We start from the raw sequence: 144,179 nt of genomic DNA on the forward strand, positions 1-144,179 counted from the left end.
TATTTCGTGATTGAAGGGACCATGGGCAGAGGTAAAACACATGCCAATATAGAAGTCCATTCTACAAAATGCCCCACAAAAGGTCATATGGCTTCTATTCGAATACCTCAGTTCATGAGGAGCTCATCACCTGTGGGAGCACCGTTTTCCACTTTGACCCAGTTCCAACTGTTCAGAAGTTTTTCCTGACACCAAGCAGAAACCTTCTGCCTGCCCTTTCCCCCCATTGCTCTTGGTTCTGTTCTCTGGGACTCAGTAGAACCAGTGTGATCTCTCTTCTACAAGAAGAAATCCCCCAAATTACTTGGAAGGCAGACCTTCAAATATCATCTGCCCACTGAGTCTTCTCTCCTCCAGACTAAACATGGAGTCCTCAGATGGCATATTATCCAGTCCCTTCCCCATCCTAGCCTGTACAAGCTGGCCAGCTTATCAATGTCTTTCTGACACCAAACCAAACGTAATACTTCACCTGTGGTTTGACCTGGACAGAGGACAATAGGACTTTTGCCTGGATGTAATGGGGCAAACCCACCAACCCCAGCCAGTGCATCCAGGAGCCATAGGTCATGGCATAGGGAGACCATGGAAGTTATCAAAGACCAGTTTGCCCTGGAGAAGCCTTATAAAGAGCTGGCATGGGAAAGAGGGGCTATAGGCTTGTTGAGTCTGGCTCCAAGCGGTAGAACCAGGACCAGTGAGTAGAACTTAAGGGGAAATTGAGGCTTGTGGGGCAAGAAGGAATTTCCTAAGGGCTGGCTCCCAGTGAGTCTGGGACTGGGAGTCAAGGTAGAATCAGGTTTGAGACCATGTCAGCCATGCCTACCCTTTCCTCCAATAGGCCCTGTCTCCTATTCTGGATCAATGCCCACCTCTTCTGTAAATAAGTGGTTTCACCAACTCATAGGCCTAGGATAGGAAAGGATTCTGGGCTTCTACACCTGGCTGAAGCTGGGACTTTGGCTTAGCTTGATGAGAAGCTCAGAGTAAGCTCCAAGTAGATACTCCTCTCCTCCTTCTTAGATTACCTTGTACTATTTCTGAGAGCAAGTAAGGTAAACAGAATGTTAAACTTGGGACCAGGAAGCTTGAATTCAAATCTAGCCTCTAACACTTAGCACCCAGGTGACAATAGGAATATTAGCGACCCACCTAAGCCAAGCCTCAGTCTAGCTTCAGTTTTCTAAGTTCCAGGTGAGTTGCTTGGTGTGGAGATTCCCCTAAAATCCAGATCAAAAAGAAATTTGTAAATCCCTGAATGTGTGTTGTACTGCCCACCACTGCCGCCACTGTAGACTTGAGGACAGGGACTGCAGCCAGTTCTTGCTCACCATAAGTGGACTCTGCAGTGGACCTCCCTCACAGAACTCCTTGTGGCCTTGCCCCATCCATGGTTCTATACCCCACCCCACCTCTCAGAGCTCAAGCTGCTTCAGTGCCTGGGACCCCCTCACAGCTGGAGCAGTCTCAGTGCCTGAAGCAGAGGATCTCTGGCTTTAGGTTATACCAGCAGTGATGCTGCTGCTGCTGGTGATGCTGCTGCTGGTAATAATGCTGGTGATGCTGCTTCTGGTAATAATGCTGGTGATGATGCAGTTGCTGGTGACCATGATGCTGCTATGTTGGTGATGCTGCTGCTGATGTGGTGATGATGCTGGTGGTGCTGCTGCTGGTGATGATGCTGTTGCTGGTGACCATGATGCTGCTATGTTGGTGATGCTGGTGATGTTGGTGCTGGTGCTGCTGCTGCTGGTGCTGCAGTGATCTGCCCAGGGTTACATACTAATAAGTGTCTGAGGAAGGATTTAAACTCAGATCTTCCTGACTCCACATTGAGCCCTATATAAGCTCCCTAAGATCTGGGCCTGGTTTCCATTCTTGTCTTTGTAATCTCAATCTGTGGTCTGAGGAGTGACCCAGTAAAGTGCCAAGGGGCTTATCATCAGGCTGAGGAAGTGAGGAGATTATTTTGTGAACTCCAGACACTCTGGAAGCTCACAGGCCAAGACAGAGAGGGGCTTGAGATTTGGGGACAGGGGCAGGCCCCCCACAAAGCGTTGCCTTGAAGTGAGAAGTATTCAACAGTGCTTAGGTCTGTTTGAAATCCCATTCCCTGGTGGCAGGAGCTGGAAAGAGCTGACAGCCATCAGCTTTTTCGCAGCAGATGAGGGAGGAAAAAGAAGGGTTAAGAGCCCAGGACCATCTAGAGGAAAGTGTCGGGCACTGCTTCCTTCCTCCCACCCCATCCTTCCTGCCTCCTAAAGCTTTGACTCTTTTTTCTTTGTAAATTCTGGGGCTAAGAGGAAGAAGAGAAAGATGAAACTGCTTGAAGTCAGCAGGGGGTGCAAGGATCAGGGCTATAGAACTGGAAGGGCCCTTAGAGGCCCTCATTTTACAGCTGAGGAAATTGAGGCCCAGTAAGGGATATTGACTCGCCCAAAGTCACAAAGGCAAGAAGTAGCAGAAGTAGGAATCAAACCCAGACCCTCTAGTATCCACAGTCAGGGCTCTCTGCCTCCTTTGTGGACTTCTTTCAATTCAACTGTCCTTCAAGACCGTTAAGGCCCCACTCATTCAGCTTTCTCCTGTGCCTGCTGGAAACTCACCTGTCTAGGTCAGCTTAGCCAAAGTGAACCCAGATAAAGAGTCAGGAGATCTAGGTTTTAGTCCTGCTTCTAACCACTTGCTAGCTATGTGACCATCAGCAAGTCCTTTCTCCCTCTGGGCCTCAGTTTCCCTACCTGTCAAATCTAGACTATAATCCTGGCTCCATTCTGGCTCAGAGATACATTTTTATCATATGTCATAGGATCATAAATGCAGAACTAGAAAGGACATTAGAAGCTATCTACTCCAACTCTCTCATTTTACAGAGGAAGAAACTGAGGTCCAGAAAGGTGAAGGGACTTTTTCCCCCAAGGCTGAACAGACAGTATACTAAGAAGCAGAACTGAGATGAAATATTCTAAGTGAGAGCTCTCTAGCATACAAGGTCCCTTTTATTAAAAATATTTCTTAAGAGACCAAGAGTAATTCCAGACAAGAATTTAGGACTTCCCTAATACAGACTGAGGTAGCTTTAAAAATCGTAAGAAAAGTTGATTATAAACGCTTCAGAGTTCACAAAATTCCATGCATCTATTGTCTCTATCTGAGCGACAGGTACTCCCAATATCATTTGCACTTTACAAATGGAGAAACTGAGACACAGAGAGGTATAGTGACTTGCCCATGGTCACACAGCTAGAAAGCAGCACAAGCAGATTCAGCACTGCACTTCCTGGAGAGGGTTCTGGGACACTACTCTAGCACTCCACTAGGTGGCAAGACGACACCACCAAAGAAATAGACCAGCCAGGGGCTGTGTGGTGGTTAACTGGACTTTAGTAGTACTTTGGGTAGAAGTGGTCCTAGCAAAGGCATCTTCTTCTGGGAGGGAGTCAATGGAAGGATAAATTTACTAGAAGTCCAGCTCAAGGGAAATGACCCCGACCTCTATGGGGGGCTTGGCTTGGATTGGGTTGGTTGGGTCCTACGGTGGGGCTCTCATTTCTGGCCCCTTGATACCAGGCCATATTTTTGTAGGCTGCTAGGTGGCACAGTGAATAGGGTGCTGGACTTGGAGCTGGGAAGACCTGACTTTGAATCCTCCCTCAGATGCTGTCTAGCTGTGTGAACATGGGCAAGTCATTTAACCTGTCTCAGCCTCAGTTTCTTCTTCTATGAAATGGGGATAGCTAATACACTTACCTCACAGGGTTGTTACAAGCATCAGATGAGATAAACTAAAACACACAAAATGTTTTGCACCTCTCAAAGTGCTATATAAATGCTGGCTATTATTAAGTTGGGCAGTGAAACCCCACTCCCTGCAGCCCAGCACCAACACTCCTGTGTGTAGCCCAAATCAGATTCAAATTAGAATTAGAAAATATTTAACAAAATAAATAAAAATACAATAAAACATAGATAACACTACATTTTAAAACTAAATCAACGTGCGGCCCACAGAGATCCTTATGTATGGACTAATGGCCCCCATTTCTTTTTAAGCTTGATCGTTGGCCCAGAATCTAGTCCATGCTTGGGCAGAGCCAGACAGGGGCTTGGGGAGCTAGTCCCAAGCCAGAGCTCCTCTTTTCTCCAGCCTTTTCTCCATCTATGTCTCTCTGCTCCTGCCATAGCTCTTTCCATCTCTGTGGGCTGGCCTGGTGGGACACTGGGGTGGGAAGGAGGAAGGAACACACAATTCAAATGACTGAACAACAGCAAAAATGAACTTAAGTTTATGTACCTTATTTTATGCATTAAAAGCCATTATTCTAAGAAGTGGTCCATGGGCTTTACCAGTCTGATTGCCCAAGGGGTCCGTGATACAACGACGGTTCAGAACCCCTACCCAAGTGTGTTCACCAGTGGCATGGAAGATCTGCAGCCCAGAGACCAAACCAAAGGATTCCCTCTCAATGGGGTTCTCCACGTGCTGTGTACAGATGACACTGTACTAATCATATGGAGCCCCAGAACCAGAACGTGACAAAAGCCTCACTGCAGTGAACCCCACAGTGACTGGAAAACACTGGTCTAACTATCTGCAATGGACCAAAGTGGAGGAAAATGCACATTACCCAGGTGATGCCACGCAGCTGGACGGAGCCCAATAATTTAGTTATCCGTCTTTGCTGATCTCTTTCTATAATGTTCAGATGTTGGATAAGCATTGTAGAAGGTGACATCTAGAGCTTTCCATTCTTGTTCCATACTATCTGTGGGTGAAGGGCATGGTCTGGGGGACTCTGTGATGCTAACAATTCATGCAGGTAGTTTTTTAGATCTTCCATCTCTGGCATGGCAGTCTTTTGGTAAGAAGGGTGGGAAGGAAGGAATGAAGGAAGGAAGGAAAGAAGGAAGGAAGGAAGGAAGGAAGGAAGGAAGGAAGGAAGGAAGGAAGGGAGGGAGGAAGGAAGGAAGGAAGGAAGGGAGGAAGGAAGTAAGGAAGGAAGGAAGGAAGGAAGGAAGGAAAAAGGAAGGAAGGATAAAAGGAATGGAAGGAAGGAAGGGATGGGAAGGAAAGAAGGAAAAAGGAAGGATAAAAGGAAGGGAAGGGAAGGAAGGATAAAAGGAAGGATAAAAGGAAGGGAAGGAAAGAAAGTAAAGGAAGGAAGGGAAGGAGGAAGGGAAGGAATGAAGAAAAGGGAAGAAGGGAGGAAGGATAAAAGGAAGGAAAGGAAGGAAAGGAAGAAGGAAGATAAAGACGAAGGAAGGAAAGAAGGAAGGAAGGAAAGAAGGAAGGAAGGAAGGATTTATTAAGTACCTACTATGTTCCAGGCACTGCACTAGGTATTTTACAAATATTATCTCATTTGACCCTCATAAAAAACCTGGGGGAGGTAGATGCTGTTATTATCATCCCATTTTACAGTTGATGAAACTGAAGCAAACAGAGGTTACATGACTTGCCCAGGGTCACATAGCTCAGAAGTGCCTGAGGTTGGATTTGACCTCAGGTCTTCCCTGATTCTGGGCCCAGTGCTCTTCCCACTGCAGCAGCTAGCTGCCTTTGGAGTAGGTCAGGGGCTGTTGAGGTGCATTCTGGGTAGGGCTCCTCCAGCACACAGTAGTCTCTGGGCTGAATTTTTGCTTCAAACAACCCTTCCTTTCTGCAGATCCTGAATAGTCACCAGAGTGGAGCTTTTGTGACTCTCCCAGCATATGAGGACAGAGAGTTCTTGTTGTGGTCTCTGCTGCCACTGTCTTCTAGTTTCCTGAAAACTTCATGGCAGCACAGGTACTCAGGGTAGCCAGGCAGCAAGCCCCAGCTCATTGCCTACAGTCTCCTGCTATTACCTTCAGTAGGCCGGGGTTGGTCCCAAGCAACAATGACTCACCAGAGACATTTGCCAAGTCTGGACAAACCAGTGCCAAGGTGTCCACCATCTCGTTTACATTCATGACTTTATAGGTCATCCTCTTCACTTTGGGTACAGAATTCTAACCTAAACACAAAGTAGTCCCAGAATTGAGTAGGAGAAAGCAATCCAGCTGGATCTCATTTGGGAAATTTCCCTGCTTTCAGTGATCCTAAGCTGCTTCCTGCTGCAAATCCATCTCTTTAACACCAGTATTCTCCTGGCACTGCTCTGGGGCCAAGAATCATGGAACAACACAATCCTGACATAATAAAAAAGACAAGTAGCCCGAAGGGCAATGGGGAAAAGTCTGGTAGATGGGAACACACTCTGTGGCAGAGGTTCAGAGGTGGCTTCTTCACAAGAGTAGTTCAAGCAACATCACCCAGGCCACGCATGTTTTGTCCCTACCAAGCCCAATCTGCTTCCTTCCCATTGGACTCAGTGGTGCTAACACTCTCCATAGCTCCTTTGCACTCCCAACAAAACTCATTTTCCCTGATTTTTGACAGAGATGCAAGAGATTTTTAGGAAACCTTGAAACCTAAAAAAAAATGAAGCTCAAAATAAAAAACCTTTTTACAATTAAAAATAAAATGACGGAATAGTGACCAACTAAACCAACTCAGAAGGCAGACAACAGATGGAAAACCTATGCACTAGAACTTATGCCAACCATGGGATAGTGAAAGAACCTGAGGTAGGCCAACAGGGCATTGAAGAGATCATCTGGGGAGGGATGGCAAAGCAAGGACAATTGCTGCACAGGATGAAAAGACATCACGACCTTCACTGGTGAAGGGAAAACCCAAGCTGGGAAGATCAGGGATGGCTGGTTGGCTGGAAGAATGAAAGAAGGAATGAAAAAGCAAATATTAAGTGCTTACTATTTGCGCTAAGCTCTGTGCTAAGGATAGGGATACAAACAGAAAAATGAGGCAGTCTTTGATCTTGAGAAGCTCCCACTTTAGCAGGGAGAGACAATACATAGTAGCGTATGGCTTCATGGCAGATTGCAAAGCCTGGGATCATTACGATGCAGCTATATGGACCTATTGAAATATCTAAGTAAATTAGGGAAGTTAGAAATACACATGCTACTTTTTTTGGTGGGGGGTAGTATTCTTTGTATAGATCTGAAAATTTTTTGTTAAATCAGATGATAGAACATATGCAAAGTACTCTGAGTACCTTAAAATCATTATAAATGTTAGCTATTTTACTATTATTATTAGCTTAGGCACATAAGGATGTATTGTGTAACTTGGTATACTTATGAAATGATCACATCTGGTTTATTAAAAGTATAGTTTATTCAGATACTAATTCTACATCGACTCTCGAAATTGGCTGTGAAATGATGAATCATTTGTTTTATTTTTTAATGATTATTCCACCTTTATGTCATATTCCCAGATCCTTTACCAATGTTACATAAAACAAACAAAAAACCCAAACAAGCAAACAAATGAAATCAGAATGACTAATGTTAGCGAACAGAGAAATGAATAAAGTAAATCTAGCATCCATCAGCATAGATTACAGCAAAAAACCAATGCTGTAAAAAACCAAAGAAAATTGCTAGCAAATAGTATGTATCATACTCTTTCAAATCAGTAAACCATGTTACTGCATACAATGCCATGTACAACATTGTAAGGTAAAGAAATGCAAGTTCTCTTTGAATATTGTGGATGGATAATGGTTTTGTAATAGCTATGCTTCTACTAAGCTATTATAGGGTGGGTCAGGAAGACATTTATGGATTCTGGGGGTGATGTATAGCATAATTCTTTGATTGGGATAATGGTTACTATGGTCAAAATAGAAAAAAGTTGAACACAAAAGTACAAGACAAAGGCAAGTAAGACTTCTCATATAACTTAGCAACATTTAGATGGAAATTAGATTTAAATGCAGTCCACTCTGCTCCCAAATCTTGATTGCTTGATGCAATTTCTGATGAAAGAATACTCAGAAGGTGTCTTCTTAAACAACAAACCTATTTTTAGTGGCAGAGCCACTCTTAGTAGCTACCTCTGCATCGGCCTGATAACCGGTGACTAGCTTTGGAGGAAGTCCTAACCTTGCCTTGCATACCTCCCCTATATGTGTAACAGCATCTCTGTTTTCTCAGAGATCATCTGTTTTCAGTAGTCCGTATTGCTATCTTATTGCCTTTAGCTCTGACATTCGCAACAGCTCCATATACAACTTCACCGTAGTCTTCAAATGATACTCCCCAAGAAGACACAGCAGCATCTCTTGCCAAAAGCAATGGAGGTCACTTTGTCTCTGCTGTTTGTTTAATGTAATTAGCCATCGTCATCCTCGTTTGTTGTGGGGTTTTTTTGGTCTTCCCACATAGGCTTGATCCCATCCTTAAAAAGTGAGCATTGAAAGCCAGCTGGACATGGTTGTCTAAAGGCCAAAAGTCCCCAACAGTATCAAACTTAGAGATCAGATGAAGGTTTGCTTGCCAAATTTTGCTCCTATCATTTTCCCAAAATCAGAGTGCCCATCTGTTCCATAGTGGATACTTACTATAGCATTCAGGGGTGGCAACCTCCTGGATCATTTCACTTTTTCCTTCTTCTATAAGTTGGGTGTGGTGGTGTTGGTCTCCAGGTCCACAGTCACCATCTTAGATCGATCTAATGAATTGTTTATATAACTGCGAGGGGTTGAGCCTCTCCTAGCCTGGCCAGTTTAGGAGAAAAAGCACAGAAAAGAACATTCCGACATTTTATAGGAACCTGTTTTGTAAAGATCTTAGCAATGGCAAGACTGAGTGCTAGCTGCTGGTCTCCTGGAGAGTGGGCTCAGGAGCCATTGAGTGATAAGCAACGTTCTTAGTATTGAAGGCATATGGCCCGTTTCCAGTTCATGTCCCCTGATTGGAGAGAATGGAGTCTTGGGTCTTGCACAAGCCATGATGTGCTCTGTTGGAGGTCAGTAAGTGTAGAGCTGATAATGCCATATAAAGAAACTGGCTCTCCTGCTAGCAGGCACTGCCAGGGACAATGGTTTCTGGAAAACCATTCATTACACTTATTCTTAATTAAAATAATCCTCTGGCCAGCGGGAACCAGGGTTTCAGGACACAGAAGACTGGAAATTAGGATGCTGCTTCAGAGAGGCCTGTGAGTTTCTTGGGTAGACAGTAATTCTGCCTATAACATTCAAAGCATTTTCATCACAATAAGTCATTTATGTGGGATGTCCCAAAAGTCTTAGTGCAGCTTTAAGCTTAAGCTTAAAGGGATAGGAACACAAAGAGAAAAGTAAGACAGTCCCGATCTTGGGCACTAAGCTTAAGCTTAAGGCTGCACTAAGACTTTTGGGACATCCTCCATAGCACTTTAAAGTCTATGACTATGGGAAGTAGGTACTAGTTAAGGGTTCCCTACCTTTCCTTGTGTCCCGAATCCTTTTGGCAAGCTAGGAAAGCCTAGGGGACCCTTCTCAGAATAATGTTTTCAAATGCCTAAGATAAAATATGCGATATTTTAAAAGGAAACCAATTCTGTTGAAATATAGGTATCAAAATATTTTTGGATATGTTCACAGACCCTAGGTCCTCGACTAAAGGTACTATTAGCCCTACTTTACAATGGAGTCCTTTAAAGCTCAGGGGGATACTGTATATGCACATACCGCCCCAGTCCTAGAGTTCAAGCCCGAGTGTCTGCCAACTCCAAGACTGACCCTGGGGCCAGCTGCAAACAGACTTTTTAGAGAGTACAAATGGGAATCCATCTGCAGACTCAGCACAGGGGAAGGATAATAGCTAACAGATAGTGCTTTTAAGTTTGCAAAATGCTTTATGAACATTATTGCATTTGAACTCAGGCATTATCACGCCTCTTTTACAGATGAGAAAATTGAGGCACAGACAAATGACCGGACCGGTCACACAGCAAGAAAGTATCAGAGGCAGGATTTGAACCCAGGTCTTCTGACCCCAAATCCAGCATTCTGACCACTATACCAAAAGAGAAAGAAGAACACAAGAGGGAGAACATTCAGTTGCTTTTCAGTCATTATCCCATTGGGGGTTTTCTTGGCAAAGATGCTAGAGCGGTTTGCCATTTCCTTCTCCAGCTCATTTTACAGATGAGGAAACTGAGGCAAACAGAGTGAAGTGACTTGCTCAGAGTCACACAGCTGATAAGTGTCTGAGGCCAGATTTGAACTCAGGAAGGTGAGTCTTCCTGACTCCGGGCCTGGCACTCTATCCGCTATAGCACCACGTAGCAGGAAATTCTGGGGCTCCTGGTGTAACATCAGAAGTTTCTTTCTTTGGAACATTACTTTAAAGGAGGTACTCTCAAATGAATTTTTAATATTAACAACCCGTTATATAGTACATGTTTTTTAATGAGGATTTTAGTTAAGAACATCAAGTCATGCTTCCTTGAAATTAGAATCCTAGGATCTTAGATGTGGAACTGGAAGGAAACTTAGAAGTCATCATGTTTATTCTACAGAGAAATGCAGGGACTTGGCCAGGGTCCTACAGGTGGCAAGGAGCAGGGCTAGGGTTTGAACTCTGATCCCATGGCTCCAAATTCAGTGCTCTTCTCAAGGAAAAGAGCTGAGAGGAAGAAGACCCTATTTAGAAGCTGGGCAGCTCTGGGCCTCAGCTTCCCCGTCTGTAAAATGGGTAGGTTGGACAAAGTCATCTAATTGAGGTCCTTCCAGCTCTGCCATATGAGACAGAGCACAAACAACACCTAATGATCAGAATCTGTGTTCATCCACTAAGTGAAGGAAAGGTGGCATGGGGGCCTGCGGGGTCCAAAATCCCAGGCAGCTATAGCATACAGTAGTGGTTCTCATCTTTTACTTCACATTAAACTTCATAGGATCACAGGTCTAAAGCTGGGAGGGACCTTAAAGGCCACTTAATACACACCCTCATTTTATAAATGAGGAAACTGAGGCCCAGAGAGGTTAAGGGACTTGCCCAAGGTCACATAGTAAGGAGTACAAGCAGGATTTGAACCCAGGTCTTCTGACTCCAAATGTAGTATGCTCACTACTGCACACTGCCTCTCACAGTGTCATGGAAACTTCAGCAGAACCCCTGCAGTAGACTCTTTTAATGTTATTTTTTGAAATCCCTTCCGCTACTCCTACTACCAAATGATTTTAAGGCCAATTTTTTAGAAAGCCTACTGCGTAATAGACTTGTTTCTTTGACTGGCTTCCAACAAAGAAAGCACACACTTAGGAGAGTGGTTCTCTCTGCACCCCCTTTCATCTCTTTCAGGCTCTGGCTTTTTATTTCGAAGTTATTGGTTAGAGCATGAAAAGGAGGCTCTCTGAGAATCATGGGTATTTTCCTCCTCAAGCTGACCCTCTCCAGGCACAGTGGAGGGGGCCACAGGGCCCAGACTGTGGGAACTGGTTCTTTTACCATTTGAGGTATGCCCGAGATGACCCCAAATCCCCAAACATCTTTGAGCCCTGGATAGGCGGCAGCAGAGGAGGCTTCAGGACTGGCCTCAGCTGAGCGATACTGGCCTGATCCCTCCAACTGAGGCCAGAAACAGTTTCTGTTGGTGGTAGAGGCCCATAGAGATGCCAATAGGGAGAGAGGGCATGGCCCCTATTGCTCAGGTCTCACCTGGAGCAAGGCCTGGTTTGCCCCACAATGATGATGCCAGAACTCTAGGATATCCTGGCAGCCGATGGCTAGTACAGAGAATAGATAACACTGGACTTGAAGTCCAAGAAGGACCTAGGTTTGCATCTTACCTTTTACACTTGCTCCTGGTGAGATCCCAGGCAAGGCACAAGATCATAGATTCAGAGTTAGAAGAGACCTCAAAGATGGAGTCTCCATCTAGTTCACCCACTTTTCTATAGAGATGAGGAAACTGAGGCCCACAGAGCTCAACTTCCTCATTTCCAAAATGGGGACAATTATACTGCACCCAGTGGGTGCTTGTGAGGCCCAAAACAATCCATCTATGTAAATGTATTTTGTGCACCCTAAAGCTGCTAGGTGGCACTGCAGTAGATAGAGCTCCAGGCCTGGAGTCAGGAAGACCTGAGTTCAAATTCCGCCTCAGACACTAGTTGGGGGACCTTGGGCAAGTCACCTCACCCTGTTTGCCTCAGTTTCCACATCTGTAAAATGAGCCAGAGAAGGAAATGGCAGACCATTCTAGTATCTTTGCCAAGAAAACCCCAAATGGGGTCACAGAGAGTCGGATACAACTGAAATGACTGCGGAACGACAACAAAGCGCTATAAAGATCTCTCTTGTTGTTACCTGTCCCCACCTGGCCAAGTTGGATGCATGTAGAGTATGGTAAAGGTTGTTTCCAAAGGACTTTGCAAGTGCTGCTGGGCTGGGCTGGGACAAGGCCCCTTTGGCTGGCTTCCCAAGCCTGGCTACCCAAGGATTTGGAGGGAGGGGGACTTCTGAGATCCAACTGAGAGGTCCCCCATGTGGGAATTCACCAGTTAGGGGGAGGAGCCTAATGGTCTGCTTACTGGCACAAGTGCAAGGCCCCCCTCCGTCTCCGAGATAATGGGCCACTTTTTCTAGCCTAGGTTCTCTTCTCAAATCTCTGGTACCAGATCCTGCTGCTGCAGTGTCCAAGGGAAGGACAGGCACTGACCTGATGGGACAAGTGGATGGATCCTGTGTTCCTCGGATTTCCTGGGTCAAGCCTAGTGCTGCTGGGACATCGGATCCCTTTTTATGAACATAGATGGCTGTTAAAAGCCTCTGCTGAAAGAGTACTAAGTTATAAGACTGGTAGAGATGTTTCCATTCTTTTTTTGAAGTGTAACCAATTTAGCTGCCTAGCTGGGGGAGGTGGGGGGGCCTCATAATCAGCCAGGATTTCACGGAGGAGTAGTAAAGGTGCAAGGGAATTCCCATGACACTTCCATTTGATATACTAAATGCAGTTTCTGGAGATGGAAGTTTTCTTTTCGAAACCATTTTAAAAGTTGCTTAAAATAAAGGTGTTAAATGTTGATGCAAACAGCAAAATGTGTGCTAACAAGCCGTCTGTGCGCTATCATCTGGGTACTTTGTTTTCTGCTGCGTTTAGTCAAACTGTGGCTGAAATCAAAGCTCTTGCTTGACACTCAACTCCATCAATTTTTGAGAAATGAGGTGACTGGTTTATCATAGTATATAACTGGGAGCATAGATGGCCCATTACTGATGGAGCTTAGGACAGAAGAAAAAAGCATTGGACTTTAAATCACAAGACTTAGCTTCAAGTCCCCATTCTGCCATTTGCTCACAGGCTCCTCAGTTTTCTCATCTGTAGAATGGGAGCACAATGACTTACCCTTACCTATGCCTCCCAGTTATTTTAGGGGTGCTTTGTGTGAAGTAGCAGAAACTGCTCCAGATTTGGAGTCTGGGGGCTCAGGGTGAAATCCCAGCCTCGTGTCACCTTGGGAAAGTCACTTCCCTTCTCTGGGTAGCCGGTTTGGCGTCTTTTGTAAAATGTCAGGGTTAGACATGTTAGAAAATGTCCCTTCCAGCCCTACAGCTGTGACCCTATAAGATGGGAAGCATCATGCCAGTGTGAGCTGAGAGGTAGTGAGTATGGTGTTAGTGGATAGATGGATGTCAAGTCAAGCCTCTGATACATACTAGCTGGGTGACCTTGGACAAGTCATTGAATTTTTCAGTAACCCAGGCAATTCTGCAAGCTTATAAATTACAGAAGAAGGAAGGAAGGAAGGAAGGAAGGAAGGAAGGAAGGAAGGAAGGAAGGAAGGAAGGAAGGAAGGAGGAAGGAAAGGAGGAAGAGAGGGAGGATTTACTAAACACCTACTATATGCAAGGCAACATGCTAAGTACTTTACAAATATTACTTCAATTGATCCTCACAACAGTTCTGGGAGGTAGGTATTATTATTGTCTCCATTTTGCAGATGAGGAAACTGAGGTAGACAGAGGCTGAGTTACCCAAGGTCACACATCTAGTAAGTGTTTGAGACCTGATTTGTACTTAGGTCTTCCTGACTTCAGGCCTGGCATTTTATCCACTGTGCCACCTAGTCGACATATACTGGTAGAGAGAGTTGCCACACTGAGTTTCCCACACGGATAAAAATCACATATCTAGACCTCAACTCACCACTGGAACTCTTCAGTGTTTTGAAGTAATAGTTTATTTCTCCTATTTAATATCCCCCCCTCACCTCTAGGGCACTTGGATGCATTTAGCATGGCAGACCAGTAAGAGAGAATTCTTGCTGGAGTGGGTGGAACTTGGAGGAGGAAAGGCCAGAGGAGCATGTACCTGATATCAAATGGTCTTGGGGTTAACTCCTGTTTGGGCCCATCCTCAGGAGGGACTGAATCCTTGAACTTCACGCTGTTTTGGCCTTTGAGCGCCACTTTGTAGTAAGTCGTAGGAGAAACCACCAGAGGGTTACCAGTGACCTTAGAGAGCCTGTGGGCCACCAGGGCCTGCTAAGCCCAAGAGAGCAGACAGGATTCACCTCAGGTTGGGCAAGGAGACAGTGGCTGACTCCCAGGCTGGTGCCACCTTGCGTTGCAGAGGCCCAGATGGATGCCTGGGGCTGAACCTGCCATCCTCCTTAGGATTCCAGCTTCTAGCCATTTACTTACCAGACATCCCCACACTGCACTTTGGTAATTGATTCGTATAAATTCATGTATTGATCCCGGACCACCAGAGTTGAAAGAGCCCCAGGGTACAGCTCGTCCAAGTCTCGTGAGCAGTTTTCCAGTCTCAGGACCCCATGGTGGGGTCTGTTTGCTGGGAGCCCAAGGAACAAAGGGTTACCCTGCCCCCTGGCTTGCGGAGGCATGAAGGCTCCTCCTAACTGTGGGGCCAACAAAAGATGCTGGCACATTCTGTTGGGGGGCCTGGTGGTCCCTAACGTGTCACTGTGTCCTCTACTAAACTGCTCCTTGCGGCAGGGCCAGCCCTTGGCCCAAGTGGGAAGTCAGTCAAGTTGATCTTTGGTCCCCTCATCTCCCGAATCTAGATCCGGGCTTCTCATGCTAACAATAACAGCCCATACTTTGTAGCACTTTCACATTCTATAGGCTTAGCAAGAGTTTTATGTGTATGATCTAGTGTGTTTCTTCCATCATAGTGGATAGCAATCGGCTACACATTCACCTAAGCCTGCAAGGTCTTTGTGGTAGGGAGAGCCTTCTCCTTGTGAGGCTCTGAAATCCTCCCCCCTTCCCCCACCCCCAGCTGGATGACTAGAAATAATTACAGGATCATAGGCCCTAGGACTGGAAGGGACCTCAGAGGCCATCTAATCTAACCCATTCATTTTACAGAGTCACCTAGGTACAGAGGTCGTGCAGTGGTTAGAGCACTGCACCTGGAGTCAGGAAGAAGCCAGGATTTGAACCCCGAGCCTCTGACTCCAAAGGCAGCACCCTTTCCACTACACCACACTGCCTCCAACCAGCCCTACCTGGCTTCCTCTTGAGCCACAACTGACCAATGCTGTGATTTTTGACATCTCTCACCTTCTTGGGCCTCAGTTTCCTTTGATGTACTATGAGGTATTTAGAGTATCCACTCTCTAAGGTTCTTCCAGTTCCAACAGTTCTCTGATTTTTTTAGAGCAGCCAGTCTAAATACATGGCGCTCTAAAGAATTAATTAACACTAGGGCTAGGAACAGGGCCCGGGATTTCCTAGGTGTGGGGAACACTCCGATGAGGAAACCTCAAACGATGCAGGCCAGCACCGTCTCTGCAGCCCATAACCTTAGACGTGGCATGGGGCTCTGAGGGGTCAAGTGTCTTTTTCAGCCATGCACCAAAAGTCAGTAGGCATCAGAATCAGAACTTGAATCCAGATCTTCTTGGTTCCAAAGTCAGCTCTCCATCCATTAAGCCATAGCTTACAATTACATACGGTAGCACTTTATATACATTATCTAATGCCCCAAGAGCACCTGTCCCCACCTTTTCATCCCAGTTTATCTGAGCAACCTCAGAAAACTCCAAACCAGAAGGCATTTTGAGGAATTTTTTCTTTATTGTCATCTTCCAAAATACTCTACACATCTTGTTAAAGCACGTCAGCACAACAAATCACAGCTGGTGATAGGAAAGACCACGTGTACATAGAAAAGAGCAGAAAAAAGTCTTAGCTGACTGTCCTCATAGGCCACTCCCCCTCCATTACAAAATACTTCAAAGAACAATTACAAAGGTATCTGTTCGATATCATAGAAAACCAAATGAAAATTCACCTGGAAGGCCAAGGTTTTACATGGAATGTTTCGATATATACAAGTTGGCTTACTCAAATCCTGATGGATCACCAGCTTGGGTCAACTGAGTTTGAGATTTTTGTACAAAGATTCTCCAAGTGAACAGCTGACTTCGATTTCAGAGGTCTAGAATTATGTGGCAAACCAATGAGGCTTCAGGCCCCTGGGAGCTTGGAGTCCCAGATCTGGCAGAAAAATACTATGAAGGTAAGATGATAAGCCAAGTAAAATCTTAAACCGTTGGTGAAGTCCCAAAGGAGAAGAAGGAAGAAGCTTTAGGCTGCTGCCCACTCCTGCCCCCAAGCTACCCAAAGTGGAGCTCATTCCGGTTTTTCCAGAGAGATGACTTCAACAGAATTCCAGGGCATGCCCTCAAAACCCACCACAGAAGTAAAGACTGGACATGAAAAATGTACCTGAAGAAAATCATTTAGACACTAAGTGTCTAAACTACTGGGCTGTTCCCACAAGTGGGATGGTGACTTTCAGCACGCCATGAGAGCAGCTGCTCTTGTGGTGAGTCTTTGGATTCCCTGGCCCACTGCTGCTTGAGCTGACCAACCTCAGTCTGGGCCTTCAAAAGCCCTTGGTCTGACATACTACCAATGGGCCACTTCAAATGGATTGTTTGTCAACGGGGACGGAAGGAGGAGGGGAAGGGGGTCAGTTATGGGAAAGAGAACCTCCCCAATGTTATTCCACCCTTCCATTCATTCAACAAGCATTTATTTGGTGGCCACTAGGCGCTTGGTGATAGGGAGATGGAGACAAAAATGCTTGTCTCGTCCATGCTACTGGACTAGAACAGATCTCGTCTTTTTTGCCATTGTCTTCTTCTAGATGCTACCACTAATCAATAAAACCACAAGGATTGATTATTCACCCACCAGTAGAGAAGGCAGGCCTGGGACTAAGACAAAAGAGAAACGAAACTGCCATCTCTGCTGGGTGACAAGAGATATCCTCACCACATAGAAGAAAAAGTGTCACTTGGTATTCCAATCCCAGTGTCTGATTTTGAGAATTGTGTCCAGTAGGCCCTGAACAGAAATAAGGGCAGTTCGGCTGAACGACATCCAACCTACATGAGGCCAAGGAGCCTAAAGCAGGTGGTTTCTGGCACTGAAGGGCCTAGTGCTTTCTGGGCGCCAAGTCTCCCGTTTTCTCTCTTTGCTCCACCTAAGCTTGCTTTTCTAGAGGCGGACGAGGGGAGGAAGGGAATGGGCCTGACCTGACCTTTGACAGCCCTTCTCTGAGTGCTAGGCAGGCTCTGGGTGCTGAGGACACGGTTCAGTTTCCTTAGCTCCATCTGACACCAAATATGGTCCATGAAGAATGGAGAAAGAAGGAACAATAAATACTAGACCCAAGCTAGCGCCAGCTACGGTGTTAATTTTAAGATTTCCCTAACGGAACTATGGTTTTAAATAATCATTTTAGCTCTGAAATTATCTGCAAAGTTACCACAAGCTTCCTATATAAGTTTCTAAATCACATCAAAGATACAAATACATCTAGCATAGACAAATATAAGCTGTAGTTCCCATTTTTGCTGTTGTGGCCTCTCTCCCCTCCCTCCTCCACTGCCCCCAATGCTTTATTCTGTCAATGAAAGAAAAGTGAATGCTGAACATGAACGTGCATGGTGCAGGCTGGGCATACTGGCATAACTCTAGAGCAGTGGTGGGGAACCTGCGGCCTCGAGGCCACATGTGGCCTTTTAGGTCCTCAGGTGTGGCCTTTTGACTGAGTCCAAGTTTTACAGAACAAATCCTTTTAAAGCGATTTGTTCTGTGAAGTTTGGGCTCAATCAAAAAGCTGCCCTCGAGGACCTAGAGCGCCACATGTGGCTTCAAGGCCACAGGGTCCCCACTGCTGCTCTAGAGCAAGAAGGCCACATAGTCCCATCCCTCTATTTTCTAGAGGAGGAACGTGAGGCACAGAGAGGCAAAGCGATCTAGCCCAAGGTGACGCTGGGAGTGCTGGAAATGGAATCTGAACCTGGGTTCTCTGACTGGCCAGCTAGTGCTCATTTATACTCTAGTATGATACATGCTCTCTGCACACCCACTCCCGCACCCCCACCCACACCCCCCATGAGCTGCACATTAAATCCACAAATGGCCACATTAACTGGACCATTCTCCATGTTTCCCTTCCTCTTTGTTTCTGTCTTTGAAAGCATCAGACCATATCTCGGGGCTCCAACCTGGTGGTCTCCATCAGTTGGCCATACTTCCATGGCCTGTGCTTTTTATGAGGCAGACAACAAGTAACGTCTTGGAAAACTCTCCACCTCTCCTGTTTTTTTTTCTGATTGGGGAACCATGGTGGCTGCCTTTGTGCCAGTCGAGTATAGCACCTATAGAATGTGAGCAGGTGGCAGAAAACTGCCTTGGTAAGATTAGAGAAAGCTTTTAAGCTCAAGCTGTGGCCTCTGTTGTTCACAGCTAACTATAAGCAGCCCACCTGTGACCATCAGTGGGGGGCAGTCAACCTTCACTACCACGCCAAATTCCATTGAGTGGGAAAAGGTTGACATGGAACAGGTTCAATGGGGCCCACAAGCTCAGCACTGAAACTGGACCCTTGCCTTAGAGCAAATCAAACTCATGGTAGACAGTAGGGCCTAGCCAGAGGCACTTATTCAGTGGGGTAGCTGAGAGAAATGGCCCATCATTCCTCCAGCCCTTTATCTCCTATGGCAACTAAAAGACAATCTTTTGGAAACATGGCCTTGCCCAATATATCAGCATTCCCATGCTTTTCTTAAATGGCCTGACTTGTCATAGCTAAAAAGAAATGAGAATGCCAAAGACTCAAATTCCACCGCCACTTGTACTTGGCTGTGAGGCCCTGAACAGGTAATTTTCTCTTTGCCTTGGTTTCCTCATTGGTCAACTGGGAATGGTGAAAATGGGCACATCTAGGAAAAAATAGCTAAGACACTTCGGTGGGGGGTGGTGGATGGTATAATCATGCCCTTCAAAAATAAATAAAAGTGAGACAACCCGAGAGCCCAGGTAGCCCCATTTCTGTAATAAAACTCCAAAGTTTTCACATGCATCTATTTCTTTTCTAGTTCTGTGAACTAATTATGGCAGGCATTTTTGTGCCCATTTTCTACATGGGGAAAACATGACATGGAGAAATGAGGTGATTTTGCAAAATTCGATGGGCTATAGAGCTGGGGATAAGCATTTCAGGCTTTTGAAGTATTACCTGAGGTTATTTCCACTTTTCCTTGCCCTTTAAAGGGAGGGTGAAAAAAACAGGCCTAACTGTAAGCCTTTCTTCTGTTGCAGACGATACTTGACTTGACCTTCTGAGTTCTCTCCACTCTCGTCAGAATGCCTCAGAGCCGCCAATATCCCCCTACTTAGGAGAGCCTCTGATGTCCAACACAGCTCCTTGGAATGGGGTCCCGGGCAAGCCCAATAACTGACATGACTGTCTGCTACTGCCACAACAAGGAAGGCAATACATGTACAAGGGCTATTTTTATATAATCCGATTTTTTGGAAACCTCCATTTCTATTCTCTTCTATGTGACTTGCCAAAAAAGGGATATCTCCTAGCTTAGTTTCCCAAAGGTCTTCGGTGTTTCAGAACTTCCATTATTTAGATCCAGCTTTTTATTCTCTGTGAACTAGCTGCACTATAGTCATAGGGAGCTTGGGATAAGCTGGGCCTAAGTCTCCCATTTTGCAAAGGAGGCAACAGATTCAGGGAGGTTGACTTACCCAAGGTCATGTGGTACTAAGAGGGAGCTGGATTTGAACCTAAGTCATCATGAGCCATGATGCCAGCCTGTGACCTGGGCAGGCCAACACTGGCCATCTGCACTGCATGGGGTGCTAGGTATCTTAGTTTAGTCTTCTTCTCTTTCCTCCTGCTCCTTAACAGATGCCACTTCCTGTCAGCCATACTCACTGCTCCCCTGTCCCCAAAAAGGGTACATGCCATTGGCTGTATCGTTCCCAGGAATGGCCAATGGTTATGACAAAGTATAGTTGGTGCTTTTCCCAGCGGCAAGATTGCAGGATTTGAAGGCAAAGGACTTGAATTCAAGTCCCACCTTTGCCACTTACTACCTATGTGACCTTGGGCAAGTTCCTTAACACCTCCAGGCCTCGGTTTCCTCATTTGTAAAATGAGGCATCTGTCTCTTAGAACAAAGTAGATGTGGGACCAGATGGGGTGGGAGGAACGTCCCTGTCATCACTCTGGGCAGTGTCAGCTAAGAAAGCTGCAGTAGCACGATACCAACAGTGGTCTCACATGGACCAGTTAGAGATGTTGCCAAACTCTCAGGGCTCCCATGGCCCAACAAGGATCGGAGGAGGTACCATTTCTGCCAAGGCTGAGTTTAACTTTTAAATCACCCTGTGGAGGCCATTCTCAAATATGCCCCCTGCTACTTCCCCCTTGAGACCAGCTTGATTCAATGGGAAGGGATGGAAGAAGGGACTCCTCATCATGGAAGACAGCCCTATAACTCTTCCTCAATTTCTCTCATGTTGAATTTCTCTAGTACAACACTGGGTTTTATCTCCTTTGTGGCACAGGACCACTGGGCCCTGTGGCAGTAGCAAGAGCTGGGTAGGCTACCATACAAATTTCTGCTGTTTGTGCTCTCCATGGCAGGAAGGGGAATTGATTTGGGTCTCTTGAACCTTTTCTCAGGTTACAGATTTTGAAGGAAGTAAGATGCCAGCAAGTGAAGCAATCCCAGCTGGGCATGCTGTGTACTTCCCAAAGCACAGACTCTGCCGCTTTTGCTCACTGCACAGGTACACAGGGGCTGCCTTCCTTGGCCATGTTTGAGCTTTCCCCTCTCTGAGCCATGCACTCCTGATGAATGCTCCCAGGACAAGCCCACTCTAATACAACCCCAGAATTTGGAGAACACTTCAGGTTTGCAAAGTGCTTTAGCACCTCATTTGACCACTACACCACCTCTGGCAAGTAGGTGCTCTTATCCCCACTTTCTAGATTAGGAAACAGAGGCTTAGAGGTTAACTGACTGGACTGCATGGCTAGTAAAGTGACTGAGGCAGAATTTAAACTCAGGACTTCTAGACTCCAGGGCCAGCCCTATCCACTATACTACCCAGCTGCCTCAGAACCATATCCAGCAAAGCGTTCCAAGTCACAAGGCCTGGTTTCTGGTCCTGACTCTGTCACTAACCAGCCATGTTAGAAAACTTGCTACTTTTCCTTTCCTACTTGCTACTTTTTTGCCTCAATCTTCTTATCTGTAAAATGGAACTAATTGTGCTCAGCCTGCTTACCTTAGAGCTGGAGTGAAGATCAAGGAAGAGAATGCTCATTCAAGGTCTCTGAAGACCATAGACCACTCTCCAGATGTCAGTTATTAGGACTTAGAGGAGAAGGAAAGATCTGGGCTTAAACTCTCTGCCTCAAGGCCTTACTGGTCACATGACCCTGGGAAAGTCACCCAGCCTCTCTGAGGGTAAAACAAAGACGATACATTACTTGCCTCCCAAGGCTTCTCCCCAGTTCACAATCAAGGAGTAGGCCTCCTTCGAGGGCCCCAGACTTTGGCCCACATTCCCAATACCAGTTTCCCATCGGCCCGGTCTATCCACTGACGCCATCGCAACATTCTAGACAAGCGATTAAATGTCCCTTCTCTACTTCCAGTAATGGTATTGTTTTATGAATTCAGCATCAAATACAATTACTTCTTTATGCAGATTTACAAACAGCAGAAGCATTCTTTTAATAACATTGGTTGCGTGAATTGGTTGCACACTATGCAATCACTTCAGAAAGAGCAATCCATTTTCTTTTGCAAATACATTAACAGTGGGAACACTGGATAACAATGTCCACCGAAGAACAACTGTGTCAATTCAAAACAACGAACATTTAGAGGAAAACATCAAAGCCACCACAGTCCAACTCCTGAATTGCTAATATGGTAGCTAGCTGATCTTGGTGGCCTAAAGCTACTGTCAGCTGAAGAGATGACAGGCCCCAGACCACCAGGCACAAACATGGAGAAGTTTTGTTGACAAGAATAGGAATTGCAGGCATGAGTGGTGTTGTATTAGCAGCGTAATCCAATGATTTGGAAAAACGATATGGGACTGAGGTATGAGAAATAAAGCAACACATGAAGCAAGCTATGACTTACCACTCCCTGAAGGAAAAGAATTCTCTACCTAACACTGAAGTACAGTCCTGCTGGTTTGGTACAGTATGTGTTCCAGAAGCTGGTCGAAAATTCACAGTGAATTGTTACGAATCACCAAAGCCCTAAATTCTCATTCATTGAACTGACAGGTGGTTGAGCATTTCAATGCCCGGTGGGCTCCAGTGGGATCTCCTCAAAGTGATGGATGGGGCTTGGTGATGAATCCAAGCCCAGATCCCAGGAGCTCTGCTGAATGAGGAGAGGGCACACCTACCTATGGGAATCACCTTTGCCCCAGGGTCATTAAAAAAGACTTTGAAAGACTTTAAAGGCAAAGGGATTCCTAGAAGGGCTATACCTAGTGTTGCCAAACTGCAACATGCATAACCCTGTGTGTTTGAGTGTGTGTGTGTGTGTGTGTGTGTGTGTGTGTGTGTGTGTGTACAAACCTGTGTGCGTAAACCTGTGTGTGTGTGTGTGTGTGTGTGTATAGAGATGGATGGTAGCTACTCACAGTTTCAAGTTCTAGGTCACACCACTGAGCAGATGCTTTTTTTACAGCATTACTTAAAGAAATGTACTCTCTAGCTTTAAATACTAAGTAAATGTTACACCGGGAAAAGAAAGCAGGTCCTGGCACTGCATCCCCCAGAGCACCCCTGGCACTTCTACCCCGTGCCACCCCCACCCTCACCCCTCCCGTCCCAGAGTCCCCCTCCTTCTGGGTTGGTTCTTCTCCACCAAGAGCTTCCGCTCCACCTTGACTCGATTTGCCATGGGCTCCAGCTACAACTCCTCTTGTCGCCACAGCCCTGCCCCTTGCGGAGTCTACAGGTCAGACAACTCTGCGTTGGGCTGCTGGGGTTGCAGAAAATAGCTCACGGAGGGTGACTGCAATATTTGGGGTGCCTGGAAAATCCCTGGGGTCTGACTTCCCTGGATTGCCTCAGGAGTATGAATCTGTGGAAAGAAAAAAGGGGCAGGATGAAGTCTTTGGCCCAATGCCTTCAGCTCCTTGGCTGATACCTGAGGAAGCACCATTTTGGAGGTGGAACCCTTTGGGGCCCATTTCAGACAAGCTAGGCCCAGAGATCAGCATCATCGGGGGAGCAGAGGCAGGTTCTGCTGTCACATGCCCAGACCCCAGGCTTCCCGGGGGCCTAGTTAAAGGTCTACTTCCCCTGGCCCCCACAACCGTTCCAAAGTCATGGAGCACTTAGCATTCCTTGGAGTCAGGAGAGTTAGGGTGGCATTCTGGCCCTGTCACTTCCTACCTGGGAGATCCTAGGCAAGTGCCTTCATCACTGAGCCTCTTCTGCCAAACGGGGACAGAAACAGCTATGCCACCTACATCATGGGCTTTTTCTGATCAAAGTGCTTTGGAAAGCATCAAAGCACTAGGGGAAGAGGTGTTAGCAGAAGCCATAGCAAATTCACTACTAAATAACCTACTGTTATCCCCTTTTAAAGATGACGAAACTAAGATTAAGAGACTGGCCTAGGGTCAGCCAGATAAGACTCTCTGTTGTTTTCTTTGCTGTGTGTTCATCTTGCTTAGCTAATGAGGCTGTAAGTTACAGGAGATCAGGGCTGAGCACACAGTAGGCATTGCCCTACTGTGATGATGGCAGCTTACAACCATGTCGACTGGGAAGCTCAAAGTCCACTGGGACAGAATGAAACTTCCTCATTTGCCGTCAGTGGGATTCAGCGAGCAAACGCACAGTCTAAGTAAGCTTGCAGGTAGAATGGTAAAAGGACAAACTGCTTTCATGTACTCCTGTGGCACTACCCCCGCTAACAGACAAGAATGCTATATAGAGAATCCCTGGTTTCTCTTGTCATTAAAACTGATCTATGGGACCCCAACTTAGTACAGACCTTTGCTAACCAGGTTTGTGCTAGTGGGAGAGTTGCCATGCTTTAGCATTCTCTAATTTAGACATCATTAAGTCAGATTGCCCTTTACCACCCACCCCCATCCTGGCCCATCAGTCTTATTTAGTGAGGTCTGACAGGGTTGGCATGTCCAGGGACAGCAAGGAGCACTATTCCTAAGAAGAGACTTCAATTAGTCAGGCTGTAAGTATATAAATGTTCAGTGAGAACCTGATATACCCACGACAACTTGCTGGGTACCACGGAGTCTCTATTCAAGGGGGTCTTTTTTGAGGGGAGGGCATCTCAGGCTGAAGCCAGCAGCCCCTCATGGTGGCCCCTGAGGGGTAACTCCGCCAAAGCAAAGAGTTCAATCTCCCCCAGAATCACCGAGAGCTGCCCCTGAGGCTAGAGAAGGTCATTTGTCACAGTCAGCCTGATTTCCAAGGCAAGATCAAACCATCAAACTTGAGTAATAGAGGAAAGAAAATTGGGAGGAGACAGGAGCCTGAATGCTGGGAGAACTGGGGATGTTGAACTTGGAGAAGATTTTTTTTCTCTTTGGGTTGAACAGGAGTGAGAACTGCCTTCAAGTTTCTGAAGGGCTGCCCCATGGAATAGGAATGTTTTGATTTGGTCTGCTTGGTCTTAGAGAATGGAACTGGGGACACTGGGTAGAAGATCCCCAGAGGGCAAATCCCAGCTCAACATAAGGGAAAACTTCCTGGCCATGTGTCCAAAGGGGAGAACTGGCTTGGTAAGTAATGAGTTCCCCATTACTAGAGACCAGTAGACCACATCTCAGAGATGGGGCAGAATGGATTTCTGTACAGGTGTGGGCTGGACTGAATGACCTTAGAGGCCTATTCTAAAGCTGCAATGCTCCAAAAACATAAGGCTACTTCCCTTTGTGCTGGGCTGCTTCTGCAAAGGCTAGAGAGCAGCATCTCATTTGAAACATAATAGTGGGAGCTCATTAGTTTAGTAAGCCCTGGGGTGAATCCTTTGGCAAAGTGATGGATGCTTAGATTCCAGGGGCATTTGCCACTGGGCAAATGTGAATTATTGGCCTTTAAAAAAATAAGCTGCAGATTTCATAGAGTAGGTGTCTTTAAAGCAGGGAGGGCCTACTTCTATGGGAACACTAAGCTACCCCGGGGACACCAGTTTTCAGCTGCACTGAGTCCTTGAGCCATGTCCACTTAGCCACTGGGGGTCCCTTCTTCACTCTAGCCTCTCCTGCCCAGACCCTACTACTAATCAGAGGGGAGTGGGTTGAAAACACCAGCAGAAGGTCCCTCTGCTCCTGCTCAGGACATTACCTGAAGGCAGACCTCATTCTGAGAGACCTGGGGCGGTTGCCACTGGTGGACAGGGAGCTGCTGTGTGTTAAGGATGGCCAAGTCAGTGGTTGGAATGAGCATGGCGGAAGTGAAGGTTGAAGGAGAAGGCAGAACCTGATCATCTTGGAGAATCCTGTAGGAGCAGGAAAGAGTGTAAGGGATATGCACGTTATTAACTCAGAAATCAAACCCCGTGCTGCTCTTCAAAATGTTTCTGCAAACCATCTCAGATCCCTGCCAACAGATGCTATTAAAAATAGGTTTTATCAACAACCTCAGACCATCAACCATAAATGCTATTAAAAATGTTTTATCACCAACCTCAGACCATCACCATTAAATGCTATTAAAAATGTTTTGTCAACGGTCTCAGATCATCACCATTAAATGCTATTAAAAATATATTTTATCAACATTCTCAGACTACTGCCAATACATGCTTGAGGCACATGTAAATTTCTCTATCTCAATGAAGGCTTGCCGGTCACGTTCAAATGAGTCTACAAGAAGATCGAGCTATCCTGGGACACAAGATATCACTAATCTCCAAGCTGTGGGTCATGGTGATGATTAGGTTCTAGGGAAAGGAAAAGACGGAACAAATGCGCCCACTGACTAGTAGCAGAGTCTCTTCCCTCAGGCAGTGGCAGAAATTCACATAGACTAGGGTGTCAGGCTTGCCTCTCAATGAGCTCCCAGTGTACTCTGGGGTAGTCACTCTGACTCCCAAGGGGGCTGGTTCCTTTCCCTGTAAAAGAGGGATACTAATAGCTACTCTACCTACCCCACACAGGTTGTTTAGGAGAAAATGTAGAGTCAGGCACTCGGACCTTTTTTTTTGAGATCATCTGAGCCAACCCTGTCTTTTTACAGATTAGATAGGGAAACTGAGGCCTAGGAGGGCCAGCAACTTAACTCCCTATGTGACTGTAGTAGAGCAATAAAGCAGAAACTCCTTATCGAGTCCAGTGTTCTTTCTCCCACACCACAGTGTCCCAGGCTTTTTTTCTTTCTTTCTTTTTGAAAATTTCTGAATTCTCATACTCTACACAAAGCCTTAAGAGTCTTGGCTTCAAAGTAGATTCTTCTGTTCTCCTAAATGCTCATGAGCCTTGCCCATGAATGTTGAACTCACCCAGGTGAGCCTCTATACCAAGCCTGCACAACATAGTGCCTGCGGGCCATACGCTGTACAGGCCTGCTCTATACCATGGGCTGGAGAATCAGAGGTATCCTTAAATAGCCTTAACCAAACTTGTTTCAAAGTGCTTTCATAGGAAATTGAATCGTTCATTCAATGAGTTCAATTAAGCACAAAGGGGAGGTTCGGGGGATTCGGAGACAGGCCCTCAAGGCCCTTACTTGTATCCCACTGGGGGAATACAAGGCATCCACCAATAAATGGGCAGAAACAATCTGATCACAATGTATGTTCACATCTAGCACTAAGGGAATGTGGGCAGGGTTTATTATTTCCTAATGAGCGGAAAATCATCATGGGAACTGGTGGGAAAAAACACTGGACTTGGAGTTTGAACGCCTGGGTACAGGCTCTTACTCCAGCACTTGCTATATGAATTCCCACAAGGTGCTTTGCCTTTTTAAGCCTCAGTTTCCATTTGTAAAACGAGGGTATTGATATATGCGCTTCTTATATCACACTGCTGTTTGAAGTACTTTGTGTGGGCTATGTGGGCCATGGTGGCCTGGGCCTGTAGTTTCGCTGGGGAAGGAGTCTGGTGGATTGCCTAAGGTCAGGAGCTCTGAGCTACAGTAGGGCTAAGAACAGGAGGCCACCAGGCCACCCCCGACCAGGAGGGACAAACCAGCCCAGGGAAGAAACAGCAGATCAAAGCTCTCTCTGATTCGTAGTGACATCAGGCCTGTGAGTGGCAGGCAGCTGTACTTCCAGCCTGGGCAAGATAGAGCCAGAATCAAAAGAAACACCATGTGAATGTGAGTGCTAATTAGCCATCCTCTAAGGGAAGGAGCAGAAGTTATCTAGTTACTTAGTGGAAGAGGTAGGGGCCCAAACTCAGGGCTCCTGACTTTGGCTTCCAGCTGTGTCCTTTTCAGTAGACCGTATAAGGAGTCATTATCTTTGGATTTTAGGACAGGCTAAGGAAGATTCTGGAACTGAGCTCCAGAAAGCAGGGCCAACTTCCATATGGTAAAAGGTGGCAGACTCTTATTCAAACTGATGGACCAATACTCCAAAGGCCCTCTGGACTTCTACTTCCTGTGAGGGGGCAGAAAATCTGACCACATTCATTGTGTCCTCTCATTCATTAGCCTGTCTAAGCACAGATGGACATTCCGCTAGTGGTTTAAACCCTTCCCCCTCACTAATCAGCAGTGGTGGGTAGAAACCATCACTCGATCTGTCCTGGTCACCAGAAGTGCATTCAAGTTTGGGAATGGACTGCAGGCTTTGGAGGTACTTGGCTGGAGAAACTGAAGACTTTGCTCCCCAATACCTTCAGCCTGGGCTCCCATGAGGCCCAGCCCCAGCCCAGTTTGATTGCTATAAAAAGGGCCCAACTCTGTCCTTATTTGGGGATATCAACTGGACTTGAAGACAAATCCTACATGTCTTCAAACTTCACTGACTTGGTTAATTCTACATCTTAAAAGGACACCAATCTTTGTCTAGTTACTAATTCATCAGATGTTTTCAATTTCACCTCTTCCCATTCCTTACAGGGAGGTAACCTTCAATATTTTCCAAAAGATTAGAACAAAATAGGCTTCATGTTTTGATCCAACCAGCAGAAAAAGGTCACGACTAAGATGTACTTGGTCTGTTGGGAGCTAACTAGTGCTGTTCTGGGGGGACTGCCCACTCCTGGAGGTTGGATGTACCAATCAGAGTGGAGAAGGGGCAGTTGGACCTAGCTCCTACTTAGAGGGCCACTCTCTGGCTCAGCGTTGTGAATGTCACATATCAGTGAGCCTACCTGGCATTCAGAGACAAAGCCTAAGAGGGGAGAAATAAGTCATGCCATGATTTCCCTAATAGGCAGCAATACAAGGAAAGAAACTGATGACCTTCAGGCAGCCAAATCATATAAGAAATATGATTTTTGAAAAAAAGTGTGATCAAATAATAACCAAACTGTAGCTCTTTTTCTTCTAAAAGTTTCCAAACTCAGAGAAAACATCCTTTAGGACTGCCAGAAAAGAACTAACTGTGAATATCAAAGCTGACCTCTAGTGTAATCCAAATCAACATGAATCCGGGCTGAGCTGAAGTGGTTTTGTGCGTCAGTTACCACTAACATGAGTGAAGGTTTCCTTCAAGGAAAGCTCTTTATCCCTGATGGGATAAAATGAAAGAGGGTCTGGATTTCACTCAGCTTCCCCACTATATATGGAGCAAGCACCAAAAAGGGCCTCCATGACCACTAGCCTGGAAGGCATAGCAAAGTCTCATGGTCAGTGCCTTGGGGTAAGACAAGGCCATCCTCTTTTTAGGGTGCTCAGATGGCATCCTGCTACCTTTTCTCTATCTTGCTTTATGCCCCACCGAGTTACACAACAGTGGGTGACAAAGGTACTGCTTTCTATGAGATAAAAATAAATAAAAACAAATCATCTAAACCAGGGGTGGGGAACCTGTGGCCTTGAGGCCACATGTGGCCCTCTAGGTCCTCAAGTGTGGCCCTTTGACTGAATCCAAACTTCACAGAACAAATCCCCTTAAGAAAAGAATTTGTTCTGTAAAACTTGGACTCAGTCAAAAGGCTGCACCCAAGGACCTAGAAGGCCACATGTGGCCTCAAGGACGTAGATTCCCATTCCCCGCCCCGGTCTAAACAATTGAACATCAAAGAACTAGCAATTCTTGGAGCTAGAAAGGACTTTGAAAAATTATTTAGTCCCAGCCCTCATCAGAGAGGTAAGGGAACTGAGGCTCAGAACAATCAATCAACAAGTATTTACTAAGTGCCTCCTATGTGCCAGGTACTGTGCTACTGTCTGGGGATACAAATAAACCAGTTCCCACCTTGTAGGGAACTTACATCCTAATAAGGAAGGCAACATGAGCAATAGTTGCCTAAGAATATACAAAACAAAGAAAAAGAAAATAAATACAAAATAGTTAAATACAAGAGGGAGGGCAGAGATTAGGAAAGACTTCATGTGGAAGGTGGTGCTTAAGCTGAGTCTTAGAGGAAGAATGATTCTGTGAGGTAAACAAGAAGTACATTCCAGGCATGGGGACTGCCAGTGCAAAAGCATGGAGGTGGGAGATGGGGTATGGTGAGTGAGGAACAGAGAGGAGGCCAGTTTGGCTGGGCTGTCAAGTGCAACAGTGGGAGGAATGTGCAGTGAGGCCAGATAGAGAGGTGAGGGCAAAGTTCTGGAGGGCTTCACAAGCTAAGCAGGGGAATTTATCTTTGATTCTAGAGGCAATATACTGAGTTACACAGTCAGATCCATACTTCAGGAAAATCCCTTTGGCAGCGGTGTATAGGAAGGACTGGAGTGGGAAGAGACTTGAGGCAGGGAGAGCAATTAGGAGGTCGTTCTAATAATCTAAGAGAGAGTTGATGAGGGCTGCATGAGTAGAAAGAAGGGGCTGGCTGAGAGGGGAAGTCTGGACACAGAAATGGCAAAAACTGGTAGCTTCTTAACTATGTGGGGTAAGATACTGATGTCACAAACCTGGGGGATGGGAGGGACAACGGTGGTGCCCTAGACAGAAATAGGGAAGTCCAACAGAGAGGAGCACTTGAGAGAAAGAGAACGAGTCTGTTTTAGACATGTTGAGTATGAAATCTCAAAGAGAGACATTCAGTTGGTCATGTGGATGCCATCACTCGATGATCAGGGACAAGACTAGGGGCTGGATATATAGGACTGGGAGTCCTCTTCATAGAGATGAGAATGAAATCCATGGGAGCTGAAGAGGTTGCCAGGAGCAAGAGTGTAACCAGAGAAGAGTAGGGGGTCTTGGACAGAGCCTTGAAGAACATTTGTGGGGAGCAGGGTGATCTGGATGACTAGATGAGAGTAGTACTGGACAGTAGAGGCAAAGGAGACTAAGAAGAGGTCAGAGAGGCAGGAGAAGAACCAAGATGTGGCAGAGAGGACCGGGTACCTAAAAGGAGCTGAAGGTAAGGGAAGAGACAGAGAAGTAACTCCCTGGCATCCCATCCAACAACCTTGCCACCAGCTCACAAATGTCTTACCCAAGAGTGATGTTTTGTTCGTATGCAATCGGCTGTTGAATGATATCAATTGGCACTTCTGCTGAAACAGTGATGGAGTATGTCTCAGAAAGCAACATGGGGTCGCCATAGAGAGGCATGGAGATGCTAGTGTTCTCTGGCAGACATATTTCCTGTATCCCATTTTCATTTATCACAAGCTGCTGCTGCTGCTGCTGCTGCTGCTGCTGGGGCAGCAGCTGCTGCTGCTGGGGCAGAAGCTGCTGCTGCTTTAGAGACAAAAGAGATTTTTAATTATTGATGGAACAGAAAGCAAAATCACATGAAAAAGCTGACAGGTCATCATAGCTTCTTAATGAAATGTACCCCCCCCACCTTTCTTTCTATGGAGGTCGGTGTCCAGCTCAAAGACTACATGGGCCCCTACACGCCCAGGTATGTCAGTCTGCCTCCCTATCCAAGGGCCAAATGTATATGCAGATAAGTGTATAATCCATGAGCTCCCTAAATGTGACCTGGGAATGACTACTAGACCAGAGGTACAACTGTAGGCCCTGAGGCTGCATCCCCAAACCAAAGTTCACAAAATTCTTGGAAAGCTGGGCTCCCTCCAGCTCCCAAGTTACTGGAAGGGCTTTACCTCACCTGGATGGGGGTAATGCAAGGCTCCCCGAGGAATTGGACTGAAGTTATAGTTGAGTTCCCGTAAGGTTTGGGCTCCAGTAAACGAGGCCGGGGTTTTGTTGCTGTCTTACGTACTCTGGTTCTCCGCTGTGATGTCTTTTTTGATTTCGGGGGCTTGGGAGGCTTGAAGTTCAATGGCGCAGATGGCTGTAACAACATCTGGGGGGGGGGAGAAAGTTGTGTAAAAGCCCAAGGCTGCACTTCCAATTAGCATTAACCTTGATGTGAACCATTACTCTGGGCCCAACTTCTCAGCAAGTAAGTACATTCTGGTTTACTGGATCGTTCACCATCCAAAACAAGGAATATGAAAACTGGTTATGCTTTGCATCAGTGTGACTATGTGCCAGGCACTGTACTAAGTGCTGGAGATACAAGAAAGGCAAAAACAATCCCTGTCCTCAAAGAGCTCACATTCTAATGGGGGTGATGGTATGTACATGTGCGTATATATAATATGTGTATGTTATTTACAGACACAGGAAATATAAGGGAACTCTAGAGGAGGGGATACTAACTGGGGGTGGGGTAGGAATGGCTAAGTCTTAAAGGAAGTCACATATGCCAAGAAGTAGCAGTGAGGAGCGAGAGCATTCCAGGTATGGAGGACAATGAGGCCAAAGACATAGTGGAGTAATTACTCACATGGAGTAATGGAGTGTCACGTGCAAGGAACAGAAAGGAGGCCAGTGTAGTTGGGTCACAGTGTATGCAAGGGAGTATGGTGCAAGAAGACTGGAAAGATAAGAAGGAACCAGGTTGTGGAGAGCTTTAAAATCTCAACAGAAGATTTTCTATTTAATCCTGAAGGTAATAAGAGTTTGAGTGTGGGTGTCAACGGGGGGTGCCATAACTGGACCCATACTTTGGGAACAATCACTTTGGTGGCTGAAAGTAGGATAGATTGGAGGAGGGAGGGACGTGAGGCAGACCCACCAGCACCTATGGCAATAATCAAGGCATGAAGTGATGAGGGCCTACACCAGAGGAGAGGGAGGGACACATTTGAGAGATGTTATGAAGGTAGAAACTACAAGACTTGGAACAGATTGGATATATAGGGCAACTACAAGTGAAGAGTGCAGGATGAAACCTAGGTTTGGAGCCTGGGTGACTGGAGGGATGTAATGTTAATGGAATAGGAAGATCTTTACTGTCCGTTAATAGGCCTATGTGACCTGCTTTGGGCTCTGGCTCAGCTCACAGCTTTGATACATCTTGAGTGACAGAGCCCACTGGGGGAGGAGCTTGCTTAGGGGAGGCTTACTACAAGTAAGGCTTTCACACTTTTTGGTACTAAGTTAATTAATCACTGAGTCACGATGGTTGTGATGCCTTCTGACTCTGAGCAATGTATATATACCCCGAGTTGGTATTTTGCTTTGGGGGCTCACTTAGGAGAAGGACCTTTTGATTTCCTGGTTGAGACTGAGTAGCCCTATGTTCAGACCCCGACTACTCAGATGTAAAGGCTCTCTTGGTCCAGTGATCAGGGAGTTAGAGCCCCGTCTGTTAATCTCTGTGCTAATTTCTCTGCTTGTATTTTCTCTGATGTGACTTTTCCCCTGAACTAGTGAATGTAATTAAAGTAGTTTGCTGACCCCTTTAAAGTTGCTTTCCTTTAAAAGCAGATCAAAGAACCTGTGCTAGCAGGCCATCCTGGGTATGCTAGGGTGTTTGCTGCTACAAGAGACAATGAGAGGATAGTAGAGGCACAGAGAACAAACAACTCTTTCAAAGAGTTTAACAGGAGAGAGAGAGAGAGAGAGGGAGAGAGAGAGAGAGAGAGAGAGAGAGAGAGAGAGAGAGAGAGAGAGAGAGAGAGAGAGAGATCTAGGATGAGAATTTGAGGGAACAGGAAGATCAAGTGCAGGTTTTTTGAGCATAGCAGAGACGTGGCTGTGCTTGTCTTCAACACGAAGCAACCAATAAAGGGGAGAGATTAGGAATTATTAGACGGAGTGGGGACGCTGGTGGGGGCAATCTGCTGGAAAAGATGGGAGGATGAAGAGTACATGTAAAGGGAGCATGGCCTTGGCAAGAAGATAGGGAGGGAGGGCATTGTCAAAGAGATGTGAGGTAAAGAAGACAGGAAGAGAAAGAAGCTCTATGAGAATAGAGGGCAAGGGGAGGGGGCATCACAGGAGGCAGGAAGAGAAAGAACCATCAATGAGGTGAGCAGGCCAGAAAAACAATTGGAGAGCAGTAAAAGGATTGCCTTTCTGCCCAAGGGCCAGAAAGAGATCAGACAGCATAAATTTGTAGCTAATGCAATCAGCCAAGTTTCCTGACTTCCTCCAGCTTCTTTCAGTAACACATGAATGGCAGCAAAAGGATTCAGATGATAAGAATAATCCAGGGTTCAGATTTGGCAAGGCACAATCAGACATCAGAGCTGTCTCTTTGCTTGTACAAAGTTCAGGCAGCTAGGTGGCACAGTGGACCAGTGCTGCCCTAGGAGTCAGGAAGACCTGAGTTTGAAGCCTTTCTCAGATACTTATTTAGCTGTGGGACCCTAGGCAAGTCACTTAGCCTCTCAGCCTCGATTTCCTCATCAGTAAAATGGAGAGAACAGAATGGACCTCACAGAGTTATTCTGACAATCAAATGAGATGATGAGATATGATCATTTGTAAAGCGCTTTGCAAACCTTAAAGCTGCGGGCCAGATGTTTAAGCTCTTTGAGGCTTAAAGATTTAATGGGGAAAAAGACCCAACAACAACAACCCAACGAAAGCAGGCCTCTGTACCTTCCTGGTACTGCTGGTGACCAGCATCACCTCCACACCCCCTCCTACTCTATCTTAAGTGCCTTTCCAAATGTCAGGCCAATTCCTTCGAGTTAATCCCCAAACACAAATTGTGAAGTTGCCAAGAGGCAAGAAGGGCCACATGCCACTTGCTGGCTTTCCTCCCTACTGGGGGAAAACTTGCCAAGAAGCTAACTGGAGCTGTGGCTGTATTTGACTATCCAGGTACCTGCTTCCCAGGGTTACTGAGAAGCACAAGCAATGGGGCAATGGGGACCTGAGAGTGGAGGTGATTGTTACTCGAAAAATATTCCTATCAACAACTTCTATCTCACAAACTCTGAGATGACCCAGGCTTTTGAGCTAATAGGAAACCCGACTGGTCCAAAGTCAAGTCTGGTGGCTGGGTGCTGCCCCCTGTGTTGGCAACCAAAAATGGGCTCCTTAGCACTTAGTCAACAAGTGCCATTGACTAGTTTGGCTTTTTCCCCTGAACTGAATGCTGTTTGTATGTTGGGTTGGAGTAAGCTTGTCGGCCCCTTCACCTTGCTTCCCTTGCTTAAGCTGATCAAAAGAACCTGTGCTTTCCTGGTCAACCCCTTCACCTTGCTTAAGCGGATTGAAAGAACCTGTGCTTCCCCCCCCCCCAGAAGCCAGATGGTTAAAAACAGCTTCCTTTGGAGCCAAAGGCCACAGCCACAGCCACGGCCACGGCCACAGTCACAGCCGGAGCAGGAGCAGGAGCTGCCGGTAGCAGAGCTGACCTACAGAAGGAAGCTGAACAAGGACTTGAGGCCACTGGGTAATCTTTTTACCATAGAGGAGAATCATGTATATGATTTTGCTGTACACCATCATGCTTCTCTGTAGCCTCCTGGTTACTCTTGTGCAGCGTACTTATTGGGCCTGGAAGCTTTTGATCAATATGTCAAAATGGGGATGCTGGTTCATGGGTTGGTTACTGTGGAGCCTAAATATATGCTTTGATTCTTCTGCCTCCTACTTTGAGAGTTTCTTATATCCATCGGTTCCAAACCTTTCAGACATATATATGATCCTTTTTGAGATTATAAACTCTGCCCTCCTAATACACCCCCTCACTGCTCGTGTCTGGTGGCTGGGTGCTTCCCACTCACTGCTCATGTCTGCTTCGTCACCCACCACTTGGGGGAAAAGCCCAATTGCTTGAGTTTTCTCTCCCCCAGAAGGTTTCCGGTAGACTCAGGCCCCATCCTCAGCTGACAGAGCTTGCCTTCAGTGTCCACTCACTCTCCTTTCTTAGGCTCTCCCAAACCCAGTGCCCTCCAGTGGGCCTGAAGCTCCCCTATTGAGGCCTCCTCCTTAGGCCTCTCCAGCCTTTTCCAGATCCCCTACTTGTTTAGCTGTCTTCATCTCCCATTCCCTACTAGGTGACAGCTAACTTGTTTCAGAAAATAACCCAGCATAGTTTGGAAATGTGCTCATCCTAGAGCACATATCTGTACATCTTTAGACAGGAATTTAGTGAGGAGACACTGAAAACTGAGGCACTGACCCCAATGGTGGGAATTTCAGAAACTGTCTGGATAGCAGGGGAGATGTTTAGGGGCAAGTAGGACCTCCCCATCTAGAACCACTCTCCAGTGATCTTAGAGCTTTGCTGGATGCCTTGTGGTCTTGACCTGGCTTCTTGTTTGCCATAGCTTCTGATCTTTGCATTTGCATAGGAGACATATGGCTAAGGGGAGACAGGTCTGGCCTTGGGAGTCAGGAAAACTTGGGTTCCAATCCCACATCCAACACTTTCTACCTGTGTGCTCCTGGACAAGTGACTTCCCCTCTCTGGGCCTCCACTGTAACACGGAGGAGTTGGGTTCAATGAGCTCTCAGGTCTCTTCTGGCTCTAGGTCTAGGATCCTATGACCTTATGAACCCTGACCTGGATTCCCAGGTGTTCCCTTGCTTGATGGTCTGGTATACCCAACCCTGACCTGTACTGGGACTTGAGGGCCAAGGGAGATAACAAATCCACCCCAGCAGCTCAGCCTCTAACACCAGAGGCAAAGAGAGCACAGTATTGATAATCTAGCTGGGAGGAACCCAAGTCCCCATGATATTTCGGAGAATGGGCTCATTTTGATCAACATGGATAATCCCAGGGATGGAGCTAAGATGGCAGTTGGAAAGCAGGGACTTGCGTGAGCACCCCGCCAGGTCCCTTCAAAAACTTATAAAAAAAGGCTCTTAAATTCTAGAACTACAGAACCCACAAAAGAGCAGAGGGAAGCAGGGATCCAGCCCAGGACAACCTGGATGTTTGCTGGGTGAGGTCTATGGCACATGGAGCTGGGAGTGGAGTGGAGTAGAGCCCAGCGTGGGCGGCAGCAGGACCAACCAGACCAGGGGCCGGGTGGAACTGGCCCTAGCGCCCTGAATCAGTGAGCTGAAGCAGTTACCAGACTTCTCAACCCACAAACAGCAAAGACAACAGAGAAGGTTAGTGGGAAAAGCTGCGGGGGACAGAGTGGAAGGAGTTCGCAGTTTGGCCATTGCCCCAGGGACAGCGGGGGTGGTGCAGCTACAGAACTACAGCTGCAGTTGCTTCCAGCCCCAGGCGCACCTGGTGGGAGGAATTAAGTGGCAGATCAGAGCAGGAGTGCAGAGCTTGCTGAAGATCTAAGTCCAGTCCAGGTTGGGGGTTCTTGGGGAAGGAGGAGTGCTGGTGTGGCAGAGCTGGCTGTATAGAAATAGCTCGGAAAACAACAGCACATCCCCTCAAGCTTGGAACAAAGTACTCTTTACCCTACAAGCAGTCATACCCTGAAAAAACCTCAAGGGTCAAGTAAGTTGGCTAGGAACATGGCCAGGCAGCGAAAATGGACTCAGATTCAGTCTCAGACTTTGGAATCTTTCTTTGGTGACAAGACCAAAATATACAGCCAGAAGAAGTCAACAAAGTCAAAGAGCCTACATCAAAAGCCTCCAAGAAAAACATGAACTGGTCTCAGGCCATGGAAGAGCTCAAAAGGGATTTGGAAAAGCAAGTTAGAGAAGTAAAGGAAAAATTGGGAAGAGAAATGAGAATGATGCGAGAAAAACATGAAAAACAAATCAATGACTTGGTAAAGGAGAACCAAAAAATACTGAAAAATACACTGAAGAAAACAACACCTTAAAAAATAGACTAACTCTAATAGCAAAAGAGTTCCATAAAGCCAATGAGGAGAAGAATATCTTGAAAGGCAGAATTAGGCAAATGGAAAAGGCGGTCCAAAAGACCACTGAAGAAAATACTACCTTAAAAATTAGATTGGAGCAAGTGGAAGCTAGTGACTTGATGAGAAATCAAGATATTATAAAACATAACCAAAGGAATGAAAAAGTAGAAGACAATGTGAAATATCTCATTGGAAAAACCATTGACCTGGAAAATAGATCCAGGAGAGATAATTTAAAAATTATTGGACTACCTGAAAGCCATGATCCAAAAAAGAGCCTAGATATCATCTTTCAAGAAATTATCAAGGAGAACTGCCCTAAGATGCTAGAGCCAGAGGGTAAAATAGAAATTGAAAGAATTCACAGATCACCTCCTCAAAAAGATCCCAAAAAGAAAACTCCTAGGAATATTGTTGCCAAATTCCAGAGCTCCCAGATCAAGGAGAAAATACTGCAAGAAGCCAGAAAGAAACAATTTGAGTATTGTGGAAACACAATCAGAATAACACAAGATCTAGCAGCTCCTACATTAAGGGACTAAAGGGCTTGGAATATGATATTCCGGAGGTCAATGGAGCTAGGATTAAAACCTAGAATCACCTACCCAGCAAAACTGAGTATCATGCTCTAAGCAAAATATGGATTTTCAATAAAATAGAGGACTTTCAAGCTTTCTCAGTGAAAAGACCAGAGCCGAATAGAAAATTTGACTTTTGAACACAAGAATCAAGAGAAGCATGAAAAGGTAAACAAGAAAGAGAAATCACAAGGGACTTACTAAAGTTGAACTGTTTTGTTTACATTCCTACATGGAAAGATGATGTGTATGATTCATGAGACCTCAGTATTAGGACAGCTGAAGGGAATATGCATATACATGTGTGTGTATGTATGTATGTATATGTATGTGTATATATATAGACATAGATATAGACAGAGGGCACAGGGTGAGTTGAATATGAAGGGATGATATCTAAAAAAAATCACATTAAGAGATGAGAGAGGAATATATTGAGAGAGGGAGAAAGGGAGATAGAAAAAAAAAGATACCTCATACCCTCCTGCACTGGGTTCACACAATCAGATCAGCAATCGGAAATTAAGAAACCACTCCTTAGTAACAGCTGTTCTATCAGTATAATAAGTGTCTGTGATTTTCTTAATGTGGAAACTCCCTCCACCAACGTATATCACAATCTGACTATAACCTAATAGATAAATCTCTTGGACTTTCCTGAGTCTCAGAAAAGTTGAAGGATTTGTTGAGGGTCACACATCTAGTATAAAGTCATGACAATTATGTACAGTTCCAAGACTGAGTTGCTCTAGGTTTTATTCATATTATAACTATTTACCACTTGAATTGAAAATTGAAAGTACAGTGGCCTGGTTCATAGTAAGTGCTTACTGTGTGCTTGTTGAATAATTGATAAAGCACTCATATAAAAGAAAAGAAATAAAAGGTATTCAAGCATACTTCAATACATCAAAGAACATGAGATGACATCCGCATAATATTCCCTTCATTAGTTCAAATTGTGGTCCACCTCTGCCTTTTCTAGTCATGAAATTTTTGTTTATGCTCTTCCATGAATTTTCCCTTAAGAATGCACTCATTGCAGTGAAGACCCTCTGCCATGTCTTTTAACGTTCCATGGATACTGGGACTGTTCATCTCTTATCCCCTCTGACCTTTCTATCCCCTTTTCACATCATATATTTCCTACATAATGTATTTTAAGGATTTGTTTCATACAGATCTTCCATTCCATGTGCTACAGTCTATTCATATCCCCCCTATCTCTTCTTCTTCCTATCTCTCACCTAAAATTTTGATTCTTCACAGATTATGGCAATCCAAGGTTTGCCCCCATAGAGCCCTAGAGAAGAATATTAGTGCTAAAAAAAGATGGGTTTTGATGTAGGCAATAACTTCGGATTCACTGAAATTGATGCACAATTTTCCAAATGTAATTCATCCTAAATTCTTTCTCCTGTTAATTTTTTGTGCAATTCACTGTCCATCTGAAGTTTGTTCCCTTGGTTCTATCTATCTATCTATTCATTCATTCATCCATCCATCAATCTACCAAGAAAAATGTCAAGAAAAATAAAGAAAAAAATAAAAAATTTGATTTGATCAGAAAAAACATGGATAATCCCACAGTGTCTTTGTGCACCATGCTAGACTATTCTCTACAGGGCAGCTGGCCTGCATTACCTCTAACTGTGTGTCCATCTGACACCACATGTGGAGACTGACCTCCCTTAAAATGCAGCATTTCTGAAGAACCAACATGATTTCTTTCCTCCTAATTTCTCCAAGGTCTGTTACTGGTAATTTGTCTTTGGTCATTTCCTAATCCCTCTTGGATCAGAAAGCCCAGGACGTAATCAAAGAAAGTAAAAAGAAAAAATGAGGGGACGTAGCCAACATGGCTGCATGAAAACAGCATCTTACCAGAGCTCTCTCACAAATCTGTAAGATACCTATAAAAAAGTGAATCTGAGCAGAGAGTTAGAAGCTGCTAGCAGTCTTAGTGGGGCAAATTTCCAAGCCAGGAGAGTCCAAAAGGTTGGCGGGTTTTATGAAAAAACCAATAAAATTGATAAACCTTTGGTCAATTTGTGAAAAAATAGAAAGAAGAAAATCAAATTACCAGTATCAAAAATTAAAAGGGTGAATTCACCTCTAATGAAGAGGAAATCAAAACCATAATTAGGAATTATTTTGCCCAATTGTATGCCCATAAATTTGACAACCTTAGAGATATGGATGAATATCTACAAAAACATAAACTGCCCAGGTTAACAGAAGAAGAAGTAAAATTCCTAAATAACCCCATCTCAGAAAAAGAAATTGAGCAAGCCATCAATGAACTCCCTAGGAAAAAAATCTCCAGGGCCAGATGGTTTTACATGTGAATTTTATCAAACATTTAAAGAACAATTAATTCCTGTCCTTTATAGACTATTTGGGAAAATAGGTGAAGAAGGAGTCCTACCAAATTCTTTTTATGACACAAATATGGTACTAATACCTAAACCAGGAAGAGTCAAAACAGAGAAAGAAAATTATAGACCAATTTCCCTAATGAATATTGATGCAAAAATTTTAAATAAAATATTAGCAAAAAGATTGCAGCAACTTATCACGAGAATAATACACTATGACCAGGTAGGATTTATTCCAGGAATGCAAGGCTGGTTCAATATCAGGAAAACTATCAGCATAATTGATCATATCAACAACAAAACTAGCAGAAACCATATGATCATCTCCATAGATGCTGAAAAAGCCTTTGACAAAATGCAACGCCCATTCCTATTAAAAACACTAGAAAGCAGAGAAATAAATGGAGCCTTCCTTAAAATTATAAATAGCATCTACCTAAAACCATCAACAAGCATTATTTGTCATGGGGATAAGCTAGATGCATTCCCAAGAAGATCAGGGGTGAAACAAGGATGTCCATTATCACCCCTACTATTCGATTTGGTACTAGAAATGTTAGCTGTAGCAATAAGAGAAGAAAAAGAAATTGAAGGAATTCGAATAGGAAAAGAAGAAACTAAATTATCACTTTTTATAGATAATATGATGATTTACTTAGAGAATACTAGAGAATCAAGTAAAAAACTACTTGAAATAATAAACAACTTTAGCAAAGTTGCAGGATATAAAATAAACCCACAGAAATCCTAGGCATTCCTATACATTACTAACAAAGCCCAACAGTAAGAGATAGAAAGAGAAATTCCATCCAAAGTTACTGTAGACACTATAAAGTATTTGGGAGTCTATCTGCCAAGACAAACCCAGGGCCTATATGAACATAATTATGAAACACTTCATGCGAATAAAGTCAGATCTAAATAAATGGAAAAATATCAGTTGCTCATTGTTAGGCTGAACTAATATAATAAACATGACAATTTTACCTAAATTAATCTATGTATTCAGTGCCATACCAATTGAACTACCAAAAAATTATTTTCCAGAGCTGGATAAAATAATAACAAAATTCATCTGGAAGAATAAGAGGTCTAGAATATCTAGGGAATTAATGAAAAGAAATGCTAGGGAAGGTGGCCTAGCCATACCAGATATTAAACTGTACTATAAAGCAGCAGTCATCAAAACTACCTGGTACTGGCTAAGAAACAGAGCTGTGGATCAGTGGAATAGGATAGGTACACAAGACACAGTAGTCAACGACTATAGCAATCTACTCTTTGATAAACCCAAAGAATCCAGCTTCTGGGTTAAGAATTCACTATTTCACAAAAACTTCTGGGAAAACTGGAAAATGGTAGGGTAGAAACTAGGCATAGACCAACATCTTACACCATATAGCAAAATAAAGTCAAAATGGGTTCATGATTTAGGAATAATGGCTGATACTATAAGCAATTTGGGAGAGCAAGGAATAGTTTACCTATCAGATTTATGGAAAAGAAAAGAATTCATGACACAAGAGACAGAGAGCATTACAAAATGCAAAATAGATAATTTTGATCATGTTAAATTGAAATGTTTTGTATAAAAAAAAGCCAATGCAACAAATATTAGAAGGGAAGCAGAAAACTGGGAGAAAATCTTTACAACTAGTATGTCTGATAAAGGCCACATCTCTAAAATATACAGGGAACTGTGCCAAATTTATAGGAATACAAGTCATTCCCCAATTGAAAAGTGGTCAAAGCATATGAACAGGCAGTTTTCAGAGAAAGAAATTAAAGATATCTATAGGAATATGAAAAAAATGCTCGAAATCACTACTGATTAGAGAAATGCAAATCAAAACAACTCTTAGGTACCACATCTCTCCTGTCAGATTGGCTAAAAATGATAAATGCTGGAGAGGATACAGGAAAATTGGAACATTGTTACATTGCTGGTGGAGTTGTGAACTGATCCAGCCATTCTGGAGAGCATTTTGGACCTATGCCCAAAGAGCTATAAAAATGTTCATACCCATAACTTCTAGGGTTGTATCCCAAAGAGATCACACAAGTAGGAAAAGCACCCATTTGTATAAAAATATTTACAGCGGCTCTTTTTGTAGTAGCAAAGAATTGGAAATCAAGGGGATGACCATCAATTGGGGAATGGCTGAACAAGTTGTGGTATATGAAAGTAATGGAATACTATTGGGCTATAAGAAATGGGGACTTCATAATGGAAAAACCTACACAATATAATGCTGAGCAAGCGGAGCAGAACCTGGAGAATTTTATACACAACTACAGATGTATGGATTCTGTGATGACTAACCCGACTTCGCTCTTCTCAGCAATACAAGGTGCAAAGACAACTCCAAAGGACTCAAGATGGAGAATGCTATCTACATCCAGAGAAAGAACTATGGAGACTGAATGCAGATTGAGGCACACTTTATGCTCGCCTTTTTTTCCCTTTGTTTTTTTTTCTCTTTTGTTTTTGGGATTTTTTTGGTTTTGTTTCTTCTTTCTCATGAGTCATTCCATTGGTCATAATTCTTCTTTACAACTTGACTATTGTGTAAATAAGTTCAATGCGAAGTTATATGTAGTAGATATACTGGATTCCATGCAATCTTGGGGAGGGAGGGGAGAGGGGGGAAGAAAATCTGGAGCTCAAAATTATGTAGAACCAAGTGCTATAAACTAAAAATAAAAAATCTCAAAAAAAGAAAGTAAAAAGAAGATAATGAGGTATTAAACCAACTAAAAGATGCCCAGCCATGCCCAGCTGATGCTTTTATGAGTGGTGAATGAGTTCCTTGATTGAATTGGAAGGGGAACTATGCCTCCAGGGGACCCTTAAAAGTCAAACAGTCTGAAAATGACAGTTCAGGAGAGTCCAACCTAGGAAGAGCTTTCTGAGTGTGACCTGTGTGCCTGGACCAGAGGGCAGCAAACCAGACTGCTCTCTGCCCACAAACAGGCCGGAAATTCCCTGGCTCCATGCCTTTGATGCCGGCACTTGCTGGGTGCTTAGGGGACCCATCCTTTCAAGTTTAACTCGAGATGCTCCTTCCCCTCCCATGTGGAATTTTTCCTCATGCCCTCCTCAGTCCAGTTGCCTTGCTCTCTCAGACCTTCCAAAGCTCTGGATCTATACTTCGAATGCACTTAACATACATAAAAGCTCTCCATTTGTGCCTCATCCCTCTGCTAGACTATAAGCTCTATGAGGGCAGGGATAGGGTCTTTCCTAAACTCTTTATCTCTTCCAGCACCAAATGGGGCTCTACCACACATGGAACCATTCCCATAGTTTGTTTTGGCCAGTCCTGACTGAAAAAGCAACAAAGACGGGTTCGAGGTCTAACAAATCACCAGCACAAATGCTTCCCTTTCAAGGCCTCATGCTTAATTTTGGAAGCCGACTCTACGTGTTGCTTCCAATTTGTCAATGAACCTCTCTGAAGCAGCTACCCTATTAAGCAGGGAGCTCTCTTGTGTTAAAGAAAATGTCGGGGTGGGGGCTCTGACTTTTTTTTCTCCCATGTACAGACAATCCTCCTGCCACTCCAAAGTAAGATGCCAAGGGGGAGTTAAAGGAGAGAAAGAGCTTATTTCCCAATTCTTTGACCTGGGGCTAGAAATGAGAATGCACAGAACAGAAGTGAATTACTGGAGGAAAATGGAACTATATTCACAGGCAGTGCCAGGGAAAGAGATCTGCTCTCTGGGGGGAGCAGGCCAGATGTTGGCTTTGCTGGAAAGGAGCCGAGCAGCCCGTGTTGACATACTTGGAAGCCAGGATCTTGCACAGTCTGCAGACACTCCTTGATTGCATGGAGCTCCTGCTTCTGGGTTTCAACGTCGGTCTGTAATGCCTGAGTTCGTCCTTCTAGCTCTTCCTTGAGCTGTTGCATCACCCCGAGCTCCTCTGGGGAGGGGAAATTAGGCTGCAAAGAGAAGCCACTGGTTGGAAAGAGCTGTGCCCACTACTTTCCAGATGCAAATCTTACCCTAAAAAGCTAGGGAAATGAGGTTCTTTGAGGTGCCAAGAGACAGTATAGTATGGTGAAAGAGCCCCAGTGGAGAGGCAGAAGACATGGGTTCAAATCCTGCCCATGACGCTGAACCAATCTCAATCCCTCTAGTCTCTGTTTCCTCAACTTTGGTAAAGTGAGTGCCCTGGACCAAAGGACTTCTAAAGTGCCCTTCCAGCTCTAAGCACTTTAAATGTTAGGGCTGAAAAGAACCTCACATGTCCTCTGATAGATATCACCCAACTTCCCCATTTTATAGAGGAGGAAACTGAGGCCCAGAGGGGAAGGCACTTGCGAGTTGGTGGCAGAGCCAGCACTGAACCTGAAACTTCCTGCCTCGCCAGGCCAGAGATCTTTCCATTATACAACATAGCATCCAAAGAGACAGGAAAGAAACCCACAGAGTTCTGCTCTCAGATGGGTCACAAACACCAGTGAGGCAAATTCCAAATCTAATCTGGCTCTCTTGTTAGTAATATAAATTAGAGTGTTTCAGTTAATACCTCTCCTTTTTACTCTGAAAAATCTAATGTTCATTTTGGAAAACTGCCTCTTTGCTGAGCATTTAGATGAATCATCATGTAAGTGGCATTTTGATGGCTTGGGAAGGGGGAGGAAGTCTCTGCTTGCCATGTGAAGGGGCAACAGTTGCATTCTCTCTGATTCCCTCCTCTCAGCAGCTGCCTTCAGAAGCAAAGGAGGCTGTGGCTCAACCCTGAGTTGGGCCTGCTAATCCAGAAGTCTATTGGAACATGGCTCTTTATCCTATTCATTCTTATAAACTTTATAGTCACACCGGCTCCCCAACCCCAGCCCCAAAGAGGGGAGGGGAGAAGCAGCAGCAGAAAACCTCTCTAAAGCACTTAAAGGTTTATGAAATTCCTGGTAGGGCAATTACGAATTACCTGGCTTTTATGGACCTGGATCCAAAGGTTCCGAGAATTAAGGTAATTTGCCTAAGGTCACACAGCCAGTAATGTCAGATCTAGGCCTTGAACTCAGATCTCCAGATTCCAAGAACAGAATTCAGCTTCACTCTGACTCTAGGCTGGGGCCTACAAGGTAGATAGTACGCTAATCCTGTGGCCCAAGCTCAGCCCCACCAGATACTCTGATGCAGCAGGGTTGTTCAAAGCCTTCTTTTCCTCTTCCCCCTCCCTATCTTCTCCTCTTGGTTCATTGGCTTACTTGGTGAGGCCTTGGCCAAGTTACTTAATACCAGGCTGTGGACAACACTCCCTTACTCCATCCCCTTCCCCAAATCCTAACTGGGATAATACAGTTAACTGACTCCACAATTTAAGGAAGGAGACTGTTTAAAAACAGTATGGGAAAGAAGAATTAAAATAAAGTGTGCAGACTAGAAACAGCTAGTGTCATTAAACCTGTTCCAGTGGATTGGAAAAATATAAAAGACTAAGGAGCAAAAAGAAAAAAAAATGGAAAAAGGCCCTTCTCCAAGTATGTTATTTCATTCTGTCTCATGCTATGATTTGTCTCTTCATCTGGAAGGAAAATAAGGTTGAAAGAAAAATACCATAGCTTCTAGTTGAGAGGACACCATGGGTATTTTCCTGGAGGCCACATGGTTTGCAGCAAGATTCTCAGTCAAGTTTTGAGGAAACAGCAGGCCCTGGGCCAGGACATAAAGCAGAGACAGGAAAGAATGAGAAGCCTCATAAGTACTTGCCTTTATCATGGGTTGGCCATTTTGGAGAGTTCACAATGAGGGGAGGGGGTCTGATATGTAGAGAAATAGCTTTCTGATATCAAGTCAACAGGACAAATCAACATGGTGTGCTTGAGCTCGTACAGTATGCTCAGTGGGGTACCAGACAGACCAAAGAAAAGAAAGAAGCAGAAGCCACAGCACAATTCCTGCTGAGTGGTGGTTATTGTTGGTGGTGATGTTGATGGTGACGCAGGTGGCGGTGGTAATGCTGTTGACGGCGATGGTGGTGGTGGTGGTTGTGGTGGTCATATTGGTCATGGTGATGTTGGTGCTAACATTATTGGTGGTGGTGGTGGTAATGTTGTTGGTAGTGACGTTCTTATTGTTAGTAGTGGTTGTGGTGGTGATGGTGGTGGTGGTGGTGGTGGTGGTGGTAAGTTTTGTTTGGGGAGATCAGGGATACAGATGGGAAACAGCAAGAAAACAAAGAAGACAGTACTTGCGCTAGTGAAGTCTCATGGAATTCTGAATCTGAGCCTGGAGGGCACAGGAGGCAGGGTGGTACAACGGAAGAAGACTGGTGCTGGCGTCAGCCAGACCTGCTCTATTTGCTTCCTGTTGAACCTCAGACCTTAGCTACTTTTTCCCTTCTCTGGGCCTGTTTCCTCATCTAGCACCTAGCATGTACCCTTTCGCATAATAGGTTATATTAGTTAATATTAATATTAATAATAATATTAATATAGTTAATACTTGCTGGACTGAATCCCTTTAAGAACCTGTCTCAACACTGCTGCGTAGGCAGAGGTCCAGTTGTGCAGACCTTGCCAAGCTCTGCATTAAGGCATTTCCATTTAGCTGGTTATAGATCTAATACTGTGGAAATTCACAGTCTTTGAACTCCAGTAATGAAGGTACTCTGGGAATACCTGCCAAGCTTCCCCATCTTGCCACCAACCTTCTTCCATACCGACCCCAATTCTGTATTTCTATTTCCCACTTTCTACCTAGGGATGGGCAGAACGAACCTCTAAGACTGATGGAAAACACTGGCCTAAGCAAAGCTTGTTCCCTTGCTCTCTGGGCAAACTTGGTGTCTTATACCTTCCCTGGGAGCAAGAAGTATCCTAATGCTTTGGTTTAAAAGGTCCTTCTCCTCCACCTCCAGCTTGATTGCAGGCTACACTTGAGAAACCCAGTGAACAGAAATAGAGATGCTAGCCAAACACGCATTGGCAAGTCTCCCCAACCTCCTAGGCCCTGCTCTGGTGCCACTGGCTGCATGAAGCCTTCACTGGTCTGCCCTGCACTCCTCCTGCCCCCACCCCAGTCAGAAGGATTATCTCCCTCTTCTGACCTCCCCAGCACACAAGCTCTCACATACTTAGCACATTTTATTGGGCACCCAACTTGTTTCAGACAAGCAAGGACTTTGTATTCTCCTGCCTCCCCACCCCCAGCACCCAGCACAGGTGATTAATCATAGAGAAAGGACCTGAATACATTTCTGTTGAATCAAGGAACGAACAAGTAAATGACTTAAGCAGGGGTGATGACAATGCCCCCAAAGGTTGTTAGCAGGGGTGATTTGCTAGAGGATTTCAGGTCCAACAGGACACATTTGTTCTCCCATAATACAGAGACTGTTCCACTGCTGTGGAAGGGAAATGGAGGAATGGAGGGCCCCCCCAGCCCAAGTACCCTGGAGAGAGAGGTACCTGGGTGCAGCTGTTGCTGCTGCCGCCGCTGCTGCCAGCCACCTCCCCGGAGAATGCCTTATCAAATGTCTCAGCTGGTTGTTCCCCGGGCAGACCCCACCCAATCGCAGTGTTGCTGGCTTTTTGGGGCTGCAGTGACAATTCGGCTGAGAGGGAGAAATTCAAAAAGCAACAGACAAAATCAGAATGTCAGTATTAGAAAAAAGAGCCGGGAGTTTTTTTTTTTCTAATCCCATGACTATGTCCTGTCCTACTTTCTTTTCCTGAGAAGGTGGGAGAGATGGGCTGATGGGCTGATGATGACTCTAAGCACCTGGTCTTCCAGCATGCAAACATCTGCTAAGAACTCATTTCTAAAAAAGGAAGCCATGGATTGGATTCCATCCACAGAGGCACAAGCGGGGCCTCGCACCTGTCTGCTTGTACCTGGAACACAAATATCTCTCTACTCATCGCCAGCTACTTTCTGCTCCCCAGTGTTGTAGAAAAGATCAACTTTCTCTTCCTTCCTACAACTCTGCAGAGGCCAGATCACTAAGCCGGGGGCATGAGGCAAAGAAAAGTGCTGTTTTGAGAGTTTCTGCTCTTGGGAAAAAAAATATCATATGATCCTCAAAAAGAACACTAAACCCACCTCCAGATGGCAAAGTTGCACTGTATTACCTATTATTTTAAATAAAAAGGACTCTGACAAGTGGTTCAGGGAAGCAGGCCATAGCAGAAAAGCAGCTTAGGCTTAGAGTCTAAAGACCTAGGATCCACTCCTAGTTCTGCTGCTAAGTTGCTATGGGACCTTGGAGAAACTAGTTGGCTATTCTGGGCCTTGGTTTCCTCAGCTGTAAAATGAGGGCCCTGTCCACCTCCTAAAATCATGAGGTGCAGCCGATCTCCTGAGTGTGAACTCAAAGGTCCTACAGACATGGAACCAAGTGCTATAAACTAAAAATAAAAAATCTCAAAAAAAGCCTTCTAGGTCCTTGGATACAGCATTTTGACTGAGTCCAGGTTTTACAGAATAAACCCTTTTATTCAGGGGATTTGTTCTGTGAAGTTTGGATTCAGTCAAAGGGCCACACTTGAGGATCTAGAGGGCCACACGTGGCCTCCAGGCCGCAGGTTCCCCACCTCTCTGCTAGGCTATCCCTTGCCCCTGGGCCATGGTCTCTCTTCCCCACCACTGCCAAGAAGCCCCAGATGGAAGGCCCAACTTCACATCTTCCTCTCCTTCTTGTTCCTCAGTCTCATACCTACCTGGCTCTTACTGACATGTATCAAAGCGCCATGTGACAAAAGAGTCTCCATAGTAACCTTGTCCCATTCGGAACCAGTCCACCCCTCTCTTCTACTGCCATCACTTACTGGCGCCTACTCACTAGGCTCCATGACAGCAGAGTCAAGGTCCCCTGGTAGTGATGTCTGGCCTCACCGTCCCAAGATTCTGACGGCAGCTGACCCTGGCTGCCCTCCTCGGACACACATGGCCACTAGAGACGGAGTGGTCCCGGGAGCAGAGGCCCATGTTGTTACTATTTCTTTTCTCACCCCTTCTACCTAAAAGAGGTCATGCACTCCTTCTCCTACCTAACTATATTTAAGACTAGCAAATTCTGTGAGTTCACTGGTTATGAAACCCCAGAGGAAAACAACTGAAGCAACTCGTTCAAAGGCATCAGTGCCCAAGGAATTACACCTGCCCAGGATAACCTTGAGATGCCCCACTGGAATCAAACAGGATTAGGCACAATGATTTCCCCCACATTTCTACTATTTCTGAAGTGGATGGATAAACCCTATAGGTTCTAGGCAATGCTTCTCAAATGCCATTTTTTGAAAAGCAAATAAAAAAACAAAGAAAGAAATAAAGCAACTTGACATCAACAATTAAAAACAAAACCTACAACAGGACTATCTCAAAGTGTACAACTGAGAAAACTGAAGAAACTCACACTATTCCTCCACAGAATGGTGAGAAAGACTGTAAATCCTTATCAGATGCAAGTGAAAGGGGCAGCTCATAAAATATTGTATTTGCTAACATTTTAACCACTGATAAAACAATTTTCAGTGTGGGCCTGGCTCCCCAGCAACAACTCTCCAAACCCAAAGATTAGGGAAATTCATAAGAGCTTTGATGGTCAAATAGAATAGCATTTACAAGAGCATTTTCCTTCTGATGGCTCTTACTTTGTAAATTCTGATTTCTTAGGCAACACCATAAGTGCCAACCTTGCAGTATACATACATGTTGAATTGGACAGGGATGGCCTGCAGGAGCCAAGGGATGACCCCGACGTTCCCTCTTCACTCACATCCAGGCTGTTTCCATGCTGGGAGATCTCTGCGAAACTGTCAGAACTCTATTTTTTGTTTGTTTAAAAGAAAGAGAAAACAACGTGAAACGACATTTCACTTTAAAGGAACAAAACAACCCCCAGACTCAACAGACCAGTCTACCCAAAGCGGGGCTCTTTCACACATATTACATTTACCCAACCTTGGAAATTGCTGTTATCAATTTAGGGCCTACCACTCATTCTTGTGTGGCACCTAACATGATTGAATCTGACAAAGGGTAGAGATCATGGGCATCGTAAGCTATGCATTCTCAAAATAAGCTCAAATAAGGATGGCAATACAGAACCTTTGACAACATCACAATAAACAAATTGGTTAAAGTCTAAAGGCCAAACAAAACCAATTCTTTGCAATAGGATCTGAGTGGGATGCTCCAGCAGCAGCAAAGGATGGCAGTAAAAGCATGGCAAAGGTAGCTGCATGCCAAAGCCCACAGATTTAGAGGAGAGGATGAGAAGGAAGACAGTAAGAGTCTGGGAAAAGTCCACCCAAGGGTTCTGTTTCCTGGGATGGTCCCATGTGCTCATGCTCCCTGGCCACAGTAAGAAGATTGGATTTATCATTTGGTGGTTTTAGACAGACTGGCATGGCACAGCATGGCATGGAATTCTATGCAGAGTAGGTGCTTAAGAAATGTTTGTTAAATTGAATAAACGCAAATGTAAAGCAGAATCATAATACAAGGCTTTTCCAAATTCATCTGGTCTGTGAAGCAGTTGGTTTTTTACATGTTCTATAATACTTTGATAACAGTATATCAACGTAGCTGGTCCTTTGTAATCTATATTTCATGTATGCTCCTGAGGAGGGCAACATAGGCTTTTCCAGGCTTCCGAGGGTTCTATGACGCAAAATGAGGTGAAGAACCTCTGAACGAAGGGAAATTGCAGCCAGGGAGGCAATCGAATGCTTTTTCAACATTTCTCTCTTCAAACTAACTAGAAAGGGAGTCACTAATCCCTACAGAAGGATCCCTGCAAGCCAGGCACATATTGACTTAGTTTTAACATGTAACATTATCTATGTTTTACTGTATTTTTATTTATTTTGTTAAATATTTCCCAATTACATTTTAATCTAGTTCAGGCCTCACTGTGCTGTGGATACCTGCTTGACACCTCTGTTTTAGCTCACCCTGATTTTGCAAAAGTCATCTGGAACAGGGAAAAAATGAAGTTTGCACAGAATGTCTAAAATTAGGGTTGAGTTTTCTCATTGGAAAGGTATTTGGATGGGCGTGGCCTTAGGCAAGGAGGCATCGATGGGGCCTCAGACTGAATGGAAGGCAGAAAGGCCTATGCAAATGTGTAGGAGAACTGTCCCCAAGCTACCCTCCACAAGAGATTCTGGATAAGCTCCCTGAGGCCAGGCACCTTGTCTCATCCAAATATTCAACTTCCCAAGGTAATGAATGTATATCTCCCCCTTATAGAAGATGCTTAATAAATGTTTGTTGAATTGTTATTAAGCCTGAAGGACTTACGATAAAAAAAAATGCTATCTAGCTCCTGAGAAAAAACTGCCAGAGTCTGAATGCAGATTGAAGCATACCTTTTTACTTTCATTATTCTTGGGTCTTTTTTTTTAGTCTGTGTTTTCTTCTATAACATGGCTCATATGGAAATGGTTTTCATGACTGCACATGTATAGTCTGTATCAAGTTGTTTGCCTTCTCAAGTATGGGGGAGGGGAGGGAGGGAAGGGAAGAACTTGGAACTCAAAATTTTACAAAATGTTAAAATTTTTTGTTTATATGTAATTGAGAAAAAACATATAAATAAATAAATTGGGGAATTTGGGGGAAAGTAGCTGTCCTTACCAGGAGCCCTCAGTCACCATGTAGCAAGACCAGACCTGCAGGCTCTGAGGGGCCCAAGAGACAGGTAAAGATTCTGTATTTTCTCAAAAAGAGAGTAGTAGCCAAGAAACTCCATCCTGTAACACTTTACAGTTGAAATAAAGGACCTAGTTTCTACTGATTTTTACTACACCGAGCTCAAGAGATTTAATGAGACCACACGGACCAAAGCAGCAAGTAAAAGAAATTAATTTATGAGGAAGAAAACCTTAAAAAGAAATGCTTGGATATATTCTGGCTTAATGAAGTATTAAGCTACTTAAGGCTCTATTCTGAAATAATTGGGAGTGTCTGTACATGGACCCTCTTCCTATAGTGCTTGGAGCTGAGAAAGCCTTCCTTATTGGAGGAAATTCTCTTTGGATGCTACCTCTTAGAAGCCACTGTGGACTCTGCAGCCTGGTGATGTTAGCCACCCAAGGACTCTGAGCGGGTAAGCATGCTTCAAAGCAAGGAGGTGTAAAAGAGACAGAAGGAAAAAACACTCACTCTGCCCATGCCAGGCCAAGGATGTGCAGCAAAAGAGACTGCAGCACCAACAGAGGCCAGTACACCCCAACCAACAAGCATGTAGTAAGCACCTACAGTGTACAAGGCACTGTCCTAAGTGCTGGGGATACAGCTACAGAAGGGAGACAGTGCCTGCTCTTAGGGAGCTTCCATCCCACTAGAGATCAGCAACATGTTCACAAATAAGTAAATACAAGATAGAAACAAAGTAAACACAGTTATTTTGGAGGAAGACATCAACAACTGGGGGAAATCAGGAAAAATCGTAGGCTTTGGCCCGGGAAAGGGTCAGTGCGTATGAGACTGCTACCACCTATCTGTGGGTGAATGGACAAAGAAGGGTTCATTGAGATGCCACTAGCATTTCCAGGAGACATGCTGAAGGTGGTGGCCATTTGGGAACGGGTGCCAAGAGTGCTCAATACCCAATTCAATTCCTTGTTACTTCATTAAATGTCTTTGGTTTCGACTCCTATGTCATCAGGCTTGGTCTGGTACAAAGAAACACACGGGTAGGGGCTTGGAGAAATGGAATGAATAATTACACATGAACCACCACAAGAAAGGGAATTAAACTACAATCCAAGAAAAGTCTTTGTGGCTTTCCATCTACACACCTTGAAGAGCATAGTGGCCATTTCTACTGCCGATGGCTCTTCAAGCCCAAGTTCTTTTCTTCTTTCTGCCTGGACCTGGGCATAACTAGACAAAAGAAGAGAGAGTCAACTTTCCTCAGTGGTACTTCAGAGCTTAATCTTATTCCCAGATACAGTCACAACAATCTGACACTAAGAGATAACATTTATGTTATAGCCTCCCATTCTCCTTTGTTGCCTCACAACAGCCATGGGAGAGGTACTAGAGGCGTCACCTTTCCTAGTTTCCAGAGAAGGAAACAGAAGTGAGTTGGCCACGGTCACCCAGCTGGTGAGCAAGCATCATAGGCAGTGTCTGAATAGGGAAGAGCACAGAAGAGATCGCCAAGCACACAGCCCATGGCACTTCATTCTATGAGGTTTAAGCTATTGCGTAGTCCACTGCATGGCACTCCCAAGGAACCCACAGGGAAAATTACCCGGGGAACTAGACTCCTCACAGCCTCACTGCTCTACCAAGACTGGGCCTCATCTAGCTGTCCCATAAATCATCAACTATATCATACAGAGGCTGGCCTAGGGAACACTGGCTCCCAGGCACAGCCAATCTCTGCTTCTCTAAGCCACCAACCACCAGCTTTGGATTGGGGCAGAGGCTGGTACCCTCATTAGGGCTAATGACGGCAGCTGCTGCTGTCTGCTGGCTCTCACAGCTCAGCTGTCCTGCCTCCCTGATTGTGCTAACAGATGGCATGCGGGTGAACTCTCCATTACTCAGTCTTTAAAAGCCCAACTACTTCAGCCCAAATTTTATTTGGTTTTACTGTAATTTGAAAAAAACTCTCCCTTCTTTGAAGCATTTGCAATTCATTTTCATTGCCTCCAAAACTGAGAATGCCCATGGCTATAGTAAGACTCTAGCTTCATCTTCATGGAAGACAGTTTATTTCCCACTAGTCCCAGGCTCATTCAAGTAATATTTATTGTTTTAAAGTTGTTTGGAGGGGAGCATTGCAAGCATAAACACAAGTTTACTAACAGAGAAGGAATCACTGTAGTAATGCATTTCCATTCTAGAGGATTTTCTGGTGAATATCAGAGAGCAAAAATCCCAGTGGTTTCCAAGGATGAGAATCTGTACTTCAGAGACTGATAGGACATACATGAAAAATAAGGTCATAAATGAGCAAGCTAGCAGTGCAGTGACATATGTGAGTCCCCTGATGGAGACAGAAGCCAAGAAATGAAAAGGGAGGGACCTGATCGTTCAAAAAGGGAAGGACAATGGAAATTCTCCATTCGATATTTTCAAGACCTCTAGTTTTAATTCTATTTGACTGAATTCATATACTATGAAGACAGCTTGATTATACATATAGATGTACATATATTTGGGCCTTTTAAAAGTATATCATATTTTAGAAGTAATTATTTACATGGCATCGAAACATCTAGTCAATTTAATCGATTTTATGGATACTGTTTACAAATGTCAACCAAATCAATTAGATGCGTTTCTTACTGACCTGAAGATCTGATTGCATGTTTCAACACCATGTAAACAGAATTTTAGATGGGATTATAACCTAATAGGCCCTCTTATATGAACCCTAAGCCATAGAAATCTTAGCATAGCTTGTACACAGGTATCTGCACATGGAAACAGCTGGGTTTTAAAAAATGAAACCTATCAGTCCTTTGGCAGAAGCGACCAGTCGAAAGTTTACACCAAATGGATGGAGACAGAGACATCCTCAGCCTAGAGACTGCCTATAAATCGAAAATAATTACTCTCTGTACAAAAACAAACACAAAAAAAACAAAAGAAGGAAAGTCTCTAGATCTCTCTTCAGGTATAGTAGCCCTACACCCAATATCAAAATTATTTGAGGGAAGGAGACAATGGATATGATGAATGCCTACACGTGATGTTGTTGTTCACACCAACAGAGCATTAACAGCTGCAGCTATGGTTGACTTGCATTCCAATGACCTGGACATTGAGAAGTGAAAGCCAAGTCTGACACGCCAATTTTCCAAGTTCTTCCATGGATTAGTTTTACAGTTAAGACCATACAGATGGTAAAATATTTACCTTCTAACCAAAAGGGAAAAGTGAATAGACAAACACAGAGATTGATTTTTTTTCTTAAAAGCATTAAGTGAAATTTCCTACCTAACTACAGTGTGTGTGCAAACAATGAATTCAGGCTTGGAATTCCACTGGTGATAGGTGATGTAATACTGAGTTTGCAACCAAATCCACTGCTGGCCTTTGGTCAGGAACCGATAGTAACAGGACTTTCCTTTTCCAAACTGCATCACTTGATTTTAAAAAAAGAGAGAGAGAGAGAGAGAGATCACACATTTGTATTGAGCTTTTGATGGTCCTTAAATACCTTATACACTTCTCATTCCAGTCTAAGGACATGAATTTTATACATCTCCAATCCTAGCTTTTTGAGCTGGAAAGAACCATGGAGATAACCTAATGAAATCCAGTCATTCTACAAAGGAAGAAACTGAGGCCCAGAGAGGGGATGGGACTTCCTGCAAGGTAACACATGGAGGAGATGACTGGAGGGATTCAGACACAAGTTGTTCACTTTTTGCCACATCACACTGTATCTTGTGCTGAGGTTTAAAATTTACTTCACTATTCATTGGCAGAGTCCTCAGGAGTGTTAAATTACTTTAATGTAAGGTTGTTTTGGACGCACAAAAAACCCATTTACTTCTACTTGCTATATACAGGGAACTGTAAATATCAAAAGACGTCAATTGAGCACCGTCCTTTTCTACATTAATAGAATACAAATCTCAGGATGTTTTGAGCATTTACTTGTGGCAGAAATTGAAGGTAGCAGCAGTATAATCCAAGAAGCCTTTCCTTGCTTAACTTACAGCTGAGATGCTCCCCCACAACAAAGACAGGCGAGAATGCTCACTGTCCACTCACAATAGGGACTTATGGCAAAAATCAAAGTAGAATGGCCCCAGATCTCACCATCTTCCACTACCTCCATGCAAGGATGCCCAAAGTCACCTTGGGCTGGGAGATTCAACAGTATATCTTCCTACTGGCAACTGGATTCACCAAGCTGTAGTGAGGGCCTTGAAAAGTCATTCTTACTTCCTTAGATGGCTGCATCTCAAAGATTTCTATAATGGCAAATCTTGGGGCTTAGAGATGGATTTCCAACTATTCATTTTACAGACAGGCAAAAGGCAAATTGAGACTCAAAGGGGCAAATGGCTTTCCCACAATGAGTTAGTGGTCCAGTTGGTATCAGAAGCAGAGTTTCCTCTCATGCCAATGTTCTTCCTATCTGCCAGCTTGGGTGCCAGGATTTTGGGTCACCAAACTCTAATTTACCAGCTTACCAGAAGTGGGTTCTCGATGAAATTCCTATCTGAAATGTCCTCAAACTATGCCCGTCATTCCAAGTACACCAAAAGTCTTCCTTTATTGACCTCATATAATTTCAGTCACTTTTCACCACATTCTCTATCACACACACACACACACACACACACACACACACACACACACACACACACACATACAAACACAGAGTTCTCACCTTACCTAAGTGGATCATTCCACAGACCTCTACTTAAAGTGATTTTTATGTAATGTGAATTTGCCTGTAGACACACATGGGAAGGGAGGGAGGGAGGCAGGAAAGCCCCTCCCCCTGCAACTAGGCTGGTGCTGGCCTGAATAAGAAGAAGAAGGGGGTGGGGGCAGACACATGAGAGCCAGACAGAGACACAGACAGGAGAGGATGGGCAACAGGCAGGGCCAGGGAAAGACATGGCATATGAGAGCATACCAATGGAAGACAGACACTCAGGCTGCTTTCGGGTGGGTGGATCAGGGCAAAAGTCTCTCCCTCAGCTCAGGAGGTCTTATTCTTCTGCTTTCACTTGGAAAGTCTTTTGTTTTAGTTGGGTTTTTTTGGGGGGAGGGAGGGCCAGAATGCCAAGCCCAGGGGCAAGACCAGAGAGAGCACAGTAGGGTAAAGTTCTCATAGGTGTTTTTTTGGAATGTGGATTTTTTTCAGAATTCTTTAAAGTAGAATTTGCATAATGCGAATTTACATAAAGTGAAAACTATCTGTGTGTGTATATACATACACACATATATGCACATATATGTTAAACTATACTATTATGTAGTTATTCTCCATTCCTCTCCTCTCCATCCTTCTCCACTGCTACCACCTTTTACCAGTCCCTATTCGTCATATGCTCAGATCATAGAAATAGCCTTCAAACAGGCTGCCCTTGCTCTCCTCTCTATCCCCACCAATCCAGAGTTCAAACTGATGGAAGACTAATCTTTTTATGCATAGATCTGGTCATGCCACTACCTCACTCAAAAATTTTCTGTGGCTCCCTACGGCCAATCAAATAAAATGCAAACTCTTCATCCTGGAATTCAAGGACTGCCACAATCTGGTGCCACCCAATCTTTCCAGTCCTATCTTACAACTTTCTATACACTCTACACTCCCACCAAATTGGACTTCTTTCTTCTCCTTCCAAAAGACTCTGAGCTCTCTCACCTCTACCCCTTGGTTCACACTGTTCCCTTTGCCTGAAATGCTCTCCTGCATCCTACCACATCCTTCAAAGTCCAATTCAAGGGCTGACTCCTCCAAAAAGTCTCCTCTGAGCCCCCAATGGATAATGACCTTCCCTCTCAAACCTCACGTGACATCTGGTTTATATCTTATCATTATTATGCTATGTGTATTGTGGCTTTATTCTTATCTCATCCCCTACTGTAAGTACAGAGGGCTGGGGTGGGGGCTCATCTAAAATTTTTTATCTCGCGCAATAAGAACTCAATAAATATTCACTGAATGAATGGGATGTCTGCTGACATTTCCTTTTATTACTGTGCTCTGGTTAATTCTAGCAGCCATGTTGGGAAGCCATGTTTTTTTTTTCCTTTAGGCACTTCCCCCCAAAATAGCCAGGCAATGGGGGAGAGGACATGTTATTAACAGAGATGCTAAATAATTATCTTGAATTGCTTCATGATGTTTTCAGACATCACACCTGCCTGATAAGGCCAAGGGTTCCAAACCAACCTCTGGACAATCCAGCCATGACACTTCTGCAATACTGAACATGGGGAACACTCCCTCCTTGCAGCTGGCATCAAGACTTTTCTAAGCCATTTGAGAGAAGCAGGAACTTTGGGAGGTCGAATTTGTTCAAATCTACCTGGGCACTTCTAGATTGTCCTGGTCATACCCACATAATATGCTCTCGTGTGTTTTTAACATGATAACTTGCCCTTCCTTTTGGAAACATATGTATAAACATAAGTCTTATGGCTTTCCACTTACCCCTTATATATCCAGAATGACCCAAACCTCTACAGAACCAGAAGCAGAGGGAAGGCACTTTTACCTACCCTACTCAGCCATTAAAGCTCTAGTGATTGGCAAGTATTCTTCTTTGACAAGGCTGCCCCAAGGTTTCACTCCTGCTGACTTGGTTTCCCCAGATCTTGAGTTCAAGGACCTGGCACAGCCCTTTCTGTAAAAGTTACTACAGAATGGCAGCCTCTTGAATGGAGGCCGAGGAGCCTAGAACTTGAGGCCAATCAGCTTGTGCCAGATACTTCTTCACCATCCCAAGTCCCCAGGTGACCTTCCACTGGGAAATCCTGCTGGCAGGACAACAGAATTGCTAAACTGCAAAGTTGGAAGGACCCTAAGAGTCGTCTGGGCCAACCTAATGGGCCTGGTTTGACAAGTCATCTTGAGGCTTTCTTAGTAAAAATTTCTGGGAAGCTTCTCATCCCCATGGTGGGAGAGGGAGAGAAACAGGACTTGTGATTTCACTACTACAGGAAACTGCTCCATGAGGAAAATTCCCTCTATTAGTCCAGATTAATATCTTCTTAGAGATAGAGGCATTGAGAGGTTAAGGGACTTGGCCAGGGTCACACAGCTAAGATATATTGGGGCAGCTTGAGGCTGGCTCCTCAAACACAATGCTATACTGCCTCTCCTCTCCTAGGTGGCAACTTCTAAAATGAATTCATCTGCCTAAACCAATAAAACCCAAACATAAAAAATGCAAAGCTCATAGTGTAAATAGCACAAGCAGGAAAAAATTCAAGGTTAATTTTTCCTTCGTGAGCACTGAAGCCTACTGTACTTCCAGGGCTCCAGTCAAGATTCACATTAAAGAAGCCCAGCCCATTTTAACTTGGCAAGATTCTCACTGAACAGAATTCTTTCAAGTCTACATTTTCCACCAACAGATGCACAAGAAATCCTGTTTGTTCCAATCTCATCATTCACAGAACAAACCTTTCCTTCGGCCTTCTAGAAAATTCCAGCTTCCCTAAATTTCCTTTTGGTCTCAACAATAAATTTTACTATTGGAAAGTCCGTGTATGCAAAATATATCATTTGATTCAGACATTTTGAGTTATGGGAATGTGACAATGGCTAGTCTCTTGCTACTGTGGAGCCAATGCTTTCTTGGTTTTGCTATCTAGTAGTTGACACAGGCATGATTAGAGGAAAGTCCTAGTAATATGGTGAGCATATTTGCCTTCAAGGACCCACCACCTCTGTAGAACTGGCTACAGGCTGAGCTGGAAGGAGAATGTTTTGGGGAAGAATTGTCCCTTCTCCCCACTGTGCCTGCTCCATTCTCTGAGGACCCTCTTAAACACCACCACGTCCAGCCCTGCTACCATGGCCTGAAGAAGAAGGTGCCTGTTTAGGGTGCTTTGGGGCTGCTAAAATGGTGGGATACATTTATCAAGCCACCAGGACCAGTGGTACGAAGGACAATCTACTCCTCTCCTGCCCTCCCCCACCCCATCACGCCTCCAGCTGTGAGGATATATTCTGATTGCTTCTAAAACCTATCTTCCAGGAGCCCTGGCTGACATTTGTGTAACTGAATCTGCAATACAAAGAGAAGTGGAAAGGATGTTACATATTATACTGTAAACATTGACAAAAGAGAAAATGTCAAGTTTAAATGATTTTGATTCTGCGGTCCCTTTTCTCATTATCTGACAGGCAAGTGAATCTTATCGCATGGCTGATAAAGAAAGCTCCAGCCCCATCTGGGCTCCACGGTAACAGCCTGTCATCAGCTGAAGTGGGAGAGATGCTCTGATTCTTTGGTGACCCCACTTCCAGCAGTGTGGCACACCTTTCAGTAATGGGGATCTCATCACCACCTCTTCCAAGACAAAAACAAATGCAAAGAAACTCTCCAAACCTCCAAGCACAGAACTGTAAGCAAATACCAAAAACCCACCAATTCCCAAATTTAAGATGGTGCACAAACAGAATCAATCCACAGGTACTTATTGGCACTTACTATGTTCCAGGCACTGCACTAAACCCTGGGAATACCAAGTAAAAACAAAAACAGTCCCTGCCCACAAGTAGCTTACTTTCTAATGGTGGAGACACGTACAAACACTGGTATATGCAAGATAAATACAGAAGAAATGCAAGGTAGCTTTAGAAGGGAAAACATGCAGCCGGGGGTGGGGGGGGTGGAAGTCTGGAAAGAAATGGAAAATTAGAAACGAATAATTTTGTTTCCATTTCATTCAAATTCCCTTCTCACACAGCTTCTTTCTCAAGGTACAGAGGTGGCAGACTACACAATGGTAGATTGCTGCATGTGTCACCAGATGTGGTTAAGGTGTTGTTTTGTTTCATATCATTTTTTTTCTTAGGACATGACTATGCTATAAACAACGTAAAGTATCAGAAAACAGAAAGCAATCAATCGCCCAATTAAAAAAATCAGGAGAAAACCCATCTAGTCCTTCCCCAAAGTATCATCTCCCTCACTAAACGTACCAACAAATAACGTTTAGGAGTAATTCTTAACACACAACGGTTCACCAAAGATGTTCAGTGCTTTTACTTTTAGCACTATTAAGAGTTTCACAAAAGCATCACAAAGGAAAAAAGAACCTAAGGGCCCTAATTAGCATTTCCTTTAGAGACTTGGAAAATGGAAACTTACATTGTTCATGGCACTTTGCGAGAGACTCCAAGTCATCGGCGTGGTAATAGTCGTAGCCTGACGTTCCCAGCACCTCAAAGGGTAGGTAACCTATGATGGGTGGGGCCCTAGTGCCAAAGAGAAAGAAAATGAGTCAATATAACTGAGGTTGCAATGAAATTTCAGTCTCTTAATGGCCAATCCAAGATAAACATTTCAAGCTTCAACCTTCCCCCAAAGCCCATCATGGGCACTGGCCTCTTCCAAACGGTTCCTGGTTCCTTTAGAATAAGGTTAGTGTTGCATGCTTCTCTCCTACTTAAGATGTGGAGAATGAATTCAGTTGGAAGGTGAGTCACTAATTGAGCGTGTTTGGCCCACTGCCTGAGGAAGCTGCTAACACTAAAGACATTCATTATGCAGAATGAATTTCCAGACTACACAATACCCCAGCATGTATTTGTGGCAAATCTCTGTCACCCAGGGAGAAACTCATTCATTAGAATCAAGAAGACACTGAAATCAACATTTCGTGTCAAAACATACCTGGGGGGAAAAAGTTCTTATCCAAGTCTGGGTTGTAACCATCAAAATATGAATCTGTAACCCCATTTCATTACCACGTCTTCTTTGGCTGGGGGAAGGGTGCACACGGTGGTTTCCTGACATCAAGAAACAGCCAGCATTTGGGGTTCCCTTTAGCCTAAGGTTCCTTAGGACATCTGGGCCTTTCTGTTGTATCTGCAGCTGAGCTTTCTTTCATGTGTTGTCTTTCTCAATTAGACTGTGGGCTTCTTGAGGGCAGACACTATCTCAATCTTTCTACTTGTATAGCACAGGGCTTGGCACATAGGAAGCACTTTCTAAATGATTTTTCATTCATTCAAGATCCAACTCTGAGAGTGACTCACAAGTGGTTTTTAAAAAGCATCCAGTATCATATAAAATCTTGTACTATCAGGTTTTCATCCAACATTGGATGACCTGCAAGCCAAGTTTGTGACCTGAATGCCATCAGTTTTATCAAAATTGTTGCCTCCACACTTAAAACTTAAAAACATACTCTTAAGGTGAGAAAACACATAAGAAAATGCATATATTTCTGAACAGTGTGAACTCAAATCCTTCTTGAGGACAAGATTGGACCAAGTGGGCCAGGTTTCACATGCTTATGCTTTGTTGATGCCAGTCAGTACCAGGTGACCCTTTGAAAAGAAGCCTCCCTAGGAAGCACGTGTGGCACACCAGGACAAAAAGAAACAGCCTGCCATCCAGGGGGCTTATGTTCTAGCAGGGGAAATAGCATATACTAAAGGAACAGGCCAGCTGAATCACTGTACATGTGAAAAAGGGGAAAATCTGTTCACACTCGCAAGTTAATCTTTGCCTGGGTAAACTCGAACAATGACTGGGGAATAAAGAGACCAATTCAAAAGTGTGACTTCTGGCTTTATGATTCTGAGAGCGTGCAGAGCCAGCCATGTGACTGAGCTGGGAAGAACAGGAAGAGGACCACAGGGTGATCAAATGGAAAGAGCTGGACAGGGAGAAAGAGGACTCCGGTGCAAAGGCCCTCAGTCTCATCTGTCAAATCAGTGGGTGGGACCAAGATGACCTTCTGGGTCAAACATGTCAGAAGTCTCAGCGTGAGCTTAAGTCCTTTCTGTCCAAACATCTGGGAGTAGAGAAAGAATATTAACGTGTGGGAGGTAGCCAGATGGGGCAGTGCACAGAGTACCTGGCCTGGAGTTTGGAAGACCTGAGTTCAAGTCTGGCCTCAGACATTTATTGGCTGTGGGACCCTGGGCAAGTCACTTCATCTGTTTGCCTCAGTTTCCTCACCCATAAAAGGGAGATCTTAATAACACTAATCCCCCCAGGGTTGCTGTAAGGATCAGATGCACTTAGCAAACCTTAAAGTGCCACAAAAATGCTAGCTATTATTAATACCACCACCATCATCACCATCAAGCAGGGAAAATGTTACTGCCTATTGTTTGCTATATAGATTTCTAGGAGTCAAGACATGCTCCCTTATACTGTTGCTGTTGTTCAGTCATTCAGTTGGTGTGTGACTCTTCATGACCCCATTTGGGGTTTTCTGGGCAAAGATACGCGAATGGTTTGCCATTTCCTTCTCCAGTGGATAAGGCAAAGAGAAGTTAAGTGACTTGCTCAAGGTCACACAGCTAGTGAGCGTCTGAGGCCCAGTATGAACTCAGGTCTTCCTGACTCCAGGCCATGGTGACTCATATACGATAATATTCTTCTCCCTTATACCAGAGTATCTTTATCTGATTCAAATCTCCTGCCTCCCACATAGGTCCACTATTGATTCGATTTCTGACCTTGAGAAAAAACACTTCCCACTCTTGGTGTCTATAAAATTGAACCTGGAGTAACTGCCACAGTTTTGAGTACCTCAGATGAGGCATCATGGGACTCGAAGTAGAGTGTGTACCTATCATGTATAATACCCCACCTGGGCAAGTCAAGAGTATTTTTAAGGTTGCTCAGAAAATGTAAATGAAAAGATCCAATCAAGCAAATGATCCTAACTGCCCTAATAGATAATAATAATAATAATAATAGATAATAATAATAATAAAGCCAGTCACATTTCAAAGTCTTAAAGGGCTGTGCAGGGCACACAGTAGGCATTCCAGAAAGACTGACTGAGCAAGTAACTTTTACCAGGGCAAGAACATATAGACGGAAGTCAGAATGGGACCCAGGACATGATTTCTGGGTCCAAGGCACTTTCCACAAAAAAAAGGAAGCTCAAAGGCTAACAAAGACTTCAAATGCCGGCTGATACAACTTCTCACTTTGCAAATGAGGAAACGAAGGCGCAGGGAGGGAAAGGGACTTGTCCAAGGTCACCCAAGCAGTAAGTAGCAGAGCTGGGCTCTCTGGGTCCATAGCCAGGGTGATTTCCACTAGAACGAAATCTCTTGAATGCCACTCCTTAATTGATTTGGCTGTTTTAGTGATACCAATATATCTTTGCCACTCACTTCTTCCTTCAATTACACATAAAGATAGTTTTCAACATTCATTTTCGTATAACTTGGGAGTTCCAAATTTTTCTCCCTCCCTCCCTCCCTTCCCAGCACAGCAAGCAATCACCACTAGCTTCTCCCAAAGCTGTGGTATTAGCTGGGCAACGTTCATAAAGCATCTTAGGATGAAAAGGGATTCTGGAAAAAGAAGAACAAAATGATTTGCTCAAAGAGAGCTGAAGCATGCACTGGCTTTTGGAAATAACATGTGTGTGGCCAGGAAGAAAAATGAAAGACAAGAATAAGAACAACTAACATTTCTATAATGCCTACTACGTGCCAGGCACTGTGCTAAGTGCTTTACAATTATTATCCCATTTCAACCTCACAATAACCCTGGGAGGGTGGGGCTGTTATCATCTCCATTTGACAAATGAGGAAACTGAGACAAACAGAGTGAAGTGACTTGCCCAGGGTCACACAGTTAGTAAGTGTCTGAGGTTGAATTTGAACTCTGGTGTTCCTGACTACAGGCCCAGAGCTCTGTCCACTCTGCCACCTGGCTGCCCCCATAAGATAAGATAAAAACGTTAAACCTCTAACCAGTGAAACTAGCTGCAAAAGAGGTTTACCTTCATTGGTATGGGACTAGTTTGTATGCTATCCCCCGAACATGATATTCCATCTCCCACCTCCACACCTTTGCACAGGCTGTGCCTCATGTGTGAATGGCACTTCCAACAGGAAGCCTTTCCTGACTGCCTGCCCCCATCCCCCTCTCATTTTAGTGTTCTCTCCTTTCTCAAATGAAGTTGTTGTCTGTCTCCCCCAGCAGAACGTAAGCTCCTTGAAGGCAGGACCTGTTTTGGCCTTTCTTTGTATTCCCCCTGGCCCCAGCTTAGCACAGTACCTGGTCCATAGCAATGACTGCTTGCTGACCACAGGGACTAAGAAGATGCCCCATATACAACAGATGCTTCTTCAATGCTTGTTGAACTGAGCTGGTACACCACCATGACTTGTTTTCCATCTGGCCCAGATTTCTGGGAACCAGGACATTTATTACCCTCTCTTTCATTATCTCCTAATACTCAGTCCCAGTCACTTCAATACTCATTTTCAGGGGGTCTTAGTGCAAACCTTTGAACACAGCTTCTCAGAGATAATTTTTCACCTGGTTGTAAGGTTTTTAAACAAGTACTATTTTCCGATCAAATTTCACTTTTCATAGAAACACCCACTGATATGACGCATTTTCAACTAATCGAAGTGTTTACTGCATAACTGAAGATGGCCCCGAGGGCTGGCTAGCTGGCTGCCAGTCCTGAGAGCACACAGCAAGCACGGAAGAGAGATTAGCCTGAGTCTGGCTGCGCAAACCGGGGGAGCAGGTCTGACTCGGCTGACCTTAGGGTCTATACGAAGAGTGGGTGTCCATAGCAAAGGCCAAACCAAGCTAAAGGCAAACAGAAGCCTTGAAAAGGACTGCCAATGATGCATAGCAGGGAATTCATTTGGAATTTGCTTTTCTGATATCTCCGTATTATTTTATAGTCAGAACCAAACACATGAGCTTAGGGAAATCGATGAACTTCTCTTCATGTGCCCAGAGGACAAAAACCAAGAGCAATGGGCCAAGTGAAGTAGAGCTTTGCACTGGGAAATCTGAGGAGGTGTGTTCCGATATTGGCTCTGCCCTCTCCTCCTCATGTGACCTCAGACAAATCACTTCTACCCTTCGGACCTCAGTTTCATCTGCTCCAAAAGGCGGGGGTTGGACTAGATGACCTCAAAGGTTCCCCCCTTCCAGCTCTGAATCTATAATCCCAAGTTACAGCGAGGCAGATTTTAGCTTCAATATGAGGAAGAACTTTCTAACTCTTAGAGCCATACAAAAGTGGAATTGGCTTCTAGGATAGGTAGTAAGTTTCCCAGCAGTGGCTGGACCTATAAAGGAATGGGGTAGAAGAGATTTCAGTTAAAATAATCGGACTAAATACCTCAGAGGTCCCTTCTGGCTCTGAGATCCTTGGATCTTTCAGAGAGGACATGTGGAGCCTTTAGGGCCTCTCTGGATGAATGGGGTCCATCAGAGGAAATGACTGAAATATGGGTATGATACAATCATATTGCCTTTCTTCCTCGAAGTTATTACTGCTAACGTCACGCTCTCTCAAGAAAAGCTATATGACAGAGATAGCATCTCCTTGGGCAGCAGCTGAGCTCCCAATCCTACAGTTTTACCATCTGCAATGTCCTTTCCTCACAACCATCCTGTGGGAGGGGATAGTGAAGTAGTGATGGTCCCGGTTTTACAGAGGGGGAAACCAAGAACCAGAGAAAGATCAAGTGACCCCCCCCCCAGTCCATCTCTCTCTCTAACATACCATGCTGCCTCAAATGTTTTCCACAAAACAAAACATCATTCAAATACTATTACTAGAAGCAATTCCTTATGTTAGGAATGGATAATTCTACCCAAGTTTTTCCAATGAAAGCTGACAAGGGGAATGTGATTCAATACAGAACAAGTCATTATTGGTGAAGTTTCAAAATGGAGAATAAAATACAGGAACTGCTGGAGAAGTCTATGTAAGCAGAAAGAAAGAAAAAACACCCCAAAGCTACACTCAGTATAGGAATAAAGGGAAGGAAAAAAAGACCATGAATAACGGTGGGGTGGGTGGGAATGAACCAAATGCACAGGTAACTGGCAGAAACCCAGAGAGCAGGTAAGAGTGCTTGGAGGAACTGGTGAGGGAGCCATCACTTTGGTCTGGGGAAATTTGAGATGGCTTCACAGAGGAGGTAACAACTGAGTTGGGCCTCAAGGACTAGGGAGACATGAGGGATGATGCTGCACAAAGGCAGAGGGACTGGAAAGGGCACAATGAGATAGGAGAATGACAACTGAGTTCCATTTGGACTATATGGGAGTGTTATAGGAAGCTAAGGCTAGCAAGGTAGGGGTGGGCCCTGATAGCATAGGGCCCTGAATGCCAGGGGGAAGGAATCTGCATCTGATTCTATAGGCAAGGGGAAGCCCCTGAAGGTTTTTGAACAGGGAAGTGACCCAACCAAACCTGTGCCTTAGGAAGATAATTTGAGTAGCTGGCTTAAAGATGGCCTGGAGCAAGGAGGCTCTTAACCCAGGGTCCATAGACAGTCAATGGTTAAATTTCAGGGGAGCCATGACTTGGATGGAAAATATATTTTGCAAAACACAATCCTCTGTACCTTATGTTATGCATTTAAAAACATAACTCTGAGATAGAGTCCATATGCCTCCTCAAAGACCCAGATTTGAGTGAATCTGCCTTCCATGCCAGCACTCGGGGCCATCTTCACAAAAGAAGTCCTGGGCTGGAGAAGGAAGGACCCAGGGGCAGAGTGACCAGTGGCAAAGCTATTGCAAAGATGGTGGCTGGAAAGCAGGGACTTGCCTGAGCTCCCCCCTCCCCGCCCAGGTCCCTCCAAAAACCTATAAAAATGCCTCTGAACAAATTCTAGAGCTGCAGAACCCATGGAATAGCAGAGGGAAGCAGGGCTCCAGCCCAGGAAAGCCTGGATGGTCGCTGGGTAAAGTCTATCACGCAGGGAGCTGGGAGAGGAGCAGAGCAGAGCAGAGCCCTGCATGGGCTGCGCCCAGACCAACCAGACCAGGAGTGGGGCGGAACAGGCCCTAGTGCCCTGAATCAGTGCCCTGTGGCAGTTACCAGATTTCTCAACCCACAAACACCAAAGACAACAGAGAAGGTTAGTGGGAAAAACTGCGGGGGACAGGGTGAAAGGAGTTTGAGGTTCGGCCACCCTGCCCCGGGGCAGGTGGGGGGGCCAGTGGAGGAGGTGCAGCTACAGAACTACAGCTGCAGTTGCTTCCAGCCCCAGGCCCATCTGGTGGGAGGAATTAAGTCGCAGATCAGAGTGGGACTACAGAGACTGCTTAAGATCTGAGTCCAGTCCAGGTTGGCGGTTCTTGGGAGAGGAGCAGCGCTGGTGTGGCAGAGCTTGCTGTGTAGAAATAACTCTGAAAACAACAGCGTAAAGCTTGGAACAAAGTACTCTCTACTCTACAAGCAGTCATAACCCCACAAAAAACCCAAGGGTCAAGTAGTTGGCCGTGAACATGGCCAGGCAGCGAAAATGGACTCAGTTTCAGACTCAGACTTTAGAATCTTCCTTTGGTGACAAAGAAGACCAAAACATACAGCCAGAAGAAGTCAACAAAGTCAAAGAACCCACATCAAAAGCCTCCAAGAAAAACATGAACTGGTCTCAGGCCATGGAAGAGCTCAAAAAGGATTTGGAAAAGCAAGTTAGAGAAGTAGAGGAAAAATTGGGAAGAGAAATGAGAAGGATGTGAGAAAACCATGAAAAATAAGTCAATGACTTGCTAAAGGAGACCCAAAAAATACTGAGGAAAATAACACCTTAAAAAATAGACTGCTCTTTCCCCTCGCTCAAGATGGCGGACAAAAAGCCTCCAAAGGAACCAAAGGAAAAGAAGGTCAAAAAGGAAAAAAAAGAGAATAAAAAGGAGGATGTGGCTGAAAAGGTGGTGAAAAAGCCTCGAAAGCATTGCAGTCGGAACCCAGTCCTGGCCCGAGGGATTGGTAGATACTCCAGGTCCGCGATGTATTTCCGGAGAGCCATGTACAAGCGGAAATATGCTGCACCAAAAACCCGGATTGAAAGGAAAAAGAAAGAGAAGGTGCCTGCTACTATTTCAAAGCCAGTTGGTGGTGATAAGAATGGAGGAACTCGTGTGGTAAAGATTCGCAAAATGCCTCGGTATTACCCTACTGAGGATGTGCCTAGAAAGCTGCTAAGTCATGGCAAAAAGCCCTTCAGCCAGCATGTGAGGAGACTTCGAGCTAGCATCAAGCCAGGCACTGTTCTGATCATGCTCACTGGCCACCACAGGGGCAAGCCAGTGGTTTTCCTGAAGCAGCTGGCTAGTGGCTTGCTACTGGTGACTGAACCTCTGACCATCAACCGTGTTCCTCTGAGAAGGTCCCATCAGAAATTTGTCATTGCCACCTCTACCAGGGTTAACCTTTCAGGTGTAAAAATTCCAAATCATCTTACTGATACTTACTTCAAGAAGAAGAGGCTCCGTAAACCTAGACACCAAGAAGGAGAGATTTTTGACACAGAAAAAAAGAAATACGAGATTACAGAGCAGCACAAGGCTGATCAGAAAACAGTGGATTCTCAGATCTTGCCCCAGATCAAGAAAATTCCTCAGCTCCGTGGCTACCTGCGTTCTGTATTCTCTCTCTCCAACGGAGTTTATCCGCACAAACTGGTGTTTTAAATACCTTCCAGAGAACTCTTATTAAAATATTTGGAATAGTTAAAAAAATAGACTAACTCAAATGGCAAAAGAGCTCCAAAAAGCCAATGAGGAGAAGAATGCTTTGGAAGGCAGAATTAGTCAAATGGAAAAGGAGGTCGAAAAGACCACTGAAGAAAATACTACCTTAAAAATTAGATTGGAGCAAGTGGAAGCTAATGACTTAATGGAAATCAAGATATTATAAAACAGAACCAAAGGAATGAAAAAATGGAAGACAATGTGAAATATCTCACTGGAAAAGCCACTCACCTGGAAAATAGATCCAGGAGAGATAATTTAAAAATTTTTGGACTACCTGAAAGCCATGATCAAAAAAAGAGCCTAGAGATCCTCTTTCAAGAAATTATCAAGGAGAACTGCCCTGATATTCAAAGAATTCACCAATCACCTCCTGAAAAACATCCCAAAAAGAAAACTCCTAGGAATATTGTCACCAAATTCCAGAGCTCCCAGATCAAGGAGAAAATGCTGCAAGCAGCCAGAAAGAAACAATTTGAGTATTGTGGAAACACAATCAGAATAACACAAGAGCTAGCAGCTTCTACATTAAGGGATCGAAGGGCTTGGAATATGATATTCCGGAGGTCAATGGAGCTAGGATTAAAACCAAGAATCACCTACCCAGCAAAACTGAGTAACATGCTATAAGGCAAAATAAGGATTTTCAATAAAATAGAGGACTTTCAAGCTTTCTTAGTGAAAAGACCAGAGCTGAATAAAAAATTTGACTTTCAAACACAAGAATCAAGAAAAGCATGAAAAGGTAATCAAGAAGGAGAAATCATAAGGGACTTACTAAAGTTGAACTATTTTGTTTACATTCCTACATGGAAAGATGATGTGTATAATTCATGAGACCTCAGTATTAGGGTAGCTGAAGGGAATACACACACACACACACACACACATCGACAGAGGGCACAGGGTGAGCTGAATACGAAAGGATGATATCTAAAAAAAATAAAATTAAATTAAGGGATGAGAGAGGAATATATTGAGAGAGGGAGAAAGGGAGAGATAGAATGGGGTAAATTATCTCACATAAAAGGGGCAAGAAAAAGCAGTTCTGTTGGGAGGGAAGAGGGGGCAGGTGAGGGGGAATGAGTGAATCTTGCTGTCATCGGATTTGACCTGAGGAGGGAATATCATACACACTCAATGAGGTATGTTACCCCTCAGGAAAGAAGGAGGAAGGAGATAAAAAAGGGGGGACGATAGAAGGGAGGGCAGATAGGGGCAGGAGGTAATCAAAAGCAAACACTTTCGAAAAGGGACAGGGTCAAGGGAGAAAACTGGATAAAGGGGGATAGGATAGGAAGGAGCAAAATATAGTCTTTTGCAACATGAGTGTTGTGGAAGGGTTTTACACAATGATATACATGTGGCCTATGTTGAATTGCTTGCCTTCTTAGGGAGGGTGGGTGGGGAGGGAAGAGGGGAGAGAATTTGGAACTCAAAGTTTTAAAAGAAGATGTTCAAAAAAGAAGTTTTTGCATGCAACTAGGAAGTAAGATATAGAGGCAATGGGGCATAAACATCTATCTTGCCCTACAAGAAAGTAAAGGAAAAGGGGATGGGGGAGAGTGGGGTGACAGAAGGGAGGGTTGATTGGGGAATGGGGCAATCAGAATATATGCCATCTTGGAGTGGGGGAAGGTAGAAATGGGGATAAAATTTATAATTCAAACTCTTGTGAAAATTAATGCTGAAAACTAAAAATACTAAATAAATAAATAATGATTTTAAAAAATAAGCTATTGCAACAGTCCATGTGAGGGGGTAGGACCTGAACGAGGCTGGTGGCTGTGTAAGTGGAGAGGAGAATGACTTACTACTAAGAGATAACTTCTCCCCAAAGCAGGTGCCGCCATCTTAGGTGACCTGGCCTGAAGCACCAAAGCTCTGTTACACTTACATAGGGTGGCTTTACATATATGATCTCACCTGAGCCTCCTAACAGCCCTGCGAGGAATAGAATACTAATAGTTATAACGATGATGGCTAGCATTCATGTAGTACCTACTATGTGCCAGGCGCTGTGCAAAGTCAAGCGCTTTACAGATATTATCTCGGGAGGCAGGTGCTATTATTCCCATTTTATAGCTGAGCAAGCTCATGCACACTGAGGGTCAGGTACCTTGCCCAAGGTTACGCACCTAATAAACATCTAAGGCTGTACTTGAAATCAAGTCTTGCTGAGCCCAGCTCTCTGTCCACTGCTCCATGTAACTGCACTAACCCTATTTTACAGATGAGGAAACTGAGGCTCAGTTTCCACTCAGTGACATGCCCAGGCTCACACATCAAGGTGGCATTTGAACCCAGTCTTCCTGACTCCAAGTACAGCACTCTTATGGTAGAAGACTTTGACAGAGGTTCAATGTGGAAGTATAAGACAATAAGGTAGTATTTGCAATAATTTACTAACCCCTCTGGTAATACCTTAGTGACCTCAGTGTTAAATGTCTGACCAGGAAGTCAATTATATGCTGGGAGTATCTGCTTGGCTAAATGGGTTAACTGAGAAAGAGTATTTTCCCTGAGCTCGATTGATTCACGTTAAACAACCCTAATACCTGGTGTTTGTTTTTAATGAACATTAGCAATTCATTATGAAATAATTAACTATTCCGCTGGTGCGTTTATAAGCAAGTCCAAGAGAGAACAGTGATTTCTTCAAGAAGGCCTCAGAGAAGAAGCAATTTTACAAAGACCTTAGTTAAGAAACTTTTCTTTCTCCTAATGAATTCCATTTGGTTTTGGAGAATTAAAATGAGATGGATTCTGATCACTGAGTTCATTTTCTTCCTGTTAAACTCGACTTATTAAAATTGAAATATCATTTCAAAGTAACCACAAAATGTTCAGAGTGTTTACTTGTCCTTTCAACTTTCTCTTTCTTTTTAATATTGCCTCAAATTTATCTTTATCAAGATCAAATAAAGAGTAAGCCAGCCCTCGCTGGGTGAAATATGTATTCCCTTATCTTGAATTTCACTCAATTCAGACACTTGTGTTTACTTTCTTTTTTTCCTTCAGGAAAATTCAAGTCTCCCTTCTTTCTTTGGTTAGAAAATGATAAATCTCATTTGCCAAAAAAGGGACAGCCAATTCTTAACTAGTGACTCTGGACAAGTCTCTTCCCCTCGACCTTGGGGTTGGATCAGATCAGCTTTAAAACCCCTTCCAACTCCAATGACTCCGGTTAGGAAGAGGCCAAGACATGTCTTTCATTGTATTTGGTTTCAAAATAATTTCTTTAAAAAATTGACATTTTTTTTAAAAGAGAGAAAAGTCTATTTGCTTCCCAAAATGTACTCATGTCAAAAAATATAGCTTCTCACCTATGGTCCAAGAACAGAAATTTCCACTCCAAACTATGTCTCGAGGTAAATTCTTCACCAGGTTCTTCCACAGTGCAAACTTCCTGTAGAAAAGTTGGTATATGTTGATATTCATATTATGGCAATGATTATAATCATAATCATAAGACTATTTCACATCTATATGGTGCTTTGGAGTTTCAAAAGCACTTTGCCTTCCGTTTACATCTAGGCCTCACAGCAGCCCTTGGGAGGGAGAGAGGGACCTGAAGGAACAAAACCTGGGTTCAGATCCCAGCTCTGCCACTTGCTAGTTGTGTGACCTGGACAAGTCATTTCACTTTTGTGTCTTAAAAACTGTAAAATGAGAGGACTGGATGCTCTGGCCTTTAATTAAGGTTCTTTCTTGGGCTACTATTCTAATATGAGGTAACTGTGGCCCAGGAAAGACTCTAAATAGCTGGCCCAAAGCCACAAAGCAAGTAAGTAAGTAGGTGGGTAAGTAAGGATTTCCAGCTGGGCGTGAACTTTGTGTTAACTAGCCTAAGCCTGTCATTTTACAAATAAGGACACAAAATGAAAACAAGGAGAAGGAGGTGAGACTCCTGGTGTGGAAAGGCACAGGGCCAGTCACCTTCCCTTGGGGACACACTTTCCTCTTCTGTGACAACTTCCAAGGTCCCTTCCAGCTCTGAATCCTAATACATTCGTACAGACTTTGAAAACTCTCCCAATGTCAATGTTACTCACCCAAGCATGGCCATCCACTCAACTGAGTAGTTGGGAAGCCAAATCAAATGTTACTTATCATTTGGCATCATGCCTTTGGCACGTTCTGTTTTCCATGAGGAAAGCTCCCTCCTCCTAGCCAATGTTGGCATCTAATCTAGACTTCTCTGAGCCTTGGTTTCCCCACCAGTACCATGAGGGTAATGCTCCCTGTCATAGGTAATCTCACAGATCATATGTTTTGAAGACTATAACAACAAACATGTTCTTTTAATTTTTTTTTCTAAAATACTGAGAGTCAACCTGGTACAGTGGATAGAGTCAGACTTGAAGCCAGAAGACCTAGGTTCAGGTCCTGCCTCTGACACATCCTGGCTGCATGACCCTTGGCAAGTCACTGAACCTCTCAATGTTCTAGGTGACTCACTAAGAGCAGAAGTTACTGAGCAGGTACCAACCCATGTTAAGGGAAGGGAATAAGCATTTATATAGTGCCTACTATTGGCTAGGCACTGGGCTAAGTGCTTCACAGATTTATTTAACTGGTCAAATCATTGGCCAAACCTCTCTGTAATCATTCAACTACCTTTAAACTTTGGGGAAATCTTGCCATTGTGTCCCCTAGCCTAGAAGCACAGTTCAGGCAGTGCTTAATCTTCCCTTCTTGTACGGGAAGCATTCTGTGAGCTTCCCTTGCCAGGTGTCTGACCCAATTCTTCTTCTCTGCCCCAAACGGACTTTAAAGTGCTCAGGGCCAGGCCTCAAAGCCTTCCATTGCTCTCCCTTCTGCCTGAACAACCCGCAAAAAAGAAAGAAGAAAAGGGTTGCATGGGCTGGTCCTCACCAAAGCCTTCAAGCCTCCATGCCAGGCTGGCCAAGGAGGGACTGCTCACCTTTAAAAGCTGGGGTGAGGTGAGGCGAACTGTTGCTACCAGACAAAGTGGATCATCCGTGGGGGACTTGAACACCTTGGAAACCACGGACTCAAAGTCACTGCAGGATGGTATAGGCACTAAAGGAAACAAAAATACAAAGAACTCTTAAAGAGTAATATTCTTTCTCCAAAGTGAGGCCCAATTGTCTGATGCAAAAGCAGATCTACCTGCCCTAACACCAAGGGCTATTTGGTTTCTCATCTTTAATCTGCGCAGTAACCCAGAACCCCAGGCTCTCTTTCTGCCCCCTGATACCCAATTTAGGTTTATCGGCTTTCTTTGGGAGACTTTGTGTTACTGCCTGTGTTCTTGACCTGTTGATGGATGGCAGGCAGGCAGGCCAGCTGGCCCCAGGATCAACTGTTTTTCAGCCCCTGTAAAAGACATATGTCTTCCCCTAGAGGCAAATGCAGCCGTGTAAATGTCTAGATATCTAGGGGTGTCAAGCTATGATTTTTAGAACCAAGAAAATAAGGCATCGAGTGGGATTACACTTTAATTTCCAAACCAGCACATCAGCCAACCCCCTCTGTGGCTTTTACAATGTTTGCAGCTTCCAAGAGCCCCCCTGTAATTGTTCTCATCCCTTTCAGTTATTCCTTTTTCATTCTTGTAATGAAAAGAGTCTAGGCAGGCTTGGGTTCATAGTGCCTGGAGGTGTACTGCACTAGAGAGTTTATTTGATTTGTACATTTTTATGCTGACCTTCAGTGGGGAAAATCTTTCCAGTCAGGTGACTGATAGCAGTACTAATGAGAGAAATGAACTTTAGAAACCTGCTTCATTGTTGAGCGCTCAACATAGACAGCAAAAAAAATGTTTTTTAAAGTGCAAACCACAAGATTTTATTCTTCATTAATACAGCCCTCAGTTTCCAAAGTCTGGGGTTCCAAACAGGACAGCCTTTTCCTCAAAGAGATACTGAAGGCATCCAGGCTACCTGGGTATTGAGGGGGGGCAAAAATCTGAAATTCAATTTGGTGCCCAAGCTAAGCAGGTGAAAAAGTCCCAGCGCTCCAGATGCACACCAAAGAATGGGAAGCCATGTCAGGTACTAGGATCCAAGGAGGACCCGAGATAAAAGTGAGGAGTGTAGACAAAGTGCTCTGGGAAAACATTTTATGAGAGAATCAAAGAGAAGAAACAGGAGACAGAGAGAGATAAGGGAAGGAGGGGAGAAAAGAGAGAGAGAGAGAGAGAGAGAGAGAGAGAGAGAGAGAGAGACAGACAGACAGAGAGAGAGACAGAGAGAGACAGAGAGAGACAGAGCGACAGAGAGACAGAGAGAGACAGAGACAGAGAGACATACAGATAGACATTGAGAGAGACAGAAAGAGACAGAGACACAGAGAGAAAAAGATAGAGACAGAAAGAGAGTGATCTTCTTTTCATTTGAAGGGAACAATCAGGGATCACAGAGGAACTGTCACCAGAACATGGTCCTAAAAGGAAGAGAAGGCCAGGAGGCTGAAGGGGTATGGATGTTCCAGAAATAGATCCAGAAGTAGGAGAGAGCAGGATGAGATGGAGGAGCACCTAGGGGTCCTAATGGAGTCCACCTGAGGGAGTGGGAACTAGACTGGGCAGTGCCATGAATGCTGGGTTAACGAGTTTGCATTTTATCCTACTGGTGATAGGAAACTGCAAGATTTGGGAGATTTGGAGTTAGGGAATCTAGATAGGAGTCCTGTATTTACAACCTGTTTGACCTTAGGTCAGTCACTTAACAACTCTAGCCTTCAGTTTCCTTGCCTTCAAAATGAGGGAGCTGGAATACGCAAGCTGAATGGGACCCTCCAGCTCTAAAATGACATTCTGAGAGTTGCTGAAAAAAATTTTAAAAGAGGGAGACATATTAAGATTACTTTGGCAGCCATAGGAAGGACAGATCGGAGAGGGAGAGAGAGTAGAGTCTGGGCAGCCAATTAGAAGGAGACTGTTACAAAAGTGTAGGTGAGAAGCAATGAGGGCCATGGCCATATGGGTGGAGGATCTGAAACAGGATGGCCAGCATAAGTGAAGAGGACAGGATGGGCTTAAGCCTGGAAGTGGAAGACTTCACAACTAGTTCAATGTGGGGACAAGGGTAAAGAAAACTCAGACATGGGTGGTGGCACCATCAGTGGAAACAGAAAAGTTGGGGAGAGACACAGGTGTTGGGGAAAAGACAATGAGTTCAATCCGGGAGGTGTTGAGTATGAGAGGCCAGTGGGACGTCTAGGTAGAGATGTCTAACAGGAAGGTGGAAATGGACTGGAGCTAAAAGGAGAGATTGGGAACACGTATAAAATGTGCTTACACACATAATTACACCTAAGAGATTAGGTTAATTAAGGAGGAGAAACTGGAGAGCAGTGGGCAGAAGAAGAATTATGTGGTTGGTGTAAAGCCCGTAAGAGTCAGATCTGAGGCCTACACTGAATCTCAGGATCCAACATTCTAACGTTGTGTAGGAAAAGTCAGCCCAAGAGGGAATGGGATGCTCTCAAGAATGAACTTCTAAAAACACAAGCAGAAATGATTTACTGGAGGTCATAGGGCAGCAAGCCACTCATTGACTGTATCATAGAAGGCATCCTTGTGCACACACAGGGCCTGCTAGTCAGCCTTGTGGGAGGGCCCTTCCAACTTGGAATTTCTTTGATTTTTGTGATATTCCTGCCCTGCTTTGGTTGTGTCTTCATAATGAGCTGAAATTAGATAATGTATGTAAGGTAACCTGTAAACCTTTTGGTGGTGCTACAGTGGATATTCATCTTCCTGAGTTGAAATCTGGCCTCAGACACTTACTAGCTATGTGACCCGGGCAAGTCACTTAACCTGAAATTGGTCTAGATCTGGGGTTCTTAACCTGGGATCCATGAACTTGGTTTGTTTTGCTAATTGTGTTTCAATGTAATCGGTTTCCTTTTCAATCCTATGTATTATATTGCATGTATTTAGAAACATGATTCCGAGAAGAAGGCACTAGGCTTCTCTAGACTTCAAAAGGGGGCCGGGGCACAAAGAAGGTGAAAGACCCCCTGGTTTAGAGGAACACTAAGGTCCTTTCCTGCTCCAATATTCCTGATGCAGCATCTGAGGTGCTAAGAGAGGTGAGATCATTGAGAAGGATAAGGCAGCTAACGGTGTTACAGAAAGGTGAAAGAAAATTAGAATTGAGGAAATGGGAATTGAATCTGACAATTAAGTCAAATTACATATATGCTAAAAAGCTATTTCAAGAGAATTTGGGGCAGCAAAGGCGACTGCAGGAAGCTGAACAGGGCATGAAGCAGCAGAGGCAGTAAGTGGGGAGAAAAGGCCAGAAAAGAGGCAAATATACCCAGCTTCTTCCCCCACTAGGAGGCCCCTCTTCACTAAATCTTGTCCCTCACTTTCCCACAGGAATGAATTCAGAATTTACCTCTCTAGAGAAGGCTTTCTGTTCTGATCCTGCTTATCATCATTCCCTTTGGCCCTTGGTCTCTCATATCATAATAAGAATGCTCCTCTCCTGCCTCCTCATGGCAAAGCAGAGACCCTGGGCTCTCAAAAGCATGTCATTATACAGTGGACATCTAGGGGAGGAACTGCCCAAGTGAAAAGTCCTTAAGTATGGGCCTAGTGATGCCATCAGTGACTGGAACCAACCTGGCTGAGGTTAGAGAGACTTGGCACCTGGTGGGCCACAGAGTGTGACCTTTTCTAGCCACAGCAACTCAGGGAGACCATACATGAGGTTATGGAAGGGTTGTGACCTCTGTCAGTGGAGGGACCACCCACACTTTGAAGTAATAATAAAAACTAGCATTGATACAGTGACTTGGGGCCTCCTAAGCATTTTCTCCACAACAATCCTATAAATTCAATGGCACAAGTATTACTGGCACCATTTTCCACATGAAGAAACTGAAGTACAAAGAGAGGAAGTTATTTGCTCAGGGTCATACAACTCATAAGTATCTTAACAGTGGATTGATGCAACTGCTTTAGAAAACAATAGGGAACTATACAATGAAAGTTACAGAGGTGCTCATATACTTTGGCCCAGCAATGCCATTTCTGGGTTCATATCCTAAGGAAGTTAACAACAGGAAGACAGAAACTATCCTTCTGTACAAAAACATTCATCACGATACTATTCATCATAGAACAAAACTGGAAACAAATTATGTGCCCAATGACCAGGAAATGGTTAAATAAACTGTGGTACACGAATGCAATGGGATATTACTGGGCCATAAGGAAGGGCAACTATGAAGAATACAGAGAAATTCTGGAAGACTTATATAAAGTGCTATATAGTGAAAACAGAAGAACCAAAAGAACAATAAAAATACTGACTACGTACAGGAAAGTACCAACATAGAGCCGCAAACTCTTGGTTAGTCCAATGATCAATGCAATCTCATCCCTGCAGAAGTGAGCACCCATGGGAGTTGTGTGTATATATGTGATTATATATACTTATAGCATAAATCTATCTTTCTCCCATATACATATTTTAAGTGTATCACCTGAGCTTTGATCCCAGATCTTCTGACTTGCAGACCAGAGTTCTTTCTACTACATTCTTTACCATTTCTAGTTTGCTCCCATACCCCAGTTTAGTGACTGCCTTGTAATTTTCTGTAGTTGCTTAATTATTGTATATGTTTTGCTAATCTAGTTTGGGAGACAGCTCCTAGGACTATGTTTTTGATTTCTTTGCAGTTTCCTATGCCTATATGAACAAAACCAAGAACAAGTATACGCTACACCGGGTTTTCTTGGCTATAAGAACAGTAAGAGTTAAGAAAAGGGGGAGGCAGACATGGAGTAAGCAGAGAAGACTCTCTGTGGACAAGGTGAGATATGATCACAGCTCAGAAGATTGGGCTAAAATGGAGGGAGAGGAAAGAGAGTGGGACGTTTAAGGCAGAGGGAACAGCACGAACAGAATGAGGAAAGGTTCCAGAAGAACTCTTAAGAGTCATCATAATCGTCCCGTAGCCAGTGGGGGGACTGCCTAGGCTGGAAACAAAAGGAACCGAATACTTAAATGATCAAGTAAATGGCATTTTTCTTGCCTGACCTGACTCCCCCGAGCCCCCCCCCTGCATAGGAGCAAATCAAAGAGACGGGAGGGGCTCTGAGATGGGTGCTAGGAGCGAACTGAGTTTGGAAAATGAATCAAAGAGAGACTAAAAGTACAGTCAGTTGAATTATGCTTGGGGTTATTTTTTTAAAAGGACTCTGACCATTTGCTGCTTCGAGAATGATGCCATCTCCTCAGCGGTGTCCAAGCTAAGTGCCTGCTGACACTTGGTATCCCACTGGGGACTGGGCGAGTATATTAGGGCAAGGCAAGCATATCACTCCCAATCAGAAGAAAAACTTCCAGAGTGGCAGAATTCGCTTCCTTCTGTCCTGAGGGTCAGTGTTTTGTCCATGGGGCTGATCTGTCTTTACCTCGTGGGGCTTGCTGAGATGGAAGCTCTATGTAAACTGAAACGGCCTATAGAAATTGGAGCTGCCATCACTGTCATTATCACTGCTATTGCTAATAATAAGTATGAATAGAGGAAGATGAGTCATCTTTTTAAAATACCCGGATGAGATGGGAGAGGAAGACAGGCGGTGTTATCCTATAATCTATGAATGAGGGACTTAAAGGCCCCAGCCTGGGATTTTCCAAAGATCAGAGGCAGAGGTGGAAATGGAATTGCAGGCCCACAGAGCACACACTAGCTAGATTAACCACCTTCTCCGATCTACAGTTATGTGGCATATATGAAATCCTGGCACCACAATTTGTTTGGCATCTGAGAGACATGATTCATAAGCTTTTCTATATGCCCACATATTTAACTTTTCAAGAGTAGATGTTTTTATCATTCCAACCAGATTGGAAATTGCTTGAGGGGGAAAAACCCTACATTTCACTTATCTTTGCTTTTCAAAAGATGCCCAGTAATCATGTTTTCTTAAAAATTAGTCTTTTTTACTTTATAGTTATAACTGGAAGGGGAGGCAGAAGGCATGGGTTTTCTTGATTCCATCTCTTGCTAGTCATGTGACTGCAGGTGATTCACTTTGCCTCAGTTTCCTCCTCTGTGAAATAGGGGAGAGATATCAGGAAAAAACCTCAAGTGGCACTTGAACCTGGGTTCCGAAGTAGGCTAAGAGGTGGTAGTAAGGAAGGGGTACATTCCAGGCATGGGGGGCTGGTTTGTGCAAATGCATGGAGATGAGAGATGATACAGGATGAGAGAGTACCCCCCCAACCCCTGCCCTTGTTAGACCATACAAGGATGACACATTTTAGGAAGGATATTGACAAGCTGAAGCACCTCCTGATGTGGGCAACCAGGAAAGTTAAGGGTTGGGAAACCATGCTATATGAGGATAGCTTGAAGAAACAGAGGCAAGAATGGGGGAATTATGCTATCTGTCTTCATGAATTTAAAGGGTTGTCACTTGAATGAGACTAGTCTGCTCTGTTTGTCCTCAGAAGGCAAAACTAAAAACAGTGGGTTAGAGGGGCAGATTTGGGCTCACAGAAAATATTCCTAACAATTCGACCTGTCCAAATGTAGACAAGGAGTCCAAACGTACTCAAGAGGTAGTGAGTTCCCCATCACTGGAGATCTCTAAGTAGGAACTGGATCACTACTCATTGAGAACCTTGTGGAAGCAAGTCCGGTCCAGGTAAGAGGGGCTAGATGACGTCTGTGCTCCCTTCTGAATCGAAAATTTTGTGATTTGAATGCATTCCTTTTATTTCCTTATTGCTAGGGTTTGTTTTAGAATATCAGTTCCTGGAAGGACTAAGTTTCTAGAAGGACATGACTTATACAAGAATCTATTTATTAACTAATGTTTTATGGATTAGTGGGCCCCATGGAATAGATCTGAGGAAAGAGCTCGGTGGTAACAAAGGGACAGCTGCAAGTTCCCTAGTTACTGTGGCATACCCTTGACATTCAGAATGGTAACCCAATGCCAACTACTGCATATAATGAGTAAGAGATGACCTTTCCATAATATGATGAGAAATCATGAGAGAGAACGGAGGAGAAGGAAGAAAAGGAAGAAGGAGGAGGAGAAGGAGAGAGAAAACAAGGGGAGGGGGAGGGAGAGAGAGAAAAAGAAGGAAAAAGGGAAGGAAGGAATGAGGGAAGGAACAAAGGAAGAAGAAAAAGCATTTAAGTGCTTACTATGGATAGGCACTGCACATTGGGGATTCAAATAGAAGCAGGCATATTCCACACAAAAAAATTCAAAATGGATACATAATGTGAAAATTAAAGGTCATACCATTAAAAAATAGGAAGAAGTAAATCATTTATCTTTCATAGCTCTGGGTAGATGAATTCTTAACCAAACAAAAGATAGATGCAATTATAGAAGACAAAATATTTTGATTATATGAAACTGAAAAGTTTCTGCACAAACAAAAGTAATACCTCTAGGATAAGTAGGAAAGCAATGAAAGAGGAAAAATCTTTGCATCAAATTTCTCAGATAAGAGTTTGGCATCTTGGAGATAAAGACAACCAAGAGAAATATCTAAGACCAAAAGCCATTCACCAACAAATAAGTGGTCAAAGAACATGAACAGTTCTCAAAAGAATCCAGATTATTAACAACTATATGATACATTTCTACTAATAAGAGAAAAACAAATCAAAATAAGTTTCCCCTCTTATCTTACAAATTGGCAAGATGACAAGAGATGAGAATAATCAATGTATGGATAATTTCTGAATATTCTTAAGGCATTGGTCCCTCCTAAAATGGTCACCTCAAGGGAGGTGTCCTGAGAACGGGGAGAGGAGGATCCCAGGGCAGAGGTTTCTATGGTTGGTTAGTTGGCAGTCAAGGAGAAGGAGGAAGATTCTAGAGACCACTGGATAAAGTCAAGTTATAAATGAAGAGAAACATGGCCATGATCCTTTCTAAAATGGTGGTCTCAGGGAAGAAGTTCCCATGGAAGGAAAGGAGAACTCCAAGGTAGAGGTTTCTCAGGGTGCCCATTTGGTAATGGAGAATAAGGAGGATGATTCTGGAGATAGCAGAGTTGTTAGTGAGGTAAAAGCAAGGCTTGTGTCCTGCCTAAAAGGGGAGTCATTGATAAAGAGAAGAGGATCCCAGGTTAGATGTTTCTTAAGATGGTAATGAAGCGGCTGAGGAAAATGAGGAGGATTCCAGAAAGCTGCAGTGAGTGAGGGTAAGCATGCCTGGGGGTCATTTCCAAAATGGTGGTCCCAGTGAAGGAAACATTAATAAAGAGAGGAGGACCCCAGGGAGGAAGTTTCTCCAGTTGTCAATGGGCCAGTTGAGAAGGAGGAAGATTCCAGAGAAAGTCCAGGTAAAAGTTGAATGATATTCGATCTGATGGAGAAACGCTAGAAATATTCCCATTAAAATAAGGCGTTAATAAGGATCTGCTGTTGTTATCCCTGCTTAACATAGTTCTAGATATTTTAGCAATAAGGCACAAAAAAGAAATAAGCATTGGGAATGAAAGTAAAAGATCTCGATTTATAGTTTACATGACTGTATATCTAGAAAAACCAAGATGGTCAACTTCCCCAAAATTAATGGACTTAATACATGGCTTGCAGGATACAAGATAAACCCCGAAAATCATCTGCATTTCAATATACCTCAACCAAGAATCAGAAGGTGTTGATGTTAATAGAAATGCCCTTTTCAAGAATGACAAAATATAGAAAATGTTTGAACGCTGACATTTCAAGACATACAAGAGACTTACAATGACAGCTTCAAAATAATTGGAACAGAAACAGAGGAAGAAGCGCTTCAAGACAAACTTAAGAAAAGCTTTGGCTTTTAAAGTCCTTCCTACGCTGGCCCCTTCCTACCTTCCCAGTCTTCTTACACCTTCCTCCTGTCCACATATTCTATGACCTAGTGACCCTGGCCTCCACATTGCTCCTTAAATACTCCATCTCCTGACTGAGCATTTTCACTGGCTGCCCTTGTATCTCCCTCCTTGCTTCCCCAGCTTCCTTCAAGCCCTATGTTCTAAAACAAGCCTCTTCCAATACCCCATAATCTTAGTCCCTTTCCTCTTAGATTACCCTCAAGTTAGCCTGTGTGTGTGTGTGTGTGTGTGTGTGTGTGTGTTGTTTGCACACAGGTTTTTGCATGTTGTCTCTCCCGTTAAACTATTAGGTCCTTGAGAGAAAGGATTGGTTTTTTGTGTTATTTTGTTTATTGTTTTGTGTTTGTTTGTTATCATTTTGCTTTTCTTTGCATCACTCCAGATCTCGGCACAGTGCCTGGCACATAATAGGAGTTTGATAAATGCTAATTGACTAATTAAAGATATGACTTTACACTCATGAGAATGGGAAAATTTTTTTTCAAAAAGTGATAAAGTCCAGTGCTGGTGGGGCTACGGGGACATAGCCATTTGAACACATTGTTGGTAGGTAGAAAATTTTGTAATTCAACATGACCATCAAAATGGAATAAGTCCCAAAACTTCTCATATGTTTTGACTCAATGATTTCACTACTAACACTCTATCCCCAAAAACATCATAATAGAGGGGGAAGGGCCAAGCTGTAGAAAAATATGCATAGCTACTTTTTGTAAGATCAAAAAATTAGAAATAACCTATCTGTCTAACAACTGGAGAACAGTAGAATAGCTTGGGGGTATACATAAGTATATCAATAGATTATACTTTATAAGTATATATCTTATTCTATATTCTATACTTTTTCACTTTTGTTGTTCTGGGGAAGCCTAGGAACTCCTTCTCAGAATCACATCTTTAAATGGCAAGAATAAAATACATAGGATTATAAGGAAGCTAATTATATTCAAATACAATTGTCAAAATAGTCTTCTCATCTAAGTTCAAATCTAGATCCTCTGATTTTAGGTCCAGTACTCCTTTATACAGGGTAGCTAGGCAACACAGTGGATAGAGTCTGGAGCCTAGAGTGAAAAAGATTCCTCTTCCTGAGTTCGAATTTGGCCTCAGACACTTACTAGCTGTGTGACCCTAGGCAAGTCATTTAACTCGTGTTTTCCTCAGTTTCCTTCTCTGTATAATGAGCTGGAGAAGGGAATGGCAAACCACTCCAGTATCTTTGCCAAGAAAACCCCAAATGGGGTCACAAGGAGTCAGACACGACTGAAACAATTGAATGAGAACAAGAAGAACTTTGTGGACTTCCAAAATCTCTCCAAGAACTCAGTAAGGTCCATGGACTACAGATTCCGAGCCCTTTGAATGGAATGTTGCAAACAGGTCCTGCTCCACACTTCTGCATCCAGGAGAGTGTCTCAGTACTCAGTAAAGGCTCGTTAAGTCACTGATCAATACACTGATAGAACAAAACATTAGGGTGCTGTACAAAAATAGAAATATAAAAAATACAAGGAAGTATGGAAAGATTCCCACGAGGGGATACCTAATAACATCAGCAAAAGCACACTGCTAAATTTCTGCACGCTCAAACATTTTTCAAGGACAAGAAGAAAAGAAAGAATAGTTGGGTAAAAGGTGGCAGCATGGGGCAGCTATGTGGTGCAGTGAGTAGAGCACTGGCCCTGGAGTTAGGAGGACCTGAGTTCAAATCTGGCCTCAGACACTTGACACACTTACTAGCTGTGTGACCTTGGGCAAGTCACTTAACCCCAATTGCCCTGCCTTTCCCCCCTCCAAAAAAACAAAACAAAACAAACAAACAAACAAAAAAACAAACCAAAAGGTGGCAGCATTTTGTAGCTGCCTGTTGGGTATTCTAAACAAGGGCCTCTTGTTTCCTTCCCAACTGATTCTTTCAATTTTTCCTCGTTAAAGGCTAGGGGGCCGCAGTAGGATTTCTCTCCTTTGCCTTATGTATGTCTGTTAGTGTGCTTTTGGTAGTAAAAACTGGGTAAAAGCAATAGGCCAATCTAATACACCTTTTTAATACACCATCTAATTCTCAGTTTCTATATAAATTCTAACCTTTGGCTTAAGGCCTTTATCCCTTTCGGAATCCAGATCCCACTGCCAAGGGCCACACTTTAAAACACCGCAGTCACTGCATTTCAGCGGGAATGAAGAATCTCAAAGTAGGTTGTGCTAGCTGAGAAAAGGGGAAGCCCAGAAGGGCCCTGACTGGGGAGGAAGACAAGGGATTCAGTGGGGATGGAACCTGTCTATGCCCACTTTGGTCCTGGGTTTGTGTCTAAAAGTCTGCAGATTCACAGTGAAAGTAAGTAAGATATTAATGGAAATGCAGATAGATGAGGACATGACTAAGAAGAGTTAATCTGACTGGGATTGGATTTAAGATGTTTGGCTGTTATATTACCATTAGGTTGGGCCAATAACTCATGAATGGTTGTGGCTCATGCGAGATGCCTCAGCAAGCACGAATGATCCCCAACGGCACCAGTGGGCTGGCCTCTACAGCCATTGGTGACAAATGCCATGATTAACACAAGAGTCCTCTATCCTGATCCAGAAGGATGGAGTTTAAACTCCGAACCCAGTGATTTGTAGTCACTGTTATTTCCCAAGTACTAAGTCAGCCAGAGTACACTTGACAGGTAATTTGCAAGAGGTCTGAACTGGTTAATCCATCTTCCAGAGGGTGGGCCGAAAACTCCTGAGAGGAACTCAGACGAGGAAAGACTGGCTGATGAGAAAAATCCATATTTCAAAACAATTTGCCACTAAAAGCCCTGTAATAACCAGAGGTAGAATCAGAGCTAAAACAAAAACTGGCGCGTTTGGTACACTGCCAGTAGAAGGAGACAGAGGTTCCTTTCTCTTTGTGGCCAAGAAAAGTATTTACTGTTTTTACAAGACACCAGTGGCGGCAAGCTAACTGTCATTGATGGCTTGCCCAGTGCTCTGAAACCAGACTGCGGCATAAACACTGACACCAGGGCAGTGGACAAGCCTGCACACCCCAGGAATGGAAGAACTCTCGCAGTGGGACAGTGGGATGCCATGAGAGACATTCAGGCCATTCCCTAGATAGTGCACTATTAGCTCCAATTCATTTCTTCCCAATGCCAGCCTTTTAAGACAGGATGAGGCTCTCTGTAACACTGTATGAAAGGGGAGATTTGGGTGACCATGGGAGATCAGGTATGTACTGGTTGTGAGCTGGGGGTGTGACCTGACCTATTTCCTGCTGAGCCATGTAATAACCACACTCTAAGAAGCTTGTGTTGACTCTGAGAGGGTCTCTGAGAGCAGGGGGTGGGGAGAGGCCCCGAGGGGAAACAAAACTGTGTCTGCACAGGAGCCATGAGGGCCAGGCCTCAGTGAAGGGATGAATTGTCTTTAGAAAAAGCGAACTTACCGTGAGAAAGGTATTTAAATTCCACAAAAAATTTCGCATATTCATAAATCACAGGATCATTAGGGTTCAACCTTCCTCTTGCTAAATGGCAGGAAAACTCAATTTGTTTTTCTGTTGAAAAGAAAACAAACACATAAAACAAGTTGATTTTTCAATCTTGACAAGTCCTGTCTGCTTGTGTCCAAAATAGCTAAATATTCTCTGAGCTAGCCTGGGTTGTTGTTGCCGTTTTAGTGTCCTCTCAGTCTCCTCACCTGTAAAATGGGGACAACGTCTGTTCCACTGACTTCCCTGGGCTGTAGGGAAATGAAAGGGCTTTGTGTATATGTATATACATATGCATATGTATGTATATATGTATGTATGCATGTATACATGTATATGCATATATATATATACATGGGAGAGATTATTCATAGTATCATTCACTGACATCATCATCAAGAGATTTATGTGGCATTAATTACCTAAATCACTGAAGAAGTGAGCAGAGGGGGAGGAGAACAGGGAAATCAATATATGATGGAATCACTGAGTCTTAGTGCTAGAAAAGCCTGGAGATCATCTTGTCTATACCCATTCCTTTTACAGATGAGGAAACTAGGCCCCAACGAGGTGAAATAACTTTCCTAAGATCACATAATAAGTGGCAGAATGAGGAAATAAAAGATGATTTCCAAAACAGCATTCTTTCTACTACATAACCTCTTTTATATGGAAAAATGTAATATCTGAGATGAATAACAATGGCAGAGTGATGAAAAGTGACATATCAATCGTAGAGGCTCTGTGGCATACAGGAGAGTCTGGGCTTGGAGTCAGGAAGACCTCACTTCAAATTCAACCTCCCATACTTACTAGTGGTAAGACCCTGGCCAAGTTAATTTCCCCTGTGTGTGCCTCAGGCAGGTTCTTAAGGCTTCCCTACTAAGTTACAGATGGGTTGTAGTAGAGGATGTTTCCACAGTGGGAGTTCCCTACGTTAATTCTGGGTCCCAGATATCTACCCACATATTAATGACAGTGTATTTCCAGTTAGTGACCACAAAACCTTATAATGGCTTGCAGTATCTACTGCTTTAGACTCCTATGAGAGAAGAGGGCCGAAGAACCATCCCAAAAGCTCATCGAATTTTGCCATTTCTCCCTTCACAACATCTCTCCCATCCAATCTCTTCTCACTTTGTACTTGTCTCCCCAGCACCTAGAAACAATGCCTGGAATATAGTAGGCACTTAAGGAAAGTTTGTTGATTGATTAATTTAACAGCTGGTGCTCCCCTGGCAGCATTACTTGCTGAGCGACCCTCATGACCTAAGATGAGCCTGGCACTGGGCCTCTGTGGCCAGCAAGCAAATGCCCCTGAGGAGAAAAGGCCATCCTGAGGAGTGCAAATGGGAGCAGAGGATCTGGAACAAGTGTGAGCCTTTGGTGTTCCTCCTCATCCCTTATTTTCCTTCCTTCTCCCTCTCTATCCTTTCTCCTACTTCCCTGCTTATGTTTTTAGGCCAGCCAGTGGGCCCCCCAGTCATTACTTATTGCTCGTAGTGGCACACTCGGGACTGAAAAGGTTGTTGCCTCTTCTTTTAAGTGAAGTTTTCACCTGGCAAGGCTCTGGGTTCACAAAATCCTTTTTGGTTGGTTATGCATTGGTTTCAAAGTAGCTACTGGAGCACCTTAGCCTTCCAACAACTCCCCCTTCCACCTTGGATTTCTGATTTGTCTTTTTACCACCTCTTCTAAGCCCACAAAGCATTCTACTAATCCCTTAGAAACTTTCACAATATTCCTGTACGCTACAAAGCCCAATGTAATTCATATGAGCAGTTCTGACCATCACCCCTTAGAATTGAGATAATGGTGTCAGGAGCTGATCCTCTAATGTCAGTATTTTGATCAATGTTTGCGCCATGAGCTCATTATGGGTATTGGCTCTCACTGCTTCTTTTATTCCTCTCTGATGCTATTTTCCCCTTCAAATTAAAACACTTACCATTTAGAAAATCAGCAGTGACAGGGGTTGGCAGGATTGTCTGTGGAGAGAGTGCCTTGAAGATTTCCTTTTGCTCTTGCTCAGGGAGAAGGGTTAATATATTCTGGTGCACCAGCTCTGACTGATATAAAAGAAAAGTCTGTCATATACATATTTTATTACAACACAGTTAGGATAAGGCAGCACTTTGGTAAATTAACTAGGATGCAAGTCTTGGCAATGGCTTTTGTTAAACACAGAAGAAAGTAATGTACAAAGTGTCTTTTGGAACTAAATGATTTGTTTTAATGATGAGTCCAAAATTGAGATGGATTTGTCATTTGAATAAAGCGGCACTCATTATTTATGGTTACTCCAATATCCCAACGGATCTACAGATATGCCCTCCAATGAAGCAACTCATCCATGCCCATCTTCCCTGTGTTCCTCTTGAGGGGAAGTTCCCCACAGGGGGCCCACTCAATGCAGGAGGCCTTCGATATCAATGGGGTACCAGTGGAATCCTAGAGCTCTAGTCCCTTAATCAGCTATGGACTAGCTCATCTGCAGTTTAGCCGTTGAAACCTGCCCAAATGAAAAGCTTGTTGAGGGGTGGGGAGGTGGAAAGGCAATAAAACCGGAATTAGTAGACAAATTTAAAAATTATAATCTCACTGAGTTATAAAAATAATGCTATAGCTTTTGTTAGTGTTTCTGACCTCAATGAAAATATTTCCGTTTTGTTTAATTTTGTTCTTCAAAATGATGGGTTTTTTTTTTACTTTATTGGCGCAGCACTGCCCTTCCAATTTGCAAATGGGTTGGATCACATAAATGGGCAGTTTCTGCATATGGCCCATTCTATACCAAATAGCGTGCCCACTCATTTCATTTTATTTTTTGAAAGTAGAATGAAAGGTAACATTTTCATTTAAGAAAAGTCAGAGTAACTGTTCTTGTGGCATTGATTCTCAGGAGGGATAGGAACCATGACAATTGTTTCTGAATTAATTTCCTGATTTCCCTCATTTGTTAGTGTCTAAACAAAGCACTGGGCTCACTTCTCAGCAAGTAAATTGGCAGACACATTGACAATTGCTTAATGAATCAACAAGGCCTTAGTAAGCACTTACTATGTGCCAGGTACCCTACTAAGTGCTGGGATTACAAAGAAAAAGCCTCAATGGCCCCTAATTTCAAGGATCTTACATTCTCATGGGGGAGTCAACATGTACCCAGGATGCATACAAGAGTAGCTGGAAGGCAACCAGGAGGTTTAGGGGAGTGTTACACTCAGAGTCAAGAAGCCCAAGTTCAAATTCCACTTCAGACACTTCCTAGCCATGTGACCCTGGCCAAGTCACTTAACTACTCACTGTCCGCTTCAGTTTCCCCATCTGTGAAATGAGGATAATAATAAGCTCCCCAGGGTTGTTGTGAGAATAAATTGAGAAAATACATGTGAAGTGGCTGCAAACCTTAGAGATTCTATAAACGGTGTTTGCATTATTGAAGGTAGCTTTAGAGGGTAAGGCTCCAATAGCTGGGGGAGTCTGGGCAAGGCCTCCTGTAGGAGGTGGCATTTGAACTGAGTCTTAGAGAAAGCCTGGCCTTCCACGAGGCCAAGAGCCAGTGTAAATGTTAATCTCTTGCACCCCTTCTCTATTGGCATCCTGTTTCTCTTGTTGGAGCAACAGCAATGGGCAGAAAGAGACCAGTCCAGGAAGCTTTGTGAAGCATCGTAAAAAGAGGGCAGCCTTCAAAAGAGAAGTACACTAATGTTAGCTGGCTGTCATAGGCAACATGGTAGCTCCTGTCATGTCAAAGATCGAACGTGATCCAAGCCGAAGGAGCATACCCTAGTTGATGAACTGTGTAGCTAGACTGAGAATCTAAGAAACAGGAACGTCTTTATGGGGTTCCTTCCCACTCGGGGCATGGGAGCTTCATTTAGAAAGGTGCTAGTCAGGCCTGTGCTGAAAAGGAACATCAGCAAATCACCATTAAACTAGAGGCCCCTGGAGAGGAGAGGAGATGAGAGGAGATCACGTCAGTCCTTAGGAAACCACTTCAAAACCCATTAGGTACTGTTTCATATTCTTCCCTGCACTCCTGATCTCTCTAACCTTTTATTCCCACTAGATTATAAGCACCATAAAGGTCTTCGTCAGACTCATTCCATGGGTCCAAGGGTGCCTGGTTCTATCCATGTCTTGGATCACACTCTATTCCATCCATGCCTCTACTACAATCTCTCCCTGTTGAAATGCCTCCCTTGCTCCAAGGGTTTGGAGCTGGCAGAGACCTCAGAGGCTACCTAGTCCAACCAACCTTCTCATTTTACAGAGGAGGAAACTGAGGCTCGGAGATGTAAAGTAACTTGCCAAGTGTTCAATAAACACTTTTGAGCTGAACTGAAAGCAATCCTAAGGAATTGTCTTGCTAAAATTTAAGTCACAGTCAAACACAGGGCCTATTCCCACGTAGTTCTTAGCACCCCCAGGCCAGTACCAGCTACTGGTACAGCACCAACCAGATTAAAATGCAATTGGGAAATATTTAACAAAATAAACAAAAATATACTGCAACATAGATAATACTAGTAAGTGGTTTTCTAAATCACTATGTGGCCTGCAGGGATCCTTATGTACCCCTTAATCGTTCCATTTCTTTTTGAGTGTAATACCATTGGCCAAGGCAGTTCACAAATTTCTTGGTGAAGGGAGCTTATTGCATATGTCTTTGAGCTGTATCCAGTTAAAAATCAATAGCCTTACTTCTCTAGGTCTTTCTTTCCCAAACGTAGGCAGTCAGGGCAACTTGTGATGGGAGAAAGCCTGCTACAGATTGTAAATTAAGGCAGAGGCTGCTATTAGTGTGATGATATCTCACACAGCCTTTTGTTCTCTCCCTTTCAGATTGTCATGTGAAAGCAATGTTGTGTAACCCCTTAGAGGAAATTAGCTATACAAGGTGAGTCACACAAGGTAAACTAATGACTCTAACATAGTGATGTCATTCTGGTCCTCTTCAAGAACGAAGGACAACACCCAACCAATGCAATAGCCTTCTAAGCGGTCTCCTTGCTTCCAATCTCTTCCTACTCTTAACATATTCTCCACTCAGCTGCCCAAGTGATTTTACTAAGGTATAGGTCTGACCACATCAACTCTCCACTTCCAACACTCCAAAGGCTCCCTATTACCTCTAGGATCAAACACCAAGCTAGGCAGTTAAGGCTCTTCACACCCTGGCCAGTCTTCTCCTCTTCCACACACTCCATGATCCAGCTGCACTAGCCTGCTCACTGTTCCTTACACACACATGCCACTTCCCATCTCTCAGCCTTTGCCCTCATGCCTAGAATGCTCTCCCTCCTCACCTCCACCTCTTGCCATATTGGGCTTCTTTCAAGATTCAGCTCAAGCACTGCCTTCTGGAGCAGGCCCTTCCAGACCCCGCAGCCAATAGAACTTTCCCCTGGAAGGTGACCTTTCTTCTATGACCCTGCCACCCTGCATTTATCTTCTGTGTACCTATGTAAACCTTGTCTTTCCCATTCAAATATAAGATCTTTGAGGGCAAGAACTGTTTTTTGTGTTTTTGCCTTTCTTTATATGCCAGGCCCTTATCACCACAAGCACTTAATACATGTTTGTTGATTAACTAAAGCCTGCCCTTTGATTAATTTGAAAAGATTCAATTAGATCTCTTACTAGTGAGAAAAAAAATGAGCTAAGCATGCTTCGGAAAGAACTGGAATGCCTATGAATATAAACAGGGTAAATGATAAAAGAATATTCCAATCAAAGTCTGTGAATAAGATTAGGGATAAATTGATAACAAGGCTTGTGGAAAAGGTACTAAATTATAGTTAGGGGTTCATTTCTTTAAAAGCTTGCATGGCCCAATGACTCTCGACTTCAATGTTTAAATTTGATCATTTTAATAAGGAGCTATATTTTTACTTTCAAAACAGGGTATGCCAAAACTATGTTCATTTCTCAGTTGAGGGTGCTTATGGTTTAAACGCCTAGTAGTTTGCACCATATTAGCAAGGGTCTCACTGCCACCTGGTGGCAGTGTACCCCAAGTGCAGGATCAAGCCTGGAAGGGGGGAGGGGCAAGTCTTTTGAAAGTCGAGTCTGTGAGACCCCCAAACATATAAAAGGAATAACAGCAACAAACGCCATTACAATGAAGATGTTTGGGTAGGTCAGATTTTCAAGGGTTGGTCAATTACAGAATCACCACCCTACTTAAACCTGATCAAGAATCCTCTTACTTTAGGCAGAATTCAGTCAACAGACTCAAGCTGGCCCCATAAAGGAACGTGGGTATTTCTTTGGGATTGGGTTGTCATGGAATCTATCCAGGAGGACCTTGCGTCATACCCTATCAATATGATAAAAAAATTAGAGCTTCTTCAAATGTTCTTAGGACCCTATGGGTGTAAACGGATTTGAATAATGGAAACTACTTCTTCAAAAAGGAAACTTAGGAAAGGAAATTCCAGCACTTCTTAGGAAAGGGAAAAATGCAAGAAAGCACCGAGGGTGTCCAAGGGGGCTGTTCTCACAGGCCTTAAAGAGTACACTCAGCTCCCGATTTGTCTTAGCCTCCAATCCCTCGTGATGTGATGGGCCATTGGAGACTCCAAGCATTCCTCTCAAGTCTGGAGTTAGCAGTTGCCAAGTGTCAGGAAGAAACCCGAGGCAAGAATAGGGGCTAGGCAGTAACAGGACTCGAGCCAGTTAGGGCTAAAATCACCATCCCAATTAGCTGGGCTGCAGGGACAATGTGCTATGTTTATATCTGACAGTTTTTATGAGGATGTGTCTGCTCTCCCTTTCCTGGGTTGCTATGTCTAAAGGTGCTGGTGGCCAAGCTGCTAGAATGTAGAGGCGGGCGGGCAGTGTCTAGCAAAGGCACCACACTGGAAGCCCTTCCAGCCAACCAGACGCTGCCAGGCCTGGCAACTAAAAGAATAATGATCACATGCCCTTTCATAGACACTTGTTGAAGAGACTGTCTACCCCCTTCCAGCTGTTGTTGCCCATGCACCAGTGTCTGTGCTCAGCCATGTAATTGCTTCTCCAAGTTTCTAAATGAGAACATAATTTGCCCTTCAATAGAAAAAGACAAGTAGCTAATTACACCTGGAAATGGCTGCCATGACCTGGCAATAAACAAATCCCGTCTTTTATTGCTTAATGAATTGTCCCTTCACATGAGTGGTGTGTCTCAAAAGCAGGGATCTTAACCTTTCTTGGGTCATGGACCTCTTTGGCAGTCAGGGGAAGTCTATGACCTATGACTCCCTACCCTCCTCCAGGATCATGGTTTTAAATACATAAAATAAAATATATAGGGTTACAAAGGAAAGCAACTAGATGGCAACAAATAATCAAAATAATACAAATTCACAGACCCTGGGCAAAGAATCTCTGCTCTAAAGTAATGTGGCTAGTACTTTGTTGTAGTTGTTTTAACAAGCAGTTTTCATCTAAGTGAACATTGTCCCCTTCCAAAGAGTTCCCTTGGGATGAGCCATCCAGTCCAATAACACTGCTGTTGTGTCATACGTCTTATGGGACGCTCTTTAGAAATTGCCATCGGAGACCACTCCTGAGCCTGCTCAGCCTCATTATGTCCGAGTACCAGCTCAGTTATGTTGCTTAAACAAACCCATCAAAAATGGAGATCACTCATCAGAACAGGGGCATACTGTATACCTATGTTAAACGCCTTCTCTTCTCAATCATCCAGCTAAAAGGGAAGAGCCCAAAAGAAAAGGTTGAGAAAGTCTCAGATGGGTGTTGGAACTTACCGGTAAATGGCCCAGCAGAGAAGAGACGTTATCAGATACGTAAATGATTATCCCCTCAGTGGTCAGGGCTATCAGAAACTCATCCAATGCCTATTGAAGACAGAAAACAGTGCCACCCAAATATATTTCTAGATGCCATTACATAGTAGGACAACACCACGTTAAGCTTTATTTCTTGTAGAAAAGGGACCTGAACATGAGACTTTGGCTCTGTGGCTACTCAGAGCGATTGCCAGCTCAGCTCCTCCCCTCCCAGGGTTTCTAGTACTTCCATGAGGCCTCTCTGAGACTCAGAGTAATGTGTAAAGCCCGATTCTAGGTGGTAGCAAGGGGAGGGGAAAGGTGAAAAGCCGACAACAGGAACTGGAAAGATTAGAAACTGTAAACAGAACTCACTTCATTCTTTGTACTTGTATCCCCTAGTGCCTACAACTATGGCATATATAGTAGGTGCTTAAAAAATGCTTGGTGACTGATTGATTGGATATGTGAATGAAAAATGATACAAGTTGTTAGGTTTATCCCCTAGTCCTAATCACATAGAAAAGTGGGGACCCGTCAGGAATGAATCAGAAGGCCTTCGTGGATGCATGAAAGCCCCTTTTATGTGTAAGCCAAGCAAAGCTTGAGGCCTGACTAAGATCCAAGAGCTGGAGTTAAGGGGATTAGCCCAGTGGCAGGTTGACTCTGGCTATCCCACTAAGAACTCTAGCTCTTTCCCGAGGGGTGAGCACAGTAGCTGTTGGAGTCAGTGGCAACGGTGGTGGCAGCAGCATGTTAAGTGACACACACCTCCAAGCTTTGGCAGCAGTGAGAGGCCAGGGCAATGCTGGAGCACAATGATGGAGTGCTAAAGTGAGAAGACATATGGGTATGGCAGGGAACAGGAGACCTGGAGGGGTCAGAGCCACAGGGTGGTGAGGCCAACCTGGGCCTTGGCCTTTCCAGGTACCGTGAGTTCTGTGGACTGTGCAGGTCAGGGTAAGGAAGTCAGTGCTCAAGCAACCTCAAGTCCTTTGCCCCTATGAACGTGGAGCAAGAGTATTGAACCCTGGGGAAGGTGGTACTTACCACAGGTATGGTGAGCAATCCGGAGTTCTTTTCCCACAGGGGAAGTAGGGGTGGGAGAGGGGGCTCAACTTCAGGGAAGCATTTTAGTAAGACCTCCCCAATGCTCTAGGCCCTGTTAGCTTGGAGTGTTTGCAAGAAAACTAACTACCCCTGGAACTAAAAAGAAGCCAAACCTTGCCATTCCCAGAGCCTAAGCCTTAGCTGGGAGCAAACATGAACCACTTAGGTTATTTTCAGGAACCTCCCGCCCAGGTTGGAGCCAGTCTGTTAGAGGAGAGCAGAACACCAAATGCCACAGAGGTAGCACTTGAAGGTACAAATCACTAGGATGTTCTGAAGCTAGGCCTCTGATGGCATCAGCGTAGGTGGGGAGCTACCAATAAGGATGTTCCTTTGGGGGCAAGGCAATACCCATTCCCCAACTTCCAAGTCCTAGAGAGCTGCCCAGGGTCAGAGGAAGTTTAGAGAACTGCCTTGGAGCCCACAGCCAGGAGGGCAGGGACAGGACTTGAACCCAGGGCTTACTCACTCGCAGTTATTATACAGTAGCAGGAAGTCAGTTAAGTTACATTCCTTGTCTCCCAGCATGTACTAAACCTCACAATAAGGAAGAGATTTGTAATAAATCATGTTTCACTGTTCCCAGCTCTTCCCAAATAACATACTTTGCACCATAAACTCTGCAGTCCAAACTGAACAACTTTACCCGTGTGTTTAATTTTAGTTTTACCTTAATCCCCTTTGAAAAAAAACTGCTAGAAGGATTACTAAGGATATTTTTCTTTAGAATTATTAAAAATCTTGAAATTTCTAACTGCTACTAGTCAAAGGTGATTCTCTTAAATAGGAAGGGCCTTGAGAGATAGTGAGGCATACTGGACAGAAGGTTATCTAACCTTTCACTACCAGCTAGGTACCAAAAGCAGCTGGGTGGTGCAGTGGATAGAGCACTGGGCCGAGATTCAGGAAGACAACAGTTCAAATCTAGCCTCAGACACTTGCTAGCTCCGTGACCCTGGGCAAGTGATTTAACCTCTGCCTTAGGTTCCCCATCTGTAAAATGGGCATCATAACAGCACCTACCTCATGAGGTTGTTATGAGGATCAAAAGAGCTAAAATATGTAAAGCCCTTAGCACAGTACCTGGCACAGAGTAGGTGCTTCATAAATGTGTGTTCCTTCTTTCCTTGCTTCCAAAGGCAAGGAGATAAGTTGCTAATTAGCATCAGTGGAGGGAGTTTCCAGTGTGGAAACTCCCTCCACTGGGGAAACCACAGGTTCAGCTCCACAAAGGAGTACACAGGTCCTCACGGAGCATGTGCAGTCACGGGGTGGGTACTGTCCCTCCCTCCATTCATAGCCCTCTGGCATCCTTCCTACTGTGCTATTCCCATGTCCCCTATCTATGCATTTTTTCCCTTCCCAGCAATGTAGGCAAAAATTGAAAGCCCCAGAGCCAATGCTTATGTTGCTGGGGAATGGAGTCAACAAGGGATCATCAAGGAGCTGGGCAGCTGGCAGCCTCTCCTCTCATCCCCAGTCGCAACAGCCGTCCCTCATTACCGGCTCTGCTCTGCCTCAAGCAGATGGTGCAATCGGGAACGTGACACGAGGCCAAAGTTCCCCCAGAACAGATTCGAAAGGGTCACTGCTGAGGCATGAGACCTCCGCCCCTTCACCCCAGGCCCTCCCAGGAATATCGCCCAACTAGACCTCTCAGCAGCTCATGGGCACCAGTGAAGCATCAGGTATCCCTTGTGCTTTCTTACCCCACACCCAGCCATTTAGCTCTGTGATGGCATCCCTTCTGTCGTTTTCCCGTTATAACTCTTTGGTGGTGATATAAAAAGAATCACTCACAGGATCATAGAATTTCAGAATTGGAAGGGTCCTCAGTGGCCAACTGAAGTAAAAATCAAATATTAATCATGCTAGGGAAGATTTTTTTTCCATTTAAAGTGACATTCAAGTATGTCAAACCCAAGTGAAAGGGCATATATGATTATGGTTTTTATTTTGGCCACTCACAATGGTGTAACAAAGAGCTATTTGAGTTGTTGGGAGGATATACTGAGGAAGGTTTAACACCCAGCTCTCTGCTGGGGGGGAGGGGGTGGAAAGAACGCCACACACGTTTAGGTTGAATCTGCATTAACATTTTCTCCATTACTTTCTTAACTGGGCAAGACAACAACAAACCAACGATCTCTGATCTGGGTATTTGCTGATTTCTGAGGTGCAAATGCTCACAGTGGAAATTCACAACTGGCTCTCCCAAACCAGTTCAAGCTGGCTCAAGCACAGCCCTGGATCCACAGAAATAAAGGCCTATAAGCAAAGTGAGGCTTTTACGGGCCACCCAAACGTCCATAAGTTAGTCCAAGTGGAAAACTCACTTAGTGCCACACTCATCCTAGGTGCTTAATAAAGGCTGGCTGAATTGGGTTGGACTTAGCACACCTAGTGGAGGCAAGGCCTACTTCTTGGGTTAGAGTAGACAATGAGGCTGATACTCACACATGGACCTAACAACAGCATGCATTTTGAACTATTTTTGCAGTGGTGGACATCAGCTTGCAGCCATATTTTCTTAGTTTGGGTCCACGTAAAGAAATGACCTCAGACAGGAAGGGTTACTTAGAACTTATAACCACTGGCTCATAGCCCAGAGTTGTGATTCTTATGGCAGTGGACCACAGTGGAAAGGACACTGGCTCTTGAGTCAAAGGACAGGGGTTCAGATCCTGCCTTTGATACTTACTAACTGTATGTCCTTGGGCAAGTCACTAAATCTCCATAGGCCTCACTTTCCTCATCTGTAAAATGAGGGGATTGGACTAGCTGGCCTCTGAGATCTCTTCTAGCTCAAGTATATCTGATCTGATGGCTGACCCAGGTTAGGAATACACTTTGTGACAATTTCCTCTACACAGCTGGCCTGATGCAGAACTCCACTTCAGAGCCCAAGGAGGATTTGTGAGCTTTCGTGATCAAGGCTGGCTCTGTACACTGATTGAATCCCCGAGGTAATCACTAAACTCCTCACAACTTGGCCGAAATTTCCACTTCCTATCCCAGTGACAAGGTCTATTGTATATCTTCCATGTACAATGCATACACATTTTAGAAGGTTTCTTACCTCAAACATCAACTGTGTAAATTCCTCATTGCTAAGAATTGATGGTTTCCAGGCCCCTCTGGCACTAGCAGCTTGTGCCTGGGTTTCCTTTTCTTAAAAGGAGAAAGAATCAAGGAAAGAGAAGAGATTAAAATGACTATAGGGAATAGTTCCCTTTTTTCCAAAGTTACGATCCATTTTGGAGCAGAGCCTCCTTTGAAATCATGCTGAGGTTTTATTGGTGGCTAATTGCTTGGTACTTAAATCGACCTTGTGTCTAGCTTTGACCAAAGGAAGAATTTCACTCTACTCTCACTCTTATTGAAGACAAAGCCCACCCCCCCCCACCTGATGCCTCTTTGAAGTTGGGTTCTTGAAGGCTGTGCCTGGAGAACCCAAGCTTGGCCAGTTCACACCAAGACTTTACCCATCAACTAACCACCTCTTTTGGCTACAGCAGCTCCAGAAGACAGTGGAAGGTGTCTGCACACAAACCCAATCACGGATTCTGGAAGTCACTGTAGATCCTGCCCCTCTGGTGTGTGGCCCTAGCCTACAAAAGATATTGGTAGAATAGGCTGGGAGCCACTTGTCCTTTAGTAACAATTAGCAGCTGCCTTTAAAAAGACCATTCTCAGATCCAAAATTTTCCTGTGTTAGTTTTCCTGATAGCAATGTGGAACAAGAAGCCAGCCTCAGAGACAGAAGGATTTGTGTTCAAGTCCTGCCTCTGATATATATATATATATATATATATACTGTTTATGTGACCCTGGGCACTTAACCTTTTGGTGCTCTAAGTTCTAAGATTCTTAAGTTGCAGGGAGGTGCCAATGTAATAGGAGAGAGTTTCCTCACTGGGAGTATCCTTCCCTTATGAAATCCTGGGGCCAGGTTAAAAACAAAACAATTTTTCTCAGAGCAGCTTAACAAATTGCACCAAAAACAAACTGGCATTGCACTTAAACACTCTGGACAAATTAAAAACAGCCCCCTGCCTATAGCTCTACTTTAAGGAAAAGAGGGGATCATAGATTCAAAGCTGGAAGGGGTCTCAAAGATCATTTGGCCCAACTCCCTCATTTTACAGATAAAGAAACTGAGGCCCAAGAAGTATAAGTAGCAGAGCCAGGAGTCAAACCCAGGTCCTTTGACACCAAACTTGGGGCTTACTCCATGATAGCAAAGGAATCACTGCTTAAAGCCACAGTGCATTAAGTGGGTACACATGGCCTAAAAGGGCACCTTCTGAAATGAGCACAGGCCAATGCTGCCAGTGTTTTGGCCAGAATGTATACTGACCACATCCTCATCCCCAAATCCTGGAGGGAGGCATGCGGAGGTGGTAAAATATGGGGCTGTCTCTGATTGACCCACTACTGTTGACCCACATATGGCTGCCCTTCTCAAGCTTTGCTGATCCTGAGACAGCTCCAATGTTGCCATTAGTGAACCTCAAAATGTTCCTTGGGTGGCAACTTTCCTACTCCTTTGGCTCAGAAATTACCCAATCAAAATGGCAGCCAAACAGCTACTATCTGGCTCTAAAAGTTATCTAGATCAATGGGAAAAACAAGTTGTAGGCTATGGCCTTGGACTTCTTACCCAGGAAAAGTCTCTCATACATGCATTGTCAACTTCATAATATCACGGAATGGGAAGAGCTAGAAGGCTCCAGAGGAACCATCTAGTTCAACCTTTTCATTTTATAGAAGAGGAAACCAAGACTCACCCGGGTCACAGGATGAGTTAGTGACGGGGACAGGACTAGAACCCAGGCTTCCAGATCTACCTCAATTTTCTTTCACCCAACTTTCCAATTCACTGCACTTCCTTATCTTTAGAAGCAAAAAATAATGTATTCCCCTCAACAACACTTGTTAAATGTCTAACTGGAAAAAGATTCTGTGACCTTTTCAGTGTTCAATTCTGCTTACCTCTAAATGTACCACTAAATTAATAGTTCCCCCATGCTGCCCTTTTAACAAAGGATTAAAATCCCCAAATCGCTTGTAGTCTAACCTAATTATTCCATTACTACCTCTTAGATAAATACAAGTGGAAGGTTGTGGCGGCAGCAGAGATGAGATTTTACCCAGTTATACTTCTAATTATTCCTACTTTATTTTTCTTCTTTTGCATTGATTACAATGACATTTAAGCACCTGTCACAAACAAGCTGCTGCGACCAAGAATACTAGAATCTAAGAGCTGGACTAGACCACTAGAGGCCTCCCACCCCCGGAGTATGCTCCTGGGAGAATGACCAACATAACTAGACTGCCTAGAATCTATTTTCATATTGAAAATGGAAAACCACAGGCCAGGCACCCCCAAAGGTACCTTTCTGCTCGTGTAAAAAGTCAATGGTCTTCTGTAATATGGTTGCCTTATCCATCTTGATGGGCTGGCCTTGCCCCTGAAGCATGCTGCAAAGCTCCTGAATGAGAACATTGAACTGATCTCTCCTTTTCTTTTCTGACTTGTTCCGGGATGCCCTGGTTAAAGAAAATACAAAGGCGTCACCAGCAAATGAGATGCTAGGGATTCAGAGAGAAGGCACTGGCCGGGGAGGCGAAGGGACAGGAATAAGATGGTGACTCACTTTGGGGTGGGGGAAGGGTAACATTTGAGCAACTGCCATCTATCTTATCCATTCATTCTCTAACATACCATAGCCGACATTCCAAATTTCCTGGAAGCCATTTCATGGCCTCCATTCCATCATGTTGTCTTAGCAGCCACCTAAAGATCATATCACAACACACTCCATCTAGCCATCACTACACCCCAGGAATGATTAAAAAGGGGGCCGGATGAAAGCCAACACTAAAGGAATTTAGAAAGAAGGCTGAACTGGAAACACACATACACACACACACACACACACACACACACACACATCTAAGCAGTATTTACTTCTTGATCTGTGAACCTGAACCTGTCTGGGCTCTTTGGACTAGCTAAATAGGCCTCCAGGTCCAAGTAGCAATCTCATGAATGAAAAGGTTAAGGAAGTTTCTTTTAGAATTGTGCTTTTCGTACCTCTTTAATCTGTCCTTCTCTTCTTCATCCATCACTTCCTTTAAGCAATTAGGTTCTAAAATTAAAATAGAGCAATATTTAGTGAGTTCTTCAGTTTTCCTTTTCTTGGTAGTGACTAAAAGTTAAGTGATATGACTAATTGTACCCTTTACTTACCAAGCATTTTTTCTTCAAGGAATTCTAAGTGCTTTTCAGAGTGTGATCCCATCAAATTCCATTAAACCATTAATGTGGTGTGTGGATGGGCAACTAATCTTAGGTGCTTTATTGTGAAAGCCTCACTCAATATCTATAATAATCCATTACAAATGTATGTATTTGCAAGGCTTTTCAAAGGCCATTCAGTGCAGGTACACAACTTCTCTTAACTTGAGAAATAAAGTCATTGTCAGCCTGCTCTCCCAAATGAGTTTAACTCCCACTATCTTCAACAGAAGTTAAGTAAGCAAAGGGAGTTGGGGAATGAGCAGTTTGTTCCAAGTGACTGACCCTCCACCAGAAAGAAGGTGAGCAATGCAACAAAGATGAGAATGGAGCCAATCAACTGAAGGGGAGGGGACAGCTGGAAGCATGTTTCTCTGACAAAGGTCCAAGATATAGAAGGAATGGATTCAAACTTTTAAGAATAAGAGCCATTCCCTAATCGATAAATGGTCAGAGGATAGTCAACTTTCAAAGAACAAAATCGAAGTCATCAACAATCATGAAAAAACACTCCAAATTACGAATAATTAGAGAAATGTAAATTAAAGCATCTCTGAGGTTCTACCCCACACCCATCAGGCAGGCAAAGCTGAGCAAAAAAAGGGAAAAAAATGATGGAGGGGTTGAAGGAAAACAGGTACAGTGATGTCAGTCAGGCTGGGAATTGGTCTAGCCATTCTGGAAAGCAATTGGGAACTATGCCCCCAAAGTCACTTACCAGCAAGTCCACTATTGAGTCCTTACTCCAATGAGATCAAAGAAAGATGCAAAGGGTTAATGACTCTATGAGGCATTAGGAAGTATTAAAACAGGGGGACGGAGACAAGATGGCACTATGAAAGGAAGGAACTACCGGAGCTCTCTCACAAATTCTGTCAGATAAATTTTAAAAAGTGAATTTGAGCAGATTTGAGAGAGTTAGAAGCCACTAGAAGACTGAAGGGGTAGGAGCGCCAGGCACATGGCTCGGCACCAGACCAAACCAACCAGGAACAGCAGAGGAATCCAGGCAGCATGCTGGTCTGGGAGAGCACTGGGCAAGCGAAACGCCGGAGCAGGAACAGGCCCAGGGTGGAAATACCGGCAAAGGCCGCAATGGAGCCCCAGGCCTCTCAGCCCAGGACAGGAGTCTGTCAGAGTGCATAACCAGCAGCCGTGGGAGCAGCTAGCCTGGAGGCCTCCAACCCACAGTCTAAAAGTTTGAAACTCACCTTCTTGGACTCCCAGTAGCCAGGATGTGCAGGTAAAATGTCTCATATCCCTCCCTTGAATAAACCCAGAGAATACTACCTCAGGAGAAACAGAGGAGCCAGAAGGGGGGCTTCAGTAGCGAGAGAAGTGGGGGAGAGGGCCATTTCTGTGGTGGCAGAAGGAGACTAGTACAGGAAGAGAGGTGTCCCAGCAGCCCTCACCTCAGCAGAACAACTAGAGTTGCTGAGACCCAGGGGATGGAGCTAATAACGTCAATGCCAGGAACCAAGACTTGGCTTTGCACAGCCAGGGGAAGTGGCAGACACCAATACAGACACAAGCTGAGACCACATCTGCTGTAAAACAGTCCTGGGGAAGAGGAGATTCCCAGCAGGCAGAGCACCCCTCCCCCACAACTCACGAAACCAGAGGCCATAGCACATAAAGCTAGATCCCATCACAAAAACTTGGGACAGAGCCCCCCTGAGCCCTAGAAGCAGAGATACAATTCAGAAACCAGGAGGAAAAAGAACACCATGAAAAAGAATAGCAAGAAGCTTTCAAAGACAATTGATTCATATTATGGAGACAGGGAAGACCAAAATACCAATTTGGAAGAGGACAGCCTGGACACTACACCCACATCTGAAACCTCAAAAGGGAAAGTGAACTGGTCTCCTGACCAAAAAGCATTACCGGAAGAACTCAAGGAGGGTTTTGAAAACCAAATTAGGGAGGTAAAAGAAAAAAAGGAAAAAATATTCAATGAGGAAAACAAATCCTTAAAAGGTAAAATTGGGGAATTGGTTAAAGAAAATCAGAATATAATTAGAGAAAATGTCTCATTGAAAAGTAAAATAAACCAAATGGAATAGAGAAGATAAAGGAAGAAAACAAAACATTAAAAATTAGAATTGGGCAAGTAGAAGCTAATGACTCTATGAGACTTGAATCAGTCAAACAAAATTTAAAAAATGAAAAAACGGAAGAAAACATGAAATATCTGACTGGAAAAACAACGGACCTGGAAAATAGATCCAGGAGAGACAATCTAAGAATTATTGGTCTAACCTGAAAGCTATGATGAAAAAAAGAGCCTGGACAGTATCTTCCATGAAATCCTTAAAGAAAATTGCCCGGAGGTCCTAGAACCAGAGGGTAAAACTGTCAATCACCCCCGGAAAAATATCCCAAATTGAAAACTCCAAGAAGTATTATAGCCAAATTCCAGAACTACCAAGTCAAGGAGAAAATACTGCAAGCGGCTAGAAAGAAACAATTCAAATATCACAGAAATACTGTGAGGATCACGCAGGAACTTTCAGCTTCTACATTAAATAACAGGAGAAATTGGAATGTGATATTCCGAAAGGCAAAGGAACTTGGACTACAATCAAGGATCAACTACCCAGCAAAATTGAGCACAATTTTCCAGGCAAGAAGATGGACATTCAATGAAATAAGGGAATTCCAGACCTTCCTGATGAAAAGGCCAAAGCTCAATGGAAAATTTGATCTCCTAATACAAAACTCAAGAGAGACATAAAAATGTAAATAGGGAAAAACCCTAGTTAATCAATAAGGCAAATTAATTAAATCCTTATATAGGATTATTTTGTTTTATATATGTTTTATATATATGTCAATCTTGAGAATAGTATACTTATTATGACAATTGAAAAGGATATTCATAGACTCTGGATGTCAGTATAAAATAACCAATATAATGATAAAAAATATAATTATAGAGATATAAAGGGATGGTTCTGGGAGAAGAGGTAAGGGGGTAATAGAAAGGGGTAAATTACATCACATGAAGAGGCACAAAAACATATTGTAGTAGAGGGAAAGAAGGGAGGGAGACTAGCAGTATCTGAGCTTTACTCTCATCGGATTTGGCTCAAGAAGGGAATAACATACCCTGATAAGTATAGAAATCTAACTTGTCCTACAGGTAGTAGGAGGGGAAAGGGAAGAAAAAGGGAGGGTGTGGTCAGAAGGTAGGGAAGAAGTAGCAAGTGGAAAACGGTAAGATAAGGGAGGGGAATCAAGAGGGAGGGTAAACTGAGGAAGACAGCGGTCAAAAGCAAAACTTTCTTGAGGAGTGGAAGGGGAAAGGGAGAAATAAAAGCATAAACGGGGAAAATAGGATGGAGAAAAAGACACAGATAGTAATCATAACTGTGAATGTGAATGGGATGAATTCTCCCATAAAACAGGAATGGATAGCAGAATGGCTTAAAAACCATAATCCTACAATATGCTGTTTACAAGAAGCACATTTGAAACAGGGGGATACACTCAGGGTAAAGGTAAAAGGCTGGAGTAGAATATATTGTGCTTCAGCTAAAGTAAAAAAAAAAGCAGGGGTAGCAATTCTAATCTCAGACAAAGCAAAAGCAAAGAGGGATCTAATTAAAAGAGATGAGGAAGGACACTACATCCTGCTAAAAGGCACCATAAACAATGAAGCAATGTCATTGTTTAACATATATGCCCCAAGTGGTATGGCATGCAAATTCTTAGAAGAGAGGTTAAGGGAGTTACAGGAAGAAACAGACAGCAAAACCATACTAGTGGGGAACCTCAACCTCCCCCTCTCTGAACGTGATAAATCTAACCTCAAAATAAACAAGAAAGAAGTTAAGGACGTGAACAGAATTTTAGAAATGCCTTTTCTAAAATTCTGTTCACCTCCTTAACTTCTATGATAGACCTCTGGAGAAAACTGAATAGGGATAAAAAGGAATATACTTTTTTCTCAGCGGTACATGGCTCAAAAATTGACCATGTACTAGGGCATAAATACCTCACAATCCAGTGCAGAAAGGCAGAAATAGTCAACGCATCCTTCTCAGATCATGACGCAATAAAAATTATTTGTAATAAAGAGCCATGAAAAAATAAGCTAAAAATTAACTGGAAATTAAATAATCTAATTCAATAGAATGAGTGAGCCAAAGAACAAATCATAGAAACAATTAATAACTGCATTCAAGAGAATGACAATAATGAGACAACAAAACGTATGGGATGCAGCAAAAGCAGTTCTTAGGGGAAGTTTTATACCTCTAAATGCTTACATGAATAAAACAGAGAAAAGGGAGATCAACGAATTGGGCACGCAACTGAAAAGCTAGAAAACAAACAAATTGAAAATCCCCAATTAAATACCAAATTAGAAATACCAGAAATCAAAGGAGAGATTAATAAAATTGAAATCAAGAAATAAAATATTAGCAAAAAGATTGCAGCAACTTATCACGAGAATAATACACTATGACCAGGTAGGATTTATTCCAGGAATGCAAGGCTGGTTCAATATTAGGAAAACTATCAGCATAATTGATCATATCAACAACAAAACTAGCAGAAACCATATGGTCATCTCAACAGATGCAGAAAAAGCCTTTGACAAAATACAACAGCCATTCCTATTAAAAACACTAGAAAGCAGAGAAATAAATGGAGCCTTCCTTAAAATTATAAATAGCAACTACCTAAAACCATCAACAAGCATTATTTGTAATGGGGATAAGCTAGATGCATTCCCAGTAACATTAGGGGTGAAACAAGGATGTCCATTATCACCCCTACTATTCAACTTGGTACTAAAAATGTTAGTTGTAGCAATAAGAGAAGAAAAAGAAATTGAAGGAATTAGAATAGGAAAAGAAGAAACTAAATTATCACTTTTTGTAGATAATATGATGATTAACTTAGAGAATACTAGAGAATCAAGTAAAAAACTACTTGAAATAATAAAAAAAACTTTAGTAAAGTTGCAGGATATAAAATAAACCCACAGAAATCCTAGGCATTCCTATACATTACTAACAAAGCCCAACAGCAAGAGATAGAAAGAGAAATTCCATCTAAAGTTACTGTAGACACTATAAAATATTTGGCAATCTATCTGCCAAGACAAACCCAGGGACTATATGAACACAATTATGAAACACTTTTCACACAAATAAAGTCAGATATAATTAAATGGAACAACATTAGTTGCTCGTGGTTGGGCCGAGCTAATATAATATAAATGACAATTTTACCTAAATTAATTTACTTATTCAGTGCCATACCAATCAAACTACCAAAAAATTATTTTACAGAGCTGGATAAAACAATAACAAAATTCATCTGGAAGAACAAGAGGTCCCGAATATCAAGGGAATTAATGAAAAGAAATGCTAGGGAAGGTGGCCTAGCTATACCAGATATTAAACTGTATTATAGAGCAGCAGTCATCAAAACTACCTGGCACTGGCTAAGAAACAGTGGTGGATCAGTGGAATAGGATAGGTACACAAGATGCAGTAGTGAATGACTATAGCAATCTACTCTTTGATAAACCCAAAGAATCCAACTTCTGGGCTAAGAATTCACTATTTCACAAAAACTTCTGGGAAAATTGGAAAATGGTAGGGCAGAAACTGGGCATAGACCAACATCTTACACCATATACCAAAATAAAGTCAAAATGGGTTCATGATTTAGGAATAATGGCTGATACTATAAGCAATTTGGGAGAGCAAGGAATAGTTTACCTATCCTATTTATGGAAAAGAAAAGAATTCATGACACAAGAGATAGCATTACAAAATGCAAAATGGATAATTTTGATTATGTTAAATTGAAATGTTTTGTATAAAAAAGCCAATGCAACAAAGATTAGGAGGGAAGCAGAAAATTGGGAGAAAATTTTTACAACCAGTGTCTCTGATAAAGGCCACATCTCTAAAATATACAGGGAACTGAGTCAAATTTATAGGAATACAAGTCATTCCCCAATTGAGAAATGGTCAAAGGATATGAACAGGCAGTTTTCAGAGGAAGAAATTAAAGTTATCTATAGGAATATGAAAAAATGCTCAAAATCACTACTGATTAGAGAAATGCAAATCAAAAACTTTTAGGTACCACATCTCTCCTGTCAGATTGGCTAAAATGACAAAACAGGAAAATGATAAATGCTGGAGAGGATATGGGAAAATTGGAATATTGTTACATTGCTGGTGGAGTTGTGAACTGATCCAGCCATTCTGGAGAGCAATTTGGAACTATGCCCAAAGGGCTATAAAAATGTTCATACACTTGGACCCAGCAATACCATTTCTAGGGTTGTATCCCAAAGAGATCACACAAGTGGGAAAAGGACCCATTTGTACAAAAATATTTATAGCGGCTCTTTTTGTAGTAGCAAAGAATTGGAAATCAAGGGGATGACCATCAATTAGGGAATGGCTGAACAAGCTGTGGTATATGAAGGTAATGGAACACTATTGGGCTATGAGAAATGGCTATGATACGGACTTCATGATGGAAAAACCTATACGACATAATGCTGAGCAAGCGGAGCAGAACCAAGAGAACACTGCACACAACAACAGATACATGGATTCTGTGATGACTAACCCTGATAGACTTCGCTCTTCTCGGCAATACAAGGTGCAAAGACAACTCCAAAGGACTCACGATGGAGAATGCTATCTACATCCAGAGAAAGAACTATGGAGTCTGAATGCAGACTGAAGCACACTGTTTGCTCTCCTTTTTCCCCCTTTGTTTTTTTCTCTTTTGTTTTTGTTTTTGGGGTTTTTTTTTGTTTCTGTTTCTTCTTTCTCCTGATTCATTCCACTGGTCATAATTCTTCTTTACAACTTGACTATTGTGTAAATAAGTTCAATACGAAGTTATATGTAGAAGATATATCGGATTCCATGCCGTTTTGGGGAGGGAGGGGGATAGGGGGAGAGAAGAAAATCTGGAACTCAAAATTATGTGGAACTGAGCGTTGTAAACTCAAAATAAAAAAATCTTAATTATAAAAAAATTTATATCAGCTAGATGGTGCAGTAGATAAACTGCCAGGCCTGAAGTCAGTAAGACTCATATTCCTGAGTTCAAATTTCCAAAATTCAGATACTTACTAGCTGTGTGACCCTGGGTATGTCACTTAAATCTCTTTGCCTCAGTTTCCTCATCTATAAAATGAGCTGTTGAAGGAAATGGCAAAAAAAGTCCAGTATCTTTGCCAAGAAAACCCTAAATGGGATTACGAAGAGCCAGGCAGAACTGAAAAACGACTCCACAACAACAACCTTAAGCTTCAGAGCTTAAACTCTTATAGAGTTCACTAAATCACTGATCAGCTGAATGACTTTTCCTGGGTCACACATCTATCATGTAACAGAAACAATAGCTTAATTCATGTCTTTACTAAATTCAAGGCCAATTCTCCATGCACTAGTCTTCTCCCAAACCTCAGTTTCCACGTCTTTACCTCAGAAGATTGTTGTGATCAAATGTGATAAACCTGCAAATCTAAAAGTGCCATAGAAATGTGAACTTATCTATGTCCTTCCTAAAATATGGCCCCCAGAGCTAAACATTAAGTAATCCAGATGTCTTACTAGGTCAGAGTATGAGTTATTACCGCCTTCATTCTAGAAACAACGTATTGATCCCATGTGCATTTTGGGGGGTTGTTTTTACTGTACCATACTGTTGGCTCATACAGGCTTTACAAGCCACCAACTCCCCTTCCCCCAGATTCTGTTTTGAACACATTGCTTACAATCTATACATCTTGTACTTCCAGATGATTTCTTTTTGACACAAATGTAAGACTCCTTTAAGGATTGCCCCATATTTGGGGGAAGGCATGAAAGATACTGTTCTTTATATATAAATATGATAGTAAGGACCTACTATCGGAGGAACATGCTGTTGGTGTTCTTTTTCTAGGAGTAGGGATGGATTCACACTGATCCATAATACTCTTTCACATGACACCACTCACAAACAGTGACATCAATTTGTAAGAGGATAGTCCATTTAAACCACATAAAACTACTGGTATTTTAGCTTTTGCCTCATCATCTATACAGTATATTTGTTTAATTCCATTGAATTACATAATACATTATATGCCCCACCATATTAAATCTAGTCATATAGTAAATAGGAATACTTTGCACTTGGGATCAGATTTTGTCTCTAAAAGAATGAATGAAAATGCTGTTTGCAGATTTTCCTTTATTTAATTATTATGCCACAACACTTTTTATGTGATCCATACTTAAGGAAATCTATTAGTGGGTTTGACAGTCTTTTTTCCGGATTTACCTATTCATGTATGTCACAAAATTTTTGTTTATTTTTCTAAGTCTTCATTTTAACTAGTAATGATACTTTTCTTATTCTCTCCAAGAACAAAAAATAGATAATAAACTCCAGTTTTAAAGGGTAAAAAAAGAAGTAGTAAAACAAAATGTAAAGAATGAAAAAATAGAAGAAAACATGGAATATCTGATTGTAAAAACAACTGACCTGGAAAATAGATCCAGGAGAGACAATCTAAGAATTATTGGTCTGCAGGAAAGCCACGATGAAAAAAAGAGCCTGGACAGTATCTTAGAAGAAATTATCAAACTTAACTTTCCTGAGGTCCTAGAACCAGAGGGGAAAATAGTCATCTAAAGAATCCACCGATCACTCCCCGAAAGAGATCCCAAATTGAAAACTCAAAGAAATATTATAACCAAATTTCAGAATTATCAGGTCAAGGAGAAAATACTGCAGGAGGCCAAAAAGAAACAATTCAAATATGGAACTACAGTCAGGATCATGCAGGATCTTTCAGCTTCTACATTAAATGTCAGGAGAAATTGGAATATGATATTCGGAAGGGCAAAGGAGCTTGGACTATGACCAAGGATCAACTACCCAGCAAAATTGAGCACAATTTTTCAGGCAAGGAGATGGACATTCAACAAAACAAGGGAATTCCAGGCCTTCCTGATGAAAAGGCCAGAACTCAATGGAAAATTTGATCTTCAAATACAAAACTCAAGAGAGACATAAAAAGGTAAACAGGGGGCAAAACCCCACAAACCTTGTTAATCAATAAGTGCAAATTGTTTACATCCTTATATAGGTTTGTATTGTTTTATATATGTTATATATGTATATATATGTCAATCTTGAGAATAGTAAAGTTATTATGACAATTGAAAAGGATACACATAGACGTGGGTGTCAGTATAAAAATAACTGATATAATGATAAAAAATCATTAAGAGATGTAAAGGGAGGGTTCTGGAAGAAGAGGTAAGGAGGTAGTAGAAAAGGGTAAATTACATCAGATGAAGAGGCACAAAAACATATAGTAGAGGGAAAGAAGGGAGGGAGAAGAGTAGTATATAAGCTTTGCTCTCCTCAGATTTGCTTCAAGAAGAGAATAACATACTCTGATATGTATAGAAATCAAACTTGTCCTACAGGCAGTCGGAGGATAAAGGGGAAAGAAAAGGGGGGTGATCAGAAGGAAGGGAAGAAGTAGCAAGGGGAAAAGGGTAAGATAAGGGAGGGAAATCAAGAGGGAGGGTAAATTGAGGAAGGCGGTGGTCAAAAGCAAAACTCTTTTGAGGAGTGGAAGGGAGAAGGGAGAAATAAAAGCATCAACAGAGGGGAAATAGGATGGAGCTGTAGCAATAAGAGAAGAAAAAGAAATTGAAGGAATTCGAATAGGAAAAGAAGAAACTAAATTATCACTCTTTGCAGATGATATGATGATTTACTTAGAGAATCCTAGAGAATCAAGTAAAAAACTACTTGAAATAGTAAAAAACTTTCGTAAAGTTGCAGGATATAAAATAAACCCACAGAAATCCTAGGCATTCCTATACATTACTGACAAAGCCCAACAGCAAGAGATAGAAAGAGAAATTCCATCTAAAGTTACTGTAGACACTATAAAATATTTGGCAATCTATCTGCCAAGACAAACCCAGGGACTATATGAACACAATTATGAAACACTTTTCACACAAATAAAGTCAGATATAATTACACGGAATAACATCAGTTGCTCGTGGTTGGGCCGAGCTAATATAATATAAATGACAATTTTACCTAAATTAATTTACTTATTCAGGGCCATACCAATCAAACTACCAAAAAATTATTTTACAGAGCTGGATAAAACAATAACAAAATTCATCTGGAAAAACAAGAGGTCCCGAATATCAAGGGAATTAATGAAAAGAAATGCTAGGGAAGATGGCCTAGCTATACCAGATATTAAACTGTACTATACAGAAGCAGTCATCAAAACTACCTGATACTGGCTAAGAAACAGAGTGGTAGATCAGTGGAATAGGGTAGGTAAACAAGACTCAGTAGTCAACGACTATAGCAATCTACTCTTTCATAAACCCAAAGAATCCAGCTTCTGGGCTAAGAATTTAGTATTTCACAAAAACTTCTGGGAAAATTGGAAAATGGTAGGGCAGAAACTGGGCACAGACCAGTATCTTATACCATATACCAAAATAAAGTCAAAATGGGTTCAGGATTTAGAAATAAAGGCTGATACTGTAAGCAATTTGGGAGAGCAAGGAATAGTTTACCATGATATGTTGCTGAGTGAAAGGAGCAGAACCAGGAGAAATCGTACACAACCACAGACATATTGATTCTGTGATGACTAACTTTGATAGAGTTGCCTCTCCTCAGTAACACAAGGCTCAAAGACAGCTCCAAAGGACTCATGATGGAAAGCGCTATCTACATGCAGAGAAAGAACTAGAGTCTGAATGCAGGCTGAGGCAAACTATTTGTTCTCTTTTTTCTCTCTTCTTTTTGGGTTTTGTTTCTTCTCTCTCACGATTCATTCCATCGGTCATAATTCTTCTTTACAACCTGACTATTGTGTAAATAAGTCTAATGCAAAGGTTTATGTAGAATCTATATAGGACTGCATGCCGTTTGGGGGGGCAAGGGGGGAGGGGAGGGAAAGGAAGAAAATTTGAAACTCAAGAACACGTAGAACTGAGTGTTGTAAGCTAAAAATAAAAAAAATCTAATTTAAAAAAAAAGAAAGATGCAAAGGACCCAGATATACACAAATATTTATACCCGCTCTTTTTGTGCTGGCAAAAAACTAGAAACTAAGGGAGATGCCCATCAATTGGGGAATGGCTGAACAATTATTACATATGAATGTAATGGAAAACTGTTAGAAATGATTAAAGGGATAGTTTCAGAGAAACCCAGGAACTGAGGAAAAGTGAAGTGAACAGAATCAGAACAATTTATATAGTATCAACATTGTAAAGACAAACAATTCTGAAAGATTTAAGGCCATTGATCAATGCAGCAACCAAGAACAATTCCAGAGGACCAATGAACAAACAGGTTTACCCACTTCCTGACCCAGAGGTGGTGGACCTAGAGTACCTAATGAGATATACATTTTTGGATAGAGCCAACGTAGGGATTTGTTTTGCTTGACTATGCATATTTGTTACAAGGGTTTAGTTTTTCTTTTTTTTCCCCAGTGGAGATTAGGCAGGGGAGGTGGCAGCAGGAGGGAGAAAATAAATGGCCAAGATTGCCTCAAAAACGGGGGGACAGCTAGGTGGCACAGTGGCTAGAGCATTAGGCCTGGAGTCAGGAGGACCTGAGTTCAAATCCAGACTCAGCCACTTACTAGCTGCATGACCCTTGGCAAGTCAGTTAACCCTGATTGTCTCCAAAGGAAAAATATGAAAAGAAATGCCTGTTAATTGAAAAAAAAACTAACAAAAATAAATGAGCTCAAGGCTTTCAATGCTTTTCCAGGTATATGAAGGAACCTGACTTAAACAAAGATTCTTTTCCTATTCAGCTTCTGACCTACTTTCATTTAGACCCTACTAATATTCATCAAAGCCAAAAGGTCAAAATAAACATTAAATATAAGTCAGAGATATCTCTTTATCTAGAGAGAGAGCTGGAAAGGAGACAGACCCTTACCTTTCTCCTTCCCTCCCCATCCACTTAGCAAATTCTCCTTCATCTTAGCCACTTGTACATGTCTAAGCCCTCCATACAAACACCTAAGCTCCTCATGGGTTAGGATGAGACCCAATTCTTCTTTGTATGTTCTAGATTGGGAGTTCCTTGAGGACAGGGACTGGCCTTTGATTCTTTTTGGATCTCCAGTGCTTAACAAATGTCTGGCACCCAGCAGGTGCTTAATAAATGTTTACTGAATGAATGAACGGACTACCCATCATAGGGTGTTGCTTGTACACCGTAGTTCACAGAACACTAACGAGTGATGATGCTGGGTATGGATCTTGATCTTCCTAAGTGAAGCCCTCTTAGGTGGGTAAAGAAGATACGGGATTCATCTAAAATCATGTATCAGACCTGGAAAGTCATGGAGTCCAATACCCCCCCCCCATTTACAGATTAAAAAAAAAACATCCAAAATGAGGAACTGAGCAGTGAGATGAGGATTAGAACCCAGTTCTCCTGATTCCACTGCACTATGGCAAAGAAGCTACCGTTATGAATCCAGAAAAAGGTTGGGCATGGCACCTAGCATTGCAGGAGAGGCAGCTCACCCCCTCTCTCCTGCAGGGTTCATTAAGAGCTGAGATCTCTCGTGCAATGCAATTGACCCCAGGCAGGAAGGGGGTGCTCCAACTCCTGTCCCTCTCACCCTCGACCTCAGATTGGGTAATCGCTGAGGAGGGAAATGCATACCCTTTCTCTTCCCCCTCCAGGCTACTGGGGTATCCTCCATTTCTCCAGTTCTGATCTCTATTAGCTGACAATGCTCTCACCCATGGGATGATGGGAAGCCATCTGCTGGATTTGGAAAATCCCAGTGCTGCCAACATAAGTAAAGAAACACTCCCGGAAAGAGGTTTTGGGCTTGGTGCCCACTGGGGGGATAGGAACCACCAAACTGACCTTTTTTCAGCGAGCTGGATGAGAACACAAGCCTCACTGCTATGACTGGGACACCAAGGTGGGTGGGGTAGTGGAAGCCACTGGGCCACGTCTCAGCCATGGGCAGAGCAGGTCTGTTTGGAATCGGTGTCCTAGCAAACCAGCTCCCCAGCTGAAGCCCAAAGCTGCCTGCCTATCATGCTTCCTTCCAACTTAATCCTTAACAAACTGAAAAGGGGAGCTTGAAATTATTCTGTAGAAAAATTAAAAGCAGAATTACCAGAAAATTTACATTAAAAAGGTACAGTGGTCTTAATTCATGGGGAGAAGGCGGCGCAGACGGAGATCTCGGACTGAGCACCCAGAGGTGCAAAGCCCTAATGTGCTACCTGCCTGCAAACCTCCCTGACCTTTACTACCCAGAGTAATTGCACACTGCCACTGGCCATCGCACGGCTCTCCACCAAGAAGGCTGAACAAGAAAGAGCTGATTTCACAACAGACTTTTTCTAACCTGGACAGCCAGTTCCTTCTGTACTTCACACAAAAAGCTCTGGAAGGAATTTCCCATGGAGAGCCTGCCTTCTGTTTCTTCAAAGTTGCCTTTTTCTTTACAAGCTATAGTCCTCATTATGCTCAGCTTTGTTGGGAGTGCTTGAGGTGCCCATGCCCCTTACCCTCAGGGTTGTAGTATTTACATGTAATTAACCATGAGGGAGAGAGACAGACAGACAGACAGACAGAGAGACAGAAAGACAGAGACACAGAGAGATGGAGAGAGACAGAGAGAAGAGAGAGATAGAGACAGAGACAGAGAGTGAGAGAGAGGAGGGAGACAGACAGAGAGGGAGAGAGGGACAAACAGACAGAGACAGTCAGAGAGACAGACAGAGTCAGACAGAGAGAATAAGAGAACATGACACAAGAGACAGAGAGAGGAGGAGTACAGAGACAGAGAGGCAGATACACAAGAGAGACAGAGAGCCAGAGACTACGGGCTGTCCCTGCACAGTCTACCTGGTGCCATGGCGTCTTTGGATGTGGATGGGCCTGCTTCCAGGACAGCATCCAACCCAGCCTGCTCTCCACTTTCTCCCATGTCAGTCAGTGGCATGGTTTGTGTTCCTTTCTCTTGTACCTATTAAAGAAAGAAAACAGAGAGTTATGCCAATGGTAGTAGTAGTAGCTATACCTGGTAGAGTGATTTGCACATTGTACATGGTTAATAAATACTTGGCAAGTCACTGAATGGCCAATACACAGATGCAGGAATATAACAACAGTCGTAGTGGTAGCACACATTTCTTTAACGTCTGCTATGTGCTAGGCACTTCACAAATATTATCTCATTTAATCCTCACAACAAACCTGGGAAGTAGGTATTATTATCCCCATCTTACAGATGAGGAAACTGAGGCAAACAAGGGTTAAGTGTTAAGAAAAATTCTTCTCATGTGCTCATTTGGCCTCCTGGTTGTTTTACAAAAAAAAAAACACCCTCCATCTCTAGGCCGTCGGCATTCTCTCTGGCTGTCCCCCCACACCTGGAACATTCTCCCTCCTCCACTTCAACTACTGACCTCCCTGGCTTCCTTTGTTTTATTTAGTTGTTCCAGTCGAGTCTGACTCTTCCTGACCCCATTTGGGGTTTTCTTGGCAGAGATAATGGAGTCTTCTGCCATTTCCTTTTCCAGATGAGAAAACTGAGGCAAACAGCCCAGGGTCACATGACTAGTCAATGTCTGAGGCCACATGTGAACTCAGGTTCCAAGATGTCTTCCTGACTCCAGGCCCAGTGCTCTATCCCCTGTACCACCTGACTTCCTTGAAGTCCCAGCTAAAATCCTGCCTTTTACAGGAAGCCTTCCCCACCCCCTCTTAATTCCTGCACCTTCCTTCTTTTAATTATTTCCTATTTATCCTGTAGATAGTTTGTTTGTATATATTGGTTTGTATGCTGTCTCCCCCGTAAGACTGTAAGCTCCTTGGGGGCAGGCTTGCCTCCTTGAGGCTGTCTTTAGCTTCTCTTTGTACCCCCACTGCTTAGCACCATGCCTGGCACATAATAGACATTTAGTAAGTGTTTATCCATTGATACATGCTTATGAATAATATTTCCCATACTAAACCGGCAGATTTATAGCATACCTTTCTAATCAGGGGACAATCGACTTGGCTGGGACCTTAGTGGTATTTTAGTCCAAGCCCCTTAGGTTACAGATGAAGAAACTGAGACCCTGAGCAGTTAAGTCATTATTCCAAGGTCACACAGGTAATTTGTGTGTCTCTAAAATCACAAAGTTATCATTTCAGGCAGGGATCCTTAACCTTGTTTGTCATGGATCCCCTTGGGCAGTCTGGTGAAGCCTATGGGCCCCGTCCCAGAATAGTATTTTAAATGCATAAAATAAAAATATGTAAGAACACACAAAACCCCCAGATTATACTGAATACAGACATCAATTTTTAAAAGCAAACAAACTCAGGTTCACAGACCCCTTAAAATCCCTGATTTAGGGACATCAGCCCACCTTCTGACAGTATGCTTTTGGGAATCTTGGGGTGACTAGACTCAACTAGATTATGAGCAATTCACAGGTAAGAAAGAGCCATATCTTCTACTCCAAAGCACCTTACCTCTTGCCCACAGTAAACACTCAAAGACTGGTAACTAACTTCCTGAACAACTTTTTCTCCCACTGGGAAAAAAAAATTCCCAACGATAAACTCACTCCAGCCACCCTCCATGTGATAATCTCTTCCAAGAGAAAACAATCAGAGAAATTACCCATAAAAAAGGGTATTAACAACCTAAAAGAGGTCATGGGTTGATGCCATCAGATATTCCTAAATGCTCTGCACTGCTATGTGCAAGCTAATATTTAATTAGAGCAGAACAATCTTAAATTGAACAATGAGAAAGCTTAAAAAGCCCTAGTTCCCACAATATGATATTATTAAAAGACAGTAAGTGAATCCTCCTCACAAGTCCCCCTACTCTGGTCCCCGTCTGATACCTCTTTGTTGTCGTAGGGGTGATCTGGGCATCATGTCCAGGCCTGGGGATGGCCTCTGTCTATAGCAATCGGCACGGCTGAGTTCAACAAGAAGCTTTGTGCCAGAAGGTTGGCCAACCAGGGGTGATTGTTTGGTGCCAGGGTAAATCTTTATAAAGCCAACTGACCTGCACTGCCTACCTCATAAGGGTGGTGTGGGTGATATGCTTTGGAAACTCTCCCACCATATAGATCAAAGCCCCATGGTATCAATAGGTGGAGTGCCCACGTTCACAAAAATCGGACATCTTTTGAAATACCAAAAAAGCATGGAGAGGCTCAAAATCACCTTTGAAAGGGACTCATTTGGGATTTTTTCATTTCGTTTTATTTTGTATGCCTTTTTGTTTTGGTTTTTGAATTTTCTGGAATTTTTTCCCTTCATAAGTCAAGACCAAATATAGAGAGGAAAAAAATGGGCTAAGGGAATGGAAGATGAGATCATTTCATAATTAGCAACTGGATTTCTTTATTTCAGATTTAATCACTCAGACATGGCTAACTCGGTCAATCGTGATGAGACGTATAATCAAAATGTAATTGAGATAAGGTGTATAATCAAAGAAGTCTCCACTCTTAATCCCTCTGTTTCAGTACTGCCAGGACATAAGCCTGACAAGAACAAGCCACTCTGAAGCCAGGCCTCAGACTAGGCAGGATCGCCTCTGGACACCTGCGGAGCAAATCCCTGGGACTTTTCCTAAGCCTCCTACGGCATCCTATCTTGGCTTCCACTGAAAGACCAAAGTAGTCAGACAATTCCTATACGATACATCCCATCACATCTAGTTAGACGGACAAAATTCTCAACACTTAAAGATGTCAAAGGCTCAATGCTGAATTAAGCTAATTCAAATAACAAGCATTTATGAAGTGTGTACAGTGTGCCAAGCACCGTGCTAAGCATCTTTATAAATATTATATCATTTGATCCTCACAACAACCCTGGGAGGTAGGTGCTATTATTATCCCCATTTTACAGATGAGCAAGCAAGGCAAACAGCATTTCATTGACTTGCCCAAGGTCACATAGCTGGTAAGTGTCTAAAGCCACATTTGAACTCAGGTTTTCCTGACTCCAGTTCTATTCACTGTGTCAATAAGCCCGCTAGACTGATATTCCAGGCTTCACACAGTGGTTGGGCAAGGGATTAAATGCTGTTCCAAATACCTAGGACTATTTGTGGGCATAAAATTATACCCTACAGCTAGCTGGCACACTGAATAGCTGCCTGGCCTGGAGTCAGGAATAGTGCCTGGCACATAGTAGGTGCTCATCTCTCATTTATTACTATTACAATTATAATTATTATCTGGGAGGGGGTAATCAGAATGATTCACGAGAGAACAGCCATGGCTCTGGTTCACCCTAGAGCTAACTTCACTGGAGGAGCTAATATTCTTGAATGACTGTACTAGATAGATTCTCTTTCTCTCTCAACCCCAATTCAAGAGGAAAAAAAAGTACATTTCAATTAGCTGTTCCGAGACTATGATGATAACAATTTCAATATTAAAACACATTAAATATAGAAAAAGGAACGTATTAGTGATTCACAAATTCAAATGAATATTTGGAATTGTTAACTCATTTACTTTTCCTGCAGAAAGTTGAATTTCAGCAATGTTTCACAAGCCCCATATCTCTCTGAAGCATCCTACATTATACAACGGGGTAATAACCAGATAGGTGATGGTTGGCAAAGACAATTAAAGACAACACAAGTGGGAAGACAGAAGGCCCCAAAGGGATGGGATCACTGCGTAGGGTACATGGAACAATGAGAAAGTGAGATGGAGAGGTGACCCAACTGGTCAGATTTGATTTGGCTTCTCTTTTCTCTGCCACCAACGGTCTTCGTACCAGAAAAGCCAGGATGAAAATGGCTGCTATGGAGCTGATGACTAAGATAAGGAGAGACATACCAAGAGAGCCCCATGCTTGGACCAGAAAAGCCAGGATGAAAATGGCTGCTATGGAGCTGATGGATAAGATAAGGAGAGACATACTAAGAGAACCCCATGCTTCTTGAGATGAGCTCAGAAAACCAGGACCAGAGGATTGCCATCCCAGGGTTGTGAAAGGACACCTGGATATGATTACTGAACACTGTCAATAATCTTTGAAAAAGTGTGGTGATGGGTGAAGCAGTACAGGACTAGGGCTTAGCTCTCATTTGCTTAAAAAAAAAGGTGGTGGGGCTGGGGGTGGGGGGAGGGATAGTTCGCAAATCACAAGCTTTGGAGCTTAACCCTGATTCCTGGCAAAATGATATAAGTGGGGATCTCAAAGCACCAACTTAAATACAAAAATATGTGATGAGAAACCAACCTCCCATTTTTTAAGTAAAACTTTGTGGGGCGTGAGCAATAACATTCAGGTACATTTAAAGGTTAACCAAGCCAACCCTCTTTATTCCTCTCTACTACTAGTTCATCTTATTAATTCTCTCCAGGATAAAGGCAGTCTAGTAGGTATAGCATGAAACAATCTCAGAAATTACCCAAATTTCAAAATTCTCTAATTGCTTTGGTCTTCAACCTGGAGGAAAATTAGGAAAATTTCTTCACCCACAAGATCCTTTCCCCTCTCTAAATATCAAATTACAAACTTATACATTTAGTTAAATATTTAAAGAATATTCAATTTATTAGCAGTATCAACAGCATTAAAAAAAACAAATAAACATTCAAGCAAGTTATGGAGGACTACAATGAGGCTTGTGGCTGGGTTGCCTCTTTCTCTGCTCCTCCAAAGTTCCTAGCGGTAGGGGAAAGGAAAGGGTCTGTTGCTGGAGAAAGGGAGTAAGAGTTAAGCTCTAAATAACTTCTCCCAATACTGTATTTTGGGGAAAGCAGGGAGAATAATGGAAGTGTAGAACAGACTTCACTCCCACCAAGTGGCCCAACTGCAAAACAGGTCTGATCTCAGTCACAGTCCCCAAACACCCACCATACCTGTTTCTCCTTTTTCTCCTCTGGGGCACTCATCATGTCAGATCTTGTTCCTTTGTCTCAGCCTCTTCTGTCCGGTGTCTCAAAACTCAGGCAGGAGTCCTTTCCACAAGAACACCGAAACCCCAAAAGGAGCTCAGTTTTCCCAAATGCCTCTCTACGATCCAGCCCAAGGCTTCTCTGCAGACCAAGAGAAGCCTTTTAAAGTCTCTGTAAACCTGGGGAGGTCTTCCAAAGAATGTGGCAGCATGGGGCTTCAAAAAGTTACAAAATGGGTGGGCGAGTGGTGTGCTATTGATACAATTTACCTAGATTTTATCAAATAGCTGTTGGGCAAAAAACATCTTTTAATTCTTAAGAGAAGGTAGAGTCAGACATAGTAGAATGATTGGACACAAAGAATGGTCACCAATGATTCAAGGTCAGCTTGGAAATGGACAGTGTCCTAGGGATTTCTGTTGCTTACTTCTTTTAAGGATAACTTGGAGAAAGGTATACAATTGCATAATTAGCAGATCTGCAGTTGGTATCAAGATAATAGATACAGCTAACACACTGGATGATAATACACTTGGATCATAACAATGATCCAAAAAGATATTAACTGACTAGACTATTGGGCCAAATCTAATAAGATGAAATGGAATAGTTATTAGATTTAAATTTGGTTAAAAAAATCAACTCTGCAATTTCCAAGGTATGTCCAATTTGTTCATGTTGTCTTCCCCATTAGAATGTGTGTTGTAGTGGATGGAGTGCCAGGCCTGGAGTCAGAAAGATTAATCTTCCTGAGTTCAAATCTGACCTCAGACACTTACTAGCTGTGTGACCCTAAGCAAGTCACTTCACCCTGTTTGCCTCAGTTTCCTCATATGTACAATGAGCTAGATAAGGAAATGACAAGCCACTTCACTGTCCTTACTAAGAAAACTCCAAAAGGGATCACAAAGAGTTGGACATGACTGAAAAATGACTCAACAACAAAATGGGAATTCGAATTATTTTGGAATATTTCACAGCCAAAGCTGGACGGAATCTTAGCTTGCCTGCTAGTATGCACCTTAACATTTCATAGTAGGCCACAGAAAATATCCAGATTTAAGCATGGGCAAGAAATTCCATGCCCCAAAAATGTGCACCAATGTCTCGATTATTTAAAGACCCTTAAAAAGAAGGGCAAAGGAGTGCCCAACTCACACAGATGAAAAGCTTTTGAAAGAGAAGGTAGATCTCAGTTTGCACTCCACTCCAGTCAGACAGGATGAGGAACTTGATTTTGCCCAAAATGAAGGAGAAGGTCATGGAAAGACTGAACTAGATGAAAGATGGCTTTCTAAAAAAAATATAGGGGCAGCTAGGTGGCACAGTTTGTAGAGCACCGGCCCTGGAGTCAAGAGGACCTGAGTTCAAATCTGGTCTCAGACACTTTACACACTTACTAGCTGTGTGACCTTGGGCAAGTCACTTAACACCAACTGCCCTGCCTTCCCCCCTCCAAAAAAATATAAAGACAGTTATCTCAGCCCTAGTTTTGTAGGGGAATGCAGCAAATGAGACGTAGCAAACATGAACAAGAAAACCTGCTATGGTACTAAACTATGCTGAAATGTCTAAGAGGTCTTGTATGTCCAATAGGGGGATAGACAAATATCAGGGCAGGTAAGTGCCTTAATGCTAAAACTGGTTTCCCCCAATAATTTCAGTTAATTCAGCACATTCTGCACCTTTAAGGCAAGATTTCTTTGCTGTCGCGTACATGCTTGGGCTTGGTATCCGATCTCCCAGTCAAACCCAACCTAGGTGGGCGGTTGAGGAGAAATGTAACGATATTGTAAGTAACCCTGGGAATATTGCCGACCGTATGTACTTTGCTACATTCTGCTCAAAACCGGTTTTAAGAGAACACAGAAAAATTGAAAATGGATTTAGCACAAAACAGACAAGTTAAAGAGGTTGGGAATAAACAGCTCCCTAAAAGAAGAGGTAACAAAACTCTGGGAGCATCTCTTAAGGGGACACCGTAGTGTTTGATGATGTCATATTCCCAGAGCTATCTTGAGGTGAATCGAAAAGACAAATGGTAAGGGTGGAATGAAGAGAAGAAGTGAAGCAAATTCAGTTTCCTTACGCTGAGACGTCTGCACAAAGGCCCCCTGGAGGGGAGAGGGGGAGGGCAATCCAGTTGTGTGCCTAACAAAAAAGCTACAATGAAACCGACTAGCTAGACTGCAGTCTAACGAAGGCTGGGGAACCTCTTTTCACAATCACGTTCTTAAACGCATGAAATAAAATACATAGGATTCAAAAGGAAACCAATCGTATTTGAAATAGTTATCAAAATATTAAGAAAAACGGTTCACGATTAAGAGCTCCTGGTCTAGGCGAAGAAGCCAATTCTTTAAGTGACCAGTTTCATGCCTTATTTATGAAGACTTAAACACCAAGGTGATATTATAAGATTGGAAACACTGCATAGGTCCCTGGGGGAAGGGAAAGTTTTTGCAAGTGTCTATGAGTTTCCATGTGAGTCTCTTCCTGTATTCTCTGTTATGTGTACTAAATTTGTCCAGTGTCCTATGCCTTGTCAGCTTGGTGCTTGTAAGTAAAATGTGGACACCTGTTGTTGTTCAGTCATGTCTGACTCTTCGTGATCCCAATGGGGTTTTCTTGGCACAGATACTGGAGTGGTTTTCCATTTCCTTCTCCAACTCATTTTACAGATGAGGAAACTGAGGCAAACAAGACAAAGTGACTTGGCCAGGGTCACACAGGTACGAAGTATCTGAGGCCACATTTGAACTCATGAAGATGAGTCTTCCTCATTCCAAACCCAGCATTCTATCCATTGTGCCACCTAGTTGCCCTATGGACACCTAGATGAGAGCTAGAAATGAATGAAATTCTGATTTTCCTCTTGGTTAATATGAGCCAAATACAATGATTACTTAGAACTCCCTAAATCTTCACTCAGGTGGATGTGAATCCAAAGCTTGCAATTATGGGCTACAGGTTATATCTGGGGATCCTACTGCCAGGCTGCCGCCTGTCGTGGAGATCAGTAGTGCACCTCTAGTGAAGGCATCCCATCCTAGGCCTCTAAAACATCAACATAGCCTACACTTTAGAACAGCAACAACAACAACACAACTTCTTTAAGACAGGCCAGGTAGGCTCTCAGGACATAACCCAATTCGCTATGAGCTCTTCTCTCCCATGGGGGCAGCTAGGTGATGCAATAAAGTACTAGGCCTGTAATCAGGAAGACTCACATTCCTGAATTTAAATCCAGCCTCAGATACTTCCTAGCCATGTGACCCTGGGCAAGTCACTTCACCCTGTTTGCCTCAGTTTCCTCATCTGTCAAATGGGCTGGAGAAGGAAATGGCAAACCACTCCAGGATCTCTGCCAAGAAAACCCCAAAGGGGCTCAGGGAGAATCAGGCATGACTGAAACAACAGCTTCTCTACCATTACAGGCCATATTCAAACCATGGGGATTCTCAATGGAAATCAACTCTATGTCTCATTTTGCCCCAACCTCAGGTAACTTCTATAGTTGATTCACATTTAAGGCCTTCTGTTCCATGCCTGCTAGCAAAACAATGCTACCATTAAGTTAAGAAACATAAGCCATTTATGCAGGACAGAAATTAACTGGAAAACAAGAGAAAATCACCACAGCTCACATGCTGGTGAGTACAGGCTCATTCTGTTTCCCCAGGAGTAACTGAAGTCTCAAACCCCTACAAAACCTCCCAAATCCAATATGGGAATGCTTGGCTCTGTTTGGGGGAGAAGGGCTGTGTCAAGGGGCCATATTTGAATCCCTGCTCTGATCTCCAGCCAGCCTCTGCAGCTTACCATGGCCACATAACTAGGATGCCTCATCTGGGGGCAGTATATGGTTGGAAATGAAGGTAACAGAAAAACAAGATATGTCAACAAAACACTTTTTAATAAATATGTTTTAAAATTGTGTCACCACCAGCATTGTTTCCGGATGTGCCTGCCCTTCTTGCCTCTGTTCTTTGGCGTCATTTCTATCTTTTCAGATAACATATCACACATGGCAGTGTTAGGAGTCCAAAATGTGGTGGCTACACTCTCAGTGATTTTGAGAAGAATTTGTTACAGAAATGCTGACGGTGTTGTTGCATTTTTTTATCTGTTGGTTCTGCTCCTAGGTTCACTGTAAATGCTCTTGGGACAATCTGACTTAGTTGGGTTTCAGATCAACTTTTCTGCACATTCTTTTTCTCGTCCATCACTCTTTCCTCACTCATTCTCCTCTGTAACATTTGGCAGATAAATTTTATTTTCTAAATTGTTTTTTTTCTCCTAGGCTGCCACATGTCTCCATTAAAGTAGCTTCTGGGATCTTTTAATTGCATCATTGGGACGATTACTTTACAATGACTGAACTTCTGTAGGAAACCCCATGTGTTGATTTCTTTTTTTTTTAACCTATTTCCCAGTTTTGAGCATCAATTGTTTCTTGGGATACATGAGGGTGGAAACCACAACTGCATACAGTGTCTTCTTATCTTTATCTTTTCACCCAATTTGGTGTTCATTTTGACCTCTACTCGAATGAGCTGATGGTCTGACTACACGCAGACAGCTGATTTGGAAATAATTTCCATGTTGGTGACCAGTCGTTTGCTGTCTGCTAAGAGAGAATCAATTTAATTGTCCACGATGTCTGCTGTTTGTCATGTCCAATATCTCCTGACCACATTCTTAAAGAAAACATTCATGAGGCATAGTTATGAGGCTTATAAGTTGTTTCCAAACCTTTGGTCTTTTTCATTCATTAATCCCAAGCCATTATTTTTCAACACATTTTTTCCTGGCTTTCCTCTATGTTCACCTTCACATTAAAGGCACTGAACAGCAATATATAAGTCGACTTGGTTTGGAGGATCTCCCCAAATTCATAATAGCGTCTTTCTACATCATCAAACTCTGAAAGCAACATTGGTGCCTAAGTTGTAACCTGCAAATCCACATTTGATGAGACTTAAGTTATCCGGGCCACATCCAGAATGAGGCACCGAAGTGGTTCTGCACCCGAATTTGCAGCTATCGTCAATACGAAGAATTTCGTGCCATTTTTAGTTCATTTAATCCTATCTGAGTGGCCAGTATCATAGCATTCCAGAATGCAATTGTATTATTTGGGCCAAAATATTTCCCATTTGTTAGTTAGGTATATTAGCTATTTGGAGACAGGAGAAAAGCATTCAGAACTAATAGTAAAGACTGGAATGTGGTTGACTATTAATATTCTATTCTGTATTTGCCACATGTGTACATATTGTCTCCTCCGACTGAATGCAAGGCTTATTTGATTTTTGACTTTATATCTCTAGTGCCTGGTACACAGTAGGCCCTTGATAAATGCTTACTGATTGATTGAAAAAAATTTCAAAATTTAAAGCATTTTGGAAAATTCCTGATATACAAAAAATATTCATTTGAAAAAGTAGATGGTGCCTGATGAAAAGCAAAATACAGAGAATTGATATCCCCTCAATCACATAGTGATAATGCTTCAAGTCTCACTCTGATGCCTCTTCATGATGACCTGGAGGTGACTCTGGATTGTCCAAGATTATGCCAATGGACCTCAAGCATTAGCAGGTCCTGCCAAGTCAGAAACATCTGGATTATCTTTCCGTTATCTGAAGGCTAGCCTGCCTGAATATAGAATGGATTGTGGCAGGAAAGTGATCAAATGGGTGACTAACTTTATTTAGCCACAGAAACTCCTGAACCTGGTTAACAAAAGCACTGGGAGGGGCAGCTAGGTGGCACAGTGAGTAGAGCACTGGCCCTGGAGCCAGGAGGACCTGAGTGCAAATCTGACCTCAGACACTTGATACACTTACTAGCTGTGTGACCTTGGGCAAGTTGCTTAACCCCAATTGCCCTGCCTTCCCCCCTCTAAGAAAAAGGAAACAAAAGCACTGGGAGGGAAGCCATATGTATCAACAGAGGGAATACCCACACATATAAAATCATGGATTTTTTGAACTATAAAATACCAAAATCATATTGTATTTTCTACACTACACACTGAGGCAAAGAGATTTGTAGCTCAGACTTGGGTGTGAAATCTGGATCTGCCACTTGCTACCTAGATAAGCTCAGGAATACTGCTTGCCCTCCTTGGGCCTTCATCTCCTCAACCATAAAATAAGAGAATTGGACTAGCTGACCTCTGAGAGCCCTTCAAGCCTGAAATCTTACCAAACTGTAATTAGGTGGCACATCAGCAAGTCAGAAAAAAAATTGCAGTAGCTTGTCATAAGGGACCAAGTTTTTTTAAAAAATAATTTTCCTTTTTAATGCAATTTTTCATAAACAGTTGCTCAAATAAAGGAAATTGGTCTTTGCAGTCTAAATATGATTGCTGTATATTTTGGAAAGTTTGTGGGGAGAGTAATCCATTAATGTTGTGCTTCATCAATTTGAATAAAGTGATTTCTTATCTTCCTTTACTCATATAAAGTTTATTAAAGGCTTTTAATCAGTGAGGGACTGAAAAATTTATAATACTCACATAGACAGTAATGATGTTAAATGTGTATGGCTTAAATATATCAACCAACTCATATAATTTCCAATTTATTTTTAATCAAAACTTTATTCAAGAAACCATAGTTCTTCTAAGATTATACTTCCTTCATTTCTCATCCATTTTAGTATCCTAGGGAAAATTTCATTCCCGTATCAGGAATGCAAATTAGCCTAGACTATGACTATCTAATGCCCATGACATGCTCTCTATATAATGAGATGGTAACCTGCCTTCGATCGACCGATGTTCCAGTTGAAAACCAGAAAATGCTGACATCATCATGATGTCAGCACTTCCTTGTCTCCCTTCCTTGGTTATCATCAGATAAGTAGATTTTCATTTCCTAGACTTTCATTCATTCAACAAACATTTACTGAACACCTACTGTGTGTACAGTCCTCTGCAAGGAACTGGGAAGGATAAAGAGAAACTAGGAGGTACAATGGTTACATCTCTGGGCCTAGCATCAGGAAGATCTGAGTTCAAATGTGACCTCAGATACTTACTAGCTGTGTGACCCTGAGCAAGTCACTTAATCTTAATGTGCCTCAGTTTCCTCATCTATAAAATAATGATAATAACGGCATCTACCTCCAAGGGTTGTTGCAAGTATCAAATGAGACACCATTTGTAAAAGTGCTTTCTAGCCGGGGCCATTAAGATGCTATGTTGCCCACCAAAGCTGGCAAGCAACATAGCAGTATTTGTCAGAGCTGACCTCAATTCCCGTCATCCCATATAGGAAATCAGAAAGGTCCTAAAAGAAGCTAAGCAAATATTCTAAAAGAGGAGCTCAAATCTACTGATAACTTTTTATTATTAAGTTTCTATGGGGATTTGTTTGGAGGGAATTTTGTATACCAGGTGTTTGCCTAGTCTGGTCCTATGGGGGGAGCAGCAGGCGGTAAAATACTGCAAGATGAGAAAAGGCAGCAGGAAATGCCAGAAGAGAAATGCACGTTTTTATCGGCTGATGATACTTCTGAAAGTCCTGAGATTTCTTGACTTAATCAGTCAAGCTCCTCTATGTGGTTTTATTTCCACGGGCTCTCAAGCAGCTCTCACAAATGCCTGAATTATTCATTTGGTTGTAATAAGAATAATTTGGGGCAGCTAGGTGGCACAGTGGATGGAGTGCCAGGCCTGAAGTCAGGAAGACTCATCTTCCTGAGTTCAAATGCAGCCTCAGACACTTATTAGCTGTGTGACCGTGGGCAAGTCACTTAACCCTGTCTGCCTCAGTTTCCAAATCTCTAAAATGAGCTGGAGAAGGACATGGCAAACCACTTCAGTATCTCTGCCAAGAAAACCCCCAATGGGGTCATGAAGAGTTGGACATGACTGAAAAATGACTGAACAAGAATAATTCACGTTTATATCGTATTTTATAGTTTACAAAGATCTTTCCTCACAATGACCCTGGAAGAGAAGTAATACATATAGCATGATCCCCATTTTACAGATGTAGAAACTAAGGTTTTCAGAAATTCCAAGACACAGCTAATCAGTTGATCACCTAGGACTTCTAACAAGGTTTTCTGACTCCTAGTCAAGGAGATCTTGCCAATCCATTCTTGTGCTTCTCATGATATGGATGGCGTTCTGGACACCCACAGGAATAGCATGAGAAGCACACTGTGGACAGGATTTTCTATCTCTGTGCCTTCATTTCATCATCTCCTCTGGACCTCATTGATTTTTTCCCCTACTACCTTGCCACACAATTTCCCCTACTACCTTACCACACAATTTCTCCCTCTGCCATAAAATTCAGTGAGATTACTTATGGCAGCTCTCCAAATCATTTTGGAATATACTTGATAGGAAAAGAACATGAAAAAAGTCAAAGTTTCTTGAATACATTTTTAACCTTTTGATCAAATGAAGCCGAATACAGACTTCAGTTACATCAGCTGAGTAGCCCTCAGCTTTCCCTATGTCTCAGCGCATACCTTCCTTTGGGGCCTGGATACCCTTCGGTATGTCACTCAATTCAATTTAACAAACATTTAGTAAGAGTCTATTGTGTTAGGACCTGGGGATGCAAATATAGAAGACACATTCCCTAGCCTCAAGTGGCTCTGATGGGGGAAGCGGGGCACTCAGAGAGATATACAAATAACTCTAATCCACGTTATTCTATATGTACAAAGATGTTCAGGCACAGTGCATGAAGGGAAGTAGAAAACAAACAGGTTGGAAAGCCAGGCTAGAGACAAATTATGGAAAGCTTGGACCACCAGGCTTTAAGGTGCTCATCTATTAGCCAATGGGGACGTATGTGGTCAGAGCTACACATTGGGAATATTATTCTGCCAATGGTGGGAAGAATGGGTCAGAGAAAGAAGACATGGAAGGGAGAGGAGTCAATGGGGGGGTCTGTGTTAAACAAAACAAAGAAACAACTAAATAAATAAATCAGTCACTTTGTGGGAAAAACATTTTTATCTAAGAATTTGCAGTCATGGAACACATTGTACATTATGTTATCGGTGTTTTGTTAAGTTTGTTGTTCAGAATTTCAGAGACAAATCTGTGAGAGTTTTTGGATAGTAAATGTATTTAGTTTTGTTCAGGGAAACATTCCATCGTGTTCCCTAGAATAGAAACTACTCAAAGGGAGTAAATTAAATATTCACTCTTTGAGTACAATTTATTTAGTAAGTTACTGCTTCAGTGCACGGTAAAACCTCACTGTACAGGGCCTGCTGTGTGTATTGTCATCTCCTTGTAAGTAAATGAGGGTTGTCTAAAGTGATTAAAGATCCTCGGAAAGTTCGATCTTGGAAATAGATTGAGCATGTTCACTACGAGCCCCACTCATGAACTGCCTCCTCCATGCAGCCTTCCTTATTGCCCCCAGCCAGGCCAGCCGAATGGGATCTCTCTCTCATCCGGTTTCTTCTAAGGGCCCTGTCTGTACTGCTGGCATTCTGCCTTGCCCTGACTATATTGCCTTGTATTATATGTATGTGTATAATGTACAATGTCATTCCAATATTAGACTGTAGCCTCTTGAAGGCAAGAATTGTATTTTGGGTCATCTTTTTATTCCTAGAACATAACTGCTTATAATTTTGCTTATTCAGTTAATCAGCACAGCAAATAATATTTTCACAAAGAGTGCACAGGGATTAACACCTCAGACATGTCCCCTTTTTCCACAAAGCTCAGGGTGACGTTTCTAAAATGATGATGACTTAACTCCTGGTCTGCCTATCGGAAGGAAGGAAATGAAGAAAGCAGAAACCCCGAACCGAAGGCCTGCTGGCTCCTGGGAGTCCCCGGTACTATGGCATAAGTGTTGCCAGAGAAGCCTAGCTCATTCTACTTGCAAAGTGGGTTGCATTTGGAGCCTTCCAACCCTCTCAGTGTTTAAGGTTGTTTCAGGGGGGTCATAGGAAGGGTAATGGCATTTAGAAGCTTTTTATGAGATAAATGGACATACGATTTCTTGCATCTAATAGGTAAAGTGCTACATCATACCATCTATAACTTTATTACACTCCCCTCCCAGTGACAAGGGGGAACAAGCTGCATAGTAGACTTGGATTCCCACTAAGTTAGAGAATGAGAGGCTGAGTGCTTAGGGTGGTAAGCACCTGCACCCACTGGGAGTCTGCAGATCCAGCTTGGAGTCCCGCTTCTAATGCTAGCTGTGTGGCCCTGAGCTAGGCCTTGCCCCTCTCTGAGGCTCCAAATCCTCCTCTCTAAACTGAGGAGGATCATATTTCTAACACCTACCACCCAGGGTGTTGGGGAAAGTGCTTTGGAAACCTTCAAAAGCCAGAGAAATGGGAGCTATTAGTGTAAGTGCACAGGTATGGCTTTCAGAAGAAATGGATTTGGCCTAAAAGCAAGGAGCATCAGAGAGACTTTTTGGTGCATATATTACTCTGACAGCAGAGCTTAAGGTGAAACAATCTTCTGGGTTGAGTTGGGATGGGGGTGTGGAAGAATCACTTTATTCTGCTTCTGGACAGGTGAAAAACCATCTAGAATAGAGATATGTGTGTGTATATACACTTATGTATACATAGGCATATGCTTGTATATGTACATACGTATACATGTGCATATATGTATATGTATGTGCGTGTGGGGAGAGAGGCAGAGGGAGAGAGACAGAGAGAGAGAGAGAGAGAGAGAGAGAGAGAGAGAGAGAGGGAATTAAGTGACACGGTAGATAGAGCACCAGGACTACAGTCAGAAAGACCTGAATTCAAATGTGGCCTCAGACTAGCTGTATGACCCTGGGCAAGTCATTTCACCCTGTTTGCCTTAGTTTCTTCATCTGTCAAATGAGCTGGAGAAGGAAATGGCAAGCCACTCCAGCATCTTTGCCAAGAAAACTGCAAATGGAGTCAGGAAGAATTGGACATGACTGAAATGACTAAACCACAATAAAACATGCATATACACATATGGATATATATGCATATACATACATGTACATGCATAAAACAAATATATACATATATAAATACACAATATGGATATATAGATATATGTTTTTAATGCCAGATTTTTGAGGCCCCCGGGAGGCCCTTATAAAGCATCCTTTGGTAGCCATGTCAGAAACCAACCACTGCTCTGGATGTGCCATGGGTCTGACTGTGTAGCCATTCTCTCAAGAGAACCACAGATTCTGTGTGTGATTCTCCAGTGTCCCTGACAAGGTGCTCATGTTTTTACAACCACAGTAATTCTAGCATCAAAGGTGGTGCAGCATTTACTCTTTCTCTGGCCCAAAGGCACAGGGAGTTTTCTCAGAGATAAATCATGTCTCCTACCCCCTTGTATTTTATAAGTGAGACCTATTTCACAGATCTCCAAGCCTGCTGTTCTCTCCTTCCCTCTTTCATCATTAACTCTCCAAAATGCCCAACTATTGGTTTTGTTCACAGAAGGAACTCTAAAAAATAAAGATGAGTCAAAGGGAAATGGAGAAAAGCCAGTGAAACAAATGCATTGATGGTCTCCTGGTGGTTTCTCCTAAGTAAATACTTGCACACATGCAGATGTGCCCCCCTTTATGTGGAAGGTACAGCAGAAGGCCCTGGAGCAGGAGGACCGATGTGGAGGGCAACCCCTCTATGCCTTAGTAGATGATCTTTGGGAGTTACTCTGATTGAAAAAGTAGTCACCTTGAGCCCCCTTAGTGGGAAGCCTTTCTGTACTAAGCCAAACCAGTCATTAGACAGAGAATCCATCACTGGGCTCAGACTTCTCAGCTCTGTGGAACCTGTCAGAGCTCGGGCTCCAGGTGCCTGGCTTGAGAGCCCAGTATCAACTCTGTGCCCCAATCAGGCCTAAAAATTGTGGGAGTTTATTTTTCTCCAGTAGCATCTTGCCGAACACTTCCATTTCATAATCCTTTCCCAAAATTCTAGAGGAAATGACCTGACCTCATTTACACAGTGCTTAGATGGAGGTGGAGTTGGTTAAACAATCATTTGCTTTTCATCTCTATGTATGACAGACCCAGATGAAATTGGTTGAACCTAGGGGCAGCAAGGTGGCAAGAAAAGTGATCAGACAGGTGACTAACTTTATTTAGCCACAGAAACTCCTGAACCTGGTTAACAAGAGCACTGGGAGGGGCAGCTAGGTGGCACAGTGGGTAGAGCACTGGCCCTAGAGTCAGGAGGACCAGAGTTGAAATCCAGCCTCAGACACTTGACCCACTTACTAGTTGTGTGACCTTCGGTAAATCATTTAACCCCAATTGCCCTGCCTTTCCCCCTCCAAAAGAAAAAAAAAAGAGATTGGTTGAACCAGAGAGACCTAAAGTGCAGTGGAAGGAGAGCTGCTTTTGAAGGTAGGAGATTTGGGGTTTGAATCCTGGCTTTTCAACTATATGACCTTGGGCAAGTCACTTGATCTTTTGAGCCTCTGCTTCCCTTTCTGTCAAATAAGGTGGCTGAACTAAATTTTCTCACTTGGCTCTGATGATCTGTGACTTAAAGGGGCATCTGATAGTAAGAGTAATTGAAGCTGGAATGGGTGACTACAGAATCTACTTTTTGGTAGATTTTTAATAAAAGATATACTTATGTTTCATGGTTGGTTGATTTTATATTCAAGATAAGAATAAGGAGGCTGACTACATGACTTAATAATCCCTTCCAACCCTTGAACTGAAGTCAGAAGACCCTATCTCTAAGATTTCTATAATGTAACGTACTATTCTTAATAGAGTATTCCAACCAATAACAGACTGGAAGAAGCAAGACCAGCCCCTCATTTCTTTTAGAAAGATCTATTTGAAAATAACCTTAGAGACCACATGGACTGGGAAGTCAGAGAGCCTCCTTCCAATCTCCATTTCTCAAGTTTGCGTGATATAGGGCAAATCACTAATTTCCCTACGGCTCAGTATTCTCATCCTCAGATCATGAGTGATAGCTCCCACTGGTCATCCATCAACATGCAGAGACCCCAAGATCAAATCCATGTAAATAACAGGAGGAAAAAACAACCCTACATAGAAGTTTATAAGAAAGTTACACCATTGTGAGTGGCCAAAATAAAAACCATAATCATATATGCCCTTTCACTTGGGTTTGACATACTTGAATGTCACTTTAAATGGAAAAAAAATCTTCCCTAGCATGATTAATATTTGATTTTTACTTCAAACCTCAGTAGGGTTTAGATTTGGCCCATAAATAATGCTTTCTAAATTGTCCCCTGGAGAATTTAGCTGTTGAGAATTTACAAAAATTAAGGGTCATTCTCTTGCCAAACCACTCACCTAATGCACACATTTTATAATAATGACTGAGAAATGCCAGATTTAAACAGACCAACTGATTTATGGCCTATCCTTACATTTTCATTAATGCAAGATTTTCAAAATCTTATCCTTTGGCATGAAATTTTCCATTCCCATATTTACCACATATACAATTTGGGAGGGAGCAGTTTCAAAAAATGCTGACTTTCTTCATTATCAATTTATTAAATGGAATTATAGAAATATGGACTGAACAGAAAACTGATTCCCAACAAGACTTTAAAAGTTTTAGGGGATGTGAAAATGACATTTCTTTTCTTGAAACTAATGTTCAACAAACTTTAGTCCAAGGATTGTTAACCATTTTTGTGGCGTGGGCCCTGTTGGCCATTTAGTGAAGCCAATGTATGTAGCTCTCAGTATAATGTTTTTAAATGAATAAAATAAGATTGCAAAAGAACTCACTTATATTGAAACACTTTTATCAAAATGATAAAAAAAGTTTGTGGACCCCTTGAAATTGATGCATAGACCCCTATAGACCGTTGGTCCATAATAATTCCATAATAACTCTTTTTACAGTGAAAAAGAGTGTTAGTTCTTTGTTAAGAATAGGCCTTTTGGCCTTTAACTCTAATGATTCCAAAGACAACTACTTAGAAAAGAGAATTTTTTAACAAGACACACGTTATTTTTATTAGGATCCTCCCTCAATGACCTTTTCTTAAAAATAAGAAATGACCCTTAAAAAAAGAAATGACTCTTCAAATTTTGTAGTAGTGTTTCCTCATTTTACCCTAGGCACTCTACTCTCTGAGCCTTCCTCTCAAAGCCAACCACTCAATCAAGTAGGAGGCAGTTAGGAATCTCTGGGGAATCCCTGGACGATGTTAAAGTGAAGAAGAAACTCCGCTGACAAATCTCCCACTCTGTTTGGAGTGGCTGTCTCTGTTGTCTCAAAAGCCTAGAAAGCAATTGTGCCAAGGACAGTTTCTCAACACGCTCAAGTTACAGAAGTTTTCACTGGCTTCAAATGCAGTTGGCATGGAACCATTTAAGCAAAGCTGTCCTGTGGCTTTGGGGCATGGCATTGGCTACTGTTATTCTTGCCCTCAAAGGTTTTAAAGAATGCTACTCTTAGCATCTTGAATAAGAGCAGAGAGAGACAGACAGAGAGACAGAGAGTGACAGAGAGACAGACGGAGAGAGAGAGAGACAGACAGAGAGACAGAGAGAGAGAGCGAGCGCCAGGCCAGTCATCTCCCCCAGCACACATATAAGGCTTAGTTCTGAGTCAATTGACCTCTTCTAAAATATCATTATAAAGAAACTCAATCTAGGTGATGACCCTCTATTTGGGTTTTAGTTTGTTTACTATGTTTCTGTTTGATATTTTTATGGTTCTCCACCCCATCATACTCTGATGCCTCACCCTAGTAGGAAGGTGAATTTGGGTTCTCCTGTAGAGCTAGAAAGGTCATAAGTACCAGCCCAATGATAAGTCTAGTTCAAATAAGCTTAGGTTGGCCATAGACTGATGAATGTTCTTTCAACAAAAATTGGAGGTCATAAACTAAACTAATTGTAAAGGTAAATTTGTAACAAAAGACAGGATGAAAAGGGTGCTGTTTGACCCAAGGTACCAACATAAGGGCAGATGAATTGGGGGATGGGGACTGCTTCCTTCCCACACTTCCATTCCTTTAGGTCCTGGGAAGGCACTGGGCACATCTGCCTTGGAGGCTCTGCGGGCACCCCCTTCCTGTGCTTTCCTCCTCCCTCATCTCTTTTGGAAGGTCCTCTGAGTCCTGCCCAACCCACCCCCTAATAAAGGAATCTGCCCCAAGCACAGTTTTATCTGGTTGTGCCCTTAAAGTAAGAGGCTATAAGTCCCATCAATGAAATTGCTTGATTTTTAAGTCATGTTTCATTTGACCTGTGTTCGCTCTGTGCTGTCTCCAAACCTTTTTAGGAAGTAGCGAAGGGATAATACCAATGGCCACTTTCACTGACACCTACAGTATATCAGAGTGGAAAGAGTGTGCAGCCAGAAGACCTGGACTTAGGTCTCGGCCCAGCCACACACTGGCCATTTGATCTTGAATGATGGAATCTTTCTGAGCCTCAGTTTTCTCATCTATAAAATGGAAATAATGGCTACACTACCCAGTGGACCGGGATGTTGTGAAGAAAGTGCTTTGTAAACTATATAAATGGAGCTCAAAACCTTTGGTGGTCTCCTGCTTTCCAGTTAGGCAGCTTGGTGGCAGGGTGGAAAGAGAGCCGGTCCTGGAGTCAGGAAGACCTGAGTTCAAATTCAGCCTCAGATGCTTACAGACTGTGTGATCCTGAGCAAGACATTTAACCTTTCTGTGCCTCAGTTTCCTCAACTATAAAATAGGGATGATAATGGCACCTGCCTCCCAGGGTCCTTGTGAGGATCAAATGAGATAATATTTGTAAAAAATATTTAACACAGTGCCTATGTGGCACACTGTCACAGTGACTGACACACAGTAAACTCTTAATAAATGCTTGTGGACTGAATGACTACTTCAGTAAGAATTAGCTTCACAGGATGCCCCTAAATACACCATGCTCATTTTCACCAGTAGGCACATTCTGTTTTTACTCCACAGACACACACTGAGTGAATGATAATCACACACTACCTTCGAGGAGTTTCTATTTTTCTCCCTAACAGAATGTGAGGCTCACTAAAGGGATGGGGTGTGTTTTTTAATTTTGTGTCCTTCAAGATGCTTAGAACATGCTAGGTCCACAGAAGTCCCTCCATAAATACTTGCTGAAAGACCCCCAAAACAATCTGGACAAAGTGGCCTTTTCATCAACCAGTGTCCGAGTGCCCTTGAATGCCGCCACCAGGTGGAACTGAGTCAGCCCCAACGCACTGCCATCCCTCCACCGGGCTCTGAGCCGTTGCTTCTACTCCCCTCCCCGGGCTGTCTGTTGGCTGCCCTTTCGTCTCCTCACGGAGGGTGAGGAAGGGGAAAGGCCACTGGGATGCCCCCAGCACACTGGGAACCCTGCCCAAGCACATAGGGGCCCAGGCAGAAGAGAAAAGGGGGGACAGCTCCCCGCAGCTGGAATGATCACAAGGAATGGGAAAAGTTCGAATGGCCGCGCAACAGGTCACGTTGCCAGCAACCTTACCCGGCGGCATCCCCCCCCCGCTAGGTAGACGTTAATGAGGGCCCTGGTTCCGCATCCCGCCCAGCGCTTGACGCACAGTAGGCGCTTCAGCGTAGCCGGGACAGCCAGCCTGCGGGGGGCGCGGTCTACTTCCCCAGCGGGGAGGGCTGGAGCAGGGACCAGGGCGCCCCCACCCGGACGCTCCTGGGGGAGGGGGCGCGGGCGGAGAGGACTTAAAGGGGGAGGGGGAGCGTGAGGGCGGAGGAGGAGACGGCTCGAGGACCGAGAGTTGGAGTTCGAACAATCCTTACTGGCCCAACCATGAAGCGCAAGCGAGAAGAAGGTCCCGAGGTTCAGTGGCTGCCCGAGGGCTTCTGCGAGGACGAAGCCAACCGCCCCCCGGCCGCGGCCGCGGCCCCGACCCGGAGCAGGAGCCGGAGCCGCAGCCGCAGCCGCAGCTCCAGCCCCATCCCGGGCGCCCACCCCAGCCCCTCGGGGCAGCCCGAGCGGCCCCAGCTGCCCCCTATCTCGCTCCTCAACCTGTCTCTCCTCAAGCTCCACTATGGCCTCCGGCAGGTCGAGCCCAACCTCCGGCACATCGTGTTGGTGGTGAACACCCTGAGGCGCGTCCAGTCGTCCATGGAGGCGGGGACGGGCCCCCCGGAGCCCCGCGAGCCGCAGCCGCCGACTCCCGCCGCGCAGGCCACCCCGCCAGGAAGCCCGCGCTCCCACCGCCGGACCACCGTGAGTCAGTCCCCGGGCACCAGCGACCCCCGCAGGGCGGTCACAGAAAAGCGCCCGTCCGCCTGAGGCTCCCGCCGGCCGGCCCCCCACGGCCTCCGCGGGCGGGCCTGCCTCAGGACGCGGACATCGCTCCCCAGCCCACACGTTCCGTCCCGTCCCTTCCCGTCCCTTCCCGCCCCGTCCAGCCGCGGCCCATCCCGGCCCATCGTGCCCCGCCCCGGCCCGTCTATTCCAGTCCCGCCAGCTCCCCGACCCATCCCGGCTGGTCCGGGAGCGGGACGAGGAAAGAGGTTAAGACCGGTCCCAGGGGCCCCGGGGAGGGGGGGGTCCCGGGGGCCGGACCAGACCCACCTGGCTCCTGGGACCCGACGGGGAGGTCTGCCCCGGCGGAGCGGCGGGATGGAGGGGAGGCCGACAGGCAGGCTGCCTGCCGGTCCGACCATCCCCCTATTACCCCAGGCCCACACGCTGGCACGGAACGTGGGCCAGGCCCCGACGGGCACCTCAGGGAAAGGAGCTGAAATGGAGGACATCTAGATGCAGTGAAAGAAGACGACCCGAGAAGTGTGAGCCGATCTGTGACACCCCGCCCGACCCCCAACCCAGCATCCCAACACCGACAGTCCCCTAGACAGCCTCCAGGCTTGGAGGCGATGGTCTTGACTGAGGAATCCAGACTTTGGTGGCGGCTGCCACCATCAATGACCTCGGAGGGCTAGTCACTCCCCATCTCCAGTGTTCTTGCAGACCACAGCAACTGAAGTCACCAATTGTCCAGGTGGCAACGGATTGCAATCTGCGTTGGTGAAGGGATTCTTCAAACCGACGATATCACAGATCTTTTTTTCCATTTGATTTAGACCTAGATAGAAATACCTTTAAGTGTCAAAGCTTGCAAAATGTTTCAGGGATATAAATGGTTAAATGCTGCTGTAGATTTTTCGTTGAAATTTGCTATTTATTTTATAGGAATCGATAAGATTTTAAACTTTGTCTCTTTGCTACTCTTCTTAAGATAGATGTAACGACAAAATATTGGTTTAAATGTTTTTTTTTTTAATGTTAAAGGCTTTATAATAGATAAGGATATCTAATGCTCTCACATTAAGGAAAAAAAAATCTTGGGCTGAGGAAAAATTGAAACTTACCAAAAAAAAATGTGTCCAAAAGGCCATCTCTCTGGGTCCCTCTACTTACTATACCTGGTTTCAGCCTAGTGAAATACCAAATGATGATAGACACTGCCCACCCAAACTCTAATGATAAAGTATTCTTTTGCTCCCCCTTTCCTTTTAAGAACAGCTGTAATAATTAACATCCACAAGAAATGTGGCTCTCCAGATTATTTCTCCCCTATGTCAACAGTGGGACCATACTTTACTACGCCCACAATCCCTAAAGTCTGAGTAATTTTTGAAACCAGCAACAGATTAAAATCTGTTCACCATGTGCACCACCAATGTGGAATTCCCATACTCAAAATTATTCTGAGAATTGCAGCAGAAAGAAAATTTGTGTTTCTGGTTAAGATAGCTTGGAAATGAGCAACTGGGTTTGGGAAGGATGGTAGCTCTGTTATTTTTTTATTAACAGCAGTAAGATCTGCACACCTGTGAAAATACCCCCCCATTATTTTTAAAATGGGGAGAATTACAAATTGTTATGCTAGTTACATTTTAAGAATTCTGACCATAAGCTATAGATCTTTCTTTTTATTGTTTAAATATCAAAGTGTTCACAGCATCTAAGCTAACTCCAAATTATATATTTTATAAATCCAATAAATAAATAAGTGTATTTGATTTTATGCATCATAGTTCAAAAGAAGTACATTGTTATATGGCTTTGATTTTCCATTTGAGAGAGAATGTGCTTCTAAGTATTAAAATTTAAAAAAAAATTCAGTCTATTTGCATCTGTTCACCAGCTGAGCTCACATACATGCCCCACTGGCCTAACATCTTCAATTTGTCAAAATATGGCTTAGAGGAAGGAGCCCAGGACTTGGGGTCAGGAGATCTGGGTTCTTGCCCCAGCTCTGATCTGTGTTAGCTGTGTGACCATGGGTAAGGCTCTTCACCTCTCCATTTCTGTTTTCTTATCTGCCAAATAGTGGGGTTCAGACTGGATAGTCTCTAATTAGACTCTTCTTGCTCTGACATTTAGGGGGTGGAGATGGGGGGCACTATGCTTTGTCTGTCTTTTGCTGTCACTCTGTATGTGCTGTAAATCTGCTTGAGGAGAGAGACAAGAATCAATTTTTAGAGCAACCAACACTGTCTCTCTCTCCAGGTGGAGTTGGAGAAGATTTCAAATAATGAAAAATATCATATCACAGGATCACAGCTCTGGAAGGGACCTCAGAGGCTACTGAGTCCAGGCCATCCTTGACTCAGAATTCCTTCTAAAGCAAGGCTTCTTTGCCCTTTTTTGTGTCCTGGACCCCCTTGGCAGTCTGGCAAAGCCAGAATTATGTTTATAAGTAACTGACAGAATTATTTGCTCAGTTCAAAGTTAGTGAAATAAAGATAGAATTTTTTTCCATCCAAGTTCACAGACCCCGGACCCTTAGTGGACCCAGGGTTAAGAACCCATGCTCTATATTATACTAGACAAGAAGACAACTGGCCTTTGCTTTGTAACCCCACTCCCATCCCCCTCAGTGAGGGAAAACCCCAAAACTCCCAGACTGGTATGGTAGGCCATTCCATTTTGGGATAGCTTTAGGTAATGGGTCATTTGTCCTTACAAGGAGCCCAGATAAGCCTCTGGAACACCAACACCCCCCGCCCCACAATTGCTCCTAGGTCTTCCCTTTGGGGCCAAGAACAGGTCTAATTTTTCACATGAGATAGCTTTTCAAATGCTTGAAGAAATACTGCTATCTCTACCCAGCACCCTACCCTTCCCCCCATCAGGTGGCCTCTTCACCAAGCTACACATCTCCAGTTCCTTCAACCCACCCCAATATGGCATAGTCTCAAAGGTGAACACCAAGAGTATTTGCCAAGACAAAATGTTTTAGTGATTTGGAAGTTTCTTTGCTATATGATTTCACATTTTTCCACTTACCTACTGGTATAGCAAGCCCAATATGACTATTTCAATCAAGCCATTCTTGGCCTATGCTTTAAAACCCAACAAGCAGTTTTTTCAGAAAATAATCTGAACCCACTTGTCTAAGCATATGATTCATTGACAGACTCCCAACATTATTGTTAGAAAATGCATCTAGTTACTCAGAATTTCCACAATCGTCGGCAATTCCTGTGACCAGAAAATGGCCCTCTTCCATCTCAAGCCACATAAGAGTCCTATATCCATTAGATTCTAAATGTATAGTACAGAGATACTGCATGATGTCCCAAGGATGGAAGGACTCTCCCGACCAAGAGGGGAAAACCAGCAAACCAATCAGAGCTTTTTAAAGAGAGAAGATAATAGATCATTATTTGTCTTTCCTTGTATAGATCTATGATTAAATGAATACGATTACACTAAATTTCACCTTACCTACTTTCATCACATAATCCAAGGAGTGGTTAGTTACATTTCATCAAAATGTAAGCTCTACTCTGAAAATTAAATCTCTCTGAGAGGAAAAAAAGATATATAGACAGAAACTAAAAAAATATATATATACATATATAATATATAATAACATATAGCTGATATATATATATATAATATATATAACAATAAAAAATATATAACTCTCATGGGCCATATTCAAGTTTTAGATGAGGCAGATTTGGGGTCAGGGGGAAGGATGCAGCTTATCTTAAGACAAAATTAAGTACTGAAAGAGCAGGCCAGTGCATTGGAAAGAGTCAGAGGATGAGATGTGGGTGGGAATACTGGCTCCACTATTTCTTATTACCTGTATGACTTACAGCAAATCACCTCTTTGGGCCTCAGGGCTTCCTCTGTAAAATAAGGACAAGCTCAAAGGTTCCTTCAAGCTTTAAATCAATGATTTTTGGATTCTTTATAGCATGTAGGATGTATGTGCTCTCATTTGTATCTTTAAAATATTTTAAAACTTTTTAAAACTTCTGCATCAAGTTATTCTGTTTTCAAAATGATATTACAAATAAAAACATGCGGTTATAACCTTACTATATGACAAAGTTTGTTTCTGATGGTCCAAAGAAAGCAATAAGTAGATATTATGAGCATATTTTCCAAAACAAAAATCAGGAGATAGGATCTGACAAAGGATATTACATTTCTAAAACCTTATTAAGAATATACTTTGCTTCCCTGAAATGGGGACCATCTCAGAAAATTCAGGACTGATGGTAGCTGAATATATATGCTGTTTCTGCATAAAGCTTTCTCACTAAACATTTGCTTTAGCAAATAAACATTTGATTTCTTTCACTGGTAGTATTTGCCAAATGTAACAGGTTTGGGGTTTTTTTTTCAGCTGTTGCAGCCAAAACAAACGTTTATTTTTTTATAGCACCAAAAATATCTATAAAAATTTCCCAAACATTACTTCCAATGAAAAAGTTCTGTTTGGCGGAAATGTTTGCAAAAAATATTTTGGTTATTAGGCTGTTGCAAACACTTTCATTATAAAAAAATTACACATTCTTACTAAACCTTTGGGAAAACATTAGGTCTTTCCAAACAACACTTATTTATCTACTATAGACATGGCCCAAATATGCTATATAGTAATACCTTGATTAATAAATATATTGGGAACAGAGTTCCTTCTAAAAATGAAGACCTAGACAGTTGGGGATGTGGGGTGCAGTAAGATATATAAATGTTTTATGAACATAAAGGACCAACACATAAATATGAAATTTATGTATTATGTATATATACATATTTATACACACATTATATGTATATGTATATATACAAATACATATATATGCAAATGACTTGTATTGTCAAAGAATGCATCACCTAGCAACCAAACTCAGGGTTATGAGCTTCTCTGCTCTCAGCTAGGGTGGTCCTTGGGCAGCAGATGAAGTCTGTTACTGGGACCATACTCAAAGCCAGTCTCAATTAGGTAACCTTTCCAGAGTTTGCATTCTGTTGGCATAGCCTTAGAGAGCCCCAAGATCAGCCACATACCATGATGAGGTATCAGAGTATCTGCTCATGACACGATACCCCATCTTTTCCACACCAGCAATCACCTGAGGAGATGGAATCAAGACTGGTAATGCGCAATGGGTGTACACGGGCATATTACGGAAATGGCATGGGGGAGGGGGCGAGGTTATACTTTGCTCTGCATGGTAGAAGGAATATCCATATCATGATATCAGAAAACATTCAAAATATTGAAGAAGTCCCATTCCACTGACTTTTAACAATACCTAGCTCCATGGCCAATTTACCTCCCTGAATCTCTAATTCCCCTTGATTATTACTCATTTTCTGGCCACCTGAGGCTATGGATTATTACTGCCTCTCTGTCTTTTGTGAGAAGCTGGGCAGTGCAATGCTAGGCCTGGAGTCCGGAAGAACTCAGGTCAGATCAAATCTCAGATACTAGTCATGTGATGCTGGACAAGTCACTTAACCTCTGCCTTAATTTCCCCATTTGTAAAATGGGGATGATAATAACACGTTCCTCCAAGAGTTGTTGTTGCCTCAGTTTCCTCATCCTTAAAATGGAAATAATAATAGTTGTGAGGATCAAATGAGATATTTGTGAAGCATTTTGCAAACCTTAAATCGCTATGTAAACGCTAGCTAATATTATTATTAATTATTGGTCCTCTCCACTAATACATTTTTTCCAGGTGGTGTGCCTGTGATATCCAGCTTGGTGGCTATATATGTGTGGGAATTTTGCCTCTATATTCCCCTCTACCATTTTCAATTTAAATCCTTCTTGATTATATTCCCAGAGGCTTTTGTTAAAAACAGCAACAACAAAAAGGGGGAATGGACTAGTGGCTGGAGAGCCCACCTCAAAGCCACGAAGACCCAGGTTCATGTATTGCCTCTGATATGCACTGGCTGTCTGAGTCTGAGCAAGTGTCCCCAGGCAACTAAGACCATATAATACAGAGAAGATGCCACCCTTCA

The 144,179-nt window shown here is 43.3% G+C and overlaps 2 protein-coding genes and 1 pseudogene across 2 annotated transcripts; 1 reads left to right on the forward strand and 2 right to left on the reverse strand.

The window, feature by feature from the left end:
* Positions 1 to 7,878: 7,878 nt before the first annotated feature.
* LOC118832928 lies at positions 7,879 to 8,552 on the reverse strand (annotated as a pseudogene).
* Positions 8,553 to 23,159: 14,607 nt separating this feature from the next.
* PASD1 (PAS domain containing repressor 1) lies at positions 23,160 to 120,936 on the reverse strand. The gene is given in 22 exon segments (XM_036740191.1): positions 23,160 to 23,291; positions 25,532 to 25,685; positions 30,748 to 30,944; positions 31,372 to 31,569; positions 44,006 to 44,257; positions 45,882 to 45,977; positions 47,735 to 47,880; positions 49,919 to 49,949; positions 49,951 to 50,091; positions 53,075 to 53,159; positions 55,230 to 55,377; positions 61,088 to 61,194; positions 72,772 to 72,854; positions 74,373 to 74,491; positions 86,726 to 86,836; positions 88,719 to 88,839; positions 94,528 to 94,617; positions 98,738 to 98,829; positions 101,060 to 101,214; positions 101,762 to 101,816; positions 115,904 to 116,024; positions 120,901 to 120,936. Coding segments are annotated over 22 exon segments (2,670 nt in total).
* On the forward strand, positions 68,521 to 69,385 carry LOC118832826 (60S ribosomal protein L6-like). The gene has a single exon (XM_036740192.1). It carries the CDS (start codon positions 68,534 to 68,536, stop codon positions 69,383 to 69,385), a length of 852 nt encoding a protein of 283 aa, XP_036596087.1. The 5' UTR covers positions 68,521 to 68,533.
* Positions 120,937 to 144,179: the final 23,243 nt, after the last annotated feature.

Source organism: Trichosurus vulpecula, chromosome X (assembly GCF_011100635.1).
Source record: "Trichosurus vulpecula isolate mTriVul1 chromosome X, mTriVul1.pri, whole genome shotgun sequence".
NCBI classification, from domain to species: Eukaryota; Metazoa; Chordata; class Mammalia; order Diprotodontia; family Phalangeridae; genus Trichosurus; species Trichosurus vulpecula.

What these genes read in the sequence shown, in the direction of transcription:
- LOC118832826 (XM_036740192.1), top strand. Translation starts at nt 68,534, where the DNA reads ATGGCGGACAAAAAGCCTCCAAAGGAACCAAAGGAAAAGAAGGTCAAA.